Source organism: Maniola jurtina, chromosome 16 (assembly GCF_905333055.1).
Source record: "Maniola jurtina chromosome 16, ilManJurt1.1, whole genome shotgun sequence".
Classification (NCBI taxonomy): domain Eukaryota; kingdom Metazoa; phylum Arthropoda; class Insecta; order Lepidoptera; family Nymphalidae; genus Maniola; species Maniola jurtina.
Window position 1 is genome coordinate 4231513 of NC_060044.1, and position 123791 is coordinate 4355303.

The window sequence follows — 123791 nt, forward strand, 5'->3', positions numbered from 1 at the left end:
ATCTATTTTTCTTTTTTTTTAACCCCCGACCCAAAAAGAGGGGTGTTATAAGTTTGACGTGTGTATCAGTGTATCTGTGTGTCTGTGTATCTGTGTATCTGTGTATCTGTCTGTGGCATCGTAGCGCCTAAACGAATGAACCGATTTTAATTTAGTTTTTTTTGTTTGAAAGGTGGCTTGATCGAGAGTGTTCTTAGCTATAATCCAAAAAAATTGGTGCAGCCGTTTAAGAGTTATCAGCTCTTTTCTAGTTTTCTTGTAGAAAAGAAGGTTACATAACCGTTAGGTTCATAATATTATGTCAATTGACAAGTGTCAAGCTGTCAAGATGGACGTTGCCTTGATACATAATTATTTATTTGAAAATGATGTTTTGGAAAACTCTGATACTTTGGATCGTAGGCGCGGAATAGTCCAAGAAAATCGGTTCAGCCGTTTGAAAGTTATCAGGTATTTTCGGTCTTTTCTAGTTACTGTAACTTCACTTGTCGGGGGTGTTATAAATTTTTAATTTACACTTGTTAATTTAAATACTAAGTTATGCGTCTATGTAGTTGTTAATAACTGTATCTTATAGTTACATCTCACACCACAGAGCACAGCGTTGGAAAACCCCCCACTAGGTGGACAGATGACATCAAACGAGTCGCAGGGAGCCGCTGAATTCAGGCGGCGCAAGACCGTGGAGTATGGAAGTTCCTACAAGAGACCTACCCATTTCCAGCAGTTAACGTCTATTGGGTGATAATGTGGAGACTTTTTTAATGGTTGTGACACACACACACACACACACACACACACACACACACACACACACACACACACACACACACACACACAGACAGATAGACTGGACGAAACTAGAAGGGTTTTTGTTTTACTACGAAATCCTAAAAACGCTCCGAACCCGGAACTAAGAGCACTTCGCAGCCCGTGTTCACAGCTTATAAATCGTTGAATGAAGATCGCGCCAAGACAAGAAGAATTTAAAAATAAAAAATACTATTCGAAGTTCAAAGTCAGGAAACTCCATTGTACTAATTACGCGGCAGACGGCGCGCTTTCACTCTCGCCGCCCGCGCCGCTCGTTTTAATTATTTTTTTAGCGTCTCGGCGTCTGGCGGGAACTCGGAAAAATTATGTAAGACATAGAGAAGATGCGGCGTATCCTTACGTTAGAAAAACAATTCTACTTTTTCATGTTCATTTTCAATTCTAATTTCTAGTTTTTTGTCTGTCTGTCTTTCTGTCTGTCTGTCTGCTAGCTTTTTACGGCCCAGCAGCTTAACCAATTTTTATGTTTGGTACAGAGTTAACTTACAACCCGGGAACGGACATAGACTTTCTACCCCGGAAAAACAAGGAGTTCCCCCGAGATTTAAAAACAGACGAAGTCGCGGGAATCATATACATAGTTCTTAAATAAAAGTCATAGGTAGTGACGGGGTGGGTCAGCTAGTTGATAGATATTATTTTTAAAAGGTTTTATAGTTATATCTATAACTATAAAATCATCATTAGAGGTTATTGACTTCCTATTCTTATATTAGACGTATTGGGTAGGAATAGTAGTTTTACAATTTTTTTTGGATATTTTACTAGTTTTACTAGCGTTTAAAGTTGTGTGATAACGTTTAAGATGAGACTTTGTCCGCGTGAATTTAGGTTTTTCAAAAATCCCATGGGAACTATTTGATTTCCTGAGTGAAAACGTAACCTATAACTATCCCCGATATGCAAGATATTATTACTGTACCAAACGTAAAAATTGGTTAAACGGATGGGCCGTGAAAAGCTAGTAGAGAGACAGACAGACTTTAAATCGCATTTATAATGTTAGTATGAATACATATTACATACTCTACCAAGGAATACATTTTAATGTCATAACTTTTTTAATGGTTAATCTGAATATTACACAAAAACTGACACAGATGTGGATTGGTGCAAAGAAATGGAGCAGGATTTTGTATTTAAACATCGTAGGCAGTTTAATAATATTTTTAATAAATAAAATATAAGTATATTTTATTTCCTATTCCCAAGACGGCGTATCCACTTAGGCTATCGCTGGCAGTTAGCGAAGTTCGCGCTCCGCTCAATCTTTGATACTTTCTTCGTGCATTTTTTTAGTCCGCCTTATTAATGAAAAGTAGGTTACTAACTTGGTTCGCTTTAAGAATGAAAGTTACGTTGCCGTAGGTCGATGAACTCGCAGCTGTCTTTTGTTTTTGTTGCGAGTTTCCTTGCCTTGGCGCCAAGGTGGAGTATTTTTCAATGTATTGAATCAACGTCTTGTTTTCAGACTTTTTTTTTTTTCTCTCGTCTGGCTTTACAAAGATTAGCCAATGTCAAGTTTGTAGTTATTTGTAACAAGTAGTTAAACCATACAAGTATGGACCCCGTCTGTGCCGGCGCTCGCCGACATATGCACTGCACCCACTTAGAGCGCTTTCCAGTCAGTTTTAACAAAAAAAACACTCCAAAAAGACAGAGCACGCCCGCCAGCTAACACCAACACAGACGAAGTCCGTTTTCAGATTTTGATGCTAGATTTGTTTGGGGCCAAACTATAGTATAAAACGTTTCATGGTGCGTCAAACTGGGAGCATGGGTCATATTAGGTACGAGTATGTATCATATTAATATCCCTGTTTGAAGCTCCGACGTGTATCATGATTAAGACGGATCGGCGTATTGCATATTATTTATTACTTAAGTAATTTGAATAAATGACTTTGACGTTGACTTATCAAAGTCAAAGTCAAAGTCATTTATTTATCATCTCAATCATTTATCATGATATAATATCATGATTGTAACTTAGGTAAATCATTTCCTATATTACTGTTGTCATCATGCAAATAAACTAGTTGACCCGCCCCAACTTCGGTCGTATAGAGCTTTTGAAAATTCTGTCTTACTTGGGAACTGGGATCGACGAGGTAGATAGGATAGAGCAGGTAAGCCCACACGTAAAATGGGAAAATTTCAGGTGTGTCTGAGGAGTTTAATTAATTTAGTATTTTTCCAACCCGCAATGTAGTCATAGCTTGTAAAATTTGTTAATGCCTTGCCTATGATGCGGTGTTGACTCCACGGCACCTATGTACACAACATTTTTTGACCTGTAGTGTACCTAAGTCAGATGATTTTAAAAACATATAGGATTTTTTTTAAAGTCGCGTTTTTGTGGTATCTTATCTGTAATCATCGGTCTATCAATGTCTTCATTCTTGCTGTCTTCTAATTAAATCGTGTATAATGTACCTAAATAGATATATTATAACAGATGATGTCCGTGAAATTTGTCTGCGTGTATTTAGGTTTTTTAAAATCTCGTGGGAACTCTTTGATTTTCTGGAATAAAAAGTAGCCTACATCTGTCTTCTGGATGCAAGCTATCTTTGTGGCCATCGTAATCGGTTAAGCGGATGGATCCTAACAGACGGACACACTTTCGCATTTATTATAGGTATTAGTGTAGAGTATGAAAAAGACTTTTTTTTAGAATTATGGGCGTTTTTTTTATATTAGGTATATCTATTTACAGACTATATTTATGTAACTAAATAAAATAACCAAAACATTGTACCAGTGACATCAATAACGTACTACTAACGTAGCATCATTAATTAAAAATTTAAAAAAATAATCCTTTTACTATGTCAAAACCTATTGAAAACCGTGAGAGGACATGGGATTACCTGGACTAAGTCCCATAAAGAATAAACCAAACAAACACCCTGGGTACAATGGATAACCCTAAACGGATGAGGTGGGTGCAGTATTTTTTTTGTTGAATCAAAAAAACTGTTGGTGTCATGACAAGATTTATATGTGATAGCATTTAGTACTTATTTTTTTAATAAAAATATTAATTTGTTGTTTTTTATACTAGTTGGAAAATAGTTTAAACTATAGGTAATCTGGTAATTAATATAATAAAAAACGTGATTTTGTGATTTTAATTGCTATATACTTATAAAAAAAATGATTTACAGATGTCTGTTAGATAGCTTAGAAACAGCTTACTTACTTGATTTTGTTACTATCTTGTTAGATCTTGTTACTATTTATCAGTGTTATAAAATTTGCAATGATACCAAAATAAACAAAACTAAATAATTTCAAAGGTAGATAAATATGTAAGTAGGTACAAAATAACTAAAGCAACAAACTTAAAATACTTTTTAAAAAACTTTTCAGTCTTTTTAATTTCATTATAATCGCTAAATTGCTTAAATAAAAAAATAAGGTATTAATATAAATAGTCAAAAAATTGTCCGTTAACACTTAAATTCGAGACCCCACAAAATCGACCCATATAGGAAGTACTTTATAAAATTATTCCTCTTCACACATGCCTCGGGCGATGTGTTTAAATCCTCCTGAGAAAGCATGCATAATAATCATCTTCCGAAACTCTAACCGATCTCCGATTACCCTTACCCTTAAAAAACCTTTAGGGTGACCCTTTCTACCTGAGGGTGACATTTTTTATTCACACTTCCGTCAAAAACGCATATGCAAAAATATAATTCCTTTGATATTGGTATCGGAAATAATAATTATATGCATAATAGAACGGATTAAAGGGTAGTAGGTTTCTGTGAGTGACGTTTTTTCTGTTCCTGTCACCTTGCCGTTACTGTTAGTCGTTTTATGAAACTTTTTGCTATTCATCACAGATTTAATAATATGCATTGAGATGCAAGCTGTTGATGTTTTTTATTACCAAAAATCGTTACTTGAATTTAAAATAATAATGAATGCATCCATCACTAAGTACCCATATTACAAATTAATGCGAAAATGAGTTTGTTTGTTGGTTTATTGGATTGTCCTCCAATCACGTCGTTGTAAGGAGAACAGAGCAGCGTGATTTTTTGCATGGATTGGATTATACCTAGTTAAAGATCTGGAGAGAGACGGCTTTTCAAAAATCTAAATCCATGCGTACAAAGTAGTAGGCATCAGCTAGTAGTTAATAATAAGTAGTAGGTACATACGTAAAAGTTGTAAAATAACTTAAATTTATGCGCATACATCTAACGACGGTTAACCCTCAAACGCTCAAAGGTGTAAATTTGGCGCGTAGCACATTTCAAACAATAAAATACTCGAGTGAACAAGCAGAATCCACCAAGGCGGGCACTACAATACAATCCAGTATCTCGGCATGCGACCTCTTGACTTCAATCAAATAATTACTGCCCCACGGTCGAATACACCCTCCGTACTCAAAATATTCAAAATGGCCGATCTCGCAATTGAATACCAGATAACATCTACTATACTTCAAATTTACTGGTGAATTACATTTGCATTTTATGTAAGTATCCAAAGGATTTAACATTAGGCTTGATATCTTGTAATGAGATCGTAATATTTAATGTTTATTTAACTATCAAGCTATTTTTAATACTTATTTCTAATTTTTTTTTGGCAAAGAGTACCTACCTACTATTTAATTTCGAAAGTTTATAGAATATTTTAAATACATATTATAAATATTGTGCAGAATATTTAATTTAAGATTATTAAGATTAAGATAATTAAGATTTTTTCTTATTTATTATTATTAAATAGTGCTTTATTTATTGATAGGTAGGTACATTATTATTTAAAAAAATGTAGTTGCAACGAACTTTTATCTGACAAAAACATTACACCCTTGACACACCGCATAACCCGACTAACAATAGGATGCAGATTTGGAATCTCTAAAGATAAATAATACATTTTGATTTATAATGGAAGTAAAAAAATACTCTTCATTTATCGAGAATGCATAAATAGACCCTATTATTCGATATCGGGAAGTGCAAAATATGGGTGTAACATTTTTTTATACCGGCTGAATACGTGTCAGTGAACGGGTTAACTTACGAGGAATTAGGGTTGTCTCATTTTGGTAAACTTCATGACAGTTAATAATAAAAATACCATTTTAACAAAAAAATATAGGGGGTATTAAATTAATCACTTTAAACTAACGTCGTATCAATATTTAACGACCTAAAATGTTCTGTGAAGTCAATCAAAAAGTACAATCTTTATCTAATAATTTCAGGAATAAACACGTAAACTGAATGCAAACATATTTTTTATTGCTTCTAGACGATGCCTGTGACTTAGTCCGCATGGAATGTGGATTTTTTTAATCCCGTGGAAACTTTGATTCTCCGAGATAAAAATAAGTAAGTAGCATATGTTCGTCATCGGATGCAAGCTATTTGGTGCCTGTCAAAATTGGTTAAGCGGCTTTCAAATATAACACTCTTGTATTTTAATACTAGTATGGAAAAGCATAAAATAAATAAATAAAGTATGGATTTATACAAACGGACGTATTTATATTATTTTATCGAGCAGCAGTGGCAGCCCTATTATGGGATAGTTTTTAGAGACAAGGTACATTCAAAATAGTTCAAAAATATTTTACGGATGCATTCAATAGTGATTTGATTTATTCCAATGACATGCAGATGTAGAGAGTGCTCGTTAGATTTATTTGACTGCTGGTTTTGCATTGATATCGCGTTACGCATGATCGGTTATGTCGATTGGCAGTTAGTGTCTATTATACAGTGTTTGTGAGGGTGAGAAAAATGAAAAAAATACGAAAAAAAATAAAATTAACCACTGCTAGCTACAGAAGTATATTATATTGGCCAATCAATACTGCCAAGCAATTTCATTCTACTACTTATAATATAGAATCAGTAAACATATAGACTACCATCTATTTTAATAATTTATTACAAAACATTCATAGTTTAGAAAGAAAAACAAAAAAAAAATTAATACAAAATTTTTCTACCGAATTGTTCCCTAACGTTCTACTTGCAGTATCTATGCAGTAAAAGTAGGTTAGTACTGTTTTCTATGTATCTTATGCAGCTGAAGGGTTAAATTTCAAAAACAAAACCAAAAGCTCCAATACAATTTTTACTGTGCATTACAAGTGCCCCAAATAATTTTGCCATTCTCAAATACCGAATACTATTTTTTTTAATAAATAAATAAATAATTATAAATATTAAATGTAAAGCCACGCTCACGTTATCAAAGCTTACACTACTCGGTGGCTCGGAGCTTAGAACGCAAACGTTGTCTAAATCCCAGCCTGATAAACCTTAATCTGCATAATAAAAGGAAGCAGCAGGAAATACAAATGCAGTGATAATGCCACAATAGGCGACACCGCCGGAAGGGTGGCCATTGTCTGAACTCGCGACTCCCAAATTAATGAGCGCTTGCAAAAAATATACAATCGCGATATACGATCTCGGGTTACGGTGCCCAAAGTTGCGCTTTACCTGTGAATTTGTAACAAAAAATATTTATTTACAAGAATATGTATTTATATGCCCCGCGACTTTGTCCGCGTGTACCTACTTCACAAATTTCACACTCCTATTTTACCCCTTAAAGGTCGAATACTCAAAAATCCTTTCTTAGCAGATGTCTGCGACATAATAACTATCTGCGTGCCTTTCAGACTTAATCCGCGTGACTTAGTCCGCGTGGATTTGTGTCTTACAAAATCCCATAGGAATTCTTTGATTTTCTCAACTTAAATATTTTTTACCTAGATACATTTATAAACTCACCACCACAAAGTTCTGTTTTATATTTTTTTGCGATTGCGATGCGATTTTTTTTTTTCTTTAATTCTGGCTTTACTCTGATTAGCCAATGTCAAGTTTGTAGTTATTTTCAAGTTATTGAATCTATACAAGTATGGACTGATGGCCCGCCGACATACGCGCGGCGCCCCTTTAGAGCGCTTCCCAGTCAGTTCCACCACCAAAAAACACCAACTAACACAAAAACCATCCACTCTTAACAAAAAAAAAACATTCCAAACAAGCACAGCACGCGCGCCAGCAAACGCCATCACAGACGGAGTCCGCGATGCGATTTAAATATCGAAATAAATATTGGCACAGAACATAACATTTTTGATTCAAATAATTTTTAAATCATATCAAAAATTGCGGAACCGGCAGGTTTTTTTTTTTGTCCACCAAAAACTTTGAGAAACACTGATCTATCGCTACCTACTGATCTAATTTCCATGCGCATACGCCGAGATATTGAGGGGGTTAAATTCTTTATTCGGTTTCTATACGTTGTTGCATTTATTAACTTCGTGCGATTTAGTGTGTTTCAAATCTTTGATACGAATACATGTTTTCAATTTCAAAATGCGCTTAAAATTGCTTCATTGGTTTTGTGATAATGACTTTTGTAAAAATACCTATAAAGAGTGAAAACGGTGCAAGTGTCATGGTGGGCGTAAGTGATACAACTTTTAGTGAAATAATAGTACCTAGACTATTTTAATTTAAAGTTAATTAAGAAGAATAGCAATTATAATCTTAAAATTAAAAACACACGACTGCCTTGCCAAAAAACGAACTAAAAAGTAAAAAAATCACATGTCTTGAAAATGCCACACAGCCCTCATATTATTTTGTTTATTTTCAAAAAAAAATTATAGCCAGTATCACTCTGGATGGTGTAAGAATTCTAACGATATCCCTACATCCAATTCTATACAAGTATTTAGAAGTCATGGTGGAATAAGGACACTCAAACACTTACACACATGAACCCTGAAAACATTACACTTCTTTTTGAGTAGTCGTGTAAGTAAACAACTTCTGACGATTGACAGATTTCCTTTCAAAATTCAAAATTCAAAATGTTTTTATTCAATTAGACTTTTACAAGTTCTTTCGAATCGTCAAAAGCATCTACCACTGGTTCGGAATGCCTTTCCTACCGAGAAGAACCAGCAAGAAACTCGGCGGTTGCTCTTTTCAAAGATTTGATATACAATATTATGCCATGTATAAAAGCAATTGAAGTCCTGCGCATTGCTGGAGCGAATCGAAGTTCAAATCCACGCTTTTTTATCATTTACATAATCTTCGATAGTATAATATGCTTTTCTCAAGAGCATATTTTTAATAGATTTTTTGAACCTGTGTAAAGGCAAGTCCAAAATTGACTGAGGAATTTTGTTATAGAAGATTATACCCATTCCCACAAATGACTTTTGGACCTTCCTGAGACGGAGCGTAGGAGTCGCAAGCCTGTTACGGTGTCTAGTCAGCCTGTTGTGTAGATCGCCAACCTTCTTGTAACTAAGAATATTTTGTCTTACAAAAATTATGTTGTTGTAAATATATTGAGAGGCTACGGTAAGGATACCTATTTCCTTAAATTTTTCTCGAAGTGAATCGCGTGGTTTTAAGTTATAAATTGCGCGTATTGCCCTTTTTTGTAATACAAAAATTCTCCCAATATCTGCCGCTCTACCCCATATTAAGATTCCATAAGACATAATACTATGAAAATAAGCAAAATATACTATCTTTGCGGTCTCCACGTCAGTTAATTGTCGAATCTTTCTAACCGCGTAAGCAGCAGAGCTTAGTTTGCCAGCAAGAGTTGATATATGGGTGCCCCATTGCAGCTTCGCATCTAAGGTTATCCCCAAAAATGTAGTAGTCTCTTCTATTTTCAAAATATCATTATTTATCCTTAAATTAATGTTACTTGTGTTCTTGGTATTGGGCAGTGCGAATTCAATACACTTAGTTTTTTTTGCATTTAAAAGTAGATTATTTACAGTAAACCAGTGAGTTACCTGAGATATGGCACCATTTATATCGTCAAAATTGTCCTTATTTCTATCGACTTTAAAAATCAAAGACGTATCGTCAGCAAATAGTACGATATCGCAAATATTTTGGACTACATATGGTAAATCGTTTATGTATACTAAGAACATGAAAGGACCTAGAATAGAGCCTTGAGGAACACCCATTAGTGAGGCTGATCCGGATGACTTCACATCATTCACACATACTGTTTGAATACGATCACTAAGATAGGACGCAATGAGACCAAGCGCAGTGTCTTTGATTCCATAGTGGCTCAATTTAACTAAAAGAGTCTCGTGCTCAACGCAATCAAATGCCTTGGATAAATCACAGAAAATACCAATGGCATTCTGTGACCCCTCCCACGCATTGAATATATGCTTTAACAGCATTGCGGCCGCGTCGGTTGTTGATCGACCTTTAGTGAAGCCATACTGTTCAGAATGGAGTAGCTTATTAAAATTGAAATGCTGAAGCAGTTGGTTGAGCATGATTTTCTCAAATATCTTGCTCAGTGTTGGCAAAATTGAAATTGGCCTGTAATTGTTTGGGTCATTTTTGCTACCCGATTTAAAAAGTGGTATCAATTTACTACATTTCATGAGATCTGGAAAAGCGCCTGTATCCACAGACTCATTAAAAATTAAGGCTAGATATGGCGCAATAATATCAATAATATTGTTAATTATTTTTACTGATATTCCCCACAGATCTCCGGTTTTTTTGCTTTGTAAAGATTTGAACACTTTAACAATGTCATATGGAGTAACGTATTCAAACCTAAACAACACACCGCATTCAGTGACATTGGCCCTGAGAAGATCATAGGCTTCTGTTGGTGAAGAGCTAAGGGAACTTTACCAAAACTGTCCAAACTTCAATTCATCCCTATGTTGAAATTGAAAAATCAGCCCTAATAAAATGAAAACATCGACTTTATGATTCGGCAAAGTAGGCTGCAAAATATAAGAAAGCGGACCTCACCTAGGTTGGAAAACGCTAAGCCGAATAAAAAGAAGAATACGGAAATAATAATTCATCGTCATTTCCGATTTTTAAATTTAAAAACTGGTCAAGTGTGAGCCGGATTCGCACATGAAGGATTCCGTACCCATAGTATACAAGTTATAATATATACCTACCTAACACTCTTATATAGAACACTGCAAGTTAATGTGATTAAGTAATTTAACTTATCGTGAACACACTTTATTTATTTTTTGTGATGTAACCACAAATTCACTGTTTTTGGATTTTTTCCTTTTCATCTGCTACCTATACCTAAGTCTTACCTACCTGCCAAATTTCATTATTCTAGATCAACGGGAAGTACCCTATTGGTTTTCTTGACAGACACGATAGTCGGACAGACCGACAGACAGGCAGGCAGACAGACAGACAAACAGACAGACAAAGTGGTCTTCTTATTTTCCTTTTGAGGTACTGGACCCTAAAAACGCAATTAGTTTTCATCTAAAGCTACTTTAACCTTTCCATACAACCTTATTTCTACACACAAAGCTTGGCAACTTACAAATTAATGCTTATTCGATTTTCCACGAAACATATTATGAAAAGACGGCTTCGGGCTCCGTCTCGTACAGAATAGGGGTGGATTTATGTTAACAGGAAGTGCCCCGGCGAAATGGCGTACTAAGCCTTCAGAAGGCTTCAGATACGGGTTGTGTACGTGTATTGAAATATATAGCTGTATGTAGCGAAGCCACACCATCGATCGGTTAACATTATTTTCCAATCTTACGTAATAATATATAGGTATGCTGTGTGAGGTCAAATAAGTTTAGGAGCTTTTTTATTCATAACTTTAATCCCTTGCCTACTTATATTGTTATTTATTCTTCGGTTATTCAGTTAATTCATTGTCAACTTGGTTATTTCTTGTGGTAGGTACGTACAACTTAGGTACCTACCTAATTAACTGACATCAATTTTCATCCAAGCTCTGGCGTACGAAGCCTGCCTACAGAAGCTTTCAGGATTCAGATACAGGTTGTAGGTATACGTGAGTTCAAATATTATAGCTGTACGTAGCCCATGGATTGGTTAACATTATTTTTCGATCTCCTGTACGCTTTTTGAGGTCAAAGATTGAGCTTTTTGGGGTTCCGTACGAAAAGGGTGCAAATGGGACGCTATTACGAAGTCTCCGCTGTCCTGTCTGTCTGTCAGCGGGTTGTAACTCATGAACCGTAATAAGTAGAGAGTTGGCTCTGATGGTATGGAACCTTTTGTGTGCGAGTCTAACTCACACTTGACCGGTTTTTAAGTAGGTTTTTTCTGTAACGTACCTAAAAAAGGAATCTAGAAATGATACCCAAAGTTGTAACCGCGCGGTAATATCAATAAGTACAAGTTAGACTATAGATGCCATTACCTATTGAGATGCACAATCAAACCTAATCCTAATCAAGCCCTATTCAATTTTACTAATCTCTGATTAAGGACCGAGGGGGTAGGTGTTTTCCAATTTCCAAACGTAACAAAAAAACAAGATGACGGTTCCATAAATATCCAATAACCATAGTTTCACGGTGGCCCTCTCAGGAAATCGATCATTCCCTCGCCCTCTGAAGGATTAGGGCGTCTGCAATGGAAAAAAAAGTGGTGTATTCCCTAATTGTCGTATTTTTTAAAATGCTCATTTATTTGAAAAAAAAAACGGTCTATTGCGAGTCGAAATATTCCGTACCATACCTGGGATTAATTAACCACCAAAGTATTTACAAAATGTAGGTACGTCGTGCAAGAAAAACTTATTTTTAATTTGCATGGGTGATTTTGAAATTTTATTATTAAATAATAAATGAACCGTACCTAATAGGTAGAGAGTTTAAATTTTCAGTGTGTAAGTAGGTACTTAGGTATATCTATTGCCACTATAACAACAAATAATAAAAAATTCCGAATGGCTGCCATACAAATTAAAAAAAAATTAAAAGTACAAATCTTGTACTATGTACGAAACCGTTCGTGTGCAAGTCCGACTCGCAGTTGACCCGTTTTCCATCTTATCAGACAGTCTGTGTTGACGTCAATATTTTTTTTACACCACGGTTAACAGATTCGTCTTAAAAGTATGTTGGTTAAACAGAAATCAGTCATTCTGAGCTTTACCTAGTTTTCATGTCAGAACAAGCAAAACCTACTTATGCTGAAAATACTTAATTGTCAATAAAAAAATTACCTGAAGAGAGAAAAATGCGGGTTGAGTGGGGAAAACGAAAAAAGCATTAGGCTTAAACTAAAGGGAAGGTGTTGCCTAAGGTTCTTTGCGGAGGGCGCGTCAGCGGTGATTTTTGTTCAGGCTAATGGATTTTATTTACGGCGTAGTGACGTCATGAAACATGTGAAAAGCAATTTTTTGACAGCATTTTCCATTATCATAAGCAACCTTGCCCCGCGTACTTTTATACGACCTTTTGAATGTAAGTAAATAGAACTAACATGAGTAATATACTCGTAGGTACCTAGTCTATGTTTATGTAGGTACATATACTTACCTAATTATCGAAGACGGGCGGATCAGCATAGTGTGAAATCATCATCATTATCATAATCAACCTATTGCCAGCCCACTATTGAGCACGGGTCTCTTTTCAAAATGAGTATAGGGTTGTACCTACCAAGTAGGTATAGTCCGCCGCGCTGGCCAAGCGCGGATAGGTAGACTTCACACGCCATTACCTATAGAAATGTAACAAGCCATGCAGGTTTCCTCATGATGTTTTCCTTTGCCGTTAAAGCAAGTGATACCTATTTAGTTGCTAATATTAGAGGTCCGTGCCCGGAATCGAACCCCCTGACCTGCCAAATAGGAATCCATCGTCTTAACCAATAGACTGAAACATACTTAAGTCTTGAATTTAGTACAAAATCAAAACTAAGAAAAGATGTTCAAAAATTCCACCCGAGCTAAGCTAGGGTTTAAAATGGAACAACTGATAAAAGATTCTACAAAAAAATAAAAGAAATTCCGATACACAAATTCACTCCAAAAGCACTCTAACACTACACCCAAAGACGATCAAATGTCCGTTCTGTACATAGACAATATAGATATATAAGAGAGGGAGTCGCCCCAAGATACAGGGTGATTTACCCCGGCCTCCGAGACCCTTATCTTGCGTCGTTATGACCATGTGAGGGGAAAGTTATTGTACCGGAGGGTTACAGGGAGGTGTGGGGGGGGAGGGGGGTCGAAGATTCCTCCCGTCAAAGGGACATAATGTGTTATTATTTTTAGAGTGGAAGCACGCGTGACTTTTGCTACAAAGCCTTTGAGAGAGGCTGTTTTTTATTTGTATGTTGCGAATAGAAAATAATTGTGACTGAATATTTAGAATTGTTCAGAATAGAAAGCGATTTAGTTAATGAAATGGATTTTTTTTATTTCATTACGAGTTAGACTAGACTAACAATACATTAGACTGCAATTTCACTTGACGGTAGGTAAGTGATAATGCAATCTAAAATGAACCCGGGATGTTCTATTTACGTTCCACTGCGCCATGGAAAAGGTTACTCGTACTCCCCCAAAACTCTGATAAATTAACTCTGATTTTAAAAGTTAATAGCTACCTACATTTAATTTGTTTAATTTTAATGTTATATTTTGAAATGGGGTCAACCTGGTTGAATTTTAGGTGATAGCAAAAATAATAAGTCAGTTGAGTTAGTTTTAGGCTTCTTTTCACATTCGCTTGGAACCCAAAAATTTACCTCACTTGAAGAACATCTATTTGAACAAAGGGTTTTTATGGCATTATCTCGTTGATTTACTTACCTACTTACTAATATTTTTAGGGTTCCGTCGAACCTCAATAGGAAAAAAGGGACCCTCATAAGATTTTTTAACTTTTTTCTCTATCTGTCTGTCCGTCTGTCCGCCGTGTCAGTCAAAAACCTATAGGGTACTTCCCGTTGACCTAAAGTCCGGAAATTTGGCAGTAGGTAGGCCTTCTTGCTCTAGTAAAGGCAAAAATCCAAAAACTGTGAATTAGTGGTTACAACACAAAAAGAAATTAAAATGTGTTGACGAAAATACTAATTTACTAAATTACATAAACTTGCAGTGTTCTTCATAAAAGTGTTAGGTACATATATTTTGGACAATGGTACGGAACTCTTGAAACACTTTTTTTGGTATATTATAATCTTCATAAGTTGGTAGTCACTTCTTAACAGGGCTCTCTCCGTCACTCGCTTCATACAATCGTAGTTCCAATTTCATTTGAATATTAAGCAACCAAAGTCCATGAAATTTTGTAGACATATTCTAGAAACTAATATATGTGTCAGTGGTGTTTTAGATTTTTCTAAAAATATGTAGTTTTAAAATTAAAGGGGCTCAAATATTTGTATGTAAATTTTTAAGACCGCGTAACTTTGAAACCGAATATTTTAACAGAAATCTGAAAAACCACACACATAGATATTAGTTTCTAGAATATGTCTGCAAAATTTCATAGACTTGGGTTGCTTAATATTCAAATGAAATTGGAACTACGTTTGTATGAAGCGAGTGACGGTGAGACCTCTCTTAATATTCAATCCGTACCATATGTCCGTATAGTAAGTAGCATGTTATTTAGTTCCATTGTTCTAAAAACTAATTTGACAAAAAGGAAAATGCTTTGAAAGTAATAAAAGACATTTTTTAAATTCCATCAAAAGAATTGCCTGACATGTTTCGCAAACCATTGGTCCCCGCAATAAAATTATATACGCCTACCAAATAAAAAGAAGTCCCCTCGAGGCGACGGCATTCTGCATGCAAAATTTAATTTTAGAATCCGAGCCGTTCCCAATATAGGTAATATTCAAAATTTATGTTCCATGTTTGAATTCGAATTGTTGTCCCTCGTCATAAATTTGTTTTGTTTATGCCTTCCCGTTTGGCAATAGATCAGTTTTAGTTCATAACTGTTCTTATATTTTGTTAGCATTTTAATCATTTTCATTAGACATATTTTAACATGTCATCTGTAATCCTGGTAACAAGCCGTCATTTTTCAAAGCACCTTTGAGTTGTCAAAATGCTTACAACCCTGCTTTAATATCTAACAATATGTACTCTATGTTGCTACGCGTAAGTATGTGTCACACGCATAAGCTTACGAATTTGTCTTTACTTTTTGAAATACAATTGTATGAGCTTTGCCTATCTGTAAATTTATAATATCTTTGGTTATCTGTACCTATCTACGTCTGTGAAAATGGGTTTAAATCTTGTATAAAATATAACAAAAGTCTAAGGGCGTTGAGAAGTAAATAAGTAAGTCAGGTCATTCAGTCAATCATTTTCTTTTTATATTTCTGAACCTTAAAAGATATAAGTAGGCATCTATTAGAAACCTATAATTTATTTACAAGGTAATAGGTTTGTACTTAGGTAGGTACCTAACTACTTATTGGAAATAATATTATGTGAAACAGTAGTTAAATTTGAAAACCTAAATAATATTCATAATTTAAAATCTGCAAATAAGAAATATTCTTACCTAAATCAAAAACGCATCAAACAACAATTAAAACAATTATGAGGGTGAGGGATGAAAACACTGCGTAAAAGTCGTGTTAAAAGGCAAAGTAATACAATTTTCCCGCCTTTTTCTCCCTCGCCTAATTACCAGTCATTTTATTAATAAAGTAGATCGTTACAATTAGGGTGGTATCACATAATGAACACTAAATAGCGTTCTCGGTATTTTTATTTTGCATTTACATCTAAATTGCTAAATAAAGAAATATCAGTTAGGTAGTTTTTCTTCACAATACAAAATGAGCTTCTTTTTTTGATGATAGCAACACTGAGAGAAAAATATGATGTAGCTACTAGCGGAATGTTCAAAAAAAGAATGAACATTTTCCTCCAATTTACGCGTCATAAATTATACTCAGTGGTCGGAGTTGCCCACTGAAAATATTTAAACATCAAATGGTCGCGTGGGCTCACGGGTCAACCATTCACTAAAAATATATTTGAATAACGAATGATATACGGTTTGTTTATTGGCGGGCTTGTTCGTTCCTTTTTTGAATTTCATTATTTCGCTGACCGGCGCGCGTTGGGTCGCCGGCGGTCATTCATGGGGGCCGATTGGTTGGATGACCCCTCGTGTTCGCTACATTATGTACAAACTTTGTAATATTTTCGCAGCTTGGCAGACTCGACTGACCGGTTTTAGATTGGGGTACGCCGTACGAGTTATTGGAAATTTTACGTTTAATTTGTAATTTCATAAACTCGCGTGTCTTTTTGAAAGGTTCATTTGGGGTGGAATGCTTAAGGTGTCGTGTTTGAAGAAACATAATTTATAGCTTTTTTAATTGATGCCGAATGAATTTTTATTCACTAGTTCTTAGAATTATTTTTCGTTCATAATGAATCCTTAAATATTCTTATAAGATTAACTATAGCTAGCTAACTCACCCAGCTTGGCTCGGGTAATATTTAAAAATCTTTTCTTAGAAAACTTACATGAAAAATCTCGTTTCTAGACCCAGCAATATCAACGGTAGCTATGTCGATAGTTCAGTCTATTAGTATATTCTTTTGTTTTTACATACATACAAATAAGATTTATCTATAGGTATATATACAAAACAAACACGTTAACAAATAGATATAGATATCAAGTATAATAAATAATGGTATCAGAAAAACAATTCATGAAAGTTTTCCCCCTAAAAAACCTAACTACACGTCCAAAATAAAGTAGGAGTAAGAAATGGAACTCAAACGCTATTATTTTATTGGAAATTTGAACCGCGGCCCTCCCGAGGTGGCCTCCGAATGAAAAATGAGGAAACTTTCCCTCTCCGTGTTTATTTTAACACTAGTTATATAAAAAATGTGGGGTTCGGAAGGAATCCCTTCGGCTTGATGTATAGCGCTGGAGGTTTGGGATTTTGCATTCTTTGAAGAACATTCTATGTTAGAGCTTTTCACGGCCCCTATAGCGCACTGCGGTTGATACTTAGGTATATTTAGGTAAGGTACATTCTAAGATTTTTATTCCATAAGTCCGAATGAATAAAGGATCTGTGTTTGTCTGTCTGTCAGTACGTCTGTATAGCCAATTAGCTATGAAATTAAGAATTTACTGGATCGATTTATTGGAATTTAGTAGGTAGGTAGGTACCTATAGGTACATTTGAATTCTTATAACGCAAATAAATGAATTTTAAATATGGAGGTCATTTTGGGAGAAAATTAAAAAAAGTTTTGCAAACTGTAAGTACCTACTCCTTATAGTACTAAGTAGGTATATTATATATTATGACGTATTATTAAATAAAAGAGCTTACAAATATCTACTTAAAATAAATTCAATTAATAGTAAAGATAAAGTTTCATTGACTGGACTTAGGACTGACTTTGAAGGGGTTAAATTAAACCTATACTTGCCTATTACCTACCCTTAATAGGGTTTTAAGTTACATGGTAGGTACTTGCCTACCTATAAGAACGCTAAATCGATTGGCGGTACGTACGTCCTACCTACTTACCTAGATACCTACCTACTATTCGGAGACCCAAGCCTTCTCATTCTGAGAGGAGACTCGTGCTCAGTAGTGGGCCAGCGATGGGTTTAGATGATGACTAAACTATGTACCTACTTATAAAATGATAACCTACACCTTTAAATATCTTACTTAAATTTTATGAAAAAATGTTGCATACTTCTGAATAGCTACGTAGGTAAGCTAGGTAGGTATCTATTGCATTGTATCATAGAGTTACAAAACAATATATGTATATTGATCATTTTTATAATGTCATAAAATATGTTTGTTCGTTCATTAACTCTTTAGCCAATGTTAATAAAGAAACAGTATTTAAGTTCTTATTTGAAAATATTTTTGAAAAAGTAACCTTTTTTTTAAGTAAATGATAACCCACGTGAACTTTTAAGAAAAAATAAGACCAAAAACTTATTAATAACCAACGTAACAACGCATTCTACTTAAAAATATTTTATGTAGCCCAAGTATAATACTCAAAGGTAAAGGCAACCCTTCTTAATAGAGCTCTCATTTCTCCACGGGAGAACACAAGAAAAAAAAGCAAACAGACAAAGGGTGCGCTGTAAAACGAAAGGCTACAAAAAAGTCAAGCGCCGACCTTACATATCAACATCACCTGCGCCTGTGTCTGTGGATGGAAAACCGTGACGAAAATGCTGCGTGGGGTACATAATATTCGGACCCCAACGCACACAGGGTCGAAACACATAGTGATCCCACCCACACCACGGAAAGTTCATATACGGGCCTCGTATGTGGCCACGTGTGCGCGAGGGACACGTGTGGGAGTGAAACGGGTGTATGGAAGGTGCTGCGGGCGTGAAAGGGACAGTGTTTGCAGGACGAACGATACAACAAATCAATACGAGCGGTGGTGACCGGTAGCCTGTGTCACAACCCCCCCTCCCGACCCCCCTTCGGCCCACAGACCGCACGCCTCCACCTACATTGTCAAATGCCACAGAGTAAGCTTGGCTTCGAAAATTATCCAATGTAGGTAGGTGAATCTGTATTCGGTTTTCCTTTGTTTGTAACGTAGGTAATTTGTTCAAATAGGTAGGTTTTGCTTGTGTTCCAAGTACCTAGGTATTAACAACTACTTTTAATGCTTTATACCTATTGTTCTGAGTACGATACTGCATGTTTCTTTCTGTATTTTTTTTGTATAATGGTTATTAATTAATTATTTAAATGTATTAAATTTTACAATCAATTCCATTTGCTAATCCACCCTGACTTCCCTTAGTTCTGGGGCTTCAGATCGTATTCTAAAAAACGTTGTATTGTAAAACCTCGATATTCCACACCCAGCTATGGAGCTGTAGATCCATTGGTATGTCAATGAGTGGGGTTCCTCTTTTATATTTTTAAGTTTACAATTTTAATTTTTGTAGCCTATGAGTTTTTTTATACCGTCACCATTCAGCCTACATCTTACTTAAGTACTGAAGATTTCTAAAAACCATCCTAAATATTATACACAATTATATTATATATTACTTTTTAAATAAATCTAAAAAAGTAATAAATTTTGACCCTCTATCAACACATTACTCTGTGTGAAAAATATACCCGCTTGACCGCGCTTACGAAAAATTGTGGAAACTAAAAAATTCGGCTAGCTTTAAAATTCACTTTTTTTTTCTTTTTGCCACTCTATTGTCACATTACTCTGTACGGAAAATCCGCTTGACCGCGCGTATGGAAAGCGCAGCGAACTCGGGGCGAACAAACTTGATACTTTCCTAACTTTTAAAAAGGAAACGTTAGAGATGTATAACAAGTATCAAGATACTTTTTAACGTTTTGTACCTTTTTTGCTAAGACTTAATTTTTCGTTTGAAAAATAATATTCTGTGATCAATGATCTTATTTACTTAGTTGGATAGTACTTACATGTTAGTTATCAGTTTTTTTTTATCTTAATGGCAAGTTCAACAACTTAGTTGTCTTAGGTGGATTGCCTACTTATGTTCTAGAAAGCTCTTTTAATATTTAAATTTTATAATAAGTTGATACCTACCTACCTACTTCATACACAAGCCGCCGCGCCGGTACGCCGGCTTTTTATAATCGCGTAGAGGTCGTCGACTTAGGATAGGTTCAGGTCAGTAGATTCCATGAATTATTTACCTATTCCATAAAAATTAGGATTAGCTACTTAGCTTAAAAAATCAATGATAGATAAATATTTTATTACGGGCAGGTGAGGTAGGTTAGATATTGGATCGCAAAATGCAGTTGCACTCCCTGGGGCTTGATGAACCGACACACGTTAGGGTCCCGAGATTCTAAAATAGCGACCTCGCATCGAAAACCGCAGCATTATAGCATAAGCAGACCCCTCGCTTGTGGAGAGATGACATAAAAGAAATTGCAGGGAGCCACTATAGACCCAGGTGTATGCAAAAACGCTGCGTGTGGAAGTAATTCCAAGATACCTACTGACAAAAAAAGCTTATTAAGCTTATATTATAATTAAGCTTAAATATTAATCACCCACTTATTGTATATATTATTGTACCAATTGGATATAGGTACAATGGTACCTACCTACCTGCCGAAATCCCAACAAGGAAAACAAAATAGACGAATTTCAAAAATCTACCCTCGTTTATGGGATAAACTGTCCGCCATATTCGGTAACCTAGCAACGACCGCTGTCCACGCGAGGGAACCCTACTCGCCTTACCTCTCTACCCTCCGAAGGGCTCATAGAGGGCCGAGGGATAAACTGTAAAACCGCCACCCCCTCCCCTCGCAAACGGCGTTGTAATTTACGGCATGAACCCTTCCTGAATCCTGCCGGACTTGGAAATTGTTAGGGTTTTAAGTGCGAAGCTTCCCTACATAACAATAAATCTAGAATAATTGTTTTGTTTACACTATAGATGTTCCTATTAGTAAGAAGGTATATAGGTAGGTATACCTACCTACGCTACCGGTAATCAGGATGATTCGATTTCTTTTAAATTACGTACCCATACCTAATTAGTTTTTCAAGCGATCTTTCTTCCTATCTGGGTTACATGTCTCTAAGCAACATGAATATCGAGTGTACTTATAGTTTTTTATTAATTAACAATTAGGTACAAAATTTTAGCACCGTTTTTCCAGTAGGTAGGTACCTACCTACCTTCACAAGTATTTACTTCAGAACAGAAAATACTCGTTTCAGCTGCTGAAGTTATTTTGCTATTATTGCTTAGCTGAAGTTATTGAAGAATATTATAGGTTAAATTTCAATGTTAAATACCTACGCACAAAAATCAATAACCCAACTTCCTACATTTACTTAGGTAATTTTTGGAAATCACGATCATTATGAAACTTCCGCCACTAATCTATATATAATAAATAAAATTGGAGTGTCTGTCTGTAATTTCGAAATAACTACCACATATTAAGGTCATATGGTTATTTGAACGATACCATAACTGAATCACACGTTTTTAAAATTTTTGTCTGTCTGTCTGTCTGTTTGAAAAGGCTAATCTTCGGAACGGCTGAACCGATTTTAACGGGATTTTCACATACAAGTAGAGAATTGACCAGGGTGTAACATAGGCTACTTTTTTAACCGACTTTCAAGAAGAGAGTTGTGTTTTTCTACCTATGTACACCGAAATCTCCGAGATTTCTGAACCGATTTGCGTCATTTCTTTTTTAATCGATAGAGGAACTTTGCGACATTCTTTCATAAAAAATTTGGATTCCAACTCCTTAATCCTGATGCTGCAGGGAATCTGACCAATCCACGCGGGCGAAGCTGCGGGCATCAGCTAGGAAATAATAATCATCATGATCAACCCATAGATCAAGAGATGATAATAATAATTACATTCTCGAATAAAATGATACTTACCTATTCCTAAGGTGTTGCTTCAAAGTTTATGCTTATTACGACACTTTATCGCATACGACATTGAAATTTACTTTCGAGTTCATAAAATTCAGCCCTTAAAAGTATTTTCACGAGCTACGGAAACTTCGCGAGTAAATAAATCTTCAAGTTTTGCCGCCGTTGCGACTTCGGTCACTCGATGATATTCAGATACTTTGCTTATAAATAAAACCAGCCAAGTGCGAGTCGCCAACGTTATTTTAGGGTTCCGTACATAATTATAAACAACATATTTTATAGGTATATGAAATATTTCATTTCCGTAAAAGAAAACCTCAAAAATGTTCCCCCCACATTCCAGGGTAGGAATAAAAAAGGCTCCATTTTCATGTATGGGAGCCTCCCTGAAAAATAATTTAATTGAGTTTCTGATTAAATATTCGGTTTTGGGTGAACGTTCTAATTAGGTAGTACCTACTCTAAATAATACCAAAAATTCAGGGTTGTAACTCATTTCGTCTACGAGCTAGAAACTTGTAACACGCGGATATACAGGCAGCAGTGTGACATTAACAGGGGCCCATTTTGACCCCTTGAATACGGAACCCTAAAAATTGTTTGTTCGAATGTTCCTCTTCCTTTAATTAATGGTTTTCGTGTTTTCTTTTAAAATAAAACTAAAATGTTTTACATGATATTCATATCTCACTAGCCTTTTTCCGCGACCTCGTACGCGTGATGTAATTTATGAAAGAATATTAAAAATCCGATCATTCGTTCCGGAGATTAACCACCCCATGGGAGGCATGGGTACAACCAAACTTTTAATAAACTTTAAGTAAAGTACCTCTTTATAACAGACTTGTGTTGTGTAGAAGAATGGGTTCTGTAGTCTCAATATACTTAGAACTTTAGTACAAAAATAATACAAATCAATACCAAAGCTAGCCGTCTGACCAACATACATACATCATATAAATATACAAACCGTTTTACCCTTATGGCCAGCACGGTCCGCGGCCATCTTGGATCCGCCCGCCTCCCCCGCCCACACTTCTTGCCCCACACCCGATCTAAGGGGCCTTTGAAAGACCGAAACGTACTAATACTAATGTCCTATACGGGTAGGTACGTATATACGCATGTGTGAAGGTACCGCCGACGTTAGGATCAAGTTTTCGGTAATTGCTTCAATTTGCCTTACAGAATTCTAATAGGCATGAACATTGTTTCGGTAGTCAAGTAAGGACGTAGCCTCAATAGGACAAAGATAGATTGTACCGAAGTAATTCGAAAGGTCTTAAATTCGAATCTCGTGAAAATATGAGGAACCTCCGATTTTCCTCTAAAAAAGCTTACAGCTTAGAGCTTAGGAAGCTGTCAATAACGATTCTAAGTTAGAATCCCGATCGTGATAGATCTGAATAATTTTTCTGATAACTTAGTTTTATTCTAATAGGTAGTTCCTACTCAGGTAAGTAGGTAAGTAGGTAGTATATCCTACCTTGGATGAATTAAACACCGAGGTAGTATGTTCTAGTACATACTACCTCGGCCTTCGATTTGGAATTAAATCAGTCTACGATGACTTACATCATCATCATCATCATCGACTGATAGACGTCTACAGCTAGACACAGGTCTCTTCTGATGACCTCCACACGCCACGGTTTTGCGCCGCGCCGCCTGAATCCAGCGTCTCCCTGCGACTCGTTTGTTGTCGTCTGTCCACTTAGACTTTAGAGGGAGTCGGGGTAGCGTTGGAAATGTTGCATTTTCCAGTACGAGGTCGCCATTCAAGCACCTTTCCCATCCCATCGTCTTTTCAAACTCTCTTTTCTCTTCAACTTCACAACGCCTTTAGCTATGTCGATCACTCTGGTTCTCGACTACGGGTCTCCTCATTTGTGATTTAATCACGTAGAAAATAATACCCTATTTAATAGAATAGAACGTCAGGAAGAAGAAGAAGAAGAAGAAGAAGAATTTCTTCTTCTTCTTCCTGACCCTATCCTACGCTACGTGAGATCGGCACAACATGTCTTCTTCTTCGACTCACTTCTGTCATCCGTCAAGGTACCTAAGTAGGTACCTATTAGGTATCCACCCCTTTTCCACACATAACCTCTTTCATGCAATCACCAAAGCAAAATTATTAGGTAAGTACTAGTTGATGCCTGCGGCTTCACCCGTGTGAGGTTTTTAAAATCATGTAGAACTCTTTAATTTTCCAGGATAGAAAGTAGCCAATGTCCATCCCCCGGATGCAAGCTGCATCTGTAGCTATCTACATCGGTTAAGCGGATGGGTCGTAAAAAGCTAACAGACAGACAGATAGACACACTTTAGTACCTATATTTTTATTTATATTAAGTATGGATATGGATGGATTTAGCAAAAAAATACCCATAACAACCGATGAAAAAATATTCCTTTTAACCGTTTACGTTTACTATACATATCTACCTATATTCACTGAAAACATACGTTCACAGTCGCTATCAAAGTGAATATTCATAATAATTTAGTTACGTTATTTTACGATACGGTTTACGGGCTCCTTTTATGACTTGTTACGTACCAAAGTGCAGATTTTGCGTTAGCGGCTTGCCTTCTGAATAAGTTGGTAGCTCGTATAAGATGTTGGTAGACCTATATTATGGCACCATAACCTGAATCCATTTTTGTGGGGAAACTATAAAATTAGATATTTTTTATAGTACTTAGGTACCTACTCTGAACCAGATTTTATACGACCATCTTGGCGCATCGGTGAGAGCTGTGGTTTTGTAGTGGAAGGTCCTGAGTTCGATAGTTACCTAGCCACGGCAGAAACCTCCCACTAGACCAGACCAGAGACAATTTTCAGAAATTATAAATTGCCAGATTGTTTCTGCTGAGATTTTGGGAGGTCGTCAGATCCTACGAGTATTCATACCTTTTTAGCACCAAGCTAAGTTGGTACCTACTAGGTAGATAATATGTAAAAGAAAATATCTTAATCTGCAAAAATTCTAAATTGTGGTAAAAAGTGGTAAATTATTTGACGATTCATAAGCACTTGTAAAAGTTTATTTGAATAAAAATCTATTCTATTCTATTCTATTCTAAGCTCTAATTAGTATGATACTTAAACCCAACTTAGTGACTTAATACTTACCTACCTACTTAAAGTTTTTAACATTTTTTATTTGTTCAATGGCAAGCTACATTATGACAAAAATAAACGTTAGTAGGTTCTTATTTTTCATTGCCTTCTTACTTAATTCATTATTAATATTTTAAACCGATAAAGTGAGGTTGAAACTCACCCAGTAAGTAGGCGCGACGGACTCGATTAAATTGCAAAAATTCTGATGGATACCTAACATTCATGCATTTTGTACCTAACATCGCATTATATACTAGAATCACCTAACAACGGCTTGAAAACCACTACATTAAACATAAAATTATCTTTCAAATGTGCATATAATATTTTACCTTTTAATTTAGAATAAAATCTAGATAAATTGTAACTTCTTCCTGGTAACTTCACCACAGAATAATGGCTATGAAATTGCGGTCAGCTCTTTGTACCTACTCATACGTTAAAGGGTGCCATGAGAAAAATATACCTACTTACCTTCAAGCACTATACCTATACCTACTTAAGTCTAGATTTTAAAGAAAACCCGTGTGAACTCTTTGATTTTCCGGGATAAAAATTAGCTAGGTATGTTATATATGCAGTGTGGATGCAATCTCTGTACTTACCAAAAAAAAATGATGAAATGAAATGAAATGAAAATTTATTTCACAAATTTAGATACACGCATTTCATGGAGTCTTAGCCCCTAAACTAGGACAGCCCGTATTATAGGGGCCTTTCAGCTAGGTATATGATTAAAAGAATAACCATATAAGTAGGTACCTACATAATAAGATCTGGGGAGGTAATAATAAATCCGAGATCAAAAACTGTGAGCAATATTGGTACCGACAATCAAATCCCACAACACAGCGCATTTGAAAGGTAATAGACGTGACTGAGAGCAATACGTAACAGCCTTAAAGATACATTACCAAAAATAAAATATTCATGGCACCCCCCTAAATTCCCATCAATACGGTGACTAAACACAAAACCCCGAGGTGCACACACGTAAAATATTCACTCGCCAAGCCAATACATCATTCATTCGTCCACGGAGAACGGTTCGACACCAATCTTCCATTTGGCAAGAAAATCGATACACGTCGTGGCCATATAAGCATTCCGGGGGAGGCAGACGGGGTGTCTTAAGGGGAGTTTAGGTTTAGTCCCGAATATTGAATTTCCCTTGGGACAAACCCGTTTCGCTTTGTCCCTTTGGCCGGGGTCGTATAGGCCGTGGTGCCCGGGCCCTCAGCCTACATTTGTAGCCACCCACACATCGATACTTTGTATATGTTGCTACGTGCGTATACGTTGTGCGTAAGTGTTGGATAATAACATCGAGGCTACCCAGCATACGTGACTTTGAGAACGACGGGACGACGATATGCCTACAGATGTATAAGTTAACATAATTTATATAGGTGGGTATATGAGTAGGCGTTCTAGGCATTCGCCTCGTATGTAATGTAGGTACGGGCTTTGCATCAAAGCCTCTAAATTAGGTCTCTTTTAATAAAACATTCCACACGACCTTTTAATAAAATTCCATTCTGCGTATCCCTTCACACACACTAGGTATAGGTAGGTACCTAGCTGTAAGGTTTTAGTTAAAAATAAGGGCCAGCAAATGGTTTGGTTTATAATATTTTCTAGATAGGTATTAGGTAAATGATGTAACAAAACTTGAGAAATAGGCAAGTAGCCTTGTAGCCTTCGCTTCAAATATAAGACCGGCAAAGAGATATTATAGAAAGACATTAAAAAAAAAATTGGGTCTGGGTACCATATTTATATATTTTGAATATTCTTAATTCTTAGACAGACACATAAATAGAATTTATAACTTTATCTGTCTGTTTGTTAATTTTTCATAGTTTTAATAAGTAAATTAATCAAGTTAGGTTAGATTATTTAGCAACCTTGTTATTAAATAAGTATTTGTCAAAAATTGCACCTATGTCTTTTTACGTCGCTAATAATAATTAATCAACTGATTACGGATGGATTATTATTAATTTTGACCCTTCTTAAGTCAATTTTAACGTTTAGTACAGTAAATCATCATTGTTGGTAAATCAAAGAGTTCCCACGGAATTTTTATAAAACCTAAAACCGTGCGGAAAAAGTTGTGATCTGTACTTAAAAGTAGTAGGTAAGTAATAATAAGTCCGTAATATAAGCTCTTAAGCTTTATAAGGCTTTTCTAAACTAGGTAGCTGAAGCCTTAACCCTCATGCAATCTAATACATCACATAGAAACTTCCTCTACGCTCTACATTTTCAGCACATACGAGGCGTAACAGTACAATTCGGGTCTTCCTCGATATACTACCGCTATGGCAGTTTATTCCCTGCTCCCATATACTCGTATTCAGCGCTTTCAGTCCCCATGCCAGCTATTTGCCGCTTCATTTACTGGTGACTGCTGTAATATATGGAACAAGGAATGTCTGCGATCGAAACGAAACACATTGTTCGCTGGTAGGAGAGTGGTATTAGACATAATTCACAAACAAACAAGTAGGTACTTAGGTATAGGATATTAATAGATATCGTGTAACCATAGGTATTGTTCAGAGCATTCTGAATGAGCTTTATAAATAGGTAGGTATACCTATCTTACCAGAAAAACAGGCTGAAATTAAATAGTATGACAATAATATTTTAATTTCGCTAGCTCCAAACAAAAAAGTTTAAGAAATAAATGTTTCACTTATACAAAGTTAATGATCAGTTCAAATTTTTATGCCTAATTACAATTTTATAATCATTTTATGATGATCTCCAATAAAGCTTCTGAGCTTTTTTTGGTTTTAAAGGCTATGAAATCAAAAATTGATAAACTGAAATTATCACTTCCTAACACTATTCTCTCCAAAACTTGCGCGTGGCAGGTATAAGTAGTAGATTGGGTTCAAGATGCAAGTAAGTAATTCTAAATACCTAATCTATTGGCGGACTATTCCTACCTGCCTTACGTATCTATCGTAAGTAGAGAAACCCAGTAATTCTCCGTGTTTGCATCCTACCTATCTGAAATATCTTGCCTAATACATATCTATTTGTATACATATAGGTGATCTTCTACATAAGTAGGTATAGGTTTATTTCGGTAGGAGTCCACCACCGGGAGGGTTGTCGAGCGACCGATATATCTCTGCCACAATAAGATAGAAACTAATCTCCAAGCGAAAACTTAACCAACTTCAACGTAATCCCAACTCTATATCGAAAGCATTAAAATTCAAATTGAAACAACTTCACGCTACAAGGCTTCGATGTTGCGCGGAAATTCGAAACCGCATTCCTAGTTTATACGCTACAAACTACTAAGTACTTTGTATTATAGATGCCTCTAGTATTTTCCCGAGACTCCGTTTGTGAAAATGTCAATTTTATTTTAAAGTGACACAAAAATCTCTACAACGAAGAAAACAGAGTGCAACCATTAGCTAGACCTATACAAGGTGTAACCAGAACCCTAGCAAAAATGAAGACAGATGATAAGTACTGTGACTACTGATAAGGTACCACAAAAAAAAAACGATTTAAAAAATCGTGTAAGTATTTTTTAAAAGTTCACAATATATTGCAAATAAAACATCTGAGTGACGCTAGAGGTCAACGAACGTTGCGTAAGCAGGCCACTCGGAGTCAATGCCATAAAGGTGGGGCATAAACCCGAGTTTTGCACGCTATAGGTACATATATACATTGCGGATTTGAAAAATACTAAATCACTAAAACTACAAAATAAGGTAAATAGTTATTGGCATTGGTTTGTGTTAAATTAGTATGGGTAATCATAACTCTAAGTTTTTGCTATCGTTCTGTTTATACCTTGTATTACTTTTACAGCTATGTGATATCCAGTATCTATACTCCACCAGCCGCAATATGACAATTATTATTCATGAGGATAGGTATATGTGTAGTAACAAATTTTTTTTTTATTTGAAAAAAATAGTGCCATAGAAATTATTTTGCTGTAGGATTTGTTACAAATTGACAAAGTTCAAACAATCCTTCGAGTTCATAGAAGTTTTTTACGAGTTCATTTCCGCGATCAGCTGTTTGCAGGGTTGCCACATTGGAGTTTTCAACAAATTCTTTAAGTCCTATCTCCAAAGGGTGTCACGGTCGAAGCTCTTTATTTTCTTGGGTAATATGCACATTCTAACTGACATAAGTACCACATCCAAATTATGAAACCATTAATTACACAATATTTTAAAAAGCGACTTTTTATACTACTCACCTAACGAACTTTAGCTCAAACAAAACACCAAAACAATGCGAAATCACAACAACTACCGACCACCTTGTGTTTTCTTTCACAACTTGTCAGATTTTAATGTCAATTTACATATCCTTGGCTGTCGGGACCCTTTATTCGGAATATCGCGATCACAGACGTAAAATGAGATTAATTTTCGTCCTCGCAGAACAATGAAAACGAACAGTATAGAAAGGGTTAAATACAATAGAAGTTTAGTCTAAAACTCTGCATGTGACTCCGGCTATTGTTTTAAGCAATTGTGACCTTAAAACAATGCGGGAGTTAATTCAATGCAACGCTATTATTTCGGGATTGAGATCTCTATTAGTGGTCCTTTTTTTAATTTGCGACCGTAAATATAATTAACCGAGTCGGATTTAACTCAGGAATAGTTGAACCTTGACTTTTTCAACATTTCTAATCACTGTTAAACGATATTCTTATTGGGAATAGATATATTTATTTTAATACAAGTAAAGACGCTTTTAGAGAACTACTTATGGTAACCTCAGATACTTACATAACTATTTTACCTAAGGAATCCTAACCCTATTATCGTAATGGTTGTCAGATATAATCACAGAAATCCAAATACTAAGGCAATAGTCTTTCACGCCACAATGACCGAATCGATTTGGCTCTAATTAATGGAAATAGTTTATAGGTACCCTGTATTAATACATAACTAGGCTACTTTTAAATCGGAAAATCAAAGAGTTCCCGCGGGATTTTTAAAAATCCTAAATATGTCCACACGGCGAAGGTCGAGGGCATCATTTAGTAAAAAACAATTTAAGTACAATTTTTTTATTTATTCATCTGATCTATGTATGACTTAGGGAGGTGTAATTTAAAAACGAAACAGTGCCTAACAAAAAATCTTCGTACCTACCTAATCTAGCTTGAGTAGGTAAGTATATTAAAATAAGGTTTAATTACATTTAAGTATAGTAAGATTGCTTAGGTAGATGTAGGGACCGACAGAAAAATAACGTATTTTTTCCTACAGGACAAAATTAACCCACGCTCGAGCCAAGTACCTACGTGAAAGCAACAAATAAAAAAAAAAATAGAAAAAGTATAATTTAAAATTGTGGCAATATTTATTTCCCAGTAGCTGAATCGTGGCAGCATCAAAAAGTGTACCGGAGCGGAATATCCAGTTCGTCAAATGTTAATCAGAGGGAGGTATTATACATTATGGTTCAAATATCAAAAGTATCGCCGGTTTGTGCTAGCCAAATGAGAAAGTCGCTGTTTTATTACATACGGAGTTACTCGTGGATTTTATTCCAGGGAAGTTTTAGTTGAAAAAGGAATAGGTATTCGTAGAATGGTGATTTCTGGCCACCTGTACTTATCTGTATGACTAGAGACCGCCCGCGATTTAGTTCTCGTTGGAATTTTGGAAAATATAGGTTTCTATATTATTATATATATTATTATAATATTATATATTATATATTAAAGGTTCAAAATTGAACCTCTGTGCCAAATTTCAGCCTTCTTGGTACAAGGGTTTAGGGTAGGCGTTGATGAATTGAATACAGAATAGAATAGAAAGATTTTTATTTACTTATACAGGCTTTTGAACCGTCAAAAGAATTCACCACAGGTTCCGAATGCCATGCCGACTTCAGCTGTGAGGGTATGTTAATAACTTCTATTCATCATAATGAGAATGTGTAAATAATGTGAACGGGATGTCAAGAATAAATTGGTGCATGCCTAACATAGAGATATTATATAATACGTCCATGATGCCTAACGTTTCAGCTTTGCATGGCGCAGTCGGTAGGATATGAACCTTCGCTCCCACAGGGATTCTGATTATACCAGACAGACCAGCAAACCCGTGCTGATACGATGTTCTTTTTCAGTAGGCTGAACACTTTTTTACTTTTGGGTTGAATCTTTATGAGAGCTTTCAAAGTTTTGCTTTTCCAATTTCACGGTCTTATACAGTACTTAATAGTTCATTGTATAGGTACCACCTACTAATAGATTTTAAACCGTAGGGCGTTTTCAAAGTAATTTACGTTAAGCCATAACTTTATAATCACACATACAATAAATAGGCACATAACAATAAACAGAGGGTGTAATTTCCGAACTATCGTAAACAGACGTTAGATGTTTACCCCAAACGAAAGACACGAAACGCTCATTTGCTTCGAGACTAATTTATAACGTCTAATCCAACCCTTAACAAGGCTCTGTCCGTACATTAAAACCTATTTACACGATATATATGTATTCAGTTAAGCCTTCCAAAAGTAGATTCACACACGGGACTCCCACGCACACATGGAAGCTAAAGCCGCAAGGCACGTAACATAAGGAGCTTTGAAATTAATTTAGCTCGGAACTAGCTGGCAAATGGATAGACGTGAGCCCGGCGTGGGGGGTTCCAACCCCCCTTGGGAGGTGGGAGGCGTATGTCGGGTAAATTCGGCGTTTAGGCGAGCCTTTGTGGTGGGACCGGTTGAGCTTAGAAGTAATTGTGTTGCGAGTTGTGTAAGTTTGGCAGGTTTTATTAAGGCAGTTTGCCGGATTATAATTTGGTTTAAGCATTTTAGTTATATGCTTATTTGTTTTAATGGGATTACTTTTTATTGCCTTCGTTATTAAATTTGCCATAATTTGCATTTTGCCCTTCTATTCCGCTTTGTGAGACTGTAACTTCGATTGATCGAGCAATCTGGAAAAATCTCTGGTCTGTTCGATTGCTCGGTCTATAGACTTGAAGCGTACCTACTACTACTTCTTACTATTTTCTGTAGTCTGATAGTTCGATTATGTCGATCAATCCGGAAAAAGCTGATCTGATAAGCAGAGATAGTTAGCCATTACAAGTACTTTGGTATATTACAAAAAATTGATTGTACCCATCTATATTTTGCACTTTCAGAACAGCTGCAATCACAAACTATATGATAATAGTTAATAGGTAAGTTTTAACACGTGCTAGAGTCTATTGCAATATGCTGCAAAATAACAAAAACAATTTTCCTCCACATGACGTTCAATATTCCGAGAATCTGCCGCATGGATGATAAATTTCCTATTACCCTCTAAGACAAATCCTTTTAACATCCTTCCTTCGCCGAAGGCCTTATAATATCCGTTACATATACTTACTAAATGTACGTACAGTGTACACCACATTGTCTCAAACACCGATAGCCGAGTAGTAATATCCGGGCTTTTCGTACTAGAACTCAAAGCTTTCGAGTGGTGTACCTATAACAATGTACCTGTAGGAACTATGGTGTTTCCATTACTTGTGGTGCATTTCCCTAACACAGGTGGTAATGGCGTCGGCCCTCCAGCGCTCTGAGAGGAACCACAATAGAGGGGTACGCATCACACGTCCTTTCATCACGCGCTAAGGAGCGAAGGGCATGCGGCGAAAAGTGTGAAGGAAATTCTTTTGGATATGTCTATTTTATTCATGGAAATATAAATGTCTTAAATCTTGTATTTAAATAATTATACTAAAATGACAGTTTTTATACATTTCTATTATTGAAAATCGATCAAAAAATCAGCCCTTACTCTATTTTTTCATTATTTTTTTTTCAAGTACCTACCGCTACGCTCGCGATAGTAATTATTAAGGTGTTTTTTTTAAAAAAGGATACTGCTAAGTAGGTATATTCTACCTGTTAAATAGACATACTTATCAAAAATTTCACTTTTGCAGATGTCACATAACTGGTTCATATAAAATAATAATTTATATATTGTTTTTACACGCCTAAATCAGTTTTTTTTCGTAGCACTTACTCTACGAAATCGTAGACCCATCCGTAGCCGATAGGTACCTAACCAATATTTACTGGCTATAGTTAGTAAAAATTTCAGGTAAACCTGAGGAATTTAAATGTAATAAAATAGCTAGTGTTTAAAATAGTCAGTGGCTTTCTCCTTTTTATGGACTGCCTAAAAAAAGTGTTATCAGCGTTCATTATATCAAGTTTCTTAATTTCACTATAACTTCTAAATGCCTCAATAGATTCTGGCGTTTGGGCTTATCGTTAGGATCCTTCAATTTTCCCAAGTAACACTAAGTATTAATTATTGAAAAATATCAATATGGCGGCTGTATGGTGCAATTTGCACGGCACGGTAGTGTTTTTTTTAGTTTTTAGTTCGTTTTGTGGCGTGTTTTTTAATTAGTTATTACTTGTATAGTATAGATAATAGTGGGTAGTTATATTGTACGTTATGCCATATCCAAATTCTTATATTTCGTTGGGCATGGTAGTACAGGGTGTATGCGCTAGAGGGAGGCAGCGCGTGGACAGGCATTCGAAATGAAGAGTGCTTACAACTAGTCTGTCTGTCCTCTCTTTTGTTGATGTATGGAGTCGGATTATTTTAACTTTGTTTTGAAGAGAATGCTTAGATATCTAAGTGTACCTAATCTGTACTATAACGGGCGTTTTAAGATGGGAACATAAACCAATACCTATTACCCTCTAAGACAAATCCTTTTAACATCCTTCCTTCGCCGAAGGCCTTATAATATCCGTTACATATACTTACTAAATGTACGTACAGTGTACACCACATTGTCTCAAACACCGATAGCCGAGTAGTAATATCCGGGCTTTTCGTCTTACATAAATAATCTTAGTGCACAAATTTGGTTGATATGTATGGATATTGTACCTAGCTAGATACATTAATGCATTTTAAAATCGCGAAAAATATTTAATACTTAGGCACTTACTGTGGTTAGGTGACATCGTCCGTGTGGATTTAAGTTTTTAAATATCCGTAGGAACTCTTTGATTTTTCCGGGATAAAAAGTAGCCTGAGTATGTCACTCTCCAGGTCGTTAACTATGTACAGGTAGGTATTTGTACAAAAAATCACACCGATCCGTTGTTCCGTTGCGACGTGGTTGAAAACAAACAAACATATTTTCCCATTTACGTATAATATTACTACGATGATTAGATACCTACTAAACTCTAAATTGCGATTTTCAGAGTTTTCTTTTGTCTTGTGCTTGAGATCATGCTTATGCCAAACATGATTATACTTATACAGTGATAGGTAGGTATGTTATAATGTACTTGATATCGCTGTAATTCGAAGTCAACGGAAAGCACGTAAGTATCCGACATAAGTAAATGGCCGTATTTTTGAATTGCGTTGACTTAGAAACTTGATTTTTTCAGCTGCAAGCACCCGTAGAAAACTTGACTCCTCCACGTGTTCCTAAAAAAGGTCTTGACAGAAAGTGATCCTATGAAGGTTCCTTTTTCTTTTGATGTACGGGACCCTTGAGAAATAACTGTCAATATCTTCTGTATTTGCAGCTATCAAGGAAGTCAGTAAAATAGTTTACGATGGATTTCACTTTGAACCCCGCGTCGCACCTAAGGTTACGATAGTTCTACATTGTGTTCGTAACTTCGTACTCACCTTGATTTCGTCATAAAACTAGAATATGACCAAGTTTTATGCACTCCTTGTAAGTAGTTCGGTTTTAGTACTTATGAATATAAAGATGAGTTTTGGTCGGTATTAAAACTGATTTTGCTACAAAAATGCGTTTCAGAAAGAAGACAATAATACCTATGTATTTATTTTATTATTTTCTAGATGATGGGCTCACACACACACAAACACACACACACACACACACACACACACACAGACACACACACACACACACACACACACACACACACACACACACACAGAACAACCTGGTTGTGTTATACAGAAAGTCATGGTAAAAAAGAAACAGATAGATTTTATAAAGAAAAAGCTCATACCTTCGCATCTTAAAAAGTGAAGCAAATTCGTACGCTTGTGTGTGTGACATGTGAACGCGTAGCGGCTGCACAGTCTAAAATATAGCGGGGTGGTGTTTACGCATCTTTGGATAAAACGACACCTATAAGTATGCTTCAACAAGTGTAAATTAAAAATTTATAACACCCCCGACGATCCAAAGTATTTGAGTTTTCCAAAACATCATTTTCAAATAAATAATTATGTATTTAGGCAACGTCCATCTTGACAACTTGACATATTTTGTCTATTGACATAATATAATGAACCTAACGGTTATCTAACCTTCTTTTCTACAAGAAAACTAGAAAAGAGCTGATAACTCTTAAACGGCTGAACCAATTTTTTTAGATTATAGCTAAGAACACTCTCGATCAAGCCACCTTTCAAACAAAAAAAAGTAAATTAAAATCGGTTCATTCGTTTAGGCGCTACGATGCCACAGACAGATACACAGATACACAGATACACAGATACACAGATACACAGATACACAGATACACAGATACACAGATACACAGACACACAGATACACAGATACACACGTCAAACTTATAACACCCCTCTTTTTGGGTCGGGGGTTAAAAAATGACGGCCCGTTTCTAGAAATCGCTTGGGAAAACGTAGAAAGATACATACGTATCATACTATAGGTATGAGTATGGTCACGTAAGCTCGACTAAGCGCGAGAGGTGTTTAAATTGAAGAGCATTAGATAGAGCTCCCGCTACACTTATCTAAGGAACTCTTATTAAATCCTCCTTAACTAATCCTTTAGCAAGTACGTACGGTTAGCATACAAAGTTCGAAAAATAAACTAGTTTAAAAATGTAGAGAGTGAGTAAGTAGATAGGTAGATATATATTTAGTTTAGAATTTTACATATGTATTTAGTTTAAAAAAAATTATGTCTGCCATACCAAGCAATTTTAAGTAAGTACATGTATATTTTAATTGTACCAAATTATACAAACAAGCTATAATAATGAAACTTAAAAACTTTCTCATAAGTTTCCAAGTTTCTTAAATTATTATTGTTAGAAGTTTGCTGTATGGTCAAAATGTTAAAAGTACATCAATTAAATTTGATACTCAGGACGTTAAATTTTAAGATGAGGAATAATTTTATTCAGTAGGTAGGTTAATACCAGCGAGTTACTTACTACATGAAGAAGTTGATGTCTTTGACTTACACGATACGTAGGTACTTACCTAAGCACGTGATATAGGTAAGTCAACTTGAAACTAAAGCTACGAGAACATCAAGCGCCTGTCAAAGAAGAAGCGCCACAACTAACTTAATTGCGATATAAAGAACCAGTCAAGTGTGAGTCGGACTAGCACGCAAAAGGTTCCGGGACATGTACTTTTTTTTTGTAATTTACATGACGGCCATTTAATTTTTTATACGATTATGTTGTTATAGCGGTAATAGACGTACACACTCTGTGAAAATTTCAACTCTCTACTTATTACGGTTCATGAGATACAACCCGCTGACGGATGCACAGCATAGGTTAGTCATAGCGTCCCGTGGGCGGGTACGGAATTCTAAAAACTAAACGAAGTAAATTTTAGATTTGCATGCGGACGGTACCGGTAATTAGTGCGAACGTCGTACATAGCTCGCCGTACATAATGTAATTATGCATCCTACATACACCGCTCTAAAATATCCGAACAATTTGGAAGTTGCGCGGAGTTGGGACCGCAGACGTGTCGGCCATCTTGCCGTTGCCGTGGCAACTCACCACGAATTGTCTGTTCCGACTGTACCTGAATGTAAATAGCTCCTCGTTTCTTGTTTATCGCTAAACTTGCGCTCCACACAACTAGAATAGGTTTCCTAGTGAAAATATTTTGTGTGCTAACTCGCTATAGTTTCAGAAAGCTGTGCAATGTTGACATGTTGTATTTGAATATTCCCGCATATTTTAAGTTAGGTTTTCTTTATTCGAAATTCTTAACAATGTTAGAACCATAGTTGTTAATACCGTAAGTAGAGAACATATAGGTACGTTTGTAGGGTTCCGAAGGGTGCTAACGGGACCCTAAAGCCTCCGCTGTCCGTCCGTCCGTTCGTCCGTTTGTCTGTGTCAGCGTATCTATCTCGTGAACTGTAGTAAGTAGAGAGTTGTATTTCTTGTACGACGGTAGGCACGGAACCCTTCGTGTGCGAGTCCGATAAATAAGAAAACCCTTACCTACGGGTATGTGAAAATCTTACAACAAAACTTAAGCCTTAAAACTTATCAGCTAATCATTGGACAAATCATGCCCGCTTGGAATGGTGTTAAGAATACTGGCAGCATTTCCACGCTGAACAGCTAAGCTGACCCGTTGCGCGAAAAATGAGCCAGCCCTTCTGTCACCAGTTATACGCATATATATTATACAAGTGTAAATTAAAAATTTATAACACCCCCGACAAGTGAAGGTTACAGTAACTAGAAAAGTGCTGATAACTTTCAAACGGCTGAACCGATTTTTTTGAATGATAGCTAAGAACACTCTCGATCAAGCCACCTTTCAAACAAAAAAGACTAAATTAAAATCAGTTCATTAGTTTAGGAGCTACGATGCCACAGACAGACACAGATACACACGTCAAACTTATAACAACCCTCTTTTTGAGTCGGGGGTTAAAAAGAGTAAGAGCCAGCTATCCTGAACCATGGACATTGGACAATTCAGAAAAAGTATTTCATATAACAGAGTTTAATAGACCATTCACTTAGAGATCCATTAGAGATAGGTCTGGCCTATTTTACCAGTCACTTTCCTAATTCATTACAATTAATTGAATACCAGAATTAATAATTGGGTTAGTTAAGGGTTCCATTTTTATACACATTTCAAACTTATAACACCCCTCTTTTTGGGTCGGGGGTTAATAAAAAAACTTTTGCTACATATTAAATGTCATGGCAAGAGGAATAAATAAATATTTTTTATTGCGACGAGATCTCAAGAGGATGCTTCTGTAGCGCAGTGAAACGTGCGTAAAGCCGTATTCTGCGTACTCACGACCAACATACTAGGTAAGTAAGTAATGTACCTATGTACCTACCTATCTGAGGGCGAGCGGATGCATGGTAGGTAAGTCCTAAGTACCTACTCATATTGTATCGTGGGTAAATTAAACACTATTTCAATAGTTAGGTATGCAATATGCATATCTAGTATCTACTTACTTACCTATTTTTTGAAAAAAAATGAAAGAGGGTCCTTTGTGATATACATACTTAGTACTTATTAAAAAAATAACTATCTATGAATGCTAGCCAATCTTATCTAAAAAGCTTAATAATATGAAATCTTGACCAATACCGTCTTCTCTACCCACTTAAATTATTCTCTGCAATATTTAAAAGTCAGCCTAAATTACGTACCTACATACTACCTAGTTGGGATACTTACTGGAATAATTCAGTTAGTCTTACACGTAATTCTTCCAGATAAAGAAAAAAGGTACCTAGGTAGAACTCAAAGCTTTCGAGTGGTGTACCTATAACAATGTACCTGTAGGAACTATGGTGTTTCCATTACTTGTGGTGCATTTCCCTAACACAGGTGGTAATGGCGTCGGCCCTCCAGCGCTCTGAGAGGAACCACAATAGAGGGGTACGCATCACACGTCCTTTCATCACGCGCTAAGGAGCGAAGGGCATGCGGCGAAAAGTGTGAAGGAAATTCTTTTGGATATGTCTATTTTATTCATGGAAATATAAATGTCTTAAATCTTGTATTTAAATAATTATACTAAAATGACAGTTTTTATACATTTCTATTATTGAAAATCGATCAAAAAATCAGCCCTTACTCTATTTTTTCATTATTTTTTTTTCAAGTACCTACCGCTACGCTCGCGATAGTAATTATTAAGGTGTTTTTTTTAAAAAAGGATACTGCTAAGTAGGTATATTCTACCTGTTAAATAGACATACTTATCAAAAATTTCACTTTTGCAGATGTCACATAACTGGTTCATATAAAATAATAATTTATATATTGTTTTTACACGCCTAAATCAGTTTTTTTTCGTAGCACTTACTCTACGAAATCGTAGACCCATCCGTAGCCGATAGGTACCTAACCAATATTTACTGGCTATAGTTAGTAAAAATTTCAGGTAAACCTGAGGAATTTAAATGTAATAAAATAGCTAGTGTTTAAAATAGTCAGTGGCTTTCTCCTTTTTATGGACTGCCTAAAAAAAGTGTTATCAGCGTTCATTATATCAAGTTTCTTAATTTCACTATAACTTCTAAATGCCTCAATAGATTCTGGCGTTTGGGCTTATCGTTAGGATCCTTCAATTTTCCCAAGTAACACTAAGTATTAATTATTGAAAAATATCAATATGGCGGCTGTATGGTGCAATTTGCACGGCACGGTAGTGTTTTTTTTAGTTTTTAGTTCGTTTTGTGGCGTGTTTTTTAATTAGTTATTACTTGTATAGTATAGATAATAGTGGGTAGTTATATTGTACGTTATGCCATATCCAAATTCTTATATTTCGTTGGGCATGGTAGTACAGGGTGTATGCGCTAGAGGGAGGCAGCGCGTGGACAGGCATTCGAAATGAAGAGTGCTTACAACTAGTCTGTCTGTCCTCTCTTTTGTTGATGTATGGAGTCGGATTATTTTAACTTTGTTTTGAAGAGAATGCTTAGATATCTAAGTGTACCTAATCTGTACTATAACGGGCGTTTTAAGATGGGAACATAAACCAATACCTATTTACCTAGCAACAAGTGTAAATTAAAAATTTATAACACCCCCGACAAGTGGAGATTACAGTAACTAGAAAAGAGCTGATAACTTTCTAATGGCTAAACCTATTTTCTTGGATTATAGCTAAGAACACCACAGACACAGATATTAGTTTTTAGAATATGTCTGCAAAATTTCATGGACTTTGGTTGCTTAATATTCAAATGAAATTGGAACTACGATTGTATGAAGCGAGTGACGGAGAGAGCCCTGTTAATAAAGAGTCCATTTCTACATTTTCCCCGCGCAGCGTAGTGCAGTCCTCATATCTCAGGATGGCAGCCGTCCCGTGAGTGACGGCGCGCGGCGGACAATGTTTATATTGAAATACCGCGCCGAATAACACGATATTACTTTACATATCTTACAACACAAAACTCTGCTATTTCTGGTAACCTTACTTTCAATATAACACAACTTGGAACCCTTGTACCTACTGTAAGAGGTGTCAACACCATGGGATTAGTCTAGGACTCTGGTATGTTTATTACTCTTTGGGTCGCCATCTAGAAGAATGGACCAGGGATAGATGCTTTTGACGATTCAAAAGAACTTGTAAAAGTCTAATTGAATAAAAATATTTTGAATTTGAATTTGAATTTGAACTGAAGTACTTGTAAGAAACTTGTGTATTAATAAATAGTAATGATACCTAATCGCTTTTCAATTAATGTTACACCTACTTATCGCTACCCATAAATGTTTTTTTTAAAGAATATTAACCATGCTGATCATAATTAATATTTCCCTTTCCCCATCAATTAAGCGTAAAGCTTGTGCCAGGAGAGGGTACGACGATAGTGCAACGGGTGGGGTTTGAACCGCCGACCTTTCGGAATTCAGTCCGCTCCTCAACCGTTGACCTATCGAGGCTCTAGGGAGGGAGGATTATTGCGTTCAGGTACATATTTCCTCGTAGACAACACGGATGTATGAAGGATGTATCTAGGTGTCTTAGAAAAAGCTGCTTGTATGACCTAAATGAGCTAAGTATGTAACGATGAGGCTCATGCTCCACCACGTCTACCGATGCCATATCGTGGGTGGACTTTTGATGTTGCTATCACGGAAAACAGAGTTATAAATATTATCCAATTTAAAAAATATCTTACTTATTGTCATTGATTTTTCATAGGCAGGTATATAGATATACCTAAGTCTTAGATAATGTTGTGTTGTCAAAATTAGTCAGAAAGCAGATTAAGTATCATACAGTTCACTTTGCTCATGATGTTTCATGTTACCTATGCCTTCATAAAACTTGTTATGGCTTTAGAGTATACAAGAAAAAGTTATCAGTATGGCAATTACAAAGGTTTAGTTCTGAAACCCGGTATTCTAATCGATAACTAATCAATAAAATCCGCATTCTAACACCTAGGATATCACGTCTCTACCATAGAAACTCCATAAACTTAATAGCGAACGTCTCGAAGCCAATCAAATGACGCTACATCAACTATCCGAGATTGAATTGCGAATCTCTGTAATATATCAAAGGTAATCCGTTTAAGTTTAAGGGGCACTATATATCATGATAGTACATACTACATAGCCTCCCTGTTTGGTCGCCTAAGCAGGGAGGCGAGCGCGTGTTTAGGTGTATGGTCGAAGGGACGAGCGAAAGATGTTGAACTTGTTACATAAGATTTGATAATGAAAGGGCTTTCTACTGTCGCCTGTGTGTATGTGGGTGATTAGGTACTCCAGTAAAACGCCACTTATATTTATCTTATATTTATATTCACAAGATATTTACAATAAGTTTACTGTATTGACATCAATAGTTCGACCAGACGAGTGCGGAACGCAATAAGACTTCTGGAACACGTCGCTCGACAGTTGTTGATGAGGGTCTCGGAGAGAATGAGGCTCTTGGAGGTCCACGAGAGCTGCAGGATTTGGACTCGTTCCAAATTTGATTTGTTTGTTCCGAGTGGCAGTTTTTTCAATAGTTGTCTGCCAGCCAGCCAACGTCATCAGCCAGTAGAGGTTGCATGCCTCTACACTACTGTCTAAAATATTATCTAATACATACATAATACCTTCCATTTTCTTATTTCTTTAGAACTTAGGGCAGTTGTAGGAATGATAACTAATTCTCTTAACAAACCCCTCTTCATTCCAGGTATTACAGACAGTCCTCCATGCAAAACACATTTACATGGAAACCGATGAGACCCCGAAACACGTACTAAATACTTCAATGCAATCGCGTTATCAATCAGCGCACAATCTACAATGGCTCTCCAGCAAATTTCCTTGAATTCGCGACAACCTGGGCGCTATCCTAGACATCACTAATGAACTCAGCTGCATGAAGTAATTTGGCGAGCAGTCATGCCAGTGATATCAGATACAAAGAAGACAAAATGAGAGGAAAGATAGATTCACAGGCATCCTCTTCAATATTTATTTTTTAAAATAAGCGCAGAGTGCCTATTGCAAGAATCGAGAAAATATTTGCAGCCCCCATCGCAAAGCCAGTTAGCTCCTGTAGTAATCCAGTTAGCCTTACGATTAACAACCTCCGAAAAGAAATGACACTAGAAAAAGAAGGAGACACCGCAAAGAATCAATAACGCAAAGACAATACAATAATTGTAAGTAAGCATATAATTCTTCAGTGACAGTTATCCTGGTACGGATTTATTTGCGAAAAAAGGAGAATGAAGAATAAAAGGCAATAGCAAAATAAAAAAAAAACATTTTATTTCATTCCATTTCAAGGTACCCTGCCGCGGGGCGCGTGCGCTTTGATTGTATTGTATAATGAACTGTAGCTTTGTTTTAAAACGCTACCGCTACCGCTAATCGCTTGCACCCCTCTCTTTGTTCGTCAACTAAGCAGGGTGTGGGTGGTAGAGGGGGTAACATTTCCCTGTTTGAAGGCACACGTCGCAAAGGGAAATCCTGTACAGGACAGAGCTCTAAAATTGCCCGCTTGTACTCCTCAGGTATCTAATGTACGGATTGCAAAGTAAATTGACAATCTATAGGTATCTATGGACACCCATATCTGTTGTAAAGTAGGTAGGTGTGTTAATGTATGAGGATACGAGAAGTGTTAATGTATAACTACTCTCGATATGCTCTTTGAGTTTGGGAGAATTTGAAGTGATCAGAATTTGTCACTCAAGATTTATACGTAGCTTGTGATAGGTTATCACGGAATCACTACCCATACCTATTATAAATGAAAAGTGTATGTGTTGGTTTCTTCTTCAATCACGCCACAACGGATGCAACGGATTAACGTGATTTTTTCATGGATATAGTTAAAGACCTGGAGAGTAACAGGCTACTTTTCATAACGTAAAAGCGCTAACCGTGTTGTTGCGTAATTGCCTATCTTATATCTACCTACCCAAAGGGTGAAAGGTAATAATAGGTGAAATTTCGTCCAACTCGCCAGTTTTTAGGGTTCCGTACCCCAAAAGGAAAAACAGAACCCTTATAGGATCACTTTGTTGTCTGTCTGTCTGTCTGTCAAGAAACCAAGAAACCTATAGGGTACTTTCCGTTGATCTAGAGTCATGTAATTTGGCAGGTAGGTAGGTCCTATAGCACAAGTACAGGAATACATCTGAAAACCCCGAATTTGTGGTTACATCATTAAAAAAATAAAATAAAAATGTGTTTTAATTTTCAAAGTAAGATAGATAACTATACCAAGTGGGGTATCATATGAAAGGGCTTTACCTGTACATTCTAAAACAGATTTTTATTTACTTTTGTGTATACCTAATAAATAATAAATAAATAATAAATAGTTAAATAAATAAATAATAGTTTTTGATTTATCGTGCAAAATGTTGGAAAAAATACCCCCGAGTACGGAACCCTCAGTGTGCGAGTCTGACTCACACTTGGCCGGTTTTTATATTAAACTTGTAACTTTTAAAATACTTACGCAATTTTTCACGAAACATCTACTTACCTGTCTGTTTTGCTAGCGGTACATGTTAAGTACATACGACCACGATCCGTGATTACCGACTGATTGCAAACACCTGTGTGTTTATCTTAACCATGCACTTGCCACCGATACGGCTTTACGACACGTTATCGCGGGTACGGGCGAAATTACTAACGTGCAACCATTTTTATTGCACGTTTATTCATCGCTAAAGATTCCTAATACTCTGATATACCTAAGTTATTTTATAGAAAGCCTACCTAATAGTTTTAGAAATAGATGCCCTCTTTTACCTGCATGAGTTGTAGAGTGAGAAATTTCTTTGTGCAAAAAAAATTAAGAAAAAGAACCAACTGCAATAATCACTTGCAATACTAAAAATTAAATAAATATGTATTACGGAATATACTATTACTATTACTAGGTAGGTATAAGGTCACTAGGCAAGGTTAGTGTAGTTCTATAATAAAAATTTTTGGAGCCGGTTCCAATTAGCAACATAAACAGTCTACTTTTTTGTGACTCCACATTGGCACCGTCTCCGAAAATCTCCACCTTGTTTGAAGTCGGTTAAAAATACGTGCCTGAGAAATGATAATCAATGGACAATCAATAAAGCATTTCCGACACATCAATGTCAAACAGCACCAACATCTTTTGTTGGATCGATGGGAAAAAATAACCACCGTCAACCATCGAGCAACCCTTTCGACTTTTTCTCTATACAACTCATTTAAATCTCTCGTACGTACATCGAAACGATCCCCTGCTTTGCCTGCGATGCACCTTGTTGCAAATTAAGGATTCAACCCTATAAAAAATATGACCCTAAAGAATCGTGGGTAAAAAAAGTTTTATCTTTTTTTTTATATTACACTTTATTGAAATAAGACACCGGGGTCGAATATAAAATTGGTCTTTTTATGCACCGTGAAAGGGTTAGACACGTCTGCATTCAAAGGGTTTTTTTTTTATTTAATTTAGTAATAGGTACAAAAAACCCTCTGCTACTGCGGTTCGGGATGCTTCGTTATGACGGTGTTAAAGTTGGATTTGTGTTTGGAATTATGTCAAAAAAGATAACAATTTTGAAGAGCTTAGTTAATCATTTTAGAATGGTGAGAGCTTATTTATTATTTTATCAAGGCCCACACCGCCAAATGATTTGGTAATATTATGTCGGAAAAAAAGTAAAAACTTACTATTTTAAGTTTCTTAAAATCATCTGTATTCAGCTAGAAATCGATTACCAGTCTACTTACTAAAGTAATCTATCCGATTTCTCTCTGGTTCTTCTCATCACAAACTCATACTATCGCTGACCCACTACTAAGCACGGGTCTCCTCTAAGAATAAGAAGGATTTAAGAAAAATTCTAGTCTCCCCGACTTCACGCTCTTTGAGAACATTATGAAGAACTCTCAGACACGCAGGTTTCCTCAAAATAATTTCCTTTAACGTTGCGGGAGACAGTACCTACATTTATGTGTGGTACCTACATTCTCTATTCCTTTCTTTTCATAGTCCGATGGGACGGAAATCCGACACGACCGGAGACAGATCCGGCAGCAGGCATAGGATTTACGAGCTCGTGTAGGCACACGGGAGTGAAACATCGCCAACTTTCTAATTCTGGGCTAGTAAAGTAAAAGTTCTTAACAGAAAACTACTTTTTGGCTCGACCCAGGAATCAAACCCAGGGCCTTTCATCCGCAGTCGAACATGCTAACCACTAGACCAATGAGATAGCTACCTAAGATACAGATGTCATAAAAGTACAATGGGTCACAGATAACATCTATAAATTTCACACTTCGTATCTCTCGGTAGTTCGGTAGGTACAGCAGGATCCGAGGGCTTTATTTGTATTGATAGATAACTATCGCTCGTAATACTCGAGTGTCCTTAAAGCTATTGACTTTGTGTGACAATGATTTAGATTTGTTACCTTAGTTCTTTGTAAGGTTTAGAAAAGTACAGGGTGTAATCAGAATGCTAGCAAAAACGAAGACAGGTGATAGTACCTACTGATGATTACTTATAAGGTACCATAAAAAAAAAACTACTGAAAAAAATTAAAAATTTCTGTATTTTTAAAAATCACACTAATATTATAAAGGCGAAAGTTTGTATGTGTGTGTGTGTGTGTGTGTGTGTGTGTGTGTGTGTGTGTGTGTGTGTGTGTGTGTGTATGTTTGTTACTCCTTCACGCAAAAACTACTGGACGGATTGGTCTGAAATTTAGAATGGAGATAGATTATTCCCTGGATTAGCACATAGGCTACTTTTTATCCCGGAAAATCAAAGAGTTCCCACGGGAATTTTAAAAAACCTAAATCCACGTGGACGGAGTCGCGGGCGTCAGCTAGTCACACTAATATTATAAAGGCGAAAGTTTGTATGTGTGTGTGTGTGTGTGTGTGTGTGTGTGTGTGTGTGTGTGTGTGTGTGTGTGTATGTTTGTTACTCCTTCACGCAAAAACTACTGGACGGATTTGGCTGAAATTTGGAATGGAGATAGATAATATCCTGGATTAGCACATAGGCTACTTTATATCCCGGAAAATCAAAGAGTTCCCACGGGATTTCGAAAAACCTAAATCCACGCGGGCGAAGTCGCGGGCATCGGCTAGTTCACTATATATTGCAAACGTCTGACTGACGCTAGAGATTAACGAAATTTCCGTAAACAGGTCACTCGAAGGGAATGCCGCGTCGTAGGTGGGGTCATGGCAAGCTATACAATGCGGGTTTGAAAAATACTAAATCACTAAAACTATAAGATAAGACAAATGGACAAGTGGCATTGGATTTACTAGCGTTCTGGTTAGGTACACCATGTATAGCGGTATTTTGTGCAAGGGTTTCCACAATAAGACGTCGAAGTTTTCGCGGATATTTTTCTGCTCGCAAAATTCCGCCAAACTGACTTGATGATTATAATATGCGTGATATCTAAAAAAATAATCAACTCGAACTATAAAATAGAGATAGGTGCAGTGCCTAAGAAAAATTATAAAATTTAACGCTCAAGTAGCTAAATGGGGAAAAAAAATTACTTATATCTACGCTGTTTATAAAACATTTTTTTAGGTAACAAGCTATAAAATTAAAATTAAAGTTTTTAGTGTTTTTTTTAAGAAAATAATAGTATAGAAACATGTAATGAATTGTATATTTTTATAAAATTAAATATAGCTTAGGTAATAGGTATCGGTTAAATAAATTATCTTATTGAAATGGGAGAGGTAGGTGGATATTAGGTAGCAGATATCTTCTTTTTTTCATAAAAATTATAACGGCTTAGGGTAGAAGTGTGTTTGCATAAGAATAGCATAACTTGAACATAATGATTGTGTGCTATAAGTATTACAATCAAAAATAGCAGAACAAACAAATCCTCAAAAGCACATAAATTTCACGTAACCCGTCAACGTCCGCATGTTTTCCAAACTGCGTCGCCGCGTCACTCCCTCTACATTGGTGGGGCATACGCTGCTATTTACCAATAACCCGACTGACCCCTAACCTCTCTACCTAAATATGACCTATCGGACCTTACCCTTGGTCATTGTGTGTCGAATTAATCGGCTGGTATGCGCATTGTATGGTCACTGCCCGCCCGATGCCGGCGTACGGCTATTGTGTCCATATTAAAACTTTTTAAGTGTCCCCTTCGCAGTTTAGGGTTGAAAACTGGTTTGCGAATTTTTTCGACCAACAGCAGTTGAAACGGGTTTTGTATTATGCACGATTTATGACGAATTTCCGCATTTTTGTGCGGCTGTTACAAATTATGAATAGGTATGTTTTAAATTACGAATATTTATAGATAAAAGACCTTTTCGCCTTTGGCCATTTAGCTTTCAATTATTTTAGCTACGAATCTAAGACAAACTTAGTTTGAAATTTTGGTTGTGACCTAACTAGGAATCCTGGTAACAAACAGATCGCCATTTTTTGAAGCACGCACGTAGGTGTCAAAGAGTACGAAAACTGCGCGCCAATATCTATTTAGTCCTGTGTAGAGAAGCTTCTTCTACCTAAGTAGGTATATTTTGGGAGTCAGTTGAAAGTTACTGTTGATAGGGAGATAAAAAAAGAACAGATTTCTTCTGTTGGTAAGTACCTACCTACCTCTACCTTCTACAACTAATTTATATAAGTATCTAATAATTGTTTTTAATATATGCTAATTTACTGCTGGATGTACTTCCCGAATTCCTATTGATCAATAAAATGTTATTATCAACTATTTGCGATTGCAACATTATTTTGTTGCCATATTCAAATTTTGCGCACCTAATACCCAAGGGTCCACCGGCAGATGTTCTACTTTCGACTTGCAATGTTGTTTATTAAAAAAATCTTTTGTGGCCATTAAAAAAAAGTAAAACTTTCTAACAATGCGCCATGCAAATTAGAAAGGTGTTGCAACGAAGAAGGATTTAAAAGGATCTTATTGCTATGCAATTTTGATTGTTATTTGTTGCGTGAATTTGGCTATTTTCTTTTGATTAACGGTTACATGCAAATATTATTTTTATTTAGAATCGCTTTGTGGGACTTTCGCCTTTAATCCAAAGTGGTAAGGAATAAAATACATTGCTGAGAATAGAAAATTTGCATAAGCATCGCGCACCTTTTCCTGATCCTTTCTATGGCAGTTTGACTGACAGGGTTTAGCGTGAATGAAATTTGAATCACGGATAAAGAATCATTTACTTATGTTATGTATTTTAAATTCTATAGGTATTCCTATGTCGTAGTGATTCAGATAGGTAGGTACCAGGTAGACAAAGGTTATAGGTAGCTCATACATTTTTAGTTTCCTTGGGACTTTTTCAAGACATTTAGAACCGACTTCACCAACGTCGAGTGACGTTTAATCGAGGAATAAATTGGGCGTAATGCAGTTTTTGTACCTACTTATTGAAAACCTGCCAAAATATTAAACTTACTCTCTGATACGACTTAGGTCAGTATTTTACGTTGGTGAAATCGTACCTAGTAACTACCTACCTACTTACCAAACCAAGACCATTGCGTGCAGTTGAACTTGTAAATTTTTAATCAATTTTTAGAGTTCCGTACCCAAAGGTACTAAGTCTCCGCCGTCCGACGGTCCGTCTTTCTATCAGTGGGTTGTACGAGTACTTATCTCATGAACTGTAACTCTACTTATACCTACCTAAGTAAGTACTTAGGTAGGTATAAGTAGAGTTGGAATTTTCAAAAATATTTCTAGATAAGTAAGTACCTACTGCCGCTATAGGTAAGTAGATAACAAAAAAATGTCATTTCTTGTACGATGGTACGGAACCCTTTACGTGCAAGTCTGACTCGCACTTGACCGATTTTAAATCTATGAATAGGTACCTACCTAGAAGCAAACGCGTTGATTACGTTCGCTCCAAATGACACAATTCGGTTAAATTATTTATTTACAATTAAGAGGAAAACCAATGCGAATGACATAGACGATTTCACCTTCAAACTAGCAATTTTGACATGTCATGACCCTCTATTGACAATTAATCAAGCAGACATTTCAATCTGCGAAATTTACGCGGACTTTTAGTATTTTGACGTAGGAGGGTAAACGATCCAGTAAATGAACAAATAAGGACTACCCTGACATTGACCTAAAATTAAGGTATATGAGAATCGTTCTATATATAATTTTTATATTTTGTGTGTCTGTACACAGTAGGTATACACTCTTAAATTATTTAAATATCAAAAAATCAAATAAAATGCGTGGTATTAATTATTATAACTTATTTTATTTAACAAAAGGATAAATTGCCAGTAAATGAACTGGGAATTTCAGTGAATGAACGAACTCTATCTAGTGCATAAACTCTCGATTCCTATTAATAAATAAATTCTTAAATATATTTTCGGCTTGGAATTCAAAAAAAATTGTCAGATTTTCACAGTTTTTGACTTATTGTATATTTTTTTCTACATTTTGCGCGATAAATCAAAAACTATTTTACATAATAATAATAAATAAAACCTGTTTTAGAATGTATAATAGAGCCCTTTCTGTATAATAGAGAAAAACTTAATGCCCATGTTGCACCCAAGTCGCTGGAAGTGCAACATCAGCTGCTGAATGTTTTGAGAGTAGTGAGAACAATATACCTACCGTAACACATGTTATCAGATTTGTTCCTTTGAGCCGAGAAGCCACATGTTCTGATGCTTTTTAGACAATCTAAGATCTCTCATTAAGTGGTCCAAATCATTTTGATTGAATAGTCTAAGTTGAGATGTAAAAGTCACTACATCGTCACTACCTTCTGAAAGTTCTTGAAGTAGATTGGAGGTACTGGGTTGGGGCTGAGGTACAGATTTATCACCAGAAGTCAGAATCGTTCTAATTGTAGACTGCAAGTTACAATAGAGTCGCTTGGAACAATTTTTTTGCTGTTTCTTCTGGTTATATTCACAATGCAGAAATAATAATCATCATGGTGTTTAGATGGTTCGCGCCAAATTATAATACTTTTTTTAGTAAAAGTAGGGTCTATTCTTATTTGCTCATAAACGCAATGAGGAAATACAGCTTCCACATATAAAAATTTGGAGTCCAGGCCTTGCTGTTAGCTGCTAATGGGTTCTCAAAGTAGCCCGAGTATGCTTGTTTTACAAAGTTAGACACACTTGCACGACATTCTTTAATACGTACTCGCCACCAAATGGTACAAAAATGATTGGAATAACTTGCAGATGTTCTTCTTGATGTTAACACCTCGATAAATTTTGGAAATTACTTGTGTGATCTTAATAAAGTGTGAACATACAAAGTGTGAGTATAGTGCAAAATATGGGGGTACCTGTATCTCAAAAACTAGAGCTGCTGTGTAAAAAATTAAAGTAGATCTGAAATCAACGACGTCAAATTAGTAAGAAACAGTTTCAAAACCTAATAAAACAAAAAAGTTGAATTTTGTATGCCAGTGAAATGATTCGGAATCGGAAGCCACTTTATATATCGCGAAATTTGGAAATGTAGTCAAATTTTCGAAATCCATATTTATCAATGAAAAGCGACATAATTTTGTAAGTAGTACTTACTTACTTCAGTTTACTATTTTGAACAGTTTCGCAGAGGTACAACAATCGGCCTCATTCAATCAGCCGCCATATTTATAGTAACAGGCAAATAAATACAATTAAGTATTGGAACTACAATACCTATGCTCCTAAATGTATCTTAAAAAACAAGTCTCATTCAGCGTTACAAGTGCAGAAGAGGAAGTAGACAGACGGATTAACATCAGTTCGAACAAGTACTGGGCACAAAAGGAAAGAATGAAAGGAGCTTACCCAGTACATCTTAAAAGATCCGTTACAGATACATGCATCCTGCCATGCCTCACCTATGCCAGCCAAACATGGGTCCAGACAAAGAATATAAAAAGAATAATAGTGACTTGCTAAAGGGCGATGGCAAGGAGCATAACTTAAGGAAAAAATATTCAAAGTGAGAATTGAAGACATAAGAAAAAAGACAAAGCCTACAGACACCTTGAGACATGCCCTAAAACTGAAATGCAAATGGTCATATTGTATCGATTTTTACAGATGAAAGAAGGACAGGAAAAATTTCCCCTTGGCCAGGTCCAGCAGGCAAAAGAAAAATAGGTAGACCGAAGACGCGTTGGTCTAATGCTATTGTGCAAATCGCGAGAGAAAATTAGCTTGATAGTACCAAAGACAGAGAGAAATGGGGATACCCAAGAGGGATCCTTATCCAAGAAAGAAGAATACCAGAATAAATATTTTAAAAAAAATCTAAAGAAAAATTAAACCGACTTCAAAAACCACAAACACTAAAAAGTAAAAATAATTTTAGTGATTGTGGTTTTTGAAGTCGGTTTTATTTTTCTTTTGAAAATTTTTTATTTCACAATTTTTAGTGGCCCCACTGTACTATAATATGCCATACCCAGTTAAAACAGTTAGTAAACAGTAGGGTTAGGGTACACTGATCGCGAGCAATTTGCTCTTATCCATTGAGGAGTTCCGTTCTCCATCTCGGAAGATATTCATCAGATCTTCATCAAATTTATATGGGACCACCTGCGAAGTATACCCTATCAAACAAAAAAAAAAACCAAATCGGTCCAGGCGTCTTTGAGTAATCGGGGAACATACGTTAAAAAAAAAAGATACCGAGGAATTCAGAACCTCTTCCTTTTTTTGAAGTCGGTTAAAAATATTTTTTAAATTTTGGTAACAGTTTCCTTTTTTGTGATGCCAGGGAGCTCTAAATATCGATTTTGAACGAAATCGGTCAATTAACAAAGAATTTCAAAATGGCGTCGACTTTTTTAAATTTTGGTAACAGTTTCCTGTTTTGTGATGCCAGGGAGCTCTAAATATCGATTTTGAACGAAATCGGTCAATTAACAAAGAATTTCAAAATGGCGTCGAATTTTTTAAATTTTGGTAACAGTTTCTTATTTTGTGATCCCAGGGAGCTCTAAATATCGATTTTGAACGAAATCGGTCAATTAACAAAGAATTTCAAAATGGCGTCGACTTTTTTAAATTTTGGTAACAGTTTCCTTTTTTGTGATCCCAGGGAGCTCTAAATATCGATTTTGAACGAAATCGGTCAATTAACAAAGAATTACAAAATGGTGCCAACTGTTTTAAGTTTTGGTAACAATTTCCTGTTTTGTGATCCTAGGGATCCTCAGATATTGATTTTGAACAAAATCTATGACAGTTCAAGAAAATAGATTTTAAACACTATTTAAATTATTATCATTAACATTAAATTAAATGAAAACACGACGCGCGACGTGTACTGCAGCCCCTGAGCTTGAGCACAGGCCGAGCCGGTATAAACCGATTTCTCTCCGTACGCGACGTAGCGCCTGTGCTCACGCACACACGCGCCTCAAGCTTGTAGTAGTGTACCTATCGTAGCGCGCTTGTATGAAGCTTTGACTCTGTTCGCTACTCATGTGGTTATACAACGCAATACCACACTCACAAACACTCGTACAAACATACAGACAAGTATATACTCACACACACTCACACACACACACATGGACGCACACGCATTTTTGAACGGTTTGAACGGAACACGGTTTTGAAATTGAAATTGAAAAAAGTGTAAGAATTTGTAAGAAAATATTTAAAAAAGGTATATCAGCCGGTTTTTTATTCCAGCTCTTAATACATGTAAAAACGTCCAATCTGTTCATTTACTTGAGCCTTTACCCTAGTACCTAATTATATCGACCGCCCCATATCAAAACAAAGTAAATGTCATTTTTCCGAAAATCGTTTTATGTCATAAGCCTAACTTTCATAGTATGTCCCGTTGTATTGTAAGGACACCCACATTAAAGTAAAATTAAAAGCTAGTAAGTCGCTTTGACCATTTTAAAACATAGTAAGTCTGTGAACTCGCTAGGTTTTTTATAGATTAATGCGCCTTACTAAGTTTTTCAAAGGAATTAGATTAAATAAAATAAATATCACCCATTATCTAAATACCATGTCAAAACAGTAAATACTTAATATTGCATTAAAACTTAAAAGTAAGATAGGAAAAGTCAAAAGGAGTTCTGACCTCTACATGTCAACTGTTAAATATGGTTTGCAAGGGAAATACTTTGCATACTTACATAATGTTTTTAGGGTTCCATATCTCAAAAGGAAACACGGGACCCTTACAGGATCACTTTGTTGTCTGTCTTTCTGTCCGTCTGTCCGTCTGTCGTGTCTGTCAAGAAAACCGATAGGGTATTTCCCGTTAACCTAGAATTATGGGCAGGTAGATAGGTCTCAACTCTCATAGCCCAAGTAAAGGAATAAATCCGAGAACAAATTTCGTGATTCTAGATCAACGGGAAGTACTGTATAGGTTTTCTTGACGGACGGACGGACAAATGGACAGACAACAAAGTGATCCTTTAAGAGCTCCGTTTTTCATTTTGAGGTACGGAACCCTAAAAAAGAAAATGATGCACATGTTATGAATAAATGTGTAGGCCAGTCTTCACACTAAAATATTTAAACCCCTTTAATTTAAAAACTGTCATAGCCTAGTGGTTAGAACGTCCGCCTCCTAATCGAAGGTCGGGGCTTCGATCCTGGAATCACGCACTACTAACTTTTCAGTTATGTGCGTTTTAAGCAATTTAATATCACTTGCTTTAACGGCGAAGGAAAACATCGTGAGGAAACCTGCATACCTGCAAGTTTTCCATGTTCTCAAAGGTGTGTTCCTAAACTTCTCTTGAATTTAAACCACTTACTAGGTTTTGATCTGAGAAAGAAATTTGACATTAATTGACAAAATTGAGAGACCTAAGCTTGTATAAGAACACAGAAGTGTCATAATTCGTGTTCACTTTGCCTAACGTCTCTCGGAGAGCAGAGAGAGATTTAAACTGTTTCTTATAATCATTGGCCATATTTCAAATGCGAAAGTGTGTTTGTTGGTTTAATATTCAATCACGCTGCAACGGAGCAACCAGTCGACGTGGTTTTTTGCATGGATACATTTAAAGACCTTGAGAGTGACATCTCTCTCCGCATCGTATTCTTTATTGCTGAGGGTTGTGACCTCTTTCCATTATTCCTACATCTAATGGTAGGTTTTCTTGGGATGCGGTGAGTTCAAAGAGCCTACGGAACTCGACTAGAAAAACGAGATTTTGACTCTTAGGTTTGACGGTTATGAATTAGTTATTATTATCAGTGATAAAATTGATTAGGGCTGCCAGGTAAAATGACATTTATCTCGGAAAATCAAAGAGTTTCCACGAGATTTTTTCCAAGTTTGCGCTACTAAGTACATATTATGAAGAGGAAAGGTTTGTTTGTTTGTTATCGATAAACTCTGAAACTACTGAACTACTTGCACTAAAGACATAATCATCAACATCAACCGACAGACGTCCACAGTGAACATAAGTCTTTAATAGGGTCTTCCACATGCTACGGGTTTGCGCCGCCTGAATCTTTGCGCTTGCGCTTGACGACAATCATGCTTTAAAGAAAGCAATGATGAGGTCCAAGTTGGAGCACGCTTACCTAGAAGATGCCTATTCACTCTTGGCTTGCAGGTATCTAAGGTATATATGGCAGGAAACACGGCCGCCGAAATGGCGTTCCAACCTTTAGGCTCTCCCCATTGCCCGCAGCATGAATCTGAGCTTTCTTATGATGGTTATATTATTATGTACATATAATATCTCATAAGAAATCTCTAACACACAATCCAGCTAAGTAGGTCCAATTTCAAAAAAAGCTAGCTAGCCGACAAATCTAACTCAGTTAGGCAGCCTTCGGGAACCTTCGAGATGTCTCTCGTCCAAAATTCCTCAATGCTTGAAGACCAGTCTTTGAATAGTGCACGATGTCAGTGATGAAAAATGGATCCGAAATATAGGTCTTTTTTGTACACAGGAAATGCCTGACGCATACCCCTCCGTCATGTGGGGCTTGCACCAAACTTGCACTACTACGAAATCCATTTCGGAACACGGCACCCGGAACGAGGCGCGCTATCTCCTAAAAAACATAGGTATAATACCTATTTAGAACACTTACTATCTGTCATCATAATCTATGACAACCTCCGAGTATTTACCTGGTAAAACCGTGACTTTAGAATAAATTTTAGTATATAAGCAGGCTTCATTTAGAAATGAAAAAATCCCTATTTTATTTTTCAACGATTATAAACACAACTTTCATTCAAAAATAATAAGCTTAAATTCATTTTAAATAATATTTTGCGACGAAATGACGCGCGCAGTCCGCCCGTCATGACAGTCCAGTGGACACTGAATTCCATAGAGCGCCTGCAAGAAAATAAATAGCACAGGAAGTTTTTTGGTTAGTTTTAGATTATTTAAGAAATGAAAAACATTTAGTATAAAACTAACAGTTCGAATTGATTGCTAAACCTAAACATATCATTTTCTGGAGGTTGGCTTCAAAGTATCAAGATGTTAAAGAAAATTTTTACAGAACAAGTTGCGAACAGCAATGTTTTCAACTTGTTTTTTTTTTTTTATTGGGATAATGTATACTAAATTAAAAGAGGCCCTTATAATCTTCACAAACTGAAGTTTTTAATTGCATGTATTTAATAGCTGTTAATGCTTTAGAAAAATAAACAATTTACTTCAAAGTACAGCGTTTTTGCGATTTGTCAAATAGCCATAGTCTTAAACAGCGTGAACTATTGAAAACTTGCTTGTAACAATAAAGTTCATACAAATTCGCCGCGACACGCAAATCCTTGCAAAATAACGCACGCACCAGAAAAACAAGAATTTCTTGTTCAGCAAGACTAGTTTCACTTTTGTTACTTACCACGCGTCGTATTGTTGAGTGCAATTTTTTTCTAATGAAACTAAATCAAGGGGAAAATTATTATCGTTCGGGCAACACTGGTTTCGAACTTGAGTTGTTAACGAATTATTGAATTAGTTGATAATTAGGATCGGCGCTAGTCGTAAATCATTTTGTACCTAGGTACCTATTCATGTATCAAACTGTATTTTTTAAATTATCAATAGGTAGGTTAAAGGTAGGTAATTACCTAAGTACCTACTCGTAATTAGGTAGGTAGGGGAAGGTTGCTGTGACTGGAGCACTAAACTACATGGCTTAAAATTAAATAAACTGTGAGAGATAAAATAAAACCAGTTTACAAAGATAGATTTCAAATTAACTTTATTATTCCCAAATGTTACCTACATTTGGGATTCAATAACAAAATAAATCACAGTTTTTCGAGATAGGTAAATCAATAAAACTGTTTCTCTAGCAGTTGCCTTCTTTGGACCATGACTGAGTTTATGCTGCCATCAATTATAGACTTCCGACTTTGACTAGTGATCCAATATACTAAGACCAACTATTAGGTATTAAGTATTAATACCTAATAGGTACCTACCTTTGTTAGAATGTACCTAATTCAGTTCTTCCGTCACGTAATTTTTAGGTACTTCCCGGAGATCGACAACACACTCATTGCAGATCTCACGATGCAACTGAGGTTCCGGTGTGGTGAAGGCAAGGGGTGCATGACAACTCTATACCTATTCTGGTGTGGTCAGTTTTTGAAATATCAAGGTGGTCTAATGTAAGCTCTGGTCCAATGATCGCAACCTTCCCGTAGCTTGCCTAGCTAAATTGAACTAGGTACCTAGGTACCTATACTTAATATGTACCTATGTAGATATTTTCTACTTAGGTAGGTAGATACCTAAGTAGGTAGGTACATATAACTTGTCTGACTTTTTTGCTACCTTAACTTACCTGCCTAGGAAAAATAGGTACCTACATACCTACCTACTACCTATCTATCTTAGGAGATGCTGAGGAGGTAGGTAGAAACCTAAGTACGAAGTACCTACCTACTTAGGTACTTATGAACAAAATATCATTAAATTATTTTCCCACAATTTGTTGGAGTCTCATAGAAGAAGGGCAGGTAGATATTTATGAAGAATAAGATCATGCCCGGGAATCGAACCTGTGAAACTTGGGAACTGCACATAAAAGTTCTAATCTGTATCAGCTGTAGATAGTACCTACATTAAATACCCAAATCCTATAGAATAAATTACTCCGTGAAATGTGACATGGTCTGCTGTGGAGTGTGGACTGTGACTCTTGAAAATGGAACGCGCAATTTGGCGCCAAAATTCGGCATGTGAGACCGCGCCTCACACACTCGCCCCGCCCCACACACGGCGGCCAATCGCACGAGCCTGAACACCCTCGCTCCACACGCATATTGATCTGCGGACACAGCTCGAACCGTTTACATTTCGACATATCACTCTAAACACCGACAAACAATAACATGTGGCCGACAGACATGCTAATATCAACTCTACCTACCTGCAATAAGATTGTAAATACCTTGATAACTTTAATGGCTTTTATGGCCCGAACGTTTCTAATAAGGTGTAATTTATAATCCTATTCTACTTAAAGGAACTTAATCTTACAAGTGTACACATAAGGTTCACTTTCAGTTGATTAGAAACGATCAAAATTAAAAATTGGCAAGTTTTCAAAAACAAAATTTCTTATCCATTGGTGGTTTTTTTAATATCCTTCTAATCTTAGAAAAACAACAACAACTATGTATTATTCACTACAAGAATAATAATGATGATTTTTGTAAACGACTTCTGTAATAAATCTAATTTCTACATTGAATAAAAAAAAAAATTATAAAAGCAACTTGTATTGAAAAACAGTTTGTACAAAAAGTTTAAAAACAAGATAAATTCTCGTGTCAGTTTCGCCATCTAGCAGCGAAATAAAATAATACGAACATAGTTTACAGACCATAGATAAACTCACGTATCTAATAGTTTTACTACCTCACACTAGATGTCACTGTCATGTTTTTATTTATAAAAAAAAAGCGTCGCACGATCTGCGAAAATATTTTTTTTAGTCGTCGCACAGTTAAAGTTTAAATAAAGCAGTAAATAATAGTAAAATGTCGCAAATCGTCAATATCGACAACTACTGCAGTAAATGCTAATCGTCACTTGGCCATCGTGGTAGACCATGGGTAAAACCTCATTTAAAGAGTGCCGTGCTCACTGCTTGGCAGAGGGCCAGAGATGGGAAGATGATAATGATGATGATGAATGTAATTTTTTAATAAAAAATTAGGTAAAAAATTTATATTAAAATATAAAAAAATTATGTTATTATTGATATAAAAAAATTATGTCGATAATGATTATTATTTATTATTACTAACTGAACTTAAGCAAATATCATCATAAGATCAACCCAGTTATTTGTCATCATCAAGGAATAAACACATGCCCAGCTAGAACCAAAACATAATTAATATACATAAGTTAAAAGGTTACTACATTTATTTAGTTAAATTATTCATAATTTAAACTCAAGGTACATAAAACTCAAGCAGTAAACATAAAAATGATTAGGTAGTTAAAATTAATACAATAATTACAATAAATAGTTAAAATTTTATTATTTTTAAATAAGACTACTTCAACATTTTTTAAACCATAAGTAGACTCATTTATTTAAAGTCCTGTACAAATTTTAAAATTATAGTAGCTCAAATATCGTAAATAGGTAAACATTTTTTTTTTTTTTTGAAAATTTTACAAAACTTATCAAATTACAAAGGATTACTAATACTGATTTATTTGCTTAATACACATATTGCAGTATGGTATTTGTTGATTGATACATACTAATAATAGAATTATTATTTAGGTTGCAATTTGCAGTGGACATTGCCATGCAAAGTGAAAGATTTACAATTACAAATTTTAAAATACAATAATTTAGTTTTAGTTAGTTTTCATTCTTAAACATGGTGCTAATTTAGTTCTATATTCTTAACCTGTCGCATACAGTACTTAATAAATATTTTTAGTCAACGTAACGAAAGAAGAACTAAAATCATGCCAGCCTTTTGAATATTATTCAATTTTTTGTGTACAACTAAGTTAGCACCAAGAACAAAGTCCATCAAATAGTCCAAAGATGTATATACATCTTCAATCAAACCTGTTCAGGTTCTTTTTTTAACGGTTCACTCATAACTAAAGGTATTTCCCCCTCTACATTCCTTGGCACCCACCCAGCAGACTCCTCTTCCAACTTCCGTTTCTCTTCTTGTATTCGCTCATATTCATCTATTTCTATTTGGTATTTAGGAGTGGTGATGCCAAAGAAAGTGGCCAGTGACTCGCCAGCATAATCAACTGCATAGAGGACTGATGAGCCAGATTTCAAAGCATAATGTGAAAGCCATGGGCCCCACGATAGATTTTTCTGGAAAAAAGTTTACTTTGTAGTGTGCGTTTTAGAGACCTACCTACAAATAAAGAGAAAAAGTAAGCTTTTGCATCAAAGCCCTATTTATGCCTATGCCAGAAAGACTGCTAACTGTTATGAATATTAATAGGAACAAGACTATGTTAACAAGAAACACTGGAATATGCTTGCTAGGTTGCACTAAACCTTGAGTATTACTCACTGGATCTACGCTTTGTTCAGTTTCAGGAGCACTTTGCAACTCATTCACCTTTTCCTCCTCGATTTCTTCTTCAACCCCATCGCTGAAGTGAATGATTCGTTTTGGTCTGTTTATAGTCACTTGTACTTCAGAATCTACACCTTCCATGTTTTTCAATTTGTGTTACACTACAATTTAACTAAAATTCCTTCAAACTTCTATTAAAATCCTATAATATTGTTATCCTTGACTGAAATAATAAAGTACCTAGGTACATAAATAAATCGTAAACAATAAACATCCATGACAAATTTCCAAAAGCAAAAGATTACCAAAGAGTATGTAATCACTTGAAGATTACATCTTTGACACGGAAACAGTTCTGCCAACTCTAAAAGTCATTGTGGCAATAAATAGTAAATAGGTACTGTTATTGGTCTGTGACATGGACGTATTGTCTGTGATGTCAATAATGCAATGTCCACACGAGGTTCAAAAAATATAGGACCCAGAGTGGTAAAACAGTTTTAAAAATATGTCCGCACAATGTCGTGTCAACTGTCAATCAATGTCAAATTGTCAAAATTCAAATAATTCAAAAATCAAATGACAATTAATGTTCAACCATACATAAGTCATAACCAGGACTTCGTCTGTGTTGGTGTTAGCTGGCGGGCGTGCTCTGCCTTTTTGGAGTGTTTTTTTTTTGTTAAAACTGACTGGAAAGCGCTCTAAGGGGGTGCCGTGCATATGTCGGCGAGCGCCGGCACAGACGGGGTCCATACTTGTATATTTTAACTAACTTATACAAATAACTACTAACTTGAGATTGGCTAATCTTTGTAAAGCCAGACGAGAGAGAAAAAAAAAGTCATAACCCCCACTCAAGGCCAAGCAAAGCAAAGGAAGCAAAGCAAGCGTCAAGTGATTAGTGAAAACGTAAACACTGCATATTTTCTTCGAATTTTCATTTCATCGGTGGATTTCTATTTTTTTTAATTAGTAAAAACTAGAAAGAACTAATAATCATTCGTGTTTGCCTTCACGCGGGAATGAATTAGGTATTTAATAACGCAGTCGAATAACGTTCTGTTTATCAAACTGTTTGTTTGTTTGATTTATTATTATGATTAGATTAGCCGGTCGCATCAGCTCAGCCAGTGAGCTGCTCACCAGGGTCTATGCTATGTCTATTTTTCTCCAAAATGTGGATATGATCTACAAATTACTTTAAGTATAAGATAAACCTTCTCTCGGCCCTAATTGATGGAAAACTTAACAATGTCTAAGTTAAATCTAGGGCTTTGAAATTCACCAAGAAGTTTAGAAATTATAAGCCAATATTTAGACCAACGCCATACCCAAGCGTATTCGTATAAATAATTGTGAGATAATACCGTAAGAATAAAAATGTTTCTAACACTCTCACATCCTGTTTTATTCTAATCTAACTTCTTAATCTTTATTATTAACAGACTTCATTAAACTTTTAGATTAGAAGAGAGAAGAAGAGATTAGAAGAATATGATTATGGAAGGATTTTGTAGAAGTTGCTTAGTGAAATATGATGAGCCAACAGACCTAATACCATACACAGAAAAGAACAGGAGAATGTTTGTTTATGCAACAGGATTGCAGGTACCTACCTAATTAATCCCTAATCACAACAGAAAATTCATTTCACAATAACTTGGTAATAGTTAAGGCGCGCAACATATCAGAAAGTTTGCCTCATTGGTTGAGTGGTTAGTATGTTCAACTACATATTTCAAGGTCCTGGGTTTAATTCTCATGGCAGATGAAAAATGTTTTGAATGATATCAGATTTTCCTGTTGAGATATTTCCTGATTTCTGGGTTTCATCTCCATGTCTATTGGGTTTTCTGTTGGTACTAGCCTAGAATTAGGAAGTTGGCAGTTAAAGCTGCTGGTCTACCGCCTGATCTCTCTCTAGTTTCTTTCTTATTGGTCTGAGAGTGAGGGAATAGAAAGTGCACACACTTATACACTTCAATATCACCCACATAGCTGATGGCTAATTTCTTTGTAGATTTGGTCATAAGGACTAAGGATTAATATTATTTTCAGAAAGATTTCTGATAGGCATGTAAATATTTTTTGTTATTCAGTGTTTATAGATTACATTTCATTTTAGGTAAAGCGCAATGACACTTTTACATTCCAACTCTGCAAGGAATGCCACCTCAACATGAAGGTGGCATGTAACTTTAAAAAGACATCCAGGAACTCAGACAAGAAGTTTAAAAATTATTTGGCTGTTAAAGAGGCTGGAGACAGCATAGACTTTTGCACGTTTCTCAAAAACAATGATGAATCCCTTAAATTCAGGTAGTTTTACATATTAGTTAAATATCAAAACTTTTAGCTAACTTATATTCATTACTGTACAATTCATGCTCAAGAATGGCTGCTTTATCTTCAACTCACCACTTGTGCCCGTTTAGTAGGTACTATACTGACAGATTGGCAGACTTTACACCCCTTTGAGAAGGAGAATATTATGGACAATTCTTAGACATGCAAGTTTATGTTACCATTAATGCAGGTGATATATTTAACTGCTTATGATGTGTATAAATCCAAAAAGTCTCTCCCCCAAAAATAAGAGTTTGAACTTTGAAGTCTTAACCATTATGCGAGCAACAGCTAGAAGAATATTGGTCTAGTCACAACTTGTCATAGTTACTAAGGCAGCGCGAGCCGCTAGCGGGGGCTTCCGTCTTGTAAGAGAGAGAGAGAGAAATAAGAGTTTACACAATAGAAAGGGAGGTTCTTGCTAGACTTTAGGCTGCAGTGCTGTACAAGTTGAATTGCACTTTATTGTATCTTAAAAAAAGTCACTATTTATTATGTCTGTGGCGTTATCATTCTGTGCCTGCATTATAGGTAGAACAAATTATTTCAGCAATATTTTGTAAATGCTTTCAGGCTTCCAATGTATAACGGTAGTAGCACACCAGCAAACAGGAACAAAGATGATGATAATGGTAAGTGACTAGGTATCTCATATCTTGCACTGCTCTTAAGAAATAACAAGCCACCTCGCAACCTTAAGCTCCAGGGCACAAATATCTACAGACTATGCCAGTAGTCTTCTGGGATTGATGACTTCTCTCAATCCATCGCTAGCCTACTTGTTACAGAGTACATATAAGTTTTTTGTTAGAATAAGAAGCATTTAAGCCATTGGGCACACTGTTCAAGTAAAGTGTAGTTTGCAGACTTCAAACACCTGTGAGAACATTATGGGGAACTTTTAGACATGGAGGTTTCTTCACGATATTGTTGCTAAAGGATGAAAGAGTGTGGATTTGACTAATGACTACCTACCTCAGTTAAGCAAAAATGGCTAAAGGAACGATAAAAACAGGCTGCTGAGTTTCTTATTGATCCATTCTAATGCTTAGGCACTAATTAGACGTTAGTAAATTTATTTACCTATGCTTTTTTTAAAAAAAAGAATATCAGTCATTTTTAATCATGACTAACATTCCCCTTTCCCATCCAACTAAGCGTAAAGCTTGTGCTAGGAGTGAGTACGACAATAGTGCACGGGTGGGGTTTGAACCGCCGACCTTTCGGATTTCAGTCCGCTCCTATACGTTGAGCTATTAAGGCTCTAAAATTTAAAAGTACTTGTAACAGTTTTATTTTCCACAAAAATCCTTTCAATTACAGAATCAACGTGTACAAGCATACAGAACTTCATGACGGATATCCTAAGAGTTGAGGAGATACCGGACAGTGAGGCACGTATCATCAAAGAGGTGATTGAGGAAGAGGCAGACATACTGGAGGACTCGCTAGACTCACACTGGCTACAGGATGACGTGTCTATTGATACAGATTTCAGACTGGATTTTAGGTAAATCCTATGAATATATTTTAAGCATATAACATTTGTAGGTCTATTCTCGAAAACCTGCATCATTCATTGCAATTTTTGTGATTGGCTGAATACAGGGTATTCTTGTTGTAAATGGTGCCTCTGCCCTTAAAAATCGACTCCTACTAACAATTTCAGATTCTTTTCTAATTATTATAAAAATAGATTTTGATGCCCCTGGCGCAGTGTGAGGTTCCGGGTTCGATTCTCTGCAAAGGAACAGGGCTATTTGGGAATTCATAATTTCTAAATTGCCTCTGGTCTGGTCTGGTGGGTGGCTTCGATCATGGCCTAAATACCACTCTACCTGCAAAGCCATGCCACCAAGTGATTTAGCGTTCCGGTACGATGCTGCCTAAAAACCCGGGAGTATGGGTTTAACGATACTGTCATACCTTCAGAGTAAATATTGTAGGCCATACCCCTTCCAAGCCCGTTACCATCTTACCACCAGGTGAGCTCGCAGTCAATCGATACACTCACAATCTTTTATGATACAACTAGATGATGCCCGCGACTTCGTCCGCGTGGATTTAGGTTTTTCAAAATCCCATGGGAACTCTTTGATTTTCCGGGATAAAAAGTAGCCTATGTGCTAATCCTGGATATTATCTATCTCCATTTCTAATTTTAGCCAAATCCGTCCAGTAGTTTTCGCGTGAAAGAGTAACAAAGATAAACACACACACACAAACACACACATACACACAAACTATCGCCTTTATAATATTAGTGTGATATAAAGATTGATTTTTTTATAGTTTCAGTCCATTTTCAACACCCCGGTCCACAATTAATGACGATCATTGCTACACACCGAAGAGACTGAACGATCCAATAGCCTCAGATCAAAAAGAACATAATAATATAGCCATAAAACTAGAACCTGATGTAGAGAACCATGCAGTCAATAATTTTGAGAATAATATACCTAGACACTGTGACACAAAAGAAAATATCCAAGGTGGCACACAATGTGTTATTGATATGAATTTGGAAAACGCACTGAAAAATGACTCGGCAGAAAAAGTTATGTTGGATGATCTACTCGCTACTCCCCCGGGTATGTATTATTTAAAGAAAATGGGGAACAAACCGGCCAAGTGCGAGTCAGACTCGCGCGCCGAGGGTTCCGTACTCGGGTAATTTTTCCGACCTTTTTCACGATAAATCAAAGGCTATTATGTATTAAAATAAATGATAATCTGTTTTATATACACTATATAGTATACAGGTAGAATATACACTATACAGTATACAGGTAAAGCCCTTTCATAAAATAGCCCACTTGGTATAGTTATCTTACATTTAATTTTTTTTTAAATGATGTAACCACAAATTCACGGTTTTCGGATTTATTCTTTTACTTGTGCTATAAGACCTACCTACCTGCCAAATTTCATGATTCTAGGTCAATGGGAAAGTACCCTATAGGTTGATAGACATGACACAGGACGGACGGACGGACGGACGGACAGACAGATGTTAAAAATTGCTAATAGTTTAATTCTAAAGTCAAATAATTGTTATGTTCAACTCAAAATGTTTTTAGTATGAAAAAAACGCAAGAATTGTGACGTAAGTTTTGTATTGTTTTGTTTTTTATAGTTTTCAATATTTCGGTAACAAATTCTAGTATTCAAATCTTAATTTCCTTACAATCCTTCCAATCGATTTTTGAGTATCCAAATGGTTCATTTGACCATAGTATTTTCTGGCAGTGCAATCTCAGAACTTAAGTTGTTTCTGTGAGTATTAAAAACTAATATTCTTTCAGTAATTCCCAATATATCTGCACCATCTACGCCTCTAATAAACAGCATTCTCTTTGGCAATAAAATTGATACTGATACTGATAACAGACCGAAAAACGTGTACATGCCTACAGACATGATCAAAGAATCAGAAATTGATGTGCTGTACGAATTCCTTAACACCGACGACGGTGAGACAAAGGAGGAATATATAGATTACGATGATATTTATATACCAGCAGACATTAATGAAAAGAATCAAGAGAACGATGTAATTATACCATATGATTATGAGAATAACGATTTAAATAACTCTGATGAGAATGGAAATGGAATAACAGAAAATATTGAAGAACCAGCGTCACCAGTTGAGGACAAATACTGTTTAGAAAGGTTCTATTGCAAAATTTGCGATAGAAAATTCAAAAATGTGATGGCACTAAAAATTCATTTGAGGAGAGGACATAAAATTAAAATAGTGGAACCTAAACGCGTGCGTGGGAAAATGATATGCGATTACTGTGGGAAAGTTTTCATGGCTTCCAAATATTTTGTTAGACATATAAAATATCATATGGTATGTACTAATTTGTTATATTGATCTCGTTGCACTGTATTCTCCATTATTAAGGTTTGGCCTCTTCCATTTTTTTTTATTCACTATAGGTAAGCGCTTGACCACAATCACACCTGATGGAAAGTGATGATGTGGTCTAAGATGGGACGCGTTCGTACAGTAACATTTGGTTTTTTGGGGTAAAGCGACGGATTACTGCATACGACTCGAAGAGTATTTAAGAGCTTTATACTAGTACTAGTTGACGCCCGCGACTTCGTCCGCGTGGATATAGGTTTTTCAAAATCCCGTAGGAACTCCTTGATTTTCCGGGATAAAAAGTAGCCTATGTGTTATTCCAGGGTATAATTTATCTCCATTCCTAATTTCAGCCAAATCCTTTCAGTAGTTTCTGCATGAAAGAGTAACAAATATTCACACATACATACACACAAACTTTCGCATTTATAATATTAGTGTGATCATCTAGATTCTAGATGACCTGGAAAGTGACATATAGGCTACTTTTTTATCCCGGAAAATCAAAGAATTCCAATGGGGTTTTCAAAACCTAAATCCACGCGGATACGCATGCGCTAGTAATGTAATGTAATAAATTCTTTCACCATGAGAAAGCTATTTTTTCAGTAGACACCCGAGCGAAGCCGAGTGGCTCAGTTAGTATTTTTATATACTTTATTATTGAAAACTAATACTGATACTGATTAGTGATTACTAACTAATTTCTGAGGTTTTATTTGTGGGTATTTACTTTATAGTATACCCACTCCAAAAATAAATATAACACTTTCGCATTTATAATATGTAGATTAACATAAAGTTAGTCTAATACCCGTGACTTCGTCGCATGTGGCGTATCTCGGCTTGTATTTACAGTCGGCTCTAAGGTGAACTTTAACGCGACGAAAATTGACAGTGCCTCCACCTAGTTCGAAGAGACAGAACTAACGGGCTTGGCTAAAGGCTCAGGTATAAAACTTTTCAAAGAAAAGTGAACTAACTTTAAAAGCAATGAAAAGCATTAAATACATTTTTTTAAATTATGTACTTCAAACCAATTTAACCGATAAACCAATAATAATTAAACTTTTAGCTCTAAGACAAAATATGGCTCTTCGTATTTTCTAGGTTTTAGTTTTGTTTGTTATTTTGTCGTATTTTCATTTTTATTCTTTATTTTGTTGAGCTAAATAAACTTTTATTCATTTATTTATTATTTAAGCTAATGAACAAAAAATTAAAACTTATAATATTGTATGTAGGATTTGATGTCAGTACCAAATTCGTTATACTATTATTATTCTGCAAGTATTTTTTTCCTTTTTGGTTTGGACGGGTCCAAAAATAGTCAGGTATTTTCCGGCAAACAAGTGAGAAAAGAATAGAATAGATTTTAGAATAGAATAGAATTTTTATTCAAATAAACTTATATAAGTGCTTTTGAATCGTCAAATAATTTATTTACCATTTACCACTGGTTCGGAATACCGTTCATACCGAGAAGAACCAGCAAGAAACTCGGCGGTTGCTCTCTAAGCCATCATACATATCCTATATATTAGAAAAAATATATCATGTCTACTGAAGAGTCAAGTAATATGATGTATATTATATTATGTTGTGTGAGAGTGATAGATCATTTATTTGTTTTAGAACCCGGATCAATATGAATGCGAACACTGTCCTCTGTCATTTAGGACTAAAACAGGTTTGAAGTCACATAGCTCTACACACGGGATTGTTAGTCAAAGAAAAGAAAAATGTGGGGTAAGTGTTGACTGAAAAATAGCTTTTAGTCTTAGAATTTCTATTTTTTAAGTGACTATAAGATGGAAGCACTCTGACCTTTAAGGGATAAGATAGGTTTATTAACCCACTAGCCGATGCCCGCGACTTCGCCCGCGTGGATTTAGGTTTTTGGAAATCCGTGAGAACTCTTTGATTTTCCGGGATAAAAAGTAGCCTATGTGCTAATTCAGGATATTATCTATCTCCATTCCAAATTTCAGCTAAATCCGTCTAGTAGTTTTTGCGTGAAGGAGTAACAAACATACACACACACACACACACACACACACACACAAACTTTCGCTTTTATAATATTAGTGTGATAGTGTGAAGTGTGATATTTTTAATTAGTTTTGATAGAAAGAAAGAAAGAAGAAAGACAATTAATTTATTTATCTTGTGCAGTGAACGAGTAAACAATGAGTACAACAAAATAAAATAACAAAACTTTGAATGAGTAAACCACAACAAGTATAAACAAACTGGGCAGTAATGGGTTAGTAGTAGTTTTAATAAGTTCTTGCATCCACATGGCACAAGATGAAAAGGCCCTTCTGATAAATAGGAAAAACTGATAAAGAAGAAGTTTCTTTCATCATTGTATCTAAATCAAAGAAATTACCATCTCGACCTATCGCGTAATGTATCTGTACGCAGTTTTTCACTTTTTTTTTAAACTTCAGAAGTACGTCTGCAGCATTTGCGGTTCAGAACAGTCAAGCTCGTCGAACCATAAAATTCACTTGCGGCGCCACACCAACGAATACAGCATATCGTGTAAGCTCTGCGGGAAGGGGTTCTATAGGACTTCCGACTTGGACACGCATATGAGGTGAGAGCAATACATTATACAATCTCTTTCCATACGCAGAACTACTCAACAAATGACTGAAGCCTTAATAGCTCAACGGTTATAGGAGCGAACTGAAATCCGAAAGGTCGGCGGTTCAAACCCCACCCGTTGCACTATTGTCGTACCCACTCCTAGCACAAGCTTAACAGGGCTCTCTCCGTTACTCGTTTCAACTCGTTTCATACAATCGTAGTTCCAATTTCATTTGAATATTAAGCAACCAAAGTCCATGAAATTTTGCAGACATATTCTAGAAACTAATATCTGTGTCTGTGGTGTTTTAGATTTTTCTAAAAATATGTAGTTTTAAAATTACAGGGGCTCTAAGATTTGTATGAAATTTTTTAAGACCGCGTAACTTTGAAACCGAATATTTTAACAGAAATCTGGAAAACCACAGACATAGATATTAGTTTCTAGAATATGTCTGCAAAATTTCATGGACTTTGGTTGCTTAATATTCAAATGAAATTGGAACTACGATTGTATGGAACCAGTGGAAACGAGTGACGGAGAGAGCCCTCTTAACGCTTAGTTGGAGGGCAAAGGGGAATGTTAGTCATGATTCACATGGCTACTATTCTTTTTAAAGAAAAAAAATACAGCAAGGCGTGTGAGCTCTGGGAAGGGGTTCTATAGGATTTCCAACTTGGACATGCTTATGAGGTGAGAACATTACAAAATACAAGCTTGTTGAGCCAAAAGTCTACAAACTATTTGCTCTGTCCATTGCCAAGTCACCTTTGTAACTAGTTGAGCTATGTTGGTCACTACGGCGTAACGCACAAGACAATAAAATACGGTGACGACTCCGACATATATTTCTATGAACCGTTTATTCTTTCAACGACACCACACAGTACGGCATACGTTTTCCTGGCTATTTTTTGGCGGCGGAAAAAAATTGTAACAACACAGCGGCTATGTTGACAAGTTTTTTCCGTCGCCTGTACGAAACAAGTATGAACTTGCTCACAACTTACCACATGACTCGCGGCTCTGCCGTTTAGTTGCGGAATCGTTACTCGTGGAAAGACGTACGAACGTCACGTCGTATGCAGTGTATCGTGTGTCGTGTATCGTAACCGCAAATCCTCCCACAAATCTCCTCATTTGGTGAAATATTATTTAAAAAAAGACGGAAAACGACAAAAAAAAACTTTTATTTTTGAAAGCTGAAAAAATATTTTTCTTTACAGAATTCACACTGGAGAGCGCCCTTATGCGTGCATGTTTTGTCCGCAAAGATTCGCGAGGCAGGACACTCTAAATAGGCACATAAAATCTCACACAGGTAAAAAACGCTTTTTTATAAAAAAATTTAACAATCAGATTTTTTGACAATTTTGATTTCAATAGAATCAAACGTCATTGTTGTGAACCATTAAAATTGTTTAGATGTTTATCCTTAAATTATAATATCGTCTTCTGTGTATGACTATTGTCATATTCCTCTTAAACTACTCGACCGATTTTGATGAGACTTTTTGCATTGCATAGATCAGCATATCACCTCAGTGCATGTTTTTTTAAATAAAAAATAATGAGCAAACGAGCTGGCGTGTCACCTGATGTTAGGTGATTACCGCCGCCCATGTACATTTCCAGCACCAGAGGAACCGCCCGATACGTTGCCGGCCTATGAACAACTTCCAAAAAAGGAGGCGATTCTTTATTCAATGCGTTTTTTATGTATGTGTATTGTGCACAATTTTCTCCGAGGTTTCTGGACAGTTGCATTTATTTTTTGATAATTAAAGATTGTGTTGTTCCAGGTGAGAAACCGTATCGTTGCCCCTTTTGTAACCACAAGTTCATAAATCCTGCCGTTTTGAAGAAACACCAAACGACATCCAAGATTTGCCTTGAGAAACAGATGGAAACTCTGTTTGAAACTTCGGAATCGAATACCACGGAGAAAGTTACTGTATATTATGCAGAAATTTCAAATATTACTGATGTACAAAATATTATTAAAGAAAATCTTGCGTCCTCTTGAAGGAAAGACTTTATTTACTTGCTATAATAAGTTTTATAATATGCAAGGAGTAAACAATTATTCCGCGAGGAGAAAGCGAATTTCTAAAATATTGGCTTCTATCTCCACAATGTAAAGCACAAAGTTCTACCGAGAAAGAAAATTCTCACGAATTCCCGCGAATTTATCATTTGGTCAAGTATTGTGTTTTATGGCACGTTTACATTAGGTCGGTCACCGAATCCGGCGACCGCATTCGGTTTAATTGAATTGATTCCTAAAATTGGGCTGTTTTAATTAAGTCGTTCACCGAATACGGGGACCATATTCCTTTAAGATTCGGAGACTGCATCATACCGAAATGTGTACTCTTGCATCATCATGAACAAACATAATATTACAAGGAACGAAACATAATATTAAACGGAAAGGAAAAGGACAAGGAATTTTAACTGTGTGCGATACAATACAAGAAATTTTGAAGAAGGAAACGGTCTGCGGCCGAATACGGCTAACCGAAAACCCGTTTACACTAGTCGGTGATCGAATACGGGTTGCAACCGAATCGGTCAAAACGACCTAATGTAAACGAGCCCTTTCGTGGTGGAGATAGAAATCCCTATGCTATGTAATATGTATTTTAGAAATTCCCTTTGATTCCCTATCAATGTAAATTGAGTCTAATGGATGATACAAACCAAGCCCGGCGGCCCACCCGGTTTACCTGTTATCAATGAAAAATTTTAATAAAAGATTTTTCTTTAAATAATAACACGTTTTAATTTATATCCTTTTATTTCTCTGTACAAAATTATTTCATCTAAATAACTTACGGCTCCATAAGATTAGTGTCTTATTACAATCAAGGCATAGGGGCTGATCATTTATCGAGTTTATACTAGCAATAACATCCTATGGTTAGAAATGTGAAGTACGTTTTTACTGAAAAATTCAAGAATATTAGAATATATGGAAAGAGATTACAAAAATTACTAAAAAAATGCAGCTTAGTAATCAAGTACCTATGTTCTCTGGTTAATGGAGTCCATAAAGCCGTAAAACAGCCAATCTTGGGAAGTCCTCAGAAACAGTTGCGATTTTGACGTTTTTTTTTTACCCGACTGCGCCAAAACCAAAAGGAAGGGTTATGATTTTAGGAAGGGTGATTTCCCTACTTCAAAACATTTATGATTTTAAATAATATATAAAAAACAAAAATTAAAAAAAAACATCAAATCAGAGCTTTTTCTGAGGACTTCCGACGAAAAGGATTCATTTACTCCACTAGTTAGGATTAAACTCTTTTCAAATGATTGTAAAACAAAATGATGATTTTTGTCCCATAATTTCATGTGATTTAGATTTTACTCTGCCTCACCGCGTTGTTCTACTGGTGTGGGACAAGGTGGAATATCTAAAAATATTAAGTTCATTTTGTCCCACTAATTTAACTTGGTGGGATAAATTACACAACTCTTAGTTGACAGTTCTGTTGTCCATTGTGACAAATTGGTGTGGACTGAAGCCTTTTACACCATGTGGTAACTATAATCACAGGGTAAGAGAAACAGGCTGATATCTATAGAGCACACTTTGACTTTGCTCAGACTTAAGACACTGTTGAAACGAGACAGCGTTATACCGCTGGCATAAATCTGTCTCGTTTTAACTGATACTTAAGTCTAAGCAAAGTCAAAGTGCGCTCCATAGATTTCAACCATAGACACGAAACTTTAGTTTGTGTGAGCTCGTGTGTATTCGTGTAGCAAGGTAGGTTTCAGAGTAGCCTGCTTCTCAGGATCATGTGTGCTTAGTATCTCATACTAAGCACACATGATCCTGAGAAGCAGGCTACCTAAGTTGATACAATTCGAGCATCGAAACAACTTCAGCGTTAAAGTAAAATAGATTTTAACTGCCTTGTTTTAAAACTCAAGTTTGTTTATTGGCTCCAAGCGGAAATGTTGCGAAATTAAAATCGGTGGTATTATTAACTTTAAATCAGGGTGTTTTAAGGTCCATTTTACTGTAAAGTCGTGTTTCGAGTCTCGAATTATTCTATCAACGTTGGTCTGACATTATTGTTGTTTGGAGTCTTGAATTCTTTACAACGTTCAACTTTAAAATATTCTGACAATTCTAAAAAAGTATGATTATCTAATTAATAAAAATAAATAACACTATTTCTAACATGGAATCTAAAATGGAAGTTTGAACGCATTCTATTACCACACACATCATGGAGGTACATAACTTTAGTACTGAAGATACAAATATAAAAAAGAAAACAATAAAATACAAAATTGACTTTTCTTAAAAAGTAATCGAGATGGATTTTAACAATCTCTCAATCTCGTAAGAGCGTAGATTCACATTGGTTTAACGTCTTCGACGGCCAACGCATTTGGCGAACGTGTACAGGGTCACTTTTTACATTATCAAGAAATCGAAGCCACTTTCTAATATTTTACATAGCAGTTCACAAGCTCGCAAAAATTCTTGCGAATACTCGAGAATTCTCAAAACAAATTCGTCACAATTTTCGAAAAACCTCGCGATATTTTTTTTTTCAATTTTGTAAATTTGCTTCGATTCGCTACTACGGCACAGCAATCGCTAAGCAAGTAGTCCAATAAAAAGTTGCAACATGGTAGTTTTCGCATATTATAGACTAATGATTAAAATATACCAGCCCTGCTGAGATCTGTTTTTGTACAATGCGCCTTGTGTTCAGATTGAAATGAAATGAAACGAAAATTTATTAATCTTTACATGCGAGTTTCATGGAGTCCTGACCCCTAAACTAGGACAGCCCGTATTAAAGGAGCGTAAATTGTATTGGACTACCTACTTGTTTTTGTGCGCACTGGCTGATGGCTGGATGACTGAAAGATGGCTGACTTTTATGGGTTTTCATACACAATTATTGGCGCAATTCGGAAGCAGCGTTTACACGTTGGCCGACACTCGCCGAACACATTAGGCCAATTGTATAATTTGTTTGGACTAAACTTGAGTATAGGTAAATAAAAATGTTAAATAGTTACACTTATTATTTAACAGCTTAAACTTTTAAACTGTCGTATTTAAAAATCCGGTTTCAACTGAAATCATGTTAGGTTGTTGTCGGTGTATGTCCGCTTGATTTCGAGGGTCTGGACCTTAGTTTTGAAAGTTGCTTTGTGTTGCACAATGTTGAGCATATTATGATTTTAGGAGTTTAAACCTAGTCGGCCAAACACCGACAAAAACCTGAGGTGAATACAGCCTTTTATGAACATAGTTACAACTTCTATATTATATACATTATTCCTATTTCGTAAATTCGTTAACCCTCTTTTTTGATGTATTAGATTTATATGTATGATAAAGTAAAATTTTATTTATTGACTAAAGGTCGTAGCTGTAACATGCATAACGTTTTTTTTTCTATTTCAATAAAAAGTTTCAACATACAGATAAGATAAAATCTCATCAATTATATTACACAATTATACCTAACCAAATCAAGTAACACACATACACGATGGTATCAAACCAGCAACAAATTATGAAAAAGGTTTTAAGTTATACGTAAAAAAAAAGTTTCATTTTGACGGAAATGCTAATTGAATATGTCACTTTCGAAAATCACAATTCAAAGTTAAAAAACTGCTTAGTTTGGTTTTGCATAAATTAAAAATTGAAATACTGAATATACATAATATATAGGCAACATGATATATTTTTGATTTGAAAACCTGCACGCCTGATGTTGAAATCTATAGAGTACACTTTGACTTTGCTCAGAATTAAGACTGTTAAAACGAGACAGCGGTATAAAGCTGGCATGAATCTGTTTCGTTTTAACCTGAAACTTAGGTCTAATCAAAGTCAAAGTGTGTTCTATAGATCCATCTCTCTATACCTGAGAGTTTCCATAATAATATTCTCAAAGATGTTTAATTTGCCAATCTGCACTTGCCAGTTTGCTTTAAGCTACCCTGGTAGGCTACTGGCTATGGCCTAAGCCCTTCTGACCTGTGCTCAGTAGTGGGTCAGCCATAGGTTGATGGTGATATTTGTACTTATATGTATTTGTTTATAATTTTAGCATTTCCATCAAAGCTGTATAGACAAAGTTCAGACGATCAATAAATATCCCTTGGATCTAATAAAAATAACCTCAACTCATAAGAACTGACTTTATTCCATAGCTATACAATGATAAAATTTAACTTTAATTCTAAACTACTAACATCTTGAAAACATATTAATAAATTCCAATCTTTTCTGCTTTGAATCAATAATGACCACTTTTCTAGCCATTTCTCATCTTCCCCAATTGTCTTTTCTTTTTTAAAATTCAACTCTAGGCAAAGGTAATGTCGCTAACAGATCAGATACATTTATTGATTGTCTGAACAGGCCCATAATATTTTAACAATAGTACAGTAACATTATTTATAACCAATCTATACAAACTGCTTATCTCTATTATAATTTTGTCGCTCTCTTGTTTCCTACACTTTAACTCAGCACCGTTTCATGAACATCACGTCCCACAGTTTAATGTCTAATTGCCGATTACTGAAACGCTTCGTAATATTTGAGAGCACCTTAAATATTGTTACATATTACATACATAAACTAGATGGCGCCACAGGTTCTTCTTGAACCTCTAGCCATAGATTTTGAACCGCCACACATGAAATCGAATTATAGCCATTTTAGTATGGAAACGTAATTGGCATTTTTCAGTAACACATTAGACGGTCAATGCAACAGCTGGTCGATAGCGGAAAAATTGTTTTGTAAAACAATTTCAATTGTTGTGATTGGCTGAATCTATGTTATTCTTGTTGCAATGCATTGTAGCCAATAGTAAGCGAGCATCAACCAATCAGAGGTATTGCGATCATGAGTCATGACATTGTAGCTGTCATTTTACCGTAATCGAGCATCAGTATTTAGTTTTTTATGTTTATTGTACGGACAAAATATCAATACATGACACACCAAATAAAGGCCGATTCACGCCAATTGCGTACATGTGACGCGCGTAAACCCCTAACACACCAGGCTACGCATACGTCCATGCTTTACGCAAGTGGTGTACCATGTTTCATACAGTTCTATACGTTACAACGTAATGGTGCGCGCTACGTCTACGCTTACGCAACCTGTGTGAACGAGCTATAAAACTTAAGGCCTCCTTAAATTAAGAGCATTTCAGTATTCAGTGTAAATTGTCTATAGAGTGTTTCTAACTAAGATCGCTGTCCTTTAGGCCGATGGCTGGTGACTATGCAGTTGTCGGCCAACTGAAGTCGCATTGAGGTGTTCTCGTTCCGCAGCTCGGTTAGTTCTTTGTTTAGTCTTAATATTTCTAATACTAGTTTGTCGTTATCCACCTCCAGTTTTTCTAACCTGTTGAATGAGATTATTTTACTATTTATAACTACTTACTTCAGAAAATAGAGTCAATTTTATTTACTTTAGGGTAAAGTTCTAAATCAAAAGAGGGAAAAGGCCATTCACTGCTTCGTCTCCACCGTCTTCTGTTTTCACTATACAAATTTTACCCTTACGATAAGGTAAATAAAGCTGAGTTTTACTTGCAATACAGATGTATTCTACATGGATGGAAAATTTGTGAAGAATATTGATAAAGTTGGCGATTAAGAACTGTAAGAGACGCCGGAATGGTAGAAGGAACCTTCAATTCAAAAATGCCTGAGGTTTGAGATAATGAGGCAGTATAGCTTACTTCTTCTGCTTCTCAGTGAGCTCGGTGATGTGGTCGCAGGCCTTGGCGAGGATGCCGCCCTTGCTGGCGGAGTCGGGCAGGCCGGAGTGCGGGATGAGCGCGGCCAGCTTGCCGATCCAACTGTTGATCTTGTCCCTGCGACGCCGCTCCACTTCGTTGTGGGTTGCTCTTCTTTTGTCGTCTCTCTGCAATAGTAAATCCGCGTGGATTTAGGTTTTGAAAAATCCCGTGGGAACTCTACTTTTCTATGATGGAAAGTTGCCTATTGAATTTCTGTGACGCAATCTACCTCTGTACTATCGGTTAAACGGATGGGCCTATAAGAATCCCAGGATAAAAAGTAGCCTATGTCTGTGCCCCAGGAATTTCATCAAAAACAGTTGAACTGTTGTGCCCTTCTAAAAACTAGCAGATAGACAGACATTTATAATATTAGTATGGATTAAACCCTAAAATAAAGTAAGTAAAGTTGAAAATAATAATTTGAAAGAAAGAAAGAAAACTTTTTTATTAGGTCACTGTAACACTACAATGTATCTTAAAACTAATCGAGTTATACTACATAATATTATACTTATGAGCTAAAATATGCTAAAATGAATGTGTCACATGTGACCAAACAGAGGTCTCCCACTCAGCATAATGCTGCAGCAAGCTGCAGCGCTGGTTTTCAGTGAGAGCCTAAAAAAGTGAGGTCACGGACCATGAGATACTTAAATACAAATAGTTTAGTTTCGACAATATGTAAAATAAAGCAAGGATTAAACAAAACAAAAAGACTAGCAATATGAAAATTAAGGTATATTAAAAAATTAAAACACGAGAAGAGGCAGGTATACCAGTATTATCCGGGCAAGTAAGAAAAATAATGAATTATTATTCATTATTTTAATTTATTATTATTCATTATTTAATTTTATAAATTATATTAGAAATATAATTTCAAATACCTTTTTAGTAATAGTTTTTTCTATTTGCGGTGGCCTCCTTATGACTTTCTTTTGTGGGGCAGTTGTTCCAAACACTTGCACTGGATTACTTATTACATAGAACTCTCCACTGGATAACCCTGAAAAATATAAAAATCTATTAAGTTACTTGCAGGTTTTTTACAGTAGAATCAGTGTGGACACCAACAACATCTATTTAATACTTCTCATTGAATAGGTAATTCCAGGCTAAAATTCTTAGGGGTTGCAACCTGTTTTAGCTTACAACTTGACATCCAATATTAAGTATACTAATTTTGGCAACTTCATTAAAAACGATTTATATTTGAAATAGTGCCTTCCACTAGTTTTGTTGGTAGTTAGCAGTTTGAATTTATATCTACAGGTACTAATTTAGTTTAATGATGGACAAACTATGAATTCGATGCTCAAATGACATCTTGGTTAATTTCCAAAGTTAGCCAATAACAAATCAGGAATTGGACTATTTTTGGTTAGGTAGGTCCATAGATTTCAACTAAGTTATACAGTCACTAAGACATGGATAATGTCCCATGTCCATGTAGTTAGACCCATATTTAAAAAAAAATTAAGTTGATCACACCTTGACAATTAGTCAAATGATATGTCACATAGGTCATTTTGTTGTGGAGCTGAAGTGGCATTGGGCAGGGCGCATAGTTTGAAAAACCGATAGATATTGGGGTCCTAAGGTGCTAGAATGGTCACATTGCACCAGAAAGCGCAGCGTTGGAAGACCATTAGGTGGACTGACAACATCAAACAAGTTGCACGGAGCCGCTGGGCTCATTATCAGGCCCAACACCATGGTGTGTAGAAGTCCCTACAAGATCCCTAGAAGACCTATGTCCAGCAGTAGACATCTATCGGTTGACAATGATGATGATAATGATATCTTGATACCAAATGAAATATTTTGATCCTGGATAGAAAAGAAGGTTAAAATAGTACCATGTGTAGGAGAATGTGTGGCCATTTTGGTGGAAGATTCCTCCTCCGGTATTTGTACCAGCTTGTATGCTACAGCCCCAGCTGAAACAGAAGCCATATTGTACAGGGTCAAAATTCTACAAACAATATTGGAATTAAAGAATAACACTACAACTTGTACCTAAATACATTAAAATTTAATCCCCCTAAATATAAAACAGTATGGCAGTTGAAATAAAGCCTAAGGAATTTTGTTTAAAGTACCTAATCCAAGAGTTTTTGAGAAATTCCAAAGTGATCCTTAAAAACTAAAACCACACAGCAAAGTTGAGGGAATCAGGTAGTTTATAATATTAATACAATGTAACAAAACTGTTGCAGCGTCCAAAAGTCTTAAAACGGTTGCCAACTATCTTGCCATAGAAATACCTTAAGCTCAATTCACAAAGGGATGGCAGCGTCCAGCAACGACGCGAAGTGGCAGACAGATCAGAGCAAATTAGAAATTTAAAAAAAAAAGTTTCCACCCTTATTTCCAAAACTACTCACCTCATTTTGATAAAAATATAGAAAATAGTTCTTTAGTTATAGATTACAGGAAAACCTATAAGTCAGTGTTTTTTTTATTGTTGATTTCTATTCTGTACATAATATTATGTAACTATGTGTCTTATATTTTGTGTCAGTAAAATTATTAACAAAAATCTTTTTATTGGAAAGGTAATTATAATAGTGTCCTGTCTCATTATTTTTTAATTAACCTCTCTGTGGCTCTTTAAAAGTGGAAGAACTTATCAGCTATCAATGTGTGCCTAATTGGGTTATGGAGTGGCAAGGGTTAATATTTTTATAAACATACATACACTCACATATATCTTTGAAGCAATAAGTTGAGTTTTCTTCCTCAGTTCCATCTAAAATAGGCTCAGCAATTATTTGAGATCTCCCACAGTCAGTTCTCTCTGGAAATAATAATTAAGTAAGTATTATAATTCAATTTACTCATACCTCTTGGCCTAATTTAATAACAAACCTAATTACTATATAATATGAAATGAAACCTTAACTACCACTTTCATTACACCTACATATGATTCATATTGATTATTATTATCGACAAACATAGGTAGGTAACTAAATAGGTAGTAAATATTTAGGATATCATGTTGGCAAGCTAGTGGTATGTGTAAATATAATTTGAAAACGAACTACAGTGGCTTACCGTATGCTCCTCCATCAACCAAACCCAGGATATGGTCGTTATCTCCACTGTAAATAATAGCAAATAAAACTAAAATTCTTTCAAACAAAAATATCAAGAAAAACATTTGCCAAATTGCAAAACTATTTGTCAGTCCTCGTTGGCAGTCTAGATAAACGTTATTATGTAACACTTGTTCAACATAAAGGTAATTTCAGGTAATCTATGTAATTTACCTGCTATCGAGAGAGTTTTCAAGCATGTCAATTTCCACTTTGGCCATTGCGCGTAATTATTTTTGAATTTTCTAAAGTTGATCACGGGAACAAAATAAAGTGGTCATGTGATGAAATCATAGACAATTTGGCACAGATTTCTCAAAAAAGAATCTTGTCAGTTGTCATGGACAAAATATTTTTTCTCTTCTCTTTTTATATTTGAAAATATTTAAAACATGTATTTTATTAACCTATTATATTATATTTAGTAGGTACTTTTGGATATTTATTTAATCTAAAATCAGTTTTTAAAATTGATTTAATTTTTTTTAATTACGTTACGCTTTATCAAAGCGCCCTCTATTGGGGAGGAGCTATAATTTTAAATAGTTTAAAAAGTATGCCGCTAGAGTACGCTACTCACACAATGTTCCTGAAAAAGGTTCAATTCTGAAAACAAAACTTTTACAATAAAGTTTTGTTAAATAGGTACAAGAGGTAGACCTCTACACATAATATTTAAAATTCATATCGATAACAGAAAATCGATCTTTGAAATCGATTATAGTTATGTGGTACCTACCTACCTACATAATGTCTACCGCATACTTTTATCTCGGAAAATCAAAAAAATCCCACGGGATAAAAAAAACTAATTCCACGTGGACGAAGCATCTTTTTCAAAAATAAACTTTGACCGTTTTACGTTTTACCATTCTATTTTACCTTGAACTTTGTTAATTTAATACCGCAATGTACGTTGGCTCAGAATTGCTCAGAACAGAAGAATCGGACATTAAACCCTTCCAGACTAAAATCACCCTTAAGTTTAGTAGCATAAAATCCAGATTTATTAAAAGTCAAATCGTTATAGTTCATAGATAGTGTTGATGACGAATCTCAGTCCAGACTTGGAGGCGTCTGTCTGTCCTTCGTCGTCGTTTTAGTGGCGTCAGGGAGGCGGCTGTCATGTCTTTGAAAAGGTTAAATGTTATTGATGAAAATGATGCCAATGGTACCTATAGATACCAATACCATTTTATGTCAAGGTAGAGGTAGGTACCTAGTTACCTAATAATGTACTAAAAAATCGGTCAAGTGCGAGTTAGATTCGCGCACCGAGGGTTCCGTACTCGGGTATTTTTTCCGACATTTTGCACGATACCTACATCAAAAACTATATGCATAAAAATAAATAAAAATCTGTTTTAGAATGTATAGGTCGGTAAAGGCCTTTTATATGATACCCCTTGGTAGGTATAGTAAAAATTGAAAATACCAAATGTTACCTATTTGTTCATGAACACATTTTTTTGTGTGAGTTTTGTGAATTTATATTCACGGTTTTCGGATTTTTACCTTTAGTAGTGCTATAAGACCTAACTACCTGCCTCATGATTCTAGGTCAACGTGAAGTATCCTATAGGTTTTCTTGACTGACACGATAGACGGACAGACGGATAGACAGACAGACAGACAAACAACAAAGTGATACTTTTCCGTGTTTCCTTTTGAGGTACGGAACCCTAAAAATAAATAAATAAAAGCTTGAGGTTTTGTTTCAGTAGGTACTTACTCGTACCTAAGTATTCTAGTATTGTTGATGGGGACACCATATTTTTTTAGTATTTCAAAAAACGTTAGTTTCTGTAACCTGTGGTCCTCGCGTATGTTTTGGCAGAACATCCATACTAATATTACAAATGCGAAAGTGTGTCTGTCTGTCTGCTACGTTTTCACGGCTCAACCGTTAAACCAATTTTAATAAAATTTGTTACATACTTGGGATACTTCCCGGAGAAGGACATAGGCTACTTTTTATCCCGGAAAATCAAAGAGTTCCTACGGGATTAAAAAAAAAACCAAAATCCACGTGGGCGAAGCCGTGGGCATCCTCTAGTTCTAAATATTCGTTAAAAATATTTCAATAATATGTATCTACCAGCTTTTTCAGTGTGCTGCTTATATACGAGTAATTACAACTAAATCTATCTACTTATATGTAAAACTTAATTTCCCAGAATCACCTAATGACCGGCCATTAAACTTCATGAAGGCACGATGAAGGCACTATAATATTATGTGGACGTTGTTTGGTCTCTTTAGTATTGGGTAATTAATTAGCCGTAGTGACTGGCGGTTGTTTGCGTTTAATGTTTGCCAAGCATTATTACTTTGTTAGGCTAAGCGCACATTGCCGGACTTTACTGAATCCACACGTTTGATCTTAGACTAGCATAACAACCTGTGTTTATAAAACCTTACTAAAACACTTTGAGAAATAAAGTTTACAAGTATTCTTACCTAGGTAGGTATATATAGAACATTACCTAGCTTTAGACATTGTCCGTGAATTTGCCATTCGATGAAGATAGGTACCTAGTTCATCCGCTTTCATTCGACAATTTCACTGACTAGTGAAGAAATGTCGTAAAATCTATAGGACTACCATTACAGCCATTAAGCAAACAGGATGTATTAGGAATTTTAATTAAATGCAAATATCAGTATCAATGGAGGCACCATAGAGATTGTTCGGAGGCACAAATCAATTGAAGGTACCGGTGGAGCCTCAAACATTATTAAGGTTTCCACTCATGTAAGTAGGTACACATTTGTGCCTACCTATGGTAATGGAAAAGCCTTTGTAAATTGTAAATTATTATTTGCTTACTTTCCAATGAGACCTTTTGAATTATGGAGATAAAGTAAATATTAGCAATAAAGTAAAGTCAGGCCATAGGCAATATTTCGGATTAAGTTATTGAAAATTACAACTACTTTAAATGAGTAGTAAACTTAAATAATTATTTGTTGAATAGGTCAACCTTGTAAATAAGTCGATCGACAACCAGTTCATAACTAGGATGCTTTTAAATTGAAACTTGTTTACAATTTACTGAATCGACATCGGTGTGAATTTGACTTCTTGTAAAAAAGTTAATAATTGGATTAGATAGGTCCTACCTATAGATAGGTAAAGGAAGATTCTAAGTTCTCAGATTATGATTGAAATCCTAAAAGGACGTTGCCTTGGAATTTATCAAAAACTGTTTAGCTTTAGCGTTTGTATATTTAGACCAGAGTTTAAGTAAAGCTGACACTGAATTGGCACTATCTCTCGATTTAATTTTAATTATAGCAATAATTATTATAAGTAATCATAATTCATGATGATTTACCATCGATAGTTTTACCAAATTAAATAAATTCCTTTGAATACTATTGGCATTTTTAATTTAATTTAATTTATTTACTTTACGGAAGCATACAGTTATTATACCTACTTAAAAGATAGGTACTTAATGCTTTATAATACTTAAAGTTTAATTGTCTCGAATGAACGAGTAACACTTATTATATGCCTACTGCTAAATACTTATTGATTTTTAACTGACTTCCAGAAAAGGAGGTGGTTCTCAAATCGTCGGAATCTTTTTTTTTAATTTTTTTAATGTAGGTATGTTCTAGTGAGTAGATTTCATATTTCACTGCACACATATCTAATATTTTATACTTAGTAGGTAGGTATAGGTAAGTATATTTGAGTTGAGCCTCTGGATTTCAACTTAATGATATTATTCTCCGGTGGTCTTAGTGAAAACGTGCTCCGTGTTCCAAAGTTTTAACTAGATCACAGGCTATTACATCTTAAGGGCTAAAGGGAATTCAAAACGAAAATACAAGTTTGCCTATGTCGTTAGGCATAATTAACGGAGGGCTTGGGACATTGCTCATCCATTGTACCTACTTCTAGTCGGAAACTCTGATTAGAGTTTAAAATGCAAATAAGTAATTTTATTCATGACTAACTGATCCGCGCCGGTTTCGCTCATGAGGCATTTCTAAAAATCCAGTATATAATCTGTGAAAAATCGTTTCTCGGTGTAGAAATTTACGCTAGGTAGGTATGCATAGATAGAGAAAACATACACAGAAAACTAACTATTCTAGAGATGGGTCGCTGTATGCTAATTTACCTTTTTGCCGCCCGCCCTTACACTGGAAAGCATTTTTTGCCTTACACCTTCATGTAGGTACGATCTACATACTCATAAGCGTGTATCACTATTCACTACCCAATCTACCCATATTACTAACTAGCCGATACACGCGGCTTCGCCCGCGTGGATTTAGGTTTTTCGAAATCCCGTGGAAACTCTTTGATTTTCCGGGATAAAAAGTAGCTTATGTGCTAATCCAGGATATTATCTATCTCCATTCCAAATTTCAGCCAAATCCGTCTGGTAGTTTTTGCGCGAAGGAGTAAGAAACATACACACACACACACACACACATACAAACTTTCGGCTTTAGTGTGATGTGATGTGATTACTACTGTACCTACTTATTTTAAAGTGTTTTGTGAAGATGCTGTTTGTAGGCGTGCCTTAAAATAATAAATAAAAATAAAAACATAATATAAATAAATATTATAAATGAACAAGTGTGTTTGTTTATCCTTCAAACGTATGAACCTGATTTTTTGCATTTATATAGTTAAAGATCTGCTTCTAGACTCTGATCTGTTTGTAGTTTAACTACTTAGTATTTACATGAATAACATACCTACTACTTACTAACCTTTTGTTCGGTAAAGCCGAATAATTGAGATATTCCTATTGAAGGCGAGATTAAAAATTGCTCAAATTCTCCAGAGCGATTTTCATTTACAACCTTTCTATTGCGGGTCTCAGAATACTTACCTTACCTTTACTTACTTTACTTACCTTAGTTATATCGCATAGCTCCACGTATAGCGCTGACCCATGATGCAGCCTCAAGACACGAGCGGCGGAGTCAGCGATTTCGCAACCGCGACCCAAATTATAATTTTCCTTAAAAACTGCAATAAAATAAAATTCATTCTATCATCTACATCGCGTAGCGATAGTTTCCAAATTCTGTTAGTTACATCGCGTAGCTATAGAATAAGTTATAATTGTAAATTAGTTTTAATTTTTATAATTTAATTAAAAAGTAATAAAGTAAATAGTTTTTTTGGGCCCCTCGGCTGTGACTTCCTTCACTCCTTATTAAACAAATTTTTTTACACTAATATTTAAAGTAAACTAACTGATGCCCGCGACTTCATTCGTGGATATAGGTTTTTAAAAAATCCGTGGAAACTCATCGATTTTTCGAGATAAAAAGTAGCCCATGTGTTATCCAGGGTATAATCTATCCCCCTCTATATATATGGAATTTTCTATATATCTTCTATATACATAATATGGAAGACAGCCCTCCCATTGGTCAGACGACATTACCAAGCTGGCGGGAAAGACTTGGAGGAGGCTCGCACAACACCGAGAGGAATGGCGTGCAGGTGCACGTGAGGAGGCCTATGTCCAACAATGGATTAACAAATGCTAAGAAAGAAGAAGAAGAAGAATCTATCTCCATTCCAATTTTCGGCCAAATCCATCCTGTAGTTTTTGCGTGAAACAAACATACATCCATGCATACATACAAACTATCGCGTTTATAATATTAATAGGATAATTCATATAAAATCCGCAAACAGCAATCAACTAAGTATGTACTTTAAAATGTGATTCCATTATTTCCTTTGTTGAGGCGAGATGACTTCATCTTCGCAACGCCACACAGTCGCCCTACACGGTGCCTTGAAGTCTGCACACAGTAGGTACCTCTTACGATTAAATTCACGTATAAGCAATTTTACACTTTATCACATTACACAAAGAACTATTATAGTTTGGATGATGCACAGGAGCCACGGGGACCGCAGCTCCACGTGAGGTCTCCACCGACCTGACCGCGCTAATTAGATTTGTTTTTCATCTCCATTACGTACAAAAGAAACTACTTACTAATGGATTGGTAACAAGTGTAAATTAAAAATTTAGAACACCCCCGACAAGTGAAGGTTACAGTAACTAAAAAAGAGCTGATAACTTTCAAACGGCTGAACCGATTTTCTTAAATTATGGCTAAGAACACTCTCGATCAAGCCACCTTTCAAACAAAAAAAAAAACTAAATTAAAATCGGTTCATTAGTTTAGGAGCTACGATGCCACAGACAGATACACAGATACACACGTCAAACTTATAACACCCCTCTTTTTTGGTCGGGGGTTAAAAAAAGGCTATTTCATGACAAGGCTTTTTTACTTACGCGGTGTCTTCTGACACAGAAATAGTTCTCCTACTCCTAAAAGAAGGCTCCAATCTGTTAGTGTTGCTGTAAATCTTTGTTATTTGAAGAACTATTTTTTTTTACTCTGGAAAACTAAAAACAACGCATTTTTACAGAAATGTATATAACAATTTAAAAAAGACATAGACAGGTGCCTAAAAAATTTCAAAGAGACAGCACTTTAATTTTAAATTTTAAATAATTATCCACGTAGTAGGTAGGTATAAAGATCTAATGGTTAAAAGAAACAGCTATTTTTATAGGATCAAGAATTTTGCTCAAAAGTCAATTTTCTTTGAAATTCAACACAGCATCTTTAAAGTTCCGTTTCTGAGAATTTTGTTTGAAGTAATTTTTAGTTTAGCCAGAATTAATATATTTTTACTAAGTACTATAAGGCAATGTTTAAGAAGTTTTGTAGATATTGTAAAATCTGTTTAAAATGATAAAAATATAAAATTTTAGGTAAATTAAATAAATTGCCAATTTTTTTTTAGTTACAAGATAGGCTTTTGGGGCTTGACGACCTTGTAGTGGTCATATACTTCGATCGAGAACAACAAAGGAGGAGGTTTTTTTTATTATTATCAAAGTCATTAATAATTCAAGAAACTGGAAAAACAGATCCAGGGCTGTGCACTAGAACCATAGAACATTTTAACCCAATAATGTCAAGATTGATATCAAAACAAGACCCGGCCAACGTAAACTTGATCCAGTTTTGTTCGACACGGTTTTACTGTTTAACTTGACTTTGCTTTTATCGTTGTAAGTGATTTTAACGATCAGCCTTGACCTAACTTGTTTTACATAAGTTGTGGCTACGTTTCAGATAAGCTTTTGAATTAAATATTATAAAATCAAAGTCCTTCTCTACTTTAAATTCTCATCACTTTAACTAATTTTGACACAAGTGTAAATTAAAAATTTATAACACCCCCGACAAGTGAAGGTTACAGTAATTAGAAAAGAGCTGATAACTTTCAAACGGCTGAACCGATTTTCTTGGATTTAACTAAGAACACTCTCGATCAAACCACTGGTCAAACAAAAAAAAACTAAATTAAAATCGGTTCGTTAGTTTAGGAGCTACGATGCCACAGACAGATACACAGATACACACGTCAAACTTATAACACCCCTCTTTTTGGGTCGGGGGTTAAAATATGGTACAGGTATTGCATGCATCTCAGGGATGCACATATTATGCTATATTTTTATGTGTCGGAAAATCAAAAAGTTCCCGCGGGGTAAAAAATCTAAATCTACGTGAATGAAGTCACGGGTATAATCTATTTCAATTTGTATCCTGAAAACAGACATAATAAATTTTTATCCCGGAAAATCAAAGAGTTCCCATGAAATTTTTAAAAACCTAAATCCACGCGGACGAAGTTGTGGACATCGTCTAGTTCAACATATTTATAATCAACGTATAGGAGTATGGAAACGATCTCGGAAACCGTTTTTTAATAAGGAATAAGAAAAGATTTTGTTTTTTAAATTAGGTTTTGTACATACCTACCATTTTAAAGGCAATCTCGGCAAATCATAGTCATACAAAATATTATGATGAGTTGAATAGCCGAAATCTTCTTTCTTGGCTTCAGTAGTAAATCTAGTCAAATCTGTTAAACGAATAAGAAAGAAACTGACAGACAGATGGACAAGATACTCTATCGCATTTAAAATACATATTAGTATGTATGGACTCTCTGGATAAAACAATATTATTAACCCATTTGAGGCCAAACAAAAACTAGAAGGGTAACCTTAGAATTTCTTTTATTTATTAATTATTAGTAACACAAAGATACAAAAAAATAAGAAAAAAAGGCTTGGTAAATATTTTTCAGGATTTTACAGGGGTGTACCCAAAATGGCACAATGGCCACTTAAGAGTCAAAATCCGTCATAACAGGTTTGTCATTGCGAACTGTTTTCTTGCATTTTTACGACCCCAACGGAGTAATTTTGGCAAATGATACAAGAGATATTCTTAGGAAGTTTTTCAGGAACGTGATCAGCGCCGTCTAGTTGTGACGATGGGTGAGCAGAGTGGCTTTGGATCGATTCCTTGAGATAAATTCTGACTATACTTCGTCGAGATAATAATTCGATTCATGGGGTGATCTTTACAGGCAATCGCCAGGCATTTCATATTGCCATCTCAATCATGTGAGTGAGATCCACTACTATTTTCGCTGTGAATGCCGATTTGATACAACAATATTGATTGGTCCATTTCGTCCACTCCATTCATGCCCTTGTTGTAATTTTGGAACAAATGTGGAGTCTTTCATACGATTTTCGTTCAGAATTCAATCGTAAGATACTGTTCTAATTTTCGAATAACTCGCAATTCACTTTCGTAAAACGGACATTCTAAATGGATTGATTTGGTCCAATACTAAATTTTTCTACTTGTGGCGAACTGATTCTAATTCGAACTCTTTTGACAGCCAACGCCTCATCATCACTGCTGCTTTCAGCACCAGAAAGAGTACCTATCAACATTGTGAACAAATCTAAATAAAAAAAAGAAAACTTCTGACTCACTCAGCAACTGACACATCAGCGCTTTGCCCAAACTCTTGGATGTAAAAAGCTGAAATTTTGCATAAAAGTTTTTTTATAACGTTGATGAAGAATAAGGTCGTATTTTGCAAAATTCCCACGGGAGCTAAGCCGCAGGTGGTCGCAAGTATTTCTATATTTCCAAGAACGTCATTCGGCGAGCCTGATGGAGTCTCGTTGTCATCAAACCCCTCTTCTTCATCAGTAACGGCGTCAATCTTTCATGGATTTATAGCGAAATCATACTTCAAACTGTTATATCTATCTACTAAGATCATATTAATAGCTTCCTCTAATCTTCAAAGGTTGTATTTGGCACTATAATGCCTTTTCAGTTCATTTTGATAATCTGTAAAAATAGTTATATTTAGTGTTTTAGTACTATACTTGTGGCCATTGTACCCAAATTGGTACAGTAATATTTCAAGTCCTATAAAATTTTATATACTCAGTATAAGAAACTAAAAAAGCTTGCAAATATATAGTAATTTATTGAATTTGACAAAATATAATTATTATTGATGAAATATTTTATGAACATAATATTATAATTATAAAACTATACATACCTCCACATGTCTCTCGATAACGAAATTTGATGGATCGTTACTAAAATAATACTGATGATAATTAATTTTTTTTATGTTAAATTCAATCACTGCACTTTCAACTACTCATAAATGTAATAATATATTAACTGATGTCAATACTTTTTTTATTTAACTTGAATAAGTAAGTGTTCCCAAATTGGTACGGCGGTCAAGAATGGGTTAATTGAATTCCATACAAATATTGTTTTAAGAGGGCTCTCTCCGTCACTCGTTTCATACAATCGTAGTTCCAATTTCATTTGAATATTAAACAATCAAAGTCCATGAAATTTTGCAGACATATTCTAGAAACTAATATATAGAAAATAATACTATACACATTTTTAGAAAAATCTAAAACACCACAGACACAGATATTAGTTTCTAGAATATGTCTGCAAAATTTCATGGACTTTGGTTGCTTAATATTCAAATGAAATTGGAACTACGATTGTATGAAGCGAGTGACGGAGAGAGCCCTGTTAAGTATACAATAATATATGGTAGCTTTGTTTGTTCAGTGCTTCAGAAACCTAAACACGTTAGTATTTGTACTGTGTAATAATTTTTGGGTAAGGTCTGACGAAATCACAAACACAATCTTTATGATAAATTATTATACTTTTATTACGTCATATTTAAATTTATTAACTTTTACATTTGTGTCAAATAAATGTTGTTCCTCTTACGTTAGTATATTTTCGAATGTCGTAGTTTTAAAACCACTCTTACAGGTAACCTCTCCACGTTTATTAGCCACTCCCCTTTTTATCTTATCGTTATCGGCCAATCCAAATTGTACAATGAATAAACTTAGTGACTAATATACAAATCATCAAGCTCGTTTAACAAATCATCTAAGTAATAAAGATGTTTTCATCTTATATATTGATTACAAATATTATCCTTTATTATGCTACAATTCATCAACTAAAAACTATAAGAATTTTATATACAGTACGTTTATCGATCAGATGTTGAACAACTTCAGCCAATCAATGACGCCTTCTAATATGATGTTATGATTTGTTATGATTTGAGTGGCGCCAACTATTTAATCAGTAACTTCTACACGTTTATAGATAATTAATATGGGCCAAGCTTACATAATATTATTATCTTTTGACTCTCTATAGTACGAATTTAAATAATCCTACGGCTTTTGTTATGAAATGAAGCAAAGAAAAGCCCGTATTTGAATCGGTATCAAGAATACCCGTAATATTACGTGAAATGGAAACAAAAAAAGGTTTTCCTTATTTCTTGGAAGTAACTAAATTCAAACGATACCTACGCAATAGGTACGTACTTATAAAAATATATTTTTAGCCGAAATTGGAAGAATAATTATTATCTAATATGCGTATTTTTTTTATTTTGTTCCTTTTTTGTTCAAAACTCAAGTTTATAGATATAAATAATTTCCGTACCTACTAATTAAATTCTTAAACGGAGGTAGGTACTTTTTGGAGAACAGATTTTCTATTTGTACCTACATGGCTGAGAGAAAGGGCTTGTTTAGATTTAATAGGTATTGATCTCTGATAATGCTGGCTTTTCGGATTTGATAGGAGTTTGTCGAGTTACTAAGCGATTGGGGTGGGGTGGGCCTATTAGTTCGCCGGAGGTACTAATTAGAGATTACAGATAAGCCCTTCAGGGATAAATGGAATCAGTGTACCTTATTCACAAAAGGTTACGAAAAACGAAGTTAAAGTAAAAATCGAACATTTTTAGCAGCTAATTGAATAGCTAGCTAGAGTTAGACAAAGCTTTGCTACAGTATAAACCGACTCACTCACTGACTGATTTATTAATGCCCAGTCCAAACATTTGAACCTCGAAAAAAAACTGAAATGCGCAGACGTTCCCTTTATAATTTAGGCAAGGATTATTTAGGAATTTTCGAAAGTCCCCCGGAGCAAAGGCGCAGCCGGTCGCTAGTTCTAGATAATTCTCGAATAATTGGATTTTATCGGAAACGACCGACAAGGGTTCCTCGTGTTATAAGTTAGGTTTACCCAGGACCCTCATACGAAACTTCGGGAAGAGGAAATTGTTACACGAAACTTTTCGGTAAACACGCAGCAACTTATTTTCCCAGAGCAAATAAAATGTGTATAATTTTTCCGCAATAACTTTCTAGAGATATAGATTATTTTCTTAGAACAAAGTAAATACGAATATTTTATATGTAAGTAATATATGATATAAATGTGTCACATTTTTCTATGTAAAATTACAGGTAAACAAACAAATAATTATTTGTAATCTGCTTATCTGCGGGTCTTTTTTATCCGGCATCACCTATAAAGCCATAAAAAATATCGGAATTACAAGTGTAAATTAAAAATTTATAACACCCCCGTTATGTGTTTACCCCCTTCACCAAACAAGTGAAGGTTACAGTAACTAGAAAACAGCAGATAACTTTCAAACGGCTGAACCGATTTTCTTGGATTATAGCTAGGAACATTCTCGATCAAGCCCCCTTTCAAACAAAAAAAACTAAATTAAAATCGGTTCATTAGTTTAGGAGCTACGATGATACAGACAGATACACAGATATGTGACACACAGATACACACGTCAAACTTATAACACCCCTCTTTTTGGGTCGGGGGTTAAAAAACAAAAAGCCTGCCTCGATGAGCATTAGTACGTAAAGCTAAGTAAAAAACTGAATAGAAGCGAGAAACATTAGAAACTGCATAAGTAGAAAACCTTTATTAATTTCGCTTATATTCCCGTTCAATAGATAGGAAACTACTTATATAATTTTTAATTTTTTTTTTAATACAAACCCTTATCTTTTTTTCTACTAAAGAAAAATTAAAATAATGTCTTAATTTATCCTACCTAGTTTCTGTTTCTACTTAAACTTAGTGCCTACTACGTAGTAGGTACGCTACGCTACGTAGTAGGTATGTACGTAACTTCGTTATCTCATCTGTTCAATGTCCTAGCCATATAATAGATACAAAGTCTGCATTCCTACATATACGTATCTAGTAAGATATTGTCTCATCTTGTGCATTTTCTATTCTCAGTCCTTTGGACTCACGTCGCGTCGGATTTTACCATTGAATAGGGAATCCTTTGATCTTCCATGCAAGTATTTCGCTATTCTCGGAATTTACGACATCTATCAGCCAGCGCGTCTTAGTGCGCTGTGGCCCGTGTAAACCTGCTATAAAACTCAAAAGTATTAAATCTTATTTATTTACTAGCTGATGCCCGCAGCTTCGCCCGCGTGGATTGGTCAGATCCCCTGCAGCATCAGGATTGAGGAGTTGGAATCCAATTTTTTTATGAAACAATGTCGCAAAGTTCCTCTATCGATTAAAAAAAAAATGACGCAAATCGGTTCAGAAATCTCGGAGATTTCGGTGTACATAGGTAGAAAAACACAACTCCCTTCTTGAAAGTCGGTTAAAAAAGTAGCCTATGTTACACCCTGGTCAATCCTCTACTTGTATGTGAAAATCCCGTTAAAATCGGTTCAGCCGTTCCGAAGATTAGCCTTTTCAAACAGACAGACAGACAGACAGACAAAAATTTTAAAAACGTGTGATTCAGTTATGGTATCGTTCAAATAACCATATGACCTTAATATGTCGTAGTTATTTCGAAATTACAGACAGACACTCCAATTTTATTTATTAGTTAGTATAGATATATGTGATACCTAGACTCCAGGTGCGGAACCAGGCCTCAAAAAGGGTTATGGGCACAGGCACCCGAAAATCGGCCAAGTGCGAGTCGCAGTATGAACTCACTCATCATCGACACAATGCATTCCTACAAAGGAGATGTTTAACTAGCCGATGCCCGCGGCTTCGCCCGCGTGGATTTAGGTTTTTCGAAATCCCGTGGAAACTCTTTGATTTTCCGGGATAAAAGTAGCCTATGTGCTAATCCAAGATATTATCTATCTCCATTCCAAATTTCAACCAAATCCGTCTAGTAGTTTTTGCGTGAAGGAGTAATAAACATAAACACACACACACACACACACACACACACACACATACACACAAACTTTCGCCTTTATAATATTAGTGTGATACCTAAATGACGCTCGGACCAAGATTTTGTACAGTGCTATATAGTTCCACGTGGGCAAAGCCGTGGAACGAACACTAGTAAATTATAAACCTGGTATAATCTTAGTTTTCCACTCACAAAAATTACAAAAGTAGGTAAATGTGTTTGTTTGCACATCACAGTGTCATATTTAGACTCTGAAATACTAAACCGATTTTGATGAATTTTGTACAACTTTAAAGCCGACCGTGAAAGTCTGACGTCACAAGTATAGGGTTGTGGGCATGCCCATCGTGCCCACAACGGTGGGTTCGCGATTGTTAGACTCTAGGTACTAAACGTAATCAAATGAGGAATACTTTTCTTAGATAACACTAATGACCTGCCCACAGATTTGATTTCCGAACTTTTCATTTCACGTTTGCTGATTTCAATCGAGAATCACTTAATAACATAGGCTCACTTACAGTAACATAAAATAAAAAGAGATACGTTGTTGCAACGAAGAAAATTGGTATAGGTAGGTACTTACATTTTCTTGTTGAAAACCTAATTTTACTGCCACTTCAAATCATACTTGAGTTTAAGCATTCCTTGTTTTCATGTAACCGTAATTTTTATTCAGCATTTTTCTTCAACGACATAAAAACAAGCCTTATTTTATGACTGGTCCTATCTCTCTGCAAGGAACTCGTAAAACCACTTACCCGTGCTTGTACTTTATGCGAAATTGACACATAAAACTCTTTCAATCTTTTGATTGTCTGTGAATTTACGATCAAACCACGTTTTAATCTTGGTATAGAAATAGCGAGGACGCGGCTTTCAATCAACTAGGTAGATGACTGGTTGAAGCTCTAGACCAATTTTTGGATGTCTTTTGTCTACCTAATATTATTTTATGTATGCTTAGTATTATTTAATAGGATCAGTTGCAAGGGTTGAGATCTAAGTGTAGAGAGCACTTTGAATTTGCTCATAGTTAAGACAAAGTTTGAAACGACCCAAAGAGACAAAAATCCGTCTCGTTTTAAGTTGATCAAAATCTTAGTGAATTTATCTTAGAAAATTTATTGCCCACAAAACATGAAATAACCAAGACAAAACAACGAGACTAAAAACAATTGTATGCAAAGGCGGCCTTATTGCTCAGACCAATCTCCTCCACCAGGCAACCTTTGGTGAAAGGAGAAACTAGGTGTGTTGGATAGTACCTGCTTACACGCGATATACAATACACAAATAGATTTGAGGTTCAGAGACCTTATACTCGTAAACCACACAAGTAGGATTAGCTGATTCTTTATTATGTGGAAGGAGTGTTATGCTGGCTGTGTCATGACACTCATGACGCCTATAATAATGCCACGGAGATCATGAAAACAAAGCCAGTAACAACTCATTTAAGTCAAAAACTACTGGATGGATTTGGCTGAAATTCGGAATGGAGATAGATAATATCCTGGATTAGCACATAGGCTACTTTTTATCCCGGAAAACCAAAGAGTTCCCACGGGATTTCGAAAAACCTAAATCCACGCGGACGAAGTCGCGGGCGTCATCTAGTTATGATTATAAAACAATAATTAACATCATAGATCACTTTAATTAACAGACTAACTAAAATCGTAAGCAAACTTTAGTTAGGTAAAACGAGTCATAACTGTCGCAACGAGAAAATTTGGATTTTAAAAATAACAGCGATTCAATTTTTAGTTTTTACAGCGCTCACTTCTATTGCCCGGCCCTCAACAAGGTAATTACAGAGCCAACGAACGATCCTATGAGATTTTTTTTGTGGGTAAAAAGTCCTGCAATTGACGTTTGAAAGGGGAAGCGGTAACAAATTGCAACTCCTAACGATCTCTCTTTAGTTCCGACGCTTGATGTCGAAATAGGTTTTGGATCGTGCTGTGTATTACAATATTTTTGAAGCGTCAAACGCAGATTCAGTAATCTATACTAATATCAAAATGAGAATGAGTCTATCTGTCTGTCAGTTTATCAGGATCTATGGGACGGACATTCGGTACTTTGTCCCGGAAAACCTAAAGGGGATTACTTCAAATCATAAAACAGGTATTATCTAGTGTTGTTTTAAAAAATTAAAGTCTGACTATTAGATAGTAGATGCCTACTCTTCAGTGACATTCACAGGAAGCCCACGCGTATCTATACTACTAATAAATAAAATTGGAGTGTCTGTCTGTAATTTCGAAATAACTACCGCATATTAAGGTCATATGGTTATTTGAACGATACTATAACTGAATCACACGTTTTTAAAATTTTTGTCTATCTGTCTGTCTGTCTGTTTGTCTGTCTGTCTGTTTGAAAAGGCTAATCTTGGGAACGGCTGAACCGATTTTGATGGGATTTTCACAGACAAGTAGAGAATTGACCAGGGAGTAACATAGGCTACTTTTTTAACCGACTTTCAAAAAGGGAGTTGTGTTTTTCTACGTATGTACACCGAAATCTCCGAGATTTCTGAACCGATTTGCGTCATTTTTTTTTTTAATCGATAGAGGAACTTTGCGACATTGTTTCATAAAAAATTTGGAGTCCAACTCCTCAATCCTGATGCTGCAGGGGATCTGACCAATCAGCTAGTTTTTAATAATCATACAAACTACTTACTTATACGAGTAGATTGATGATCTTATTAACATTCCTTTGTGTGGCACAATCGAGACAAAATACACACTTTGTGGGCAAACAGTGAACTCTCGCACGTAGAAACGAACTCTTGGGTATAATGGCTGGTCTAGAAGCTTGGTTTGTTTTGTTTAAATTGGCTCTGGTCAGAGCAGCCATGGGCCGTAGCTAGTTATCACTTAAATCCAAAAATATTACAAACGATTTTTACTTTGGCACGGTCACAAGTAGAGACGTACATAATATCATTCAAAAGTTATGTTGGTTTTCAAAATAGCTATAGCTATAAATTGTGCTTACTAACTCCACGACGCTAAAGGTTATTTTACAGCGAAACAACGACATGCGATAATGCGGCATGCTAACAAACCAAATCATTAATTTAGCAGTCTAGCAGCATGCAGCAGTATAGGTATTTTACGCTGAGACAACATCAGGCTGTAGAATATTTACATACGGTACCACGTCGCGTCGGCGGACGATTTTTAAACATTTTAAATTATTACTAAGAGGGGTCTCTCCGTCACTCGCTTCATACAAACGTAGTTCCAATTTCATTTGAATATTAAGCAACCAAAGTCCATGAAATTTTGCAGACATATTCTAGAAACTAATATCTATGTCTGCGGTTTTCCAGATTTCTGTTAAAATATTCGGTTTCAAAGTTACGCGGTCTTAAAAATTTACATTCAAATCTTTGAGCCCCTGTTATTTTGAAACTACATATTTTGAGAAAAATCTAGAACGCCACAGACACAGATATTAGTTTCTAGAATATGTCTGCAAAATTTCATGGACTTTGGTTGCTTAATATTCAAATGAAATTGGAACTACGATTGTATGAAGCGAGTGACGGAGAGAGCCCTGTTAAAGCATGGGACCCTGTGGAATGTCTGAATCATTTACGAGTAGATATATGCCAATGTCGCATCGTGTTGCTCTGGCGTAATTCAGCCTTAAAATTCATGGGTAGGTGGTAATGTTCAAGTTTATGGACATTAGCATTAAAAATCCTAACAAAGGCTATAAAAAACATCGTTATATCCTGAAACATTATACGTGTAACACGAAACGATGGCATGCATGTAAAATGGACCATTAAAGTATTTAAGTTCCACAAAGTTTCCCTCAAGTTTTGTAGCCCTTCATTAATTAAAGCAAAGTATAAAAACCTTTTCACGATCAAATTCCCTCTGATAATGTTTGCAAGTTCTTTAGCGAGGTTGTTACCCTCTAAGCTTAGATGTTAGCGTTTAATTAAACGGCAAGTTACCTTGTTTTGAGTTAAGTAGTTGTTTTGTTTTTAATTGTTAGTGAATACTGAATACTTATACAATCTTTGGTAACTTCAAAGCTCTCCTTAATACAACTAACGACATCATACATCCACCATGATCATCCATCGCCGGCTCACTACAGAGCACAGGTCTCCTCTCAGTATGAGAAGATTTAGGCCATAGTCCACCACGCTGGCCAAGTGCAGTTTGGTAGACTTCACACACCTTTGAGAATATTTTGGAGAACTCTCAGGCATACAATTTTGCGTTCGCGGAAACTCATAGGTGCGTGACCTGGCTCGAACCCCCGACCTTCCAAACAGGAGGCGCACGGCACAGCATAATAATATATACATGTAACAGTCTAAAACCTAACTCTTCTTCATACTCACAGAAGGCTATGATCACCCTAATTTGATATATTCAACTTTTTCGCCAAAAATGAAAGACAAATGAAAATATGTGGGATGTGATAAAAGTTGAGACGGTGGAACGTAATAGTAAAATAGGTCAAGGCTCACATAACATTTTAGCACCTTTTGGTATGGAAAGCTGTAATCCCATGCAGAAAATATCTTCACACCGAAAACCGTTTCGGAAATCGGAACCCTTTATCGTGACCCATAACTACCACACGCCAACAAAAGGAGGATTTCATGATTAGAATCTTCCTTTTACCCGTTTCTTACCTCTTTCAAGTTAAGGATGTAAACGTAGAGATTGAACTGATTGCATGCCTTGATTTAGACTTTAGTAGGTACCTATACCTGCATATTATCTTGGATCAAAAGAAAGACAAGGTCTGGTTAAAATCCACCACAAAGAGGTTTGAATAATTTAGTATGGAGCCTGGCCTGTCTACATGTCCACCATTTCCTTATTTTTTCAAAATTGCGGTCACGCATAGAACTACATGAGGAAGGCTGAGGACCGGGTGTGGTGGCGCTCTTTAGGGAAGGCCTATGTCCAGCAGTGGACGTCCGCAGGCTGATGATGATGATGATAATGATAGAAATACATTAATAAATAGCTGGCATCAATACAAGCAAATATTGTATCAGATTAAATCTTGCAAAGTGTCAAGATTCCGAGATATAAGCTATCAATGTTGTCTGGTACCATCATCAGAGCAACAGTCTAGTCACCAATAGCGGACTACTAGGTGCGCCAAAATCTTCACAGCCCTTTTCAATGAGCTTCGAAAATCATAATGCAGCGCTGCAGGCAGCTTCTTCTGGGAAGCCATGCCAAGCTTGGGGACTTTAAAAAAAACGTCCAGAACATGCTTGACCTATGTATCAGTCATCATGGTTAAGCGTGTGAAAAAAGTATTGATTTTCACTTTTTTGGTCCAATTGAAATATCAGTGTTAAAATTCTTCGTTAGTGATTCATTTTACCACACAACTGAAAATACGTTTGTTTTATCCCATTCAGGGTAGGTTATGATCAAGCACTTATGAACACTTTTTCAACTGAAAATGTGTGTGTGCTTATAAATGTTTATAAAACAAAATGTATGTCCTTGATCATAATCAATCATATTGGAGTAACGGATCAAAATTATAAGTGCTTGGAATCTTGTTACTTGTTCGAAGTTGATTGATTTTATTATTGTTCGTCACAATTTGCTAAATCGGGCACAAAAGCGCCTCTAGAATAATTATTGAGTACTTACATAGAGTATTCTGCTTAGTGAATACCTTTAGAATATTTTGGAAAACTCTCAGGCAAGCAGGTTTCCTCACGGTGTTTTCCTTCACCGTTGTATAGAAGTAAGTGACATATTTTTAACCCCCGACCCAAAAAGAGGGGTGTTATAAGTTTGACGTGTGTATCTGTGTATCTGTCTGTGGCATCGTAGCGCCTAAACGAATGAACCGATTTTAATTTAGTTTTTTTTGTTTGAAAGGCGGCTTGATCGAGAGTGTTCTTAGCTATAATCCAAGAAAATCGGTTCAGCCGTTTGAAAGTTATCAGCTATTTTCTAGTTACTTGTAACCTTCACTTGTCGGGGGTGTTATAAATTTTTAATTTACACTTGTAATAGCTTCAAATAAACCTAGCTCTAACAAGTTACCCCGACCTCCGTCATATTAAAGACCATATTACAGGCCTGAGGACAACAAAGTGATCCTTATTCGTTTTTATATTTTGAGGTACAAAAAAAAAACTAAAGAGGATAAGACGGCACACAAAAACCAGGAACCAAAAAACAATGAAATGTCATCCCTAATCACTTGATGATTCTAAAATCTTACTTGTAAAAGTTTATTCAAAATTATTATTTCTATTAATGTTTGGAATGCTATTATTATTATTGCTATTTTGGTAAAATATTATATTCGTTGACATAATGTAAAAGGTGAGAATAATATGGGCTTATAGTACCTACTACCTTCATTTAATTATATTCACTCAATGCTATTTCCTAACAGATTTTACTAAAGGGCCCTTTGTTAATTTGACAAAACTATATTATTACGAAGTGAACTGAATTTCCCGTTCATTTTCTTTGTTCATTCGTAATAATAATTTATTGGAAACGTGGAATAGCATCGCAGAAAATATTAAATAACAAGTACTTTCATCGATATTTTCTTTCTTGGTGAATTTTCGGTTGACTTCGCAACTACAATATTGAATGAAGAACCATGTTGTTCTGATTTTTGATATAGCATAATAATTTCCAACGTCTAGCCGGTGGGCTAGTAACTACCTACTTAGTTTCAATTCAATATCATCGCGGCAACGTCAGGCATTTTCTTTACAATTTTTAGCATGTTTTTAAAAGGGCATAGCTCCAAAACGCAATCGAATATTGATCAGTCTCTTTAGTAGTTATTCGTATGAGTACAACTACTTAATACCTACTTAGTACCTACTTACTTCCTACACTATCACCAGCCATATCCATATCATAGTCTTTCGCTCAAGTGAAATGTTATTTTTGGTCACGATCGAGTTGTCTATCAGGCGCCACAAATAAGTACATAACATAATAATATTATAACGCAACCAGCCAGCGCAGGCAGAGTGATTTGACATCGAGTTGCTCTCTATCCTTTGAATTCAATACCAGCCATATCCGTAATCGCGACCACATAGTTCGAAAAAATTACCGCCACCAAGAAAATAGCTAGTATAATAATAATAGTTGGAAGATTCGCTACTAGGAATTAGGCGGACAGACGACATCAAGCGAATCGCAGAAAGTCGCTGGATGCACGTACAAGACCCCGTGGTCTTGTACCCGCCTGAATGCAGCGGCTGCCTGTTGTAGTGGAAGTCACTACAAGAGAACTATATCCAGTAGTGGACATGTGTCGGTTGATAATGATGATTTCCTAGGTAACGCCCTGTAAGTGAGGCATGTTATTTCGAAAAGTCACAGTTTAACATAAAAACGCTCTCCAAAAAAATCACATTGTTGTGGATAGCCGTTTGTTCTTTGGGACCGTCGAGTTGTTTTGTACAATACCTGTGTTGGTGTTTCGAGCGGCTAGATGAAAGCGTGTGTGACGTGCCCCCAAGGGGCTCGAGCTGTCACGTCCAGCAAACATTCTCTATGAAATGAAATTTCATTTGTACGTACGGGCTTTTCTGTTTTGTCTTTATAAAAACTTTTATTTGAAGTCGCCATAGGTAGCTAAGCGATTAATCTAAAAAAGCGGTGATAGCTTAGTGGTTAAGGCGTCGGTCTTCTATTCGGGAGGTCGAGGTGCGATCCCGGGCACGCACCTTTAACTTTTCATAGGCATGTGCGAAGGTGTGTGTTTGCCTCTCCGCACTGAGCCAGCGTGGCAGACTATGGCCTCAGCCCTTCTCATTCTGAAAGGTGACCGTGCTCAGTAGTGGGCCATGGATTTATCATGATGACTAATAGTTGAACTATGTTTTGCTAGACACCACTATCCATGTTATTAACCGACTTCGAAAAAAGGAGTAGGTTCTCGATTCGTCGTTTTTTTTTATAAACTAGATAATGCCATGCCAGTGGAAACGTCCGCGTGGATTTGGGTTTTAAGTATCCCGCGGGGAATCTTTAATTTTTCGCGATAAAAGGCATCCTGTGTCCATTTCCGAGATACAAGCTATCTCTTGTACCAGATAAATGATGCCCGCAACTTCATGATTCATCATTTAGTAAATGAATGTTTGTTGAATATCAATGCATGAAAATGAAATGCAAATACTAAAACGCTAAGTTTATTGTTTCATAGTTTTTTAATACCTATCGAGCGGTGTAAGTTCAGCAGGGCAGATCAAAAGCGCTTTGAACTAGCTGCGGCTCACCGCGCTCGGGTCTCGACACCGGCTGAATAAAACAACAGCTCTCTGAGCTCTCTATCATATTTATACCTACCATACTCGTAGAGAGATACTAGATAGATAGCTGTTAGTTTCGCTTTCAGCAAGAATACGTCTAGAACGAACGGGTCTCCTCTCAGAATAAGAAGGATTAGGGCCATAGTCTGCCACGCTGGCCCAGTGCGGATTGATGGACTTCACACATATTTAAGAACTTTATGAAGAACTCTGATTCAGCTGTTACTCCTCACGATGTTATCCTTCACCGTTAACGGTGAACGGTGCTTTAAAGCAAGTGATATTTTAATTGCTTTATACTCACATAACTCCGAAAAGTCATAGGTGCGTGCCCGTGAACGAAACTCATGTTAAATAAAATATTATCAGGTCAGGGGTATATTGTGTAACAAATATATTGTAGTTGGCAGTTGGCTGGGATATTGGATTGGACGGGATCGAGCGCGTCGAGGCATGGCGAGATGAAAGCTTTTGTAACACTATTTCATACAATATTGTCCTATTTTGTAGAGCAAGAATATTTTATTAAAAGCTCGGTGAATGCCCGCCACTTCGTCCGCGTATATTTGGGTTTTTTCAAAAATCTTTGATTTTCAGGGACAAAAAATAGGCTATGTCAGTTTCCGGGTCGCCAGCTATATTGTTACCTTTCATACCAATCGGTTAAACGGATGGGTTTTTAAGAATCCTGAGGGAGCTCTTTGATTTTCCGGGATAATAAGTAGCCTATGTCCGTCCCTGGGATGTAACCTAACTTTTCATCAAAATCGGTTAAATTGTTGGGCCACAAAAAGCTAGCAGACAGACAGACAGACACACTGTCGCATTTATAATATTAGTACGGAATATTAGTTAGCATATGAGTGGATTTTATGAATTTTGGAATATAATCCAATTAATAATTCCTAAAAAAGAATTTATTTTTGACATAGTCATCGCTCATCACCCATTGGTAAGTACCTACCTAATCGCTACAAAACTAGGCTACAAACTAAGTTTCTCTAAGTATTTGGATATATTTGGATACTTATCATGTCTACTGAAGAAAGATAAAGCTTAGATGACACGATAAGCTTCCCTCGCTCGTAAAATAATATATTCATACATTAATTTATTCATTCACGCTGCTCCAATGTGGTTTGACGGGTGGGTATACATAATTCAGAATTACTAATAAAACTAGATATGAATTGTACATTGAGTTATGGATGGTCTGGCCTAGATGCCACCAGCACTGCCACCACCGACAATGCCATCGCTACTGCCATTGCCAACGCCACAGATACAGCCATACAGGGCATAATGCTGAGCTGTACACCCATTTGGGTTGGTGTCACAGATGAAAATGTACATTTATATACTTTGTTATTATCTGTGACACCAACAACAAATAAATGCATTTTCTTTCTTTCTTTCTATACCACTGCGGTCACCGCCACCACTACCAGGTGAGATTGCAGTCAAAGGCTAACTTGTATAGGAATTAAAAAAAATAAGAAAGCATCAGCAGCATATTATGTAATGTACTAAACTTAGTTAGGTATATACAATATACATGCTGTATGTATAACTACTGTGTACTACTACTGATTATATAGTGAAAACTATTATATTTAAGAAGTATACTGGCATATTTTTAAAGGCTAATGCTACCATAGAGCTGAATTCCGAATGTTTATGTTCAAATCCTATCATTATTCGTACTCCGCTAGTATAAAGTAAAGAAAAAAGAGAAACCACCTACGATACCCACTACGGCGGACGACCCATGCACCCATCGGCTTACCAGTGGGTGCAAAGGGAATCCATATATAACCGTACACCCACTAACAGTCATATTTATAAACATTTTTTTAAAAGAGATCAATGTTTCGTAGCCTACCTAAATTTCTAGGTATTTGGGCGTTTCAACTTTGTCAAAATATTCTTGTTACTCTCCCTTTATCTAATTACTAGCCGATGCCCGCGACTTCGCCCGCGTGGATTTAGGTTTTTCGAAATCACGTGGGAACTCTTTGATTTTTCGGGATAAAAAGTAGCCTATGTGCTAATCCAGGATATTATCTACCTCCATTCCAAATTTCAGCCAAATCCGTCCAGTAGTTTTTGCGTGAAGGAGTAACAAACATACACACACACACACACACACACACACACACACACACACACACACACACACACACACACACACACACACACAAACTTTCTCCTTTATAATATTAGTGTGATGTTAGGGGCTTAATCACGGCAGACAGAGATAATGAATAGGTATGAACCTAACCCACTAACCACCCTACACGTGCCATACTTTGTTGAAAGTTCAGATTTACGAACAATCATTTCAACAAAGCTGAAAAGGTGTTTTGACACGGAGCTTACACGTGTCCGCTGGTTGGCCGGGTCCCTTCATTACCTATTTAATAGTCTGGACGACAAATATTTTCGGAAATTAAGTACATTTTGTTTTGATTGAATTTTAACCGAAACTTTCGTGTTCGAAGATGAAAGTTTATGGGCTCCGTAGTACCTCAAATGTCTGTCTGTCTGTCTGTCTGTCTGTCCGTCTGTCGTGTCTGTCAAGAAAACCTAAAGGGTACTTCCCGTTGACCTGGAATCATGAAATATGGACGGTAGGTAGGTCTTATAGCACTGCAGGTAAAGGGCAAAATCCGAAAATCCTGAATTGTGGTTACATCATTATTTTCTTTTTAAATGTGTGTTAAAATACAAAGTAAGGTAACTATACCAAGTGAGGTATCATATTACGAAAGGGATTTACTTGTACATTCTAACACAGGTTTTTATTTATTTTTATGCTTAATAGTTTTTGATTTATCGTGCAAAATGACGGAAAAATACCCGAGTACGGAATCCTCGTCTGACTCGCACTTGACCTGTTTTTTATTTATTTATTACTTAAGTGCTTCTTATGACGATGCCAGCGACTTCGTCCGCGTGGGCTTATGTTTTTGAAAATTCTTTGTAAATATGATGATTTTGCAAAGGTTTGATTTTCTGAAATAAAATAGGATTAAGGTATGTATACTTTGACCGTAGATGTAAGTTTTGAAAAATCCCATGGGAACTCATCGATTTTCGGGGTTGAAAAGTAACCTGTGTGTTAATCCAGGGCATATACCCTATCTCCATTCCTTTCAGGACAATCCGTTTGGAAGTTTTGCGTGAAGGAGTAACAAACATCCATCCATAGATACAAACCTTCGCGGTTATAATATTAAGTAGGATAGTTATAGAATAGTAGTATGTAGTAGAGTGTTTAAAGTTGACAGTAGTATAGGTAATCTCTGTATCAGTAAGTATGCGTCCATGTGGATTTAGGTTTTAAAAAATCCCGTAGAAACTCTCTCAAAAGTATATCTTTTGTGGACTGTGGAGGACATCAGAACATATAGGTACTTTTGATTACCTCATGGCCAAGCTCATGTCTGTTTTTAACCCCCGACCCAAAAAGAGGGGTGTTATAAGTTTGACGTGTGTACCTGTGTATCTGTCTGTGGCTTCGTAGCTCCTAAACTAATGACCGATTTTAATTTAGTTTTTTTTGGTTGAAAGGTGGCTTAATCGTAAGTGTTCTTAGCTATAATCCAAGAAAGTCGGTTCAGCTGTTTGAAAGTTATCAGCTCTTTTCTAGTTACTGTAAGCTTCACTTATCGGGAGTGTTACAATTTTTTAATTTACACTTGTGCCGTCTGTAAATGCGACAAGATAACAGGGTCCCTGAACGTGACAACGATACTTTAACTTGTATTAAGATTTAAGAGTTAAATGTGCTCTTGTAAAATATTCATGGCTTCAGTTCGTTTATACAAGGAGGTATCGATCAGCGAAGAAAATGTTGCTCGGATGAGCTTTGAATTCATTATTAACTCGAGGTGCTTAGCTTCTACGAAATGTATTTTCTGTTCTTAAGATGTTCTTAGGGTTCCGTAACCGACTGGTGCTAGCTACGGGAACCTATTACTAAGCTTCCGCTATTTGTCCGTCTGTCTGTCTGTCAGTGGGTTGTAGCGGGTCGCAAATAAATAGAAATTGCAAAATGGTCACCATCCAAATTAAAAAAAATATGAAAGTATATGTTGGTACGGAACCCTTCGTGCGCAAGTCCATCTCGCACTTGGCCGTTTTTTTCTTATTACGTTTGATAACAATTTCAGCCGGTTGGCGATCATAAGTATCTAATGAGGTAATTATTGGTGATATCATGGTGGTACATTAAGCTGAGTTCGGGCCTTTTCGTTGGCACAACACATAGTAGGTACACAACACACTGTTTAAGCTAAGTTAGTTTTTAAGTTTTATATTTTAAATATATTTTAAGTTTTATTTATTTTTTATTTTAAGTTTTATATTTTAAGCGTAAGTGTTTATATTACCTGTGTGTTGGTTCAACGAATAAATTTAATTCTATTTATTCTATTCTATATCCAACAATGTTTGTATAGCGATATAATAATAAACCACTAATGAATCAGTGAATCGAATTTTGAACATCATTAGTTTATATTTAGCTATTGCAATGTACATTGTACGTACAAATTATCACCATTATTTAAGGCTCTGTCACTATTTATTATCATATGAATTGTAATCCGTACTGATATTATTTGTAAATGCGAAAGTGTATGTCTGTTTGTCTATTACCTGTTCAAAGCGCATCCGTTTAACCGATTTAAATGAAATTTGTAGTAAGCCACTTTTTATCCCGAAATTGATAAAAACTGGCTTACTAAAAATTAGTAAGTATTAAATCATTTTATTTTTATTTTATTTAAACAGCTTTATTGCACAAACAATACAAAGATAATAAATGATACAATTTTAGAAATGCAAAGGGCGACCTTATCACTAAAGTGATCTCTCCCAGGTAACCCGTATGTTCGAAACTACAGAACTATAAGACGAGGAGTCGTCGTGCAGCTTTATATTATACAATAATTAGGTATACATAAACATACACTCTAATAGGTACATACTATACAATAAATATATAAATATATATATATATATATATATATATATATATATATATATATGTATATAAATATATATAAAACATTAAATCTGTGTAATATAATTAAATAAATAGTACATAGTTAAATAAATAGCGTCGTGTACATAATATACTATGACAGAAACTAAAGATTTATAGTGATAGATAGTGTTTCTTGACACGATTTTTAAAGATTGCCAGTGATTTGGATCGTCTTATTTCGACCGGAAGTGCGTTCCACAGCGAGGCTGCTTTTATAGTGAATGACTCCGCATAGCCATGCGTATTACATTTAGTCATTTTAAGCTTAAAATCACAGGAGGGACGCAGGACGCGATCACGTTCGAAGGAGCTAAGAAATTTAAACTGATCTTTAAGGTAGGGTGGTGACCAGGGATGGAAAAGTGTGGCAAACAGGATAGAAAGAACATGTAGATTACGTCGATGTCTAATAGGGAGCCAGTTCAGTTTTTTACGATATTCAGAGATATGATCGTATTTTCTTAGACCAAAGATGAACCGAATGCACAAGTTTTGCAATCGCTCTAATTTGTTTAAGAGGTCTTCATTTAAATCTAGGTAGCAAGCATCGGCGTAATCTAAGATGGGAAGAAGAAGGGTATTGGCAAGCAGAGTCTTGGTCTTGACTGGCAATAAATTTTTCCACCTTTTCAGGGACCCATAAGCACCGAAAACTTTTTTACTGACAGCTGAAACCTGCGGTTTCCATGATAGATTGCTATCCATGATAACCCCAAGATTTTTCACAGTGTGATTGTAAGGAAGCGCTGAACCATCAAAGATCACTGGTGGTAACGAGGGATAATCAAGTTTAGAAATTTGCCTAGAGTTACCTACAACAATGATCTGGGATTTAGTAGCATTTACCAACAGCCCATAAGCTTTACTCCAGCCGCACACCACATTCAGTTCTGAGTTTAGTCGTTTAACAGCTTCAGCAATTTGTTCTACAGGAGTGGTCACATAAAGTTGGAAATCATCCGCATAAAGATGATATGGTAAAGAAAGGAGGTTGGTGACGGTATTGATAAAAACGGAAAAAAGTAAAGGAGATAGAACACCACCCTGCGGGACACCAGCACTGAGACGACAATATGACGACAGTTTATCTTTAACTCTGATGCACTGTGAACGATCATATAAATAGGACTGAAACCAACTAACAGCAGCTGTAGATATGTTAATGGATTTGAGGGTGGCCAAGAGTATTTCAAAATCAACAGTGTTGAATGCATTTGAGAAGTCAAGCAGTGCTAATATCGTCACATGTTTATTATCAATACCGTATCGAATGTCATCGCAAACTTTCGTCAAGGCCGTAACAGTGCTGTGCCCTCTGCGAAAACCAGATTGAAAGGGACTAAGTATATTATTTTTAGTTAGGAACAATGTTAGTTGGGAATGGGCAATGCGCTCAAGGACTTTAGATAAGAAGGGAAGGATGGAAATAGGACGGTAATGAGAGAATAAAGTTGGGTTGGTAATTTTGGGAATAGGGATAACTTGAGCAACTCGCCAAGCACTGGGAAAGGTGTTAGAGGAAAGGGAGTGATTAAACAGATGGGATAGAATATGTAGGATGCAATCTAAGCTTAAAATAATCATCTTGCGACTAACTCCATCACAACCTATGGCGTCTGATTTCACTGCAAGGATGTGCTTTTTAATTTCATCAGGACTGACCGGACTAAAATTAAACATAGTAAAGTTTGGTCTTGGCTGCGAGTTAATGGAGGAGATGGTTTCTGATTTATTATGTATATTCGTTGGAACATTCGTAAAGTGGAAGTTTAGTGCATTAATGTCAATATTCTGGGCAACGCCCTTATGCTGTTGTCCAACACCCAAGGATGCCAAAAATCTCCACACTTTTAAGGTACTTTCACCACTCACTGAACTGTGAATATAGTTACGCTGAGCGTCCCTGCACATTTTATTGCAGCGGTTCCGCAGTCGCTTATACTTAACTAAGTTTGCCTCTGAAGGTTTTAGTTTGTATTTTGATTTAGCATAGTTACGCTTTGTCATGACAAGCTTAATATCATCAGTGAGCCACGGTGCAGGCAAATGTTTTAACTTAATTGGCCGGAAAGGAGCATGTATATCAAAAAGTTCAATAAGAAGGGAATTGAAGACAGAAAGCTTTTCATCCATCGTGGACGCATCGAAAATTGCATCCCAAGCTATGCCATTCAGATCGCGCAAGAATTGGTCATTGTTAAATTTTTTAAAACTACGGCGCATCACTATAGTCGGCTTACGCTTAGGTGGACGCACCCTATACGATGCATACACTAGATCGTGATACGAGAACGCGTCAGCAGATAGCTGACCATGAACACTAACATGGTCCGGGTCGGAGACAATCATGAGGTCTAGCTGTGAGGGTGCACAATTTGGGAAATAGTGGGTTGGGTTTGTTTGGAGTATGGACAAATTTGAGCTATTAACTATATTTTTTAATTTTTGAGCTCGAGCATCATCTTTTATTAGGCATGTGTTAAAATCACCCATAATGATGGAGTGATCTGCATTGGGTACAAAATTCTCTAATAAGGTCTCAAAATCTTGGAAGTAGTCTATACGAAGTGACGGGCTATAGAACACACCCAGGAGAACTTTGCGATTACCAAACAGCAGCTCTAAAAGAATGTGTTCCAAAGATTCGGAATAAGCAGACGCAGATTTACTTAGGATGGAAAAGGCAATATGGCTGCGGAGGTAGACTGCCACCCCACCGCCACCCTTCCCCACCCTGTCATTACGGATTAAGTGGAAACCCGGTAAGGAGTAAGATATGGAGGGTAGGCAAGGTTTAAAGAATGTCTCCGACACCAGAACAGCATGGATATTAGTGACATCAAATGTGGCTAAAAAATCTGGAAAGTGTGCAGGAACGCTTTGCGCATTCAGGTGAACTACGTTAAAATTTTTTGGATACGCTGCGAATGTGGCCTCAAGGTGTGAGTTTAGGGGTATGGAAGTGCTGTGGAAACTCTCATCAGAAGAGCAAGCAGGAGAATAAAAGAGATCATCATCAGAACTATTGCTATGTACACTATCCGAAATGCTATCTATAAATATATTATTGTTATTATTCATATTATAAATAAATAAATAAAAATATTAAATAATAAGTAAATAAAAATACTAATATATATATGTATATAATAATAATACCAAATTTACGAGTCTACTTATATACATTTATACCCGCTGGCATCATAGGAGGGATCGTTTTACAACGTAATTATTCATACATTATACAAAACAAACCCAATAATAATTAAAGCACAAAAGAAAGCACATCAACTACTAACTTAAATTAAACTATGTAGACAATAACAAGCTGAACCTTAGAACTACTTAATTACAATGATAAATCGTTAATTGTCTATTTATACTACAGGACAAGCACATTAGATAGGTACCTACTTTACTATACCAGTATAAATACTGGCAGAACGGAATATCTAAATATACAATGGTGTTATTGTTATAGTGTTGGGGTATATTTAATTACGAATAACAATAAGTAATATTCCAATATTCCATTCTTGAACACTTCCAATAAAAACATGAACGAACCAATACCATTGGACTCGACAAACATCGTAGGTCCATGTCATGGAACTACTAATTGTCGGCTCCAGTGCTACCGTATCCATGCCTGTAAATAAGATCCAAGGTTCGCATAGACAAAACGACTGTACCTCGAGACATTTGTCTAGTTCACATCATGAAGCATGTCACTGTCGTCTACTGTCAATCTCAAATAGCAATGACTTAGACACAAGTTTGACATGAGTTTGACACACGATAGGTACCTACCGTACGCAATTACGCATAATATAAAACAAGTATTGTAACAGAGAATGGATTATACACTAAAGTGAGGGTGTAGGTACCTCGGTACTAAACTGTATAACTAACTGAGTAGGCAGGTATGTCTACGAGAAGTGATGCATTACAAGAGCGCACAAGAAAGCAGCGGCCGAATGGAAAACGTGTACCTGATTACTTGCTATTTGCTTATTTCTTGGTGATTCTTTTGGCCCTCGAGGGTACATTAACGGAAGGTTTATTCACATTAGGAGTCGGCTTGGTAGTAGGAGCGGCCGCTGAAGGCGTGGCTTCATAAAATCATAAAAAGTTTATTAAAAATTCAAATCGACGCGGACGAAGTTTGGTCATCAGCTAGTTTATAATAAAAATGAGTTTGTAATAAAATAATTTTTCATAATGCTGTAATTAAAATTCTACGAAACAAAAGATAAACACCCAAAGTTTTCTTAAGCTCATTTCCCTTTGAATGCTTACTTTTTCGTCAGTAATTTCCACTTTGTGAAGCCTGGGGGCGAAAAGCTCTGAGAATTATGTCTTTACGGACAAATTACACGTTTATTGAGACTGTAAAAAGGCTTGGTTACAGCAAACGCGCGACGGTCGTTTCCAAACGAAACTCTGGTAGCCGAGAGTCCGAGTGAACTAGAGTGAATGAGTTCTCGATTTAATTTGAATCGGCATCTGTCAAATATTAGGTTTGAGCTTTAGGGGTGACGTGTAATCAAAATTTTTTTTTAATTTTTTTAATTCATTATAACCAAGCGCTTGACTACTATCACACCTGATGAAAAGTGATGATGTGGTCTAAGATGAGACGTCTGAACGCTGGTCCCGGCAGAATACCAGCGCTCAGGTTTTGTTTTAAAACCTGCAGCATTAATGCTGAGCCGGGGCCTTTTCATCTTGTGCCATGTGGGTGCTAGAATTCGTTATTATTAAGTACTTATTAAAATCTACTACTAACCCATTAGTAACCTGAGTTTGTCTATACTTGTTGATATACACACAAGATGAATAAACTAATTTTCTTTCTTGTTTCTGTTTACCTAGAAGATGCCTATTTAGGTACTCTTGTTTTAAAGATACCCGGATTTTAATTGGTAGCAAACAGATCGCGGAAGAGTATTCCAAACCTTAGCCATAAGTATGAGGAATAATAACGCAAAACGTTTCGTGCGTGTAGATGGAACGAGGACATAAATATTACAATATGTATTTAAAACTCTTTATTACTTTGATTTTGCTTGGAGCACTTGGTGTTAATGTATGAACGAACTTGAGCTTTAAAACAAGGGGGTAATGCTGAAGTGTTTCAATGCTCCAATTTTATAACTTTTGCGAGATTAAAATCTCTTAAGCACACTAAAGTTGTAATCTAAGTACTTAATACAAAGAAGCCGTTCGCAATTGCTTACACTTCGTAGCCTGTAAGAGTTCGTGCTGCAGTCCGCACATTTGCTTTCGCGTTTATTAGGCTTAAGGTCTTAGACGGGTCTGCCCACGAAATTCAAATTTAATTCGGTTTTTCGCAATTTGTAAACTAATACGACAAAGTAGGCTTATGGCATTCTACTAGTGCCAATGGCAGTATCATCTCCACAGGTTTATATAATAAACTTTACTTGAAGTTTCCAGTTTAAGAAATTAGTCACAGTATCGACTAATTTGTGAGTAGGTAACTCACGTCAAACTCATTATTTGACTAATTTCTTGAACTGAACACTTTCAAGTGAAGATTTTTATGTAATCCTATGAAGATGATACTGCCACTGTCGTAATTAGAATGCCATCAGCCTACTTTGTCGTATTAGTTTATGAATTGCGAAAAACCAAATTAAATTTGAATTTCGCGGGCAGACCCGTCTCATGCACTTTAATACAAAGAAGGCGTTCGCAATTGTTTATACTTCGTAGCCCGTAGGAGTTCGTAGAATTTACAGTACGCGTAGGACTAGAGCTACGCTGCTGTAGTCGCGCGCCTTTGCTTTCGCGTTTATTAAGGCTTAGGTAATACCAAAAACATTAATCTCATAAGCCATCGTGTGTGCGCCCGACTTGCACTTGGCCAACTCTTTGTAACGTTCTAATAACATACTCGTGCCATCGTTATTCTGTAATTCTATCATACAGGTGACATCGTACGGCATCTCTGTCGCACTTTCTGTGGGCTCAAGCCTTAAACTGGCTATGAGCCAATCGAACCAGAAGTTACATCATCAGCCGTTGCTAGAAATGGAATTTCTAAAATACAAGGTATGAAAGGTTGTTTGATTTCGATTTTTTCCCGGAATTTCTGTAAGGTGCCTATAAATTGGAAGACCATTTTGTCCCTGCGCATGAAAACGTGGAAAGACACAGCTTTTCAGGAGACTGGTTTAAAATTAAACTTTTGGAAAAAGTATGCTTTATTTTTGGATCAAAATCACATAGCTAAAAAGATTATCTCTTAACTAGCACTTAATGCTAAAAGACGGGTTTTTACATGTCACATACCTTTTAAAACCAAACAAAATTAAATCAAAAACGAAAATTATAAAAAAATACATAGCGGATTTTGCATGCAATGACGAGCGCCGATTTGAGGTTTAATTACCTGGCCACTTGAAACAATATGAATAGCCTACCTATTTACAACGATGATGAAATTAAATCCGTAATGGCTTTTAATTTGGGCAGTCGCCTTAATTGTTGGTTTCAATGTAGGACACCAAAAAATGACAATTCTTTTTTGCTAATCATTCTGGGCTACCGACGATCAATTAGTGTTGATCGAAGTTACTAGGTAAACGTAACTTCATTACTAGTCTTTAACCCCCGACCCAAAAAGAGGGGTGTTATAAGTTTGACATGTGTATCTGCGTATCTGTCTGTGACATAGTAGCTCCTAAACTAATGAAACGATTTTAATTTAGTTTTTTTTTTTAATTGAAAGGTGGCTTAATCGAGAGTGTTTTTAACTATAATCCAAGAAAATTGGTTCAGCCGTTTGAAAGTTATAAGCTCTTTTCTAGTTACTGTAACCGTCACTTGTCGGGGGTGTTATAAATTTTTAATTTACACTTATTATATTTTATATGACACTACGAATATGAACATGACATACCTACTTTTCCGCGTCATAATAGATAGCCAAAGTACGATTTGCTATTTGAATTTGCGATGCTGTATTGTATGGACAGAAGACTAAACAACCCCGCGAGTCAGACTCGCGCACTGAGGGTTCCGTACTCGGGTATTTTTTCCAACATTTTGCACGATAAATCAAAAACTATTATACATAAAAATAAATAAAAATCTGTTTTAGAATGTTCAGGTAAAGCACTTTCATATGATATCCCACTTGGTATAGTTATCTTTACTTGGTATAGTTACTTTGAAAATCGTAACACATTTTTTATTTTAATGATGTAACCACAAATTTACGGTTTTCAGATTTATTCCTTTACTTGTGCTATAAGTCCTATCTACCTGCCAAATTTTATGATTCTAGGTCAACGAGAAGTAGGTACCCTATAGGTTTTCTTGACAGACACGACGGACGGACAGACAGATAGACAGACAGACAGACAGACAGACAGACAACAAAGTGATCCTATAAGGGTTCCGTTTTCCTTTTGAGATACGGAACCCTAAAAAAGAACAAAGAGATATCTACTTAACTTCTTATGAATAAAGCTCTTAAAAATGTCCTTTGAATTTTAGTTACCGCTAGTTAAAAGTTGGTTTATAATTATAATTTTATACCTATATACTCTAGGTCCTTATGTAAGACTGTTAAAAATTAAATGAGTAGAAAATCGGTAATGAAACAAAAATATATTTAAGACCAATGTACTCGTATATTATACCATATTCTAGCAAATAAACACTTCTTATTCTTATTCTTATAATATTAAGAGAATACTTAGACATCGATCCCAGAAATTGTCCTAGAATTTAATTTCTTGAGCGAAGCTTGCAAACCATTTCACTGGCGGTAGGAAATTCAATTGCATATCGATTTTCAATCTTCTATTCACCTACATACACCTATAGGAGTAGTATGATTTCATTGTAGAAATTACCGTGTACATGATAGTAAATAGAGTAGTAACATCTTCAATACAGAACTCTTGATAGTTCGATGGTTATATTATGGCTAGTGTAGGTCGCGGTAGAGGGGTCTCTCCGTCACTCGCTTCATACAAACGTAGTTCCAATTTCATTTGAATATTAAGCAACCTAAGTCCATGAAATTTTGCAGACATATTCTAGAAACTAATATCTATGTCTGTGGTTTTCCAGATTTCTGTTAAAATATTCGGTTTCAAAGTTACGCGGTCTTAAAAATTTACATACAAATCTTTGAGCCCCTGTAATTTTAAAACTACATATTTTTAGAAAAACCCATAAGGTAAAATAAGGGTTTGGAATTTCTGCAGTCCACGCGAACGAAGTTGCGGGCCTAAGCTAGTGTCATTATAAATGCGAAATTGTTTCTGTTATTACATTTTCTCGCCTAAATAACAGAACCGATGTCGACAAATTAAACAAAGAGAGAACTGTTAGGGATAGACTTATGCTACTTTTTATCTCGGAAAATCAAAAAGTTCCCACAGGATTACATAACAACTTAAATCCGCATGGATAAAATTGCAAGTATTAGCTAGTAGGTATAGCTATACTTAGGTATATTCGCTTATGAAATGTAACTATCAACGAAATGAAAATATTATACGAGATGATCTGCTTACATATCTCGGTATATGAAGTTACATCTCCACCCCTATGTCGTCGACATTCCATCTCACTCTCACGAAATGCTTTGCGTAATCTTTCCTCATACGCATGGCTAGGATTTGGAATCGATTTAGAATAAATCTTCCGTGATCTGTGTTTCTTAACAATTTTAATATGGAGATCTTTAAACCTGTATCAGAAAATAAATAAATTGATTGATTGATTGATTGATTGATTAAAACAAGAGTGAAGAGGGATCTTCTAGATAGGACATGACCTGCATGATTCCGTGCGTCCGCGACACTGCCCTGGACAAATCTATTATAATATAATGCCTGCGATTTAAGAGGGGTCTCTCCGTCACTCGCTCCATACAAACGTAGTTCCAAGTCAATGAAATTTTGCAGACACATTCTAGAAACTAATATCTATGCCTGTGGTTTTTCCAGATTTCTGTTAAAATATTCGGTTTCATAGTTACGCGGTCTTAAAAATTCACATACAAATCTTTGAGCCCCTGTAATTTTAAAACTACATATTTTTAGAAAAATCTAAAACACCACAGGCACAGATATTAGTTTCTAGAATATGTCTGCAAAATTCCATCGAATTGGAACTACGATTGTATGGAGTATAAGTGACGGAGAGAGCCCTGTTAACGCAATTTCTTTTCTGCATTTTTTGGCGCTTTTTACGACATTTTTATAATATGCCACATTCGAATGAAATTTCGTGCGCGTTTTTGCGCTATATTTGATATTAACTTCCTACTTGGTGCAGCTGTTACTCCATTGCCGCGTCGTAGAACAGAGGTGGAATTTCCGTGAAGATTTTTCTTGTAGTGGTTGAACTAGAATTCATCTCGCAAAATTCCACATGCTATAATATATTCGGTACATTTCACGCTAGCCACTCTGGAGCAACGTAGACCTATACAGTCTTTGCTCCATATCCATCTATGGTAGATATAATATATACTATATCCAGCGATATAACTTTATAATGCCGACAAGGGCTGTACTTAATTTAAAACTAAGTAGGTATAGTTTACATTAAAATTCATTATTCTACTGTGAAATCCAATGCTGTTTCCCATTCCGAAAGCTTCCTTCCCAAGTTTCACGTTCAAGCTCGTTTGGTGTCGCCCGTTGCGTGTCAATCTTTATTACAATAAGTCTTTTCAAGTTCTTTTCCCAGGGTTTCACAATGGATATAGGGATATAGGGATATAGGTATGTGAGCAGAATATATTTTCCTTATAAATCAAGGGCTACACGTAAATCAATATAATATATATCAATATAAATATTTGTTCTGTGTTTTTTTCCATCTTTAAGCTACTTTACTATTCTCTTTTTATCGACGTCAAAAAGGGAGATGTAGTAATAATAATAAGTAAATGGAGTGTATATTAATAGTGTAATTAATTTCCTGGACTAGTGATTAATGGTCTTTTTATGCAAGACGGACTTGCGTTTAGCGACAATCATGTTTTATGCAAAATGATTATAATATCTAGGTAGTAACATACCTACTTGCCTAGAAGATAGTTTTTCAGTTTTTTACTACCAATATCTGCCTTCTACATACCTACCTACTTAAACGTTACAGGAAAAAACATGGAGGTCAGAAGCTTATAGTAGCTTAGCGGTTCAAAATTCAAATCAGAAACGTTAAGCAGAAACGCTCCTGCAAGAGTTGTCGAATTGGGATGTGTAGTCTTTTTTTTTATCTAGTAAAAGGAACTGTAAGACCGCTTTAGTGTGGGACGCCCTCCAGCACGATGGACGACGATATAAAGCGGCTGGCGGGAAGTGGCTGGATGAGGAAGGCTGAGGACCGGGTGTGGTGGCGCTCTGTAGGGAAGGCCTATGTCCAACAGTGGACATCCACAGGCTGATGATGATGATGATGAAAAGGAACTGATGTTTTATTAGAACTCAGATCACTGGGTCTAGGAATTAAAAAAACTGAATAACCGCACATGAAGCCGCGGGTGAAATTACAATCGATAGTTGGTAGGTACCTACCTATATAGCTTCAACTATTTAATGACTAACAGAAATAGACCGAAGCATATGGCAGCGATTACACGCCGTCGAAGTTGTTCTAGTGGAAGAACGGGAACAGGCGTCGAAGAACACTAACTTCATAAATGGCGTTACTTAGGTTCAGCTCGCGTCGTTCAGCTGCTATGAAACAAAGCGAGGAGCTATAATAGGTAGGTATCTACTGACTAGCAAAGTTATTTGAGTTTGTAAAGGTTCCTGATAGGAACTAGGTAGGTATGATTTTCAGGGTTCCGTAGAAAAATAAGGAACCCTCATAGTTTCGTCCAGTCCGTCTGTCCGACGCGTCAGTCTGTGTCACAGCCAATTTAAAAATAAACGATATAATCTCTAAATAAGTATACTTCGTTACTAGCGCTACGTCATTATTTTCATTATGATCAACCAATCGCCGGCGCACTCTGAACATGGGTATCTTCTCGGAATGAGAAGGGTTTAGGCCATAATCCGCCATGCTGGCCAAGTGCGGATTGACCAGTGTGGTACACTGAAACCAAAATCCTTCTCAAAAGATGGGTTGATGATTTATTATTATCAAGGGTGTGATACAAACGAAACTTTTCTTCCATCAATTAATATAACTCAAAATTTAAAAAATCCCGGACACAAACACCTCTATAAGAAAACTAGAAAACAGCTGATAACTTTCAAACGGCTGAACCGATTTTCTTCCATTATAGCTAAGAACACTCTCGATCAAACCACCTCTCAAACAAAAACAACTAAATTAAAATCGGTTCATTCGTTTAGGAGCTACGAGGCCACAGACAGATACACAGATACACAGACAAACAGATACACAGATACACACGTCAAACTTATAACACCGCTCTTTTTGGGTCGGGGGTTTAAAATTTACCATATTCACGTAGGCACCTAGGCAAGCCTACCCAAGTAGTTATCTGAATGAATATTCATACAATTGTTGGTCTTAAAAGTGGAGTTAAGTATCATTGGCAAGCAAAACTGTAGAGCCTTTATGCTCATTGCGGTATTATGTGGGTTCAAGGTGAAGTGCAAATAACAAGGTTGAGTTTCTGCAGATAATGAGAATATCGCGAGGCTAAATGCTTTAAAATGCATTGTAATGCAGTAATTGTACGTAGGCAGGTACCTACTACACTGCAGTTTGAGCACATTATTATGTACATAAGATATTTTTCAAGTACCTACGCTTGTGGAAGTGTGACATACAAAATGAAAGTTATTTGTTGTGCCCGTTCAAAGAGCCCCATCGAGCGTACCGAATTTAAATTGAAACACCACTTTGTTGACAGATAATTATTATAATGTCTTATCATTAACATTTAGTTCCGAGTACGCTCACATGACGCTCAGTGCGACTATCAGCGCCAAAAAGCTCATAATTACAAATAGGCAATTTCAACTTAGGTGCTTGTACTATTTGTCTAAATACATAACTGATTGAGTGATAATATATCAACGCACAGCTACGGGACGGATTAGGCTTTAAAGTTGGCATGCAGATAGCTATTATGACGTAGACATCCGCTAAGAAAGGATTTTTGAAAATTCAACCCCTAACGAGGTAAAATACGGGGTTTAAATTTGTATAATCTACGCAGACGAAAGTTGCGGGCATAAGCTAGTTCATTTTAAAACACAAAAGACTGGCCGGCCCTCCAGCCCCCGATTTTCAATTATTTTATTTGATTTGGCTCACTTTAATAACACCTTATATTAATGAGAGCATAATAATTGAACGTTAATTGAAAGCGAAGCCTTACGCGGGAAATCCATTAGCGGAAACGTCGATCGATCAATGCATTGTTGTTACAAAAAATAAGCGGGAGAAGTTGATTTGTTTTGGTAGTTTAATACTTCGCCTACTACGTTAAATCAATTTTGAAAATGTTCTAATCAAACAATAGGACGCACCAAGTTGCAAAACTCATTCTTTCTTTAAAGTCGATTAAAAGTTAAATGCATACTCACATATGATTTGAATATCTCTATCATCTATCTACAATGGATGATTATGATTACAATTTACAATAGATGATTCATCCGTGGTTCAGACTTTTTTCAAAATCTTATTAGTCGGTATATACTTAGTTATAGAGAGAGAGTTAGTAGAGGCAATCTATGTATATTATGTGCAAAATTTCAAGTTTCTGGAGACAGAGGTTGGTACTTTGTATTGTTTTTTATTTATACCTACATCTATACACACTGTATAGTCATTTTATTATTATAATAAAGATACCTTGCAGCAAAAGTTATTTTATCATTATAACAAAGAAACCTTGCAGCAAATAAATATTATTATGGTGAGAATGTGTTTAAGTAATCTTTATAACCACATCGATATTGAAAAGTTTTATAAATAGCATTTTATTTTGACCTCATATTTTTACCCTGTCCTGTAAACAAAACAACGATAAAATTGCCACCCAGGGTGGGCGTGCCTTTAATTTAGTAGGTCGTGTACCTGGAATACAAAACCGTATTAAGTCTACAATCAAGGGTAATGATATAATTTTAACAATAAGTAAAACTGGAAATAATTCTAAAGGCGGGAAGTATATACGTACGTGTTTTACCATTTTACACTTTAATCCCGCAGCGATGTAACGAAGTGGGTAGATATAATCCTGTTCCAATATCGGAAGAATGAGGATCGTTACAGGCTGCAATTTGTTAGCGCTACCTCTTCTGAGAAATTGGTGAATTTAAGTAGGTATAAATATTTCCAACAATTCCGAATTCTTTTCACTATGAACATTACATAGATAGAAGATAGAGATCATTTGCTACGAGTCTTCGAGTATGTTTACCACGTCAGTGCACAACTTGTTGGCAAAGTAACTTGTCGGGCCTGATTTTCCTGTTGAAAGTCCTAAAAAATAAAATCAAGTTCATTTTAGGCATATTTTTACTATAATAAGTATCAGTGTATTTCATAGAAAAAAATGGTGAAAACATTCAGTATTTTTCATCCACATTTTCCTCTATCAAAACTAGGTATACAATACACACATACATAGGTATATAGAGCCTTGAATAATAGTTTCAGTTTGTCTCTGACTAATGATAACCATGTATTTGTCCAGTGTAAGGTCCAGTGTTATTAAATTGTTTTTTTTTTTTTTAATATCATAAAGTGCTGACTACAGCACTTTACTAAAATTACAATCTAGCCTACGAATAGCGCTAATAAGCAATATTATATTAACCTAAACTTATAAAAGTACTTATATCTAAGAATCGGTCCAGTTTACAGTTAGTTTTCATTGAAAGACACTTTGTTCTTGTGTTCTTTGAAATGCACTAAATTTTCACTTTGTTTTTTTCTAGTGTTCTTTAAATTGCACTAACACTATAACTACACTAGCTCAAAAGGCTTAGTCCTTTTAAGTCTACGTTTTATAATTAAATTGGATAATAATATTGGACAAACGGTATCCACTATATAAAGGAGACAATTAGTTTACGTCACTAAAATGAATAGGTTTCCTCATCTCACAATGTTGGGTTATTTATGAGACAGCCGAATTATCAAAACCTTCCTGCCTCGATCCGTTATAAATGGCTTTTACTGTCCCTTGTGAATCCTAAACTGAAAAGTTTCTGTAACCCATGGAAAATGGTTAAAATTACAATATTACCTATCACAGGTGCTAGTTTACTAACTTTAGCTTACCTTCTATTATATGAACAATGTATTGTTCTATCACGAGGTGATACGTATATAAATAGAATTTAAGAATTTCACCTACACATTCACCCATTAGATACACTACTAAATAATATCAACAGCCAAATAATTCTACTGTCAGCCTCTTTATTTTCCAGTTTTAGCAAATCCTCTTGGAAAAAGTCTCTGTGTCTCTGAAAGGGAATTCTTTGCATATAATTACCTACATAGGAGCTTAGATACTTACTCACATCCCTTTTTTGTATATAACTAGATGTGCAGTTTAACCTAACTAATCTACGTCTTTTATCTGACTCTCCCCGGCTTTGGAACATAAGAACTTTCTCCAGGTTTGCCATCTTGTCTATAATCATAATAATGTATTATATACATAGATGATAACACCATTTATCTTAATCTGAATGGAACATCTCTAAAATTATATGTAAAACATGAAAAAAGTTACGATATGTATAAAACCAGGGTAGAATTCGTAACCTAAGTGATAATAAATCTGTTGAACGTGAGAGAGATAAATCACAGACAAGTAGCACCTTTGATTGATGAGGGCCATTTCTTTTCCTACTCCCCGACGCATTTTTTACCAGTTTTGTATACAGATCTATCTACATATATTGATCGGAAATGTTGTGGAGGTCTCTATTATCATATCATACCTACTAGTAGATCTCTTCAAAAGAGCAGGATGCCTATTTATAGATTTTCTAAGTTAAAACTTAGAATTCTATGTAAAAAAGACTATTCTTAAATTTTTTACTCAAATTGAAAAAAGTCTGAAAAATTCCTTCGTGTGATGTATTTTTATTATAAAAAAATGCTTTTGAATAGCCATAATAAATAATATGCATCTACCACTGAACCTACATCGTTCAATGAATATATTGGATAATAAATAATTAGTGATTTCATGATGGAAATGGTTTCGTACAATTTTAATTAATTAATTCCTAGATTGATATATGCAATAGGTACATCTAAATTGGAATGGGTAAGTACCTATTGAAACTATCAGTATCAAATTACAATCTTAGTAGTTTTTTAAACCCCGACCCAAAAAGAGGGGTGTTATAAGTTTGACGTGTGTATCTGTGAATCTGTGTATCTGTCTGTGGCACCGTAGCTCCTAAACGAATGAACCGATACTAATTTAGTTTTTTTTTTAATTTGAAAGGTGGCTTGATTGAGGGTTTTCTTTGCTATAACCAAGCTATAATCCAAAAAATCGGTTCAGCCGTTTGAAAGTTATCAGCTCTTTTTTAGTTACTGTAACCTTCACTTGTCGGGGGTGTTATAATTTACACTTGTTAAAGGTACATTACTCTAAAATCTAAATAAAACGTCAGTTCTTTATTCTAAAGGGATTTTATTTTGTGGCCAATTTCTTTTACAACCGATTTAGAACAAATTTTACAGAAGACTTTTAGATAGTTACCATACCTACTTGCTGTAAAAACGACTATTTTAGCGAAACAGTCTTCGCCACAAGGAGCACTGGTAGTGTGCCTGCAGCCTTTAAAATATTCCCTAAGCAGGAACTCGGGACGAGATAACCTGAATTATTCATACAGTTTATTATCAAGAGGTCGTGTATATTACCTCTTTGTTACAATTCGAGGGTTTAACCCTGACTTCTTACTCTTTTAGTTCTTTTTCTTCTTACCTCAAATAAATAAAATTGAGTAAGTATTGTACTGCATTGAGATGCGTAATAAGCTTCTTAGTTTGTTGCATTTTATTACCTTCTTGAAAAATAAGCTTAGTTTTCAAAGAACCTATTCTGCCTTCGCCTAAGGGTAATCCCGCACTGCGAAATTTCACCGCGCATTTTTTCCGCATTTAATTATGTGACATAGAAATTGTATGAAGCCGCTCGCAGTTTTCGCAAGTGCGTGCGGTTCCATAAAATATTACAAAATTCTGCGAATAAAATCATGCGTTGAAAATTCGCGAATGCGGATTATTCTAACGTTGTAAAAGTTCACTGAAAGTCCTATACATATCCTAGAGCGATTAATGCTCAAGAAACATTTAAAGTTACGCGGATGCGATGCATGTATTCATATGTTGCAACGTAAACAGAACTTCATCTCTTCCATGTAATGTACATATTTGTAAAAACAAAACGAATCTCTAAGTAGAGATGAAGTTGTTTTTAGAAACTTAGGTTTTATTATAGGTTTATCTTAGCGAGGAAAGTAAGTACTTATTAAGCTTTGTTATACAAGCAGAAGAAACTATTAATTTCTTTGAATATAAATATTAATTACGAGTATTGTTTAATACAGGATCCCAAAACGTACTAACTTAAATTAAAAGCCCTTTTCCAAGAATAACAAAAGTAGAAAACGTTTCGAAGGTAATTAAAAATTTAAATGCCTCTAAGTACCTAGATATCTAAATGAAGCCAAACCTTTATTTAAATAGGTAAGGTAAATCTGTATTTACATAAGTTTTTACAGACTCATAAACGGGAATATTTTTGCTTGATTATCTATTTTTACGATAGTAATTCAGGAATACCTAACGGGTTAAAAATGCCGGAAAAATATAAACACTGAACAATTTTGTTAGGAATTTGTGTTAATGGCCTCATATATCGGGCCATTTTCGTCGGTGTAGCAAAATATATTACCCGAAAATATTACACAATTTTCATCTAAATATTGTTTTTACTATTTTTAGTGACAAAAAGTTAGCGTAGATAAAATTCGGATAAATATCGTGTAAACTTTGTAGACATAAAATCTATGTTGGAAATCTTGATAAAAGTTAATAAATCGATTTAGGAGCCTTCCGTCTGTAAAGGGAAAATAGTTTGGTAACGAGCTTAGGAAAAGTTTGCACCAAATTT

General features: G+C 35.8%; 3 protein-coding genes and 2 long non-coding RNA genes across 12 annotated transcripts; 1 reads left to right on the forward strand and 4 right to left on the reverse strand.

Moving 5' to 3' along the window:
* Positions 1 to 31746: 31746 nt before the first annotated feature.
* On the reverse strand, positions 31747 to 48958 carry LOC123873109. Its single transcript, XR_006797601.1, has 3 exons — positions 48869 to 48958; positions 35528 to 35533; positions 31747 to 31762 (listed from the first exon to the last, which is right to left on the reverse strand). It is a non-coding gene; the product is annotated as an uncharacterized LOC123873109 (long non-coding RNA).
* Positions 48959 to 52068: 3110 nt separating this feature from the next.
* LOC123873085 lies at positions 52069 to 71822 on the forward strand. Of its 4 annotated transcripts, XM_045917782.1 has the most exons (13): positions 52069 to 52088; positions 56137 to 56146; positions 59233 to 59236; positions 61537 to 61666; positions 62184 to 62377; positions 62978 to 63036; positions 63728 to 63914; positions 64697 to 64998; positions 65713 to 66266; positions 67920 to 68033; positions 68738 to 68886; positions 70107 to 70201; positions 70683 to 71822. In XM_045917782.1, the coding sequence occupies exons 4-13, from the start codon at positions 61553 to 61555 to the stop codon at positions 70904 to 70906; spliced, it is 1992 nt and encodes a 663-aa protein (XP_045773738.1). In that variant the 5' UTR covers positions 52069 to 52088; positions 56137 to 56146; positions 59233 to 59236; positions 61537 to 61552; the 3' UTR covers positions 70907 to 71822. The 4 variants fall into 4 exon arrangements, with proteins under 4 accessions (XP_045773738.1, XP_045773737.1, XP_045773735.1 ...); XM_045917781.1 differs by lacking the exons at positions 52069 to 52088; positions 56137 to 56146; positions 59233 to 59236 and adding an exon at positions 60906 to 60967 and having other exon boundaries at positions 61522 to 61666; XM_045917779.1 differs by lacking the exons at positions 52069 to 52088; positions 56137 to 56146; positions 59233 to 59236 and adding an exon at positions 60909 to 61089 and having other exon boundaries at positions 61522 to 61666.
* LOC123873106 (protein FAM177A1-like) lies at positions 58763 to 60368 on the reverse strand. 2 transcript variants are annotated; one of them, XM_045917820.1, is made up of 2 exons: positions 60098 to 60368; positions 58763 to 59844 (listed from the first exon to the last, which is right to left on the reverse strand). In XM_045917820.1, the coding sequence occupies exons 1-2, from the start codon at positions 60194 to 60196 to the stop codon at positions 59572 to 59574; spliced, it is 372 nt and encodes a 123-aa protein (XP_045773776.1). In that variant the 5' UTR covers positions 60197 to 60368; the 3' UTR covers positions 58763 to 59571. The 2 variants fall into 2 exon arrangements, with proteins under 2 accessions (XP_045773776.1, XP_045773774.1); XM_045917818.1 differs by having other exon boundaries at positions 60050 to 60365.
* On the reverse strand, positions 71668 to 80104 carry LOC123873099 (upstream stimulatory factor 2). 4 transcript variants are annotated; one of them, XR_006797597.1, is made up of 8 exons: positions 79973 to 80098; positions 79758 to 79804; positions 79399 to 79497; positions 78557 to 78637; positions 77585 to 77703; positions 76635 to 76819; positions 76068 to 76294; positions 71668 to 75891 (listed from the first exon to the last, which is right to left on the reverse strand). XR_006797597.1 is itself a non-coding variant. In XM_045917809.1 (7 exons), exons 1-7 carry the CDS (start codon positions 80017 to 80019, stop codon positions 76135 to 76137), a joined length of 738 nt encoding a protein of 245 aa, XP_045773765.1. In that variant the 5' UTR covers positions 80020 to 80104; the 3' UTR covers positions 71668 to 76134. The 4 variants fall into 4 exon arrangements, 2 of the variants coding, with proteins under 2 accessions (XP_045773765.1, XP_045773766.1); XR_006797598.1 differs by having other exon boundaries at positions 71668 to 75035; positions 75272 to 76294; XM_045917809.1 differs by having other exon boundaries at positions 71668 to 76294; positions 79973 to 80104.
* On the reverse strand, positions 71668 to 97636 carry LOC123873108. Its single transcript, XR_006797600.1, has 3 exons — positions 97622 to 97636; positions 84524 to 84538; positions 71668 to 71783 (listed from the first exon to the last, which is right to left on the reverse strand). It is a non-coding gene; the product is annotated as an uncharacterized LOC123873108 (long non-coding RNA).
* Positions 97637 to 123791: the final 26155 nt, after the last annotated feature.

Excerpts from the sequence above, each read along its gene's own strand:
- LOC123873106 (XM_045917818.1), bottom strand. The coding sequence starts at position 60,196 with ATGGAAGGTGTAGATTCTGAAGTACAAGTGACTATAAACAGACCAAAA. Across the intron at positions 59,845-60,049 it reads CTGAACAAAGCGTAGATCCA|AAAAATCTATCGTGGGGCCC; the intron begins GTGAGTAATACT and ends ACTTTTTTCCAG.
- LOC123873085 (XM_045917782.1), top strand. The coding sequence starts at position 61,553 with ATGATTATGGAAGGATTTTGTAGAAGTTGCTTAGTGAAATATGATGAG. Across the intron at positions 63,915-64,696 it reads GATTTCAGACTGGATTTTAG|TTTCAGTCCATTTTCAACAC; the intron begins GTAAATCCTATG and ends ATTTTTTTATAG. Across the intron at positions 64,999-65,712 it reads TCTACTCGCTACTCCCCCGG|TAATTCCCAATATATCTGCA; the intron begins GTATGTATTATT and ends ATATTCTTTCAG.
- LOC123873099 (XM_045917809.1), bottom strand. The coding sequence starts at position 80,019 with ATGGCCAAAGTGGAAATTGACATGCTTGAAAACTCTCTCGATAGCAG. Across the intron at positions 78,638-79,398 it reads CTTCAAAGATATATGTGAGT|CTGGGGCTGTAGCATACAAG; the intron begins GTATGTATGTTT and ends CTTCTGTTTCAG. Across the intron at positions 76,295-76,634 it reads CTCACTGAGAAGCAGAAGAA|GTTAGAAAAACTGGAGGTGG; the intron begins GTAAGCTATACT and ends CTCATTCAACAG.